This window comes from Panthera uncia, chromosome X (assembly GCF_023721935.1).
Source record: "Panthera uncia isolate 11264 chromosome X, Puncia_PCG_1.0, whole genome shotgun sequence".
Taxonomy (NCBI): Eukaryota; Metazoa; Chordata; class Mammalia; order Carnivora; family Felidae; genus Panthera; species Panthera uncia.
This window is the reverse complement of record NC_064817.1, coordinates 30,370,610-30,514,788: the sequence shown is the minus strand read 5'-3', so window position 1 is coordinate 30,514,788 and position 144,179 is coordinate 30,370,610. Positions and strand designations below refer to the sequence as shown.

The window sequence follows — 144,179 nt, the reverse complement described above, 5'->3', positions numbered from 1 at the left end:
CTGGTAGGGGTAAATACAAAGAAAAATACACAACACTGAATACTGTAATGGGGGTATACGAACCATTTTTTAATTGTGGCATAGAAGTTAAAAGACAAAAGTACAAAAAATAAAAATTATAAAACGTATTAATCGTACACAATATAAAATGTGTTATCTGTACATCACTAACAAAGTATAGAGATTTTGTATTCAGTTAAAGTGGTTATTAGCTTAAAAGAGATTTTTTTAACCTGTAAGTTGTTTTATGTAATCTTCATTGTAATCACAAACACCTATGGAAGATACCAAAAAGAAAAATGAGAAGGGAATCAAAGTGTGTCACTAAAAAAACCATCAAAACTACACAAGGGAAGACAGCAACAAAGGAAAAGATGGACAAAAGAACATAGAGAAAACAACAAAATGACAACAGTAAGTACTTCCCTACCAATAATTATTTTAAATATAAAATAGACACCCCAGTGACAAGACACAGAGCTAATTGAATAAAAAACAAGTATATGCTGTCTACAAAAGACTAACTTTAGATTTAAAGATACACATAAGCTGAAAGTTAAAGGAAGGAAAGAGATATTCCATGCAAATGGTAAACAAAAGAGAGTGTGGATAGCCTTACTTATATTAGGCAAAATAGACTTAATAAAACTCTGTAACCAGAGACAAGGACATTATATAATGACAAGATCAATTCATAAGAATGATATAATAATTATACATGTCTATATATATATGCCCAACAGCAGAGCACTTAAATGTATGTACAAAAGATTGACAGAATTAAGGGAGAAATATACAAATAGAATAATAGAAATAACATCATGTTCAACACTGAAAAGCCAAAGCTTTTCCTCTAAGACCACTATCTCTGTTAGCAGATGACATAATCATATATGTAGAATGATTACACAAAAAATCTCTTAGGACTAACAAATGAATTCAGTAAAGTTGTAGGATATAAAATCAATATGTAAAAATCGGTTGCATTTTTATACAATAGCAATGAACTATTTGAAAAAAAAATGGAGACTTCAATACCCCATTTACAATAATGGATGGAAAACTCAGAAGATCAATAAGAAAAAAGAAGACTGGAACAACACTACAGACCAAATGGTCTGACAGATATATACAGAACACTCCATCCAACAGCCACAACATTTACATTCTACTCAGGTGCACATAGAACAATCTCCAGGGCAGATCACAGGTTAAGTCACAAATCAAGTCTGAATAAACTTAAGAAGACTGAAATTATACCAGCTATCTTTTCCCACCACAATGGAATAAAACTAGCTATCAAGAGCAGAAGGAAAACTGGGAAATAAACAAATGTGTGGAAATTAAACAACGAACTCTTGAACAACCAATGAGTCAAAGAAGAAATCAAAGACATATTAGAAAATATCTTGAGACAAATGAAAATGAAAATACAACATACCAAAGCCTATATAATGCAGCAAAAGTAGCACTTAGAGGGAAGTTTGTGGTGAAAAAAAGCCTACATTAAAAAAGAACAAAGATCTCAAGTAAACAACTTAATTCTACACCTCAAGGTGGTAGAAAAAAAAAGAACTCAACCCAAAGTTAGCAGAAAGAAGGAAATAATAAAGATGAGAGCAGAAATAAAACAAAGAAAGAATTAAGAAAATCAACCAAGAGTCAAACTAAGAGTAGGTTTTTTGAAAAGATCAACAAAATTGACATTGAGCTAGACTAAGAGTGAAGACTCAAATAAGTAAAATCATAAATGAAAAAGGAGATGTTACAACTGATGCTCCAGAAATAAAAAGAATCATAAGAGACTGTATGAACAATTATATGCCCAAAAAATTGTGTAACTGAGAAGAAGGGAATAAATTCCTAGAAAAATGCAATCTACCAAGACTGAATCATGAAGAAATAAAAAATCTGAACAGATCTATCAATACTAAGGAGACTGAATCAGTAATCAAAATCCTCCCAACAAAGAAAAGCCCAGGACCAGATGGTGACTTCTACCAAATATTTGAAGAAGAATTAACACCAATCTATCTCAAACTCCTCCAAGCTAGTGCAGAGCAGCGAATACTTCCAAACTTAATTTATTTATAGCAATATTATCCTGATATCAACACCAGAAAAAGACACAAGAAAAAAACTACAGGCCAACATCCCTGATGAATATAGATGCAAAAATCCTCAACAAATACCACCAAATGGAATTCAACTGCACATTAATAGGATCATATACCATGTCCAAATAGGATTTATCCATAGGATATAAGGAAGGTCCAACATAAGAAAGTCAATATGATAAACCACTTTCACAGAATGAAGGATAAAAATACATAATAATCTCAATCTATGCAGAAAAAGCATTTGACAAAATTCAACACCTTTCTATGATAAAAACACTCAACAATCTAGGAATAGAAGGAAATTACTTCAACATAATAAAGGTCACATATGAAAAGCCCACAGCTAACATCATACTCAACACTGAAAAGCCAAAGCTGTTCCTCTAAGACCACTATCTCTGTTAGCAGATGACATAATCGTATATGGAGAATGATTACACAAAACATCTGTTAGGACTCTGTTAGGATTCTGTTAGAATTCAGCAAAGTTTCAAGATATAAAATCAACATGTAAAAATCAGTTGCATTTTTATACAATAGCAAGAAACTACTTGAAAAAAAATTGAAAAACCATCCCACTTAAAAGAGCATGAAAAAGAATAAAATATTAGAAATAGATTTAACCAAGGAGGTTAGAGATCTGTACACTGCTATAAGATAATGTTGAAAGAAATTGAAGAAGAAACAAATAAATAGAAAGATGTCCCTATGTTCATTGACAGGAACAATTTAATGTTGCTAAAATGTCCATACTACCCAAAGCAATCTAAGTAATCTACAGAATCAATCCAATTCCCACCAAAATCCCAATGTCATCTTTTCAAGAAATAGGAAAAAAATTGTAAAATCCACATTTAGTGTCAAAGGATCCTGAATGGCAAAAAAAAAAAAAAAAAAAAAATAGTCTTTTCAATAAATGTGGCTGGAAAAAATGGATAACCACATGCAGAAGAATGAAATTGGATCCCTATCTTACACTGCACACAAAAATCAACTCAAAATGGATGAAAGACATAAATATAAGACCTAAATCCCATAAAAACAAACTGTGAAAAAAAAAAGAAGAAAACACTGGGAAAAAGCTTCTTGTCTTGGAAATGATTGTTTAGATACGACATCAAAAGCACTGGCAACAAAAGCAAAAATAAAGAAAGAAGTGGGACTATATCAAAAGAAAAAAATTCTGCACAGCAAAGGGAAAAATCAACAAAATGAAAAGGCAACCTATGGAATTGGAGAAAATATTTGTAAATCATGTATCTGATTGGGGGCTAATATCCAAAATATATAAGAAACTGGGGCACCTGGTTAGCTCAGTCGTTAAATGTCTGACTTCAGCTCAGGTCATGATCTCATGGTTCATGAGTTTGAGCCCCATGTTGGGTTCTGTGTCGACAGCCCACATGCTGGAGACTGCTTCAGATTCTGTGTCTCCCTCTCTCACTGTCCCTTTCCCACTTATGCTCTCTCTCTCTCTCTCTGCCTCTCAAAAATAAAAATAAACAGTAAAAAACCACAAAATATATAAGGAACTAATGCAAGTCAAGAGCAAAAAACAAACAAACAAACAAACAAACCCTCAAATAACCTTGTTAAAAATGGGCACAGGACCTAAATAGATATTTTTGCAAAGAAGACATACATATGGCCAACAAATATATGAAAAGAATGCTCAGCATCACTAATCATCAGGGAAATGCAAATCAAAACCACAATGAGATATCACCTCACCCCTGTTGGAATGGATATTATCAAGAAGTAAAAAAATAAGTGGCATGCATATAAAGGGAACACTTGTATGCTGTTGGTGGGATTTAAAAATGGTACAGCCATTATGGAAAATAATATGAAGTTTCCTCAAAAAAGTGAAATTGAATTACCATATGATCCAGCAATCCCACTTCTGGTTATACACCTAAAGGAAATGAAATCAGTATCTTAAAGAGGTTTCTTCATTCTCATGTTTATTGCAGCATTAGTCATAATAGCCAAGATATAGAAATAACCTAAGTGTCCAGCAACAGATGAGTGGATAAAGAAAATGTGGTTTATATATAAAGTGGAATATTATTATTTTTTTTTTAAATTTTTTTTTTCAACGTTTTTTTTTTAATTTTTTTTATTTTTGGGACAGAGAGAGACAGAGCATGAACGGGGGAGGGGCAGAGAGAGAGGGAGACACAGAATCGGAAACAGGCTCCAGGCTCCGAGCCATCAGCCCAGAGCCTGACGCCGGGCTCGAACTCACGGACCGTGAGATCGTGACCTGGCTGAAGTCGGACGCTTAACCGACTGTGCCACCCAGGCGCCCCTAAAGTGGAATATTATTAAACCATAAAGAAAACAGTTAAACATTGTCATTGCAACAACATAGATGAACTTGAAGGACGTTATGCTACGTAAAATACACCAGATGCAGAAAAACAAATTCTACATGATCTCACATATAAGTAAAAGCTAAAAAAAGTAGAACTCATATAAGCAGAGTACAACAGTGATTGCCCAGGGGCTGGGGATTGGAAGAAAGGGGAGGATTTTGGTCAAAGGGTACAAACTTTCAGACTAGGATAAATAAATTCTGGAGATCTAATGTACAGCATGGAGACTATAGTTAATAATGTATTGTATACTCAAAATTTACTAAGACCGTGAATCATTAGTGTTCTTGCCACACACAAAAAAGGTACCTATGTGAGGTGGATAGGTTAATTACTGTGATTTGGAGAATCATTTCACAATACATATGTATATCAAATTGTTGAGTTGTACACCTTAAATATATACGATGTTTATTTGTGAATCATACCTAAGTAAAGTTGGAAAAAAATTGAAAAAAAAATTTAAAAATAACAACCTTAACAGTAAAGAATAAACTTCTGACAGAAGAATTGCAAATCCCAGTTAGGACAGATACTTACAGAAACTAACCCTTCAAGTATGCGGCATTTCTTAAATTATACTGTTCAGTAGGGTGCCTATTTTGCTTACATCTGCCAAAGTTAATGCTAGCTATAAACCTCTAAAGGAACAGAAATATTGATCAGTGTCCCCAGGGCTACCGATACTGAAAATATAGCTCGGAGGTTTGACATGTTCTCTAGCCTACCACAACTCAGAACGGTCTGAATGTGAGGTTGATAGGATACCAAGCTGAGATAGGATGTGAAGAAGGGTTTCTCTGTTGAGGTGTCAACTGGAGGAGAGGAGACAGGAGCTGAGGCATCTTATCTAAATGGACACTCTGCCTACTACACATTACCAAAGCTGGTAATTCGCTTTGTTCTTTGCAGTGATTGTGTAAAGATGTGTGTTTGTGCGTGTGTGTGTGTTTAGGTAAAGTGGATACAGTGATACCTATTTAGTAGTATCTTAAAAATTAAATACTTCTATACATGCTAAACATTTAGTAGGAATGAAACACATATTTACTATTTTGTTTACTGTGTTGTTCTTAATGTAGAGCAGCAGAGGAATAATAAAAATGGGGTGATAACGAATATTAACTTAAGTGGACTCATATTGTCCTGTATTTAACACAGCTCTGATCTTTACTGAAAACCCATTATTTTCAGGGTTTTTTTTTAAAATAACAATATCACTAAGAACAATAGATAAGCTGTTTTGAATCTCTGAATTCTCCTATGTGTTTCTCTGAACTCTTCAGAACATTTTGCATCTCTAAATCATCATACCCACAATTATCCCTCAACAAACTATGGTCTTTTTAATTTTTTTAATGTTTATTTATTTTTGAGACAGAGAGAGAGAGAAAGAGAGAGAGAGAGAGATTGAGAGAGAGAGTATGGGGGAGGGGCAGAGAGAGGGGGAGATGCAGAATCCGAAGCAGGCTCCAGGCTCTGACCTGTTAGCACAGAACTAGATGCAGGGCTCGAACCCAGTAACTGTGAGATCATGACCTGAGCTGAAGTCAGACACTCAACCGAATGAGCCACCCAGGTGCCCCAAACTATGGTCCTTTTAAATAATGAAAATATAAAATGAACTGTATTTCTTAAAATAGCCTTTCTTGGTTCCTTCTCTTTCCTCCTTGCCTGGAGATTCTATGTTGTAGGGATTAATTTAAGAGACAGAATAGCTACCACTTCATGGCTTGCCATACAGTATTTTCTGCTCTTTTCCCTTCCCTGTATGCTCAGCAAACAAGAAAAATGGGTAGTCATTAGGGCACAGAGTCATTTACCTTCAGAACTTACTTCATTCTTGATAACTGAAAGACAAAAAAAAAAAACACCCCAAAAAGAACAAAAAACAGGAGATGCTGAGTTGGTTTGTGGGGAAGCTTGTCAAATGCTGAATATGGTTAGGTCAATCTGTCTTCCTGACCCATCTTGTTTCTTTTTCACACGTTCCCCCACTAATTTCATAGATCTTCTGAATGACTTGAGATTTCTAACACCTGACCAGGTATAGCCTCCTCAGAGATGGGAAGTAAACTGGATATAGTCAGTAGCTTATCTACATCAATGAGTCACCTAATATAAATGTAAAGACAGACTTGGTACAGCATAGTTTTCAAATGCCCTAGAAAATTGATCCATGAAGAGAAAATAAATTCACCCCCTTCTGCTGCTTGGTATGTTGCCCACCATGATCTGAGCCTTGTCACTCAAGAAGAATTCCAGCTGGTGATGATATCTAGGAGGAACCTGGGGAGAGTTTATTGACTTAGAAGATGCTTAAAATACTCAAGTAAGTAGATTCCACTATAGCATACTGACACATTCTTTTAACACTTCTGCCATTGAAATGTGAGGCCTACGTTCCATTCCCTTTCATAAATCCAAGCCAGCATAGTGACTGTCTTGTAACCAACAGGATGTGGCTGAAGTGATGTTGCATAACTTCTAGGTCAATGTCAGAAAATGCCATGTGGTTCTTTTGGAATGCATACTATGAGGAAGAAGTCACCATGTACAAAATCCAAGTACTTGAGACACACGTTATATAGACACTACATGTAGGCACTATTTGCCAACGAGAGCTGCACTGTTAGCCAACAACTAGCATTCACAGCCAACTGTCAGAGTTAACCATTTTGATTGGCTAGCTCAGTCATGCCTTCAGATGACTGTAGACATGATCAATATGTGATTGCACCTTCATGAGAGAGCTGCAACCATTAAAATGTACCAAAAATGTATCCCAAATCTGCACACTAAATGTGTTTAATGAGGACAATTCTATTTTCTGTTGAATCTTTAAAAAAAATCCTCCTGTGTCAATAATATAAGGGTTGCATTATTACATCTTCAGAGTGGAAACTGAACAAAGTTAAAATCTATACTTTAGAAAATATTCTGTTGGCATTTTTGGATATTTCAGTAACTTTAATTCATTTACTCAATATAAGAGGGCTGTCAGAGTTCAGCACATAAGAATCAAATTTTATTTCATATTTTGAGTGCATTTGACATATATGATGAAATATCCTAAAATTTCTGAGAAATGCAGTCATCCACTAGGAAAATGTTTATTGAAATCTATAAAAGTACAGGTATATTTAAGATTTCTGTTGAGACTCTCTTGGCACTTAATGCTTCTGGAAATACATTATAATAAAAGATATTAGCTGCTTCTGATTTTATTTTTATTTTCAAAATTTTTTAGCTGCTTCTAATCTTACATAAAACACTTGAAAGAATATCTGTAATATTAATTAAAACTGAACACAGAAAAGAATTGTAAAGAAGAATGATTGTTTCCCTTTTGCTTCTTCTACACAAATACATTGCCGTAATTGCCTTATTCTCTGACTTAAAAAATATACAAGGGCATAAAAAAACTGTATTGTTTTAGAAACTGAATCATATGCCACACAGTTTCTGTTGTAGCATTAAAAAAACAACCCTCAAGATATTAAAAAAATCAAGATGCCCAGTGAAAACACAAAAGTAAATTCAATGGCAGTTCGAAGAAATTGATTTTGTAACTGTCTTACTTTTTTCCAAACACCAACTGAAAGTATGAAAGTATGTTCCAAATCAGTTGGGATTGAATTGAGAAAAAAGTTAATGTAAAGAAATCAAGAAAGTGAGAACTGAGCTCCTAATTTATTGCTTTGAGAAGGCTGAGTGAGACATAGATGCAATCTTGACCTTGTATCATAAAAAATATCAGGTTCAGCATATCTGTAAAATATTTTTACAGATATGGTCAGAGCCTATACAAACTAGGATATTTTCCAAGACATTGGGGGGAATGAATCATATTGGTATCTGAATTAAAATGGATATTCAGTAGGATGTAACATGCATAGTCTTTCCTCCTTCTGACAGTAAACATGGGCCTTGGTTGATGTCTCTCTTCCACTAACTATGCAAATGCAAGGGGTTTCCAATTAGATCTGGAGAGAAAATAGACCAATGAGAGTAATTTTTCAATTTAGACGAAATAATCATGATGCTATTCTTCCAGAAAACTCATACATTTCATTTTATATCTTTATTGACTGTTTTCCTTTATAAGTATACCCCAAATTTTCAGACTTTTAAAACTGTAATCTCTTATAACTGATTATTGAATTATATAATTGTAGCTGTCAAAAGCAATCCCAAATAAGGCAATGAAGGATGGAATTTGTGTTATTCTGAATTCAAATGCTTTCGTTTCTACCTTTTCATTAAGTTAAACACAGGATAATATTACACAGTGATTAATTAATATTAACAAGGATAGAATACAATGGCTCAGATAGTCTGAACTCTATGAATTATTTATTTCCCACAACCGGGAAAGAATACAGATCATTTTACTCATTAAAGGCCCATACAGGTTATGAAATCAGTTCACTTTCTCATATTTTAGGGAGCAACTCTTGCTTCTCTTTAGTTAATTTTCACCTGTAAGGGAAACATGTTGTAGATCATCTAAAACAGACCTGTAATAATGAAGACTGTGGGCAAAGCCCAAGTGTTGTGCAAGCCAGATGTACATATAAAACAGGATGAAGGAAAATGGATTTCCTGCTCAAGAGGCAATTTTCTCAGAGTAAACAATTATGATATTAAAATTTCTTGCCTGCCAATAAACAGAAAGTCATTTTTGCACTCCTGATTGCAAAGGTGATAGTTTAAAACTGACCAAAATGAGAAAGTTATACAGGCCAATCAGTAAAGAATATTTATTAAGTTATTAGAAGAGCAAGAGTTCTAATCATGCCCATAACTGTGTTTATTTGTAGCTGATTGAGCCATTAAAAATTTTCTTGATTACAGTAAACAATTTACTTTGCAAAGACACCAAATATATGGATGTCATGGTTTTATGCAGTAAATAGGGATACAAATAGACACTTCTTAACAAACTATGACTGAACTTTAAAAAATGTTTTTAAAAGTTTTACAAGATTTTTCAATAGAAACCACAAATAATTATGTATGCTAGTATTTACCAGAAACCTAAGAAATGCATCAAGCATTTGTTTTGTTCCTAAGTACATTTTGAGGCAAATTTATATGAAATAATCACTGTTACTTATTGTCATGGAAACCAAAATACTTGGGGATTTTCATTCTTTCAAAGCATACTTGTTAAGCATCTCTTATTAATCATCTAATAATTGTCTGGCACTGACCAAGACAGTCCTAGTCCCTCTCTTCATTGAACTCAAGCTAATGGAGACAGTAGACATTAAATGACAAGACTCATAAGCAAACTTCTGAAAACTAAAATCAAAGAAAACATCTTGAAAGAGACTAGAGAAAATGCAATGTTACCTACAGGGGAACAACAATTTAATGACAGCACATTTCTCCTCAGAAACCATGCAAGCCAGAAGGAAGTGGCACAATATTTTTCAACTAATGAGAGAAAAGAACTCTGAACCATGAATTCTATATCAAACAAAAATATTCTTCAATAATGAAGGGAGAGTAAAGACAGGATCAGATTAAGGAAAGCTAAGTGAATGTGTCACTAGCAGAGCTAACCTTATAGAATAGTTAAAGGAAGTTCTTTTAACAAAAATAAATGAAAATAGAAGGAGGCTGGTTCTTCAGGAGGAAAGAAAAACAATGGAGTGAGGAAAAATAGGGGTAAGTACAATGGACTATCCTTCTCATGAGTTTTTACAATTATATTTTACAAGTGAAGCAAAAATTATAGCATCATCAGGCATGATGCTCAATATATATAATGACAATATTTAAGACATTTACATTTAAAAAGTGAGGAGGGTGAAGGAAGCAAATGAAAATGAAGTTTACATACTTACCTCGAGGTAGAAAAATGTCTATAGCAGTAGACTGAATTGTTGCATATGAATATGGTAATATTGACATCAACTACTAAAAACAAACTATGCAATGACACATATATTTAAAAAACTATAGGTAAATAACAACGGGTTCTAAAAACAGTTCAGATTACCAATAGAAAGGCAAGAAAAGGGAAGTAGAGGAAAGGAAGTGAACAAACAGAATGAATAATAAAATGGCAGAAATAAATTTAAGATATTAATAATTACTTTAGATATTAGTAATGCAAATTCACACCAATGGAAGATAAGAGATTAGCAAAGCGAATCAAAAATAGATGATCAGGGGCACCTGGGTGGCTCAGTCAGTTAAGTATCCGACTCTTGGTTTCGGCTCAGGTCATGATCTCACAGTTTCATGAGTTTGAGCCTCACGTGGAGCTCTGCACTCACAGTGTGGAGCCTGCTTGGGATTCTTTCTCTCCCTCTCTCTCTGCTCCTCCCTCCCTCACTCTCTCTCAAAATAAATAAACTTAAAAAAAACTGATTTAAAAAAAACAGATGATCAAACTAGATGCTGCCTATAAGAAATTTACTTCAAATTAATGACATAGGTAGATTAAAAGTAAAAGGATGAGAAACATTATACCATGGAAACATTTATTTCTTAAAAAGCAGGAGTAGAGCAGTAGTAATATCTATATTAATATCAGGTAAAATAGTAATATCTGTATTAGTATCAGATAAAATAGACTTCAAAGCAATACATTTATCAAAGAAAGATATATGATAAAGAGTAAATACACCAAAAATGATGCAGAAATCCTATGTTTGCATATCTGCATGTACCAAATATCAGAACTTTAAAAAGACATAGAGTAACACCAGAAAAAAATAAATAGATTATGAATTAGAAATACAATTATGAAACAGAAATACGATTATGCCTAGAGATTTCAATACTCCCCCCTCATCAATTTTTAGAAGCATGGGGCAGAAAATCATCAAAAAAAAAAAAAAAAAAAAAAAAACCAAAGGAAGTGAACAATATGATCGACCTCTAAGCTTTAATACATATTCACAGAACACTCCATCCAACGAAAGAAAAATATTCATTCTTTTCAATAAACATAAAAATGACTTAAATCATAGAGTATGTTCTCTGACCATAATAGAATCAAACTGGAAATCAATAACAGAAAGATAACAGAAGTCTTCTAAAATATGTGTAAAATAAACCATACTTTTCTTGATAAAAGGGAAGCCCAAAGGAAATCAAAATACATTTAGAAATGAATAAATATGAAAATATAGCATATCAAAATTTGTGAAATGCAGCTAAAGCAGTGCCTAGAGGGAAATCTATCACAACAAATACTTAAAATAGAACAAAGTACAGATCTCAAATCAATACTCTAAGCTCTGACTTCAAAAAACTAAAAAATGATAAAAACAGGAACAACATCAAAAGATGACTGAATAAGATGTCCTTCACTCATATCTTCCATAAGAACAATAATATGGTATCCATCCATAGACAAAAGTACCTTTGTGGGAGCTTTGGGATCCATGTAGGAGATTGTGCATGAAACTTTGGTGCAGTCTAAGACTGAGGGCAGCCATTTTGAGAATGCAGCTCCATATCCAGGCGACTGACTTGCTGACTGTGGTCATGGCTACAGGGAAGGAAAAAGGTCCCTACCTACCAGGACTCCCCCTGGCAGAGGAGCTGCTGGAAGAGTAAGCATAGGACTCTTAGAAGACATTAAAGGGACATGGATACTACTACGTCACAGACTCTAAGAAACCCACACAGGGATGCCTGGGTGGCTCAGTCAGTTAAGCCTTTGACTCTGGATCTCAGTTCAGGTCATGACCTCGAGATTTGTGAGATTGAGCCCCATATGGTGCTCTGTGCTCATAGCAAGGGGCCTGCTTGGGATTCTCTCCCTCTGTCTCTCTGCCCCTCCCCAGCTTGTGCTCTCTCTCTGTCTCTCTCTCAAAAATAGACATCGAAAAAAAAAGAAAGAAAGAAAGAAAGAAAGAAAGAAAGAAAGAAAAGAAAAGAAAAAAAGCCCACACAGAACCAATGGGGATACTTCACCTGCAGATCCCCCAGCTAGCCCACAAGCATCCCTAGCACTCTGGGTGCCTTGCCCCCATACATTCTCACCCCATGGTGACTTCCTTGTGTTTGCCCCCTACAGTAGCAAGAGAGAACCTTTATAGGTGGCTAGTGAGTAATGTGCAGAAATCTGCCCAACTCTGAAGGTCTGTAAGAAACCACAAAATTGAACATTCAGCACCACCCAAGGGAAGGTGAAAGGGAGGCTGTCAGCCCTCAGAGTGGCTTGACATGGTGGACAGAATTTTGCCATAACAATAGAGTAAGAGGTATGGAGCAGACATACACATAGAAAAGCACTGAGAAAGACTCAGAATCCCAAGTAGGACTGAAAGAGGTATTTCTTTATTGAAACCAGTCAGCAAAGATGGAGGAGGTGACTGCTACCTTAAATGCCAAGAGAGCAGTATGAGTCAGGAGATTGAATCAGTAACTAAAAACCTGCCAAAAAAGAAAATCCCAGGACCAGATGGTTTCACTGGTGAATTCTACCAAATATTTTAAAAAGAATTAATACCAATCTTTCTTAAATTCTTCCAAAATAATGAAGAAAAAGAAACATTCTCCAACTTATTTTACAAGATCAGCATTACCCTGACGGCAAAGCCAGGTAAGGAAACTACAAGGAAAGAAAACTAAAAGCCAATATTCCTGATAAATATACGTTCAAAAATTCTCAACAAAAAACTGGCAAACTGAATTCAACAGTACATTAAAAGTTTCATATGCCACAATCAAGTGGGATTTATCTCTAGGATGCAAAGGTGGTTCGAATACACAAATTAATAAATATGACACACCACATTAACAGTATAAAAGATAAACATTACATGATCATTTAAATAGATACAAAAAAGGCATATGACAAAATTCAACATCTTTTCATGATAAAAACTCTCAACAAATTGGATTTAGAAGGAACAAAACTTAACATAATTAAGGCCATATATGACGAGCCCATAGTTAACATCACACTCAGTAGTGAAAGGTTGATAGCTTTTCCCCTAAGATCAGGAATAAGACAAAGGTGCCACTCTTACTGCTTCTACTCAACGCAGTACTGAAAGCCCATGTGAGAGCAATTAGGTAAGAAAAAGAAATAAAAGGCATCCAAATCAGAAAAGAAGTAAAATCACCTTTTTTCTTACAGATGATGTGATCGTACATATAGAAAATCCTGAAGACTATACCAAAAAATCTGTTAGAATCAATAAGCAAAATTTTTAGGTTACAGGATACAAAATCAACATACAAAAATCAGTTGCATTTCCTTACACTAACAACAAACTATCTGAAAAATAGAGAAAAGAGTCCCATTTTACAAGAGCATCTAAAAGAATAAAATACTTTGTAATAAATTTAACCAAGGAGGTTAAGGATCTTTACACTGAAAACTCTAAGATTTTGATGAAAGAAATAGACAAATAGGAAGGTATACTGTGTTTAGGGATTGGAAGGATTAATATTGTCAAAATATCCATACAACCAAAGCCATCTATAGAGTCCATGCAATTTCCATCAAAATCCCAATGGCATTTTTCATAGAAATAGAAAAAAAAAAAAGAATCCTAAAATTTACATGAAACCATAGGAGACCCTGAATAGATAAAGCAATCCTGAGTAGAACAAAGCTGAAGGAATAACATTTTTTTTATTTCAAACTATATTACAAAGCTATCGTAATTAAAACAGTATGGTTCTGGCATAAAAACAGACATGTACAACAGAACAGAATTGAGAGGCCAAAGCCAGAAATAAACTGTCACATATGCTGTCAACTTATATTTGATAAGAGAGCCAAGAATACCCAATGGGGAAAAGACAGTCTCTTAATTAAATGGCTCTAGGAAAACTGGATAATTCTATGCAAAAGAATGAAATTGGACACTTAAGCCATTCATGAAAATTAAAAAAAAATGGATTAGAGACTTAATTTAGGACTTGAAACTTGGGCGATGGGGTGGTTCACTCGGTTAAGTGTCCGACTTCGGCTCAGGTCACGATCTTGTGGTTTGTGGGTTCGAACCCCGTGTTGGGGTCTGTGCTGACAGCTCAGAGCTCAGAGCTCAGAGCCTGGAGCCTGGAGCCTGCTTCAGATTTTGTGTCTCCCTCTCTCTCTGCCCCTCCCCCACTTGTGCTCTGTCTCTATCAAAAATACATAAATGTAAAAAAAATAAAATATTAAAAAAAAGAGACCTGAAACTATAAAACTCCAAGAAAACACAGGGAAAATGCTCCTTGGCATTGGTCTTGGCAATGATTTTCCAATATGACACCAAAAGCATGAGCAACAAAAGCGGAAACAAACAAGTGGGATTACTTCAAACTACAAAGCTTCTCAGTTTTGTAGAATTTTGAGGAACTGGAGGGAATATTTGCAAACCATCTATCTTTAAGAGGGTAATAACCAAAATATATCAGGAACTCATATAACTCAATAGCAAACAAACAAATAATTCAGTTAAAATACGGGCAGAGAACCTGAATAGACATGTTTCCAAAGAAGACATATGGACGGCCAACATGTACATGATGATTACTAACATCAGGGAAATGCAAATCAAAACCACAATAAGATATTACCTCACACCTGTTAGTCTTATCAAAAAGACAAGAGACAACAAGTGTTGGTGAGGACGTGGAAAAAGGGACCCTTTGAACACTGTTGGTAGGAATGTAAATTTTTACAACCACTATGGAAAATGGTATAGAGGTGCCTCAAAAAATTAAAAAATGGACCTATTATATGATCCAGCAATTCCACTTCTGGGTATATGACCAAAATAAATGAAATCACTGCTAGAAGAGATATTTGCACTCCCATGTTCATTGCAGCATTATTCACAAAAAGCTAAGACATGGATATAATCTAAGTATCTACTGACAGCTGAATGGATAAAGATAATGTGATATATACTTACAATGGAATATTATTTAGCCAGAAGAAAGAGGAAATCTTGTCATTTTCAACAACATGGATGCACCTTGAGGACATTATGCTAAGTAAGTCAGAGAAAGACAAATACTCTATGAGCTCACGTATATGTGAAATCTAAAAAAGCGGAACTCATAAAAACAGAGAGTAGAATGGTAGTTGAGAGGAATTGGGAGGTAGAGGAAATGGGGAGATGTTGGTCAAAGGGTACAAACTTCCATTTATAAGATGACCAAGTTCTGAGGATCCAATGTGATATGGTGACTATAGTTAAGAATACTGTATCATATACTCAAAAGTTACTAATAGAATAGATCTTAGGGGTGCCTGGGTGGCTCAGGTGGTTAAGCGTCTGACTCCTGATTTGGGTTGAGGTCATGATCTCGCAGTGTGTGGTATTGAGGCCTGCATGTATCAGTGCAGAGCCTACTTGGGACTCTCTCTCTCCCTCTCTCTCTGCCCCTCCGCCAGCTTACTCTCTATCTCTCGTCTCTCTCTCTCTCTCTCAAAATAAATAAACATTAGAAAAAGAATAGATCTTAAATATTCTAACCACAATAAAAATAATGGTAACTAATTTTAAAAGACCAAAGTAAACCCACAGCAAGTAAAAGACAACAAAAATAAGAGAAGTCAATTAAAATCAAAACAGAAAATCAACAGAGAAAATCAATGAAACAAAAAGTTGATACTTTCAACAGGGTGAATAAAAGTGACAACCTGCTAGCACAATTCATAGTGATAAAAGAAAAGCTGCAAATAACCAATTTGAGAAATGAAAGAGGGGATACCACATAAGCACTGCAGATATAAAAAGTAAGGGGATATTATAAATAACTACACACATATATTTGATAACTTAAAAAAATTTTAACATTTATTTATTTTTGAGAAAGAGAGCGAGCATGAGTGGGGGAGGGGCAGAGAGAGGGATACAGAGGATCCAAAGCAGGCTCCATACTGTGAGCACAGAGCTGGATACAGGGCTCAAACTCACCATCTGTGAGATCATGACCTAAGCTGAAATCAAGAGTCAGCCTCTTAACCGACTGAGCCACTCAGGCACCCCTATATTTGATAACTTACAAGAAAAGGAACAGTTACCGAGCAAGAGCCATTACAACTCACACAATGTGAAATAAATAAGCTGAATAAGTATACAACTATTAAAGTAATTAAATCAGTAATTTTAAAAAGTTAGTGAAGGGAAACTTCCAGGCCCACATGATTTCACTGGATAATTTTGCCAATCATTAAAAAAAAATTTGTTTAATGTTTATTCATTTTTGAGAGACAGAGAGAGACAGAGCATGAGTGGGGGAGGAGCAGAGAGAGAAGGAAACACAGAATCCAAAGCAGGCTCCAGGCTCTGAACTGTCAGCACAGAGCCTGATGTGGGACTCGAACTCACTGACTGTAAGATCACAACCTGAGCTGAAGCCAACGCTTAATTGACTGAGCCACCCAGGTGCTCCAATTTTGCCAATCATTTAAAGGAGAATTACAGCCAACTGTAAAAAGTATCTTCCAAAAAATAGAAGAGAAAGGAGCATTTCTGAAACTCATTTTTTTGTACCAAGCATTACCCATTTAGCAAAATGAGACAGAGACAGTACACTAATAATAGTAATGACAATAATAACAATTTGTAAGTAAGCTATAAGCCAATATTTCTCATAAACTTAGGTACAAAAATCCTGACCAAATTTTAGCAAACTAATCTGGCAATGCATAAAACACAATATATATCCAGGCCAAGTTGACTTTATTCCAGAAATGCAAATTTAGTTCAATATTTGAAATCTGATCAGTGTAATCCACCATGTCCACAAGCCAAAGAAGAAAGACAGCATGATACCATCAATTGGTGCAGAAAAATCATCTGACAAAATTCAACACCCATTCTTGATAAGGACACTTAGAAAATCAGAGTAGGGAAATTAGGAACTGTCTTCCACAAAATGTATGCTGAAGTCTTAACCCCCAGTACCTGTGAATATGAGTGTATTTGAAAATGGGATCATTGTGTATGTAATCAAGTCAAGATGAAGACATTCTGAATTAAGGTGGGCTCTAATCTAAGATGACAGATGTTATTACAAGAAGAGATGCAGAGAAGCACACACGAAGAGCATGGCATATGACATGGCATCAGATGCGTCCACAAAGCAAGGAAGCTCAAGGTTTGAGGTCAACCCCAGAAGCAAAGAAAAAGGGATGGACCCAATTCTCCCCTAGAACTTAGAGAGAAAGCATCATCCTGCCAACACCTTGATGTCTGACATCTCTCCTCTAGAACTGTGACAGAATAAATGTCTACTGTTTAAAGCCACCCAGATTGTGGTAATTTGTAACAGCAGTTCTAGGAATCTACTGCAGAGGGAAACAACTTCAACTTGATGAGAATTCGCTGTAAAAATCCCACAGCTTACATCATAGGTAATGATAAATGACTGAATACTTTCCAGGTAAGTTTGGGGAAAAAAGGCAATGATGTCTACTGTCCCCATTCTCCTTCAGTACAGTACTGGAAGTCCTAGCCAGTGAAATAAGGCATAAAATGAAATAAAGTCATACTGATTGGAAATGAAGAAATATAACTGTCCCTATTTATAAAAGACATGACTGTCTATGTAGACAATGCCAAGGAATCAAAAAAACAAAAAACAAAAAACCAAAAACCAAACAACAAAGCTTGTAGAACAAATAAATTTCAGCAAATTCAGAGGACACAAGATAAACACATATCTGTACTTCTATATATTAGCAATAAACATTTGGAGACAAATTAAACATAATGTACCTTTTACAATCACTCTAAAATCACAGGTCATATAATCCAACATCCATGCGATATCATGATGTCTTCTACCAGATAGGTAATCCCAGGGCTCATTACTGAATAATCTCTAACAAGGTATAACGTCTTGGTCTCTAAATCCATTATTAAATTCACAGATTTAATCTCTATGAAGCCTCTCTATTCTATAGATTTTCCCTCTCTACTTCTTCCATCAAGTATCCAACCAATCCCTTATTGTCTAGACAACAGCAACAACTAAATAGCCCACCTCTTTTCATACTTATTCTTTATATACATTTCAGCTGAAGTGTTCTTTTTCCAGATAGATCGTTCCTGTGATTATACTTTAATAACTTTCCGTTATTCTTTGGATAAAGAGCAAAGTTCTTACCATGGCCAGTAAGAACTCTAAGTGTTGGTTTGCTCAGACCTGACCCAGCTTACTTTGTTGCCAAGCCTAATTATTAATTGAGTCTTTCATTCTCCAGTAAGTTCCCCTTTGGACAGTGAATTTTCTGGTCATTCTACCTAAAAAGCCTTGCATAGTCTGGCTCCAAATGACCTCTCCAGCATCTCCCTACCCTCCATACCCCAGAAGACACATTTTCTTATCCACTCTGGTGTTCCTTGGCCACCTGTTCATATCTAGCTCTCTCCCACTAAAGAATCTTCGCCCATATGTTTTTTATGCCTGTGATGCTCTTCCCTTCCTCTTCACCTTCTTCCTGTAAATCTTCAAACCTTTCCCCAAGGAAGTTTCCCTGGCCTCCATGCCTTAGCCAAATCTCCTCATTATATGCATTCACAACACCCTTAATTCTTGTCACAAGAGATAAACTTTCATATTTGTTTAAATGTTTGTGTGATAAACAAATCCACTGAATAAATGAATAAAAAAATTAAAAGAATGAATGACTGAAAGCAATATGTCCTATTACTGGTTTGGGTAGTGAGACTATTTTTTGGATATGAACATCATTTATATTTTGCTCCCATAGGGTAAATTTATTTGTTATCTTTTGTTTTCCAGAACTGTGGTGAGAGATTTTAGGAGGTCACCTCATTCTGTTTTTCTCATACTTCTAGATACCCTTGAGACTTTTAGTGACCCTCCTAAAATCCAAAATTCAGAATGAATAAATTATTCATAAGCTGCACCATAGCATTATAAACCTCAAAATGTCCAGATTCCCTTCCTTATTATTGTGATAATTTCTCACACTCATGACTGCTACATAATTAAGAAGTTATATCATGAAGCTAAAACTAATAGCAGAGTACAGTATCCCTTCTGATAGTAAACCTATCAGTAAGACAGGTTATTTAAATATTCTTATCAAAGATATCAAAAGAAGATATATGGATAGTGGTTGACTCTGCTTCATCTTGCTTCTTTGCCATTTTTTAAAGCAGATTTTAATTTAATTTATTTTTTAATATGAAATTTATTGTCAAATTGGTTTCCATACAGCACCCAGTGCTTTTTTTTTTTTTTTTTTTTTTTTTTTGCCATTTTTATCATTAGCATAAGAAGGTTATCCCCCATGGCCAGTATCCTTCTATATGACCTATAATCTTCTTTCCTTCTCTCTTCTTTAAACCTCAATCCAAAGTTCAACATGATGTTTCCACGTTTATATTCCTAGATTTTCACAGAAGTATATATTCCTTGATATAGCAGAAGTCTTTGTTTGTACTTTGTCTTAGATACTTGTTCTGAAAAAAACATATGCTTCCCTTACTTGCAAATTCTGCCAAATATTTAAATAAGAAGTAATATCAATTCTCTACAATCTCTTCTAAGAAATAGAAGCAGAGGAAACATTTCCTAATTCATTTATGAGGCTAGCATTATCCTAATATGAAAGCAGGATATATACCTTACAAGAAAGTAAAATTAAAGACCAATATCTGTCATCAACAGAGATGCAAAATTCCTCAACAAAGTATTAGCAATTCATATCCAACAGTGTATAAAAAGAATTATACAACATGACCAAGTGGGATTTATTCCTGGTATGCAACATTGCCTCAACACTTGAAAATGAATTAATTTATTTCATCACATCAACAATCCGAGAAATCAAATGACCATTTCAAAAGATACAGATAAAGTATTAGACAAAATCTAACACCCATTCATGACAAAAAAAAAAAATCTCTTAGCAAACTAGGAATAAAAGTGAACTTTTTCAATTTGATAAAAAAAAAAAAAGTCTATAAAAAACCTACAGATAACATCAAACTTAATGATGAGAAACTCCCTAAGACTGAAAACAAGAGGAGGAAGTTCCTTCTCACCACTCCTATACAACTTCATACTGGAAGTCCTTGATAGTATAATAAAACATGAAAAGGACACAAATGGTATGCATATCAGAAAGGAAGAAATAAAACTGACCTTGATCAGATGATGTAACAAATCCCAAAAAATTTACAAAAAAAAATTACCTAGAAATAATAAGCAATTACAGCAGAGTTGCAGAATACAAAATTAATTACAAAAATCAAGCACTTTCCGGGGCTCCTGGGAAGTTCAGTTGGTTAAAAGTCTGACTTTGGCTCAGGATGTGATCTCACAGTTTGTGAGTTTAAGCCCCGGCATGGGGCTCTGGGCTGTCAGTGCTTTGGATACTCTGCCTCTCCCTCTTCCTGTCCCTCCCCTGCTCGCTCTCTCTCTCTCTCTCTCTCTCTCTCTCTCAAAATAAATAAACATTAAAAAAAACAACCATTTTCCTATGTACCAGCAATGGAGAACGGGAATTTGAAATTCAACACACAACACTATTTACATTAGCACTGAACAATGAGGTAAATAGGTATAAATCTAACATGTACAAGGTCTAGATGAGGAAAAGTATAAAACTCTGATAAAGAAACAAAAGAAGAACTAAATAAATGGAGAGAGTTTCCATGTTCATGCCTAGGAAAACTCAATATTATTAAGATGCCAATTCTTCCAAATGTTATCTGTAGATTTAATTAAATGTCAATAAAAAAATAAGAAAGTTATTTTGAGACACATAAAAACTGATTCTACAGTTTATATGAAAAAGCAAAAACCCTAAAATAGTTAATATAATAATGAAAAAGGAAGTTGCAGGGCTCACATTACCCAATTTCAGATCTTACTATAAAAGTAGTACAGTATAGGGGCGCCTTGGTGGCTTAGTTGATTAAGCATCCGACTTCGGCTCAGATCACGATCTTGCAGTTTGTGGGTTTGAGCCACGCGTTGGGCTCTGTGCTGACAGCTCAGAGCCTGGAGCCTGCTTCCGATTCTCTGTCTCCCTCTCTGCCCCTCCCCTACTCATGCTTTGTCTCTTTCTCTCTCTCTCTCTCAAAAATAAATAAACATAAAATTTGAAAAAAAGTAGTACAGTATAGGTGAAAAACTTGGTATATACATCAATGGAACAGAGTAGATAGTCCAGATACAGGCTTGCATAAACACAGGCAACTGTTCTCTGACAAAGGAGTAAAGGCAATTTAATGGAGAAAGGATGGTCTTTCAACAAATGGCACTGTACAAATCAGAAACCGATATGCAATCAATCTATCAATCAATCAATCAATAAAGAACCTACACTCAAATCTCATACCTTTCAGAAAAACTAACTCAATGTGGATGTTAGGCCAACATATAAATGGCAAAACTGTAAGATATCTAGAAGAGAACATACAAAAAAAAAAAGCAACTTTGAGTTTGGTGATGAGGTTTTATATATAACACTGAAAACATAACCCATGAGGGGCACCTGGGTGGCTCAGTTGGTTAAGTGTCCAACTCTTGATCTCTGCTCAGGTCTTGATCATGAGTTTAAACCCTGCGTTGGGCTCTGCAGTGGGCATGAAGCCTACTTAAAAAAAAAAAAAGTACAACCCATGAAAGAAAAAATTGATTAGGTGAACTTTATTAAAATTAAAATGTTTTTCTCTGTCAAAGGCATTGTTAAGTGCATGAAAAGAGAAGCTACAGACTGAGAGAATATCTTTTCAGAACAAGTACCTGTAAAGGATTTATATCCAGAATTTACAAATGATTCTTAAAACTCACCAAGAACAAAATCAAAAATCCAATTAAAATATAGGTAAAGAATCTTAAACTCCTCATCAATGAAGATATAGAAGTGGCAAATAAGCATATAACAACATGCTCAATGTCATTAACACTAGGCAACTGTAAATTAAAACAATGAGGTACCACTATTTTTAGAAGGGCTACAATGCAAAAAAACTGACACCACCAAATGCTGATAAAGATATAGAACAATAGGAAATCTCATTCATTGCTGCTGGGGATGCAAAATTATCCACTTTAGAGGATAATCTGGCCATTTCTTACCTACCTAATCATATGCTTACTCTACAATCCAACATTTGTAATACTAAGCATTTGTCAAAATGATTTGAAGATGTACATCCATGCAAAAACCTGCATAAATGTTTACAGCAACATTTTTTCATACTTGCCCCAAACTAGAATCTACCAAGATGTCCATTTTTCAGCTCTAAAAAGAAATGAGCTATGAAGCTACAAAAAAACACGGACCAACCTTTAATGCATATTGCTAGTGAAAGAAGGCAGTCTGAAAAAGCTACATACTATATGACCCCAGCCACATGACATTCTGGAAAAGATGAAACTACAGAGTCAGTAAAAAGATCAGTGGTTGCCAGGGGCTCAGAAAGTGGGGAGGGATAAATAGGTGAAAGATGGGGAGATTTTAGGGCAGTGACAACTATTCTGTATGATACTGCAATGTCTGACACACATTTGTCAAAATCCATATAACTGTATAACACAACAAGTAAACCTCATGTAAACTATGGTCTTTAGTTAATAATAATAATATATCAATATGGGTGTGTCCATTGTAACAAATGTAACACATTGATTCAAGGTGTTATTAATAGGGGAAACTGTGCTGGGGTTTAGGGATGGGGGTATACGGGAACTCTCTGTACTTCATGTGCAGTTTTTATGCATACCTAAAAAACTGGCTTTAAAAATAAAGTCTTATCAAAGATGTATGTTTTGGGGCGCCTGGGTAGCTCAGGTGGTTAAGTGACTGACTCTTAATTTCAGCTCAGGTTGTGATCTTGCAGTTTGTGAGATCGAGCCCTGCATCAGGCTCTGTGCTGACAGCACAAATCCTGCTTGGAATTCTCTCCTTCCCTCTCTCTCGGCCCATTTGGGCAATTCGCATGTGTGTGTGCTCTCTCTCTCTCTTTCAAAATAAATAAGCATTTAAAAAATATCTATAAATCTCAAAATAAATAAACATTTTAAAAAATCTCAATGGTATTATACAATACATTTCTGCTTCCTCATGGCAAAGATAATACTTTGCTCCTTCTCCAGATGCTCTATATGGCTATACTGAGCAGCTGAAGACATGAATTTCTAATAATTTTCCTTCTTAATTTGTCTTATTCCTTCAATTAATATTTATGGGGTGCCTGTTCATAAGCCAGCTACTATACTACTGGCCATGAATTTCCTGGCACTCATCCTTTCTTGTATTACAGGGGCTGCTCTTAATAATTGGCCATTTGGGGGCACCTGGGTGGCTCAGTTGGTTAAGCATCCAACTCTTGGTTTTAGCTCAGGTCATGATCTCATGGTTTATGAGTTTGAGCCCTGCGTCCGGCTCTGCACTGACAGCGCAGAGCTTGCTTGGGATTCTCTCCTCCCTCTCTCTCTGCCTCTCCCCTGCTCTTTGCTCTCTCTCTCAAAATAAATACATAAACTTAAAAAAAGAAATATTGCAATCAGAGTGGCCAAAATGAACAAATCAGGAGACTATAGATGCTGGTGAGGATGTGGAGAAATGGGAACCCTCTTGCACTGTTGGTGGGAATGCAAACTGGTGCAGCCACTCTGTAAAACAGTGTGGAGGTTCCTCCAAAAATTAAAAATAGACCTACCCTATGACCCAGCAGTAGCACTGCTAGGAATATACCCAAGGGCTACAGGAGTACTGATGCATAGGGGCACTTGTACCCCAATGTTTGTAGCAGCACTCTCAACAATAGCCAAATTATGGAAAGAGCCTAAATGTCCATCAACTGATGAATGGATAAAGAAATTGTGGTTTATATACACAATGGAGTACTATGTGGCAATGAGAAAGAATGAAATATGGCCCTTTGTAGCAATGTGGATGGAAGTGGAGGGTATTCTGCTAAGTGAAATAAGTCATAGAGAGAAAGACAGGTTTTTCACTCTTATGTGGATCCTGATAAACTTAACAGAGAACCATGGGGGAGTGGAAGGGGGGAAAAGTTACAGAGAAGGGAGGGAGGCAAACCATAAGAGACTCTAAAATACTGAGAACAAACTGAGGGTTGATGGGGGTTTGGGGACAGGGGAAAGTGGGTGATGGGCACTGAGAAGGGCACCTGTTGGGTTGGCACTGGGTGTTGTATGGCAACTAATCTGACAATAAATTATATTTAAAATAAAAAAAGAATAATTGGTCATTTTGCAGTACTGTACATATAAGACCCTCAGCAATCTCTCACTTTCTGGTGTGAAGAAATAGATCTTTACTCCCAAAGATTAAATTAGTGTGATAATTTTATAAAAGAATTGAAAAAATATAATTGCTTTACCCATTTCCTGATCCAAATGAGTTTAGCCCTATGACCACAAAAAATTATTAATAGTGTCATTTATTGATTAAATCTCCTCTAAATATTATCCATTTTTTTAAGGAACAATCTTGCGATTTAAGGTCTTGTTCACCACATGCACTATAAACCCACTCAAAGTACGCTTTAAACTATTTACAAGGCTGCTGCTTTAACATCAAGAAATATTTATATCTCCTTCTTTATGAAGAAAAAAAGTAATATCTTTGAATTGTTATGAAAAAGGTAAAGGATATTTTTTGACTCAAGATGTGAGGATTTTATATCATGGACCCTCCTCCTTCCTTTTTTTTAGCTAATCCCAATGACTACATCTTAGGAGGGAACATTAGGGCCTTGTATACCTATCAAACTTACATCAGCAAATTACATTTCTTCCAGATAAATTGTCTCTTTTTCTTTGTTATTCACCCAAATGCATTTGTTTTGAAAGTTGATCACTTGTAAATTTTGCTATCAAAATTCTGTATCATCTAGAGATATCACATGCACTGACAAAGTGTTTTAAATGGCCATGTTAAATTTCAATTAAGGAAAATAAGGTATTACATAGAGAGATATAATATATATATTTATTTATCAGTAAACACTAAAATAGACATCAAAACTCTATATGGAACAAAAAGTTAAAATAGTGACACAATAAATATCTATTTAATATTTTATTTTCTAACTTTTGTGATTTCTAAATATTAGTATCCACCTATTATAAGTATCATAAACATTTATATTTATAAATATTATAAGTATTATAAATATTGTAAATATTTATATTTATAAGTATTATAAATATTATAAATAGGTGGATAACAATAATAAGGTGGATCATAAGGATAAGGTGGATCCTTGAGATGTTTCCCTTTATTCTGATTTCATGAATTTATTCATTTACTCACTAATCACTATTTACTGAACTCCTAGAATGTATAAAATACTAAATGTTGATTTTGTGCTCTAGAATCTCATGTTCTTAAAGAATGAGAGATAAAAAAAAGATCAAATATATGCTCTAATTGTTGACCACACAACAGATTTATAAGCACAGAGGATTGGAACAAGGGAGATGTGCAATAACTATTGAATTAATAAATCAGAAATGGTCACTACATCATTCTGCTCTGTCCCTAATGCATGATGAATGAATAGAATCATAGAGCCCAGGAGCCCAATGGTTCTCTAGTTAAGTACTTCTGAATGGATGCCAAGCTATGTCATCTGCTCCCAGTCTCCCCATGGTACTCCTAATTCCAGCGATTCTAACTACTTTCAGTTCTTTCAATAGAACTCACTGTCTCATCCCTCTAGAACTTTGTATATATAATACCCTCCTGCTGGAACTTCTCCACTCCCTCTTCCCTAATCTGTGTTGCAAATGACAACTTAACCTTCAAGACTCAGTTTAAAATACGTGTTGATTGAAATAGTTTATTGTGCACCTAGGTAGTGAGTTTACAAAGATGAATAAAACATGGTCCCATGAGGATCTCCCTTTCTTTAGAGTAAAATATAATTGGAATAAAACACCACCTTTCCATATGCTTATTCCCTAATGATATGCAATAATTGAATTTGCCTGCAGGAATCAGCTCAGTACCTTTAGTTGATTTCACAATTAAATGAATATTATTGAATACTAACTCTGATTCAAGCATTTAGAGGATAAAAACACATTAAGAATCTTATAACCCTCCAAAATGTGACCATACTATGAGTTTCATATTGGGTTTATATTTCCATATTAAGGTAGAATGTCATTTTGTTCTCTTGCACACAACAACAGTAAGTTTTCTAAGAGAATACCTGTTATTGGCCTAACTGAAATATTAATCTTTGGAAATTTTGGTGAATGAATAAAGTGAATAATTCTAAGTTATTTTCTAAGTTTGATTCATTACTAGATACTTAATGGGAACTAATTCTGAACAAAGTCTAGGATGGCAAATACAAAAGACATAGAAGTTGCAAAAAAATCCTATATACGATGCCTAAGGAATAGATATATATGTAATGTGTGTGTATATATATATGTATATGCATATATGTGTGTACATATATGTGTATATATGTATGCATATATATATATGTACATACATAAGTGGTCAAGTAAGATTATATTGTGATGACAAGAGGAATGAGAAGATTTTAGAAATGTGGAGAGGAGATACGATGGAAATTTTAGAAACAGACAGAAACTGAAGACAGGTGAGGAGTAATGGATAAGAATAGTGACTCTTTTTTCCTTAAGAATGAAGCAGATAATCTGTTTCAGACAGTAGAAAGAAGAAATTGGAAAGGTCAGAGTGAGCTAGGACCATGAACAGCATGCATGATTTAGATGTCATCTTGGGAAAGCAATAGGAAACCATCAAATGCTTTTGACAAGGGAAGTCACATGTTAATAACATTGTTTTAAGGAGATTGGTTTTACAGCATTGTAGTAAGTACATTGGAATGAAAGGGACGAGAGGCAGAGAATCTAATGAGGTAATTTCAATTGTTCAAACGTAAGTAAAAACCGTCTGAACTATTAGTGGAATAAAATATATATAAGTAGCAAAGGGTAACAACATTGGGTATAATCGAAAAGTATAATTTGGGGAGCCTATTTCCAATTGTTTCTTTCTTTCTTTTTTTTTTTTTTTTTTGCCAGTATTGCATTTGAGAATTTTTAGTTATGATGAAATCATTGAAACTGTTTCACTAGTCCTGGAAAACTGTTTGAATGCATTAAATCAATTCACATGTAAACAAAAATATCTAATAATTTGAAATATCTTTGGAAGTTGTAGAATAAGACTACCCAACTTCAAGACTCAGTATAAAGCTACAGTAATCAAGACAGTGTGGTATTGGCAAACGAACAGATTGGTGAACAGAACAGAAAGCCCAGAAACAGAAATAGACAGAAGGATATAGTCAACTGATCTTTGACAAAGGAGCAAAGGTAATACAATGGAACAAAGATGGTCTCTTCAACAAATGGTGCTGGAACAAATGGACATCCATATACAAAATTAAAAAAAAATGATCTAGACAAGTACCTTATACCCATTACAAAAGTTAACTCAAAATGGATCACAAACCTAAATGTAAAACATAAAACTATAAAGCTCCTAGAAGATAAAATAAGAGAGAAAGTAGATGACCTTGGTATGCTGATGCCTTGTTAGACAAAACAGCAAAGAAATCTCTATACCTTCCTCTCCAATCTGATGTAAACCTAGCACTGTTTAAAAATAATGTTTTGTTTTTGTTTTTGTTTCTTTTGTTAAAGAAAGACTACATAGTGGGTGATTTTGTTTATATGAAATATCCAGAAAAGGCAAGGTTATAGAGATAGAAAGCAAATCATTGGTTGCCTGAGACTGGGGGTGGGAACAGGGGCTTGAGGGAAATTTGGGGGGAAATGGGAGAGTTCTAAACCTTGAATGTGATTATGATTACAAATTCTATAATTTTTCAAAGAAATTATTGAAATGTATACTTACAATGACATTTTATGGCATGTACATTATATCTCAAAAACAGGTAAAAAATATGTTTTACATGTGAGATAAGTAAAAGTATCATGGTCATGCTGCCTCTGTTATAACAAGGATAGCTATGGTGGAGCAGAATAATAATACATAAAAAAGAATCAATGTAGGTTACCTGATTGTCTCTACTTAAACCACTTCATAACCCAAGCCATTAAATTGTATGGAAAAAAACATTTCATCTATCTTTAAAATTTTTCCTAGACATGTCTCCTGAGGCAAGGGAAGTAAAAGCAAAACTAAACTATTTGGGACTACATCAAAATAAAAAGCTTCTGCACAGCAAAGGAAACAATCAATGAAACTAAAAGGCAACTGACAGAATGGGAGAAGATATTTGCAAACGGCATATCAGATAAAGGGTTAGTATCCAATATATATAAAAAACTTCTATAATTCAGGACCCCCAAAACAAATAATCCTATTTAAAGATGGGTGGAAGACATGAACAGACATTTTTCCAAAGAAGACATACAGATAGCCTACAGACACATGAAAGGATGCTCAAAATCACTTATCATCAGAGAAATGCAAATCAAAACTACAATGAGATATCATCTCATACCTGTCAGAATGGCTAAAATTAATGACATAGGAAACAACAGGTGTTGGGGAGGATGCAGAGAAAGGGTAACCCTCTTGCACTGTTGGTGGGAATGCAAACTGGTGCAGCCACTTTGGAAAACAGTATGGAGGTCCATCAAAAAGTTAAAAATAAAACTACCCTATGATTCAGCAATTACACTTCTAGGTATTTACCAAAGTATACAAAAACACTGATTTGAAGAGGCACATGCATCCCAGTGTATACGGCAGCATAATCAACAATAGCCAAATTATGGAAAGAGCCCAAATGTTCATGTTCATCCATTGATGAATGGATAAAGAAAACTTGGTGTATACACACACACACACACACACACACACACACACACAATGATATATTACTCAGCCATCAAAAAGAATGAAATCTTGCCATTTGCAACATGGATGGAGCTAGAGTATATTATGCTAAGTGAAATAAGTTAGAGAAAGACAAATACCATATGATTTCACTCATATGTGGAATTTAAGAAACAAGACAGAGGAACATAGGTGAAAAAAAAGAGAGATCTTACCTATACAGAACAAACTGAGAGTTACTGAAGGGGAGGTGGGGGGGGGGATGGGCTAGATGGGTGATGGGTATCAAGGAGGGTACTTTTTATGATGAGCACTGGGTGTTGTATGTAAGTGATGACTCACTAAACTCTATACCTGACTAATATTACACTGTATGTTAACTGGAATTTAATAAAAAATTGAAAAAAACCCTACAATGAGATATCACCTCACACCTATCAAAATGGCTAAAATCAAAACACTAGAAACAAGTGTCGGTGAGAATGTGGAGGAAAAGGAACCCTTGTGCACTGTTGGTGGGAATGTAAACTGGTGCAGCCACTGTGGAAGATAGTATGGAAATTCCTCAAAAAATTAAAAAAAGAACTACACTATGATCCAGTAATAGCACTACTGGGTATTTACCCAAAGCATACAAAAACACTAATTCAAAAGGATAAACGTGGCCCTATTTTTGTTCATTGCTGCATTAACCAATGCATAGCCAAATTATGGAAGCAGTCCAAGTGTCCATCAACAGATGAATGGATAAAAAAGAGGTTTTATATATATCATGTAATATTATTCAGCCATAAAAAAGAATAAAATTTTGCTATTTGCAACAGCAAGGATGGAAGGAGAGAGTATCATGCTAAGTGAAATAAGTTAGCGAGAGAAAGACAAATACCATATGATTTCACTCATATATGGCATTTAAGAAACAAATGAACAAAGGAAAAAAAAATAAAGAATGAGACAAATGAAGAAAGAGACTCTTAACTACAGAGAACAAACTGATGGTTATCAGAAGGGAGAGGGTGGGGGGATGGGTGAAATAGGTGAAGGGGGTTAAGATTATGATTAGCACTGAGTAATATATAGAATTGTTAAATCACTATATTTTACACCTGAAACTAACATAAAACTGTATGTTAACTATACTGGAATTAAAATAAAGAAATAAGAGTGGGCTATAAATATACATTAATAACATCCTTTGAAAATCACATAGAAATATGATCCTAAATTTCAATATCTATTGACTTTTGTCTCTTGTTTTTGGTTTTCATTTTGTAGGCTCTGTTTTCCACTGTTTAACTAAAAATTATGAAATACATACAGCTTTGGTTCCTAGTAGCATACTTCTCTGGCTTAAAAAGCAAAAGATGACATAATAGAATTTTCCATCTTAAATTTTGTTTCCCAGTTCAGCATAAATTACATTCACAAAACCAGTTACATACTTTTGCTTGATATATTACCTCGTCTGACTCGTCAGCCTGAAGTCGACAATAGATTCCTTAAATAAACCAACCCCTTCAATATCAATGACATCATCCACATCAGGCTCAGTACCAACCAATGTTATGGGAAACTTCCAGATCCCATCTGTTATGCACTCTATTTTCAGAGTGATTTGAGTCCTTGAATAGAAAAAAAAAAAGATTATAAAGGATACTATAGGAAAACAAGCAAAAAGAGAATACGATATAGTAGATCAATATCTAGATTGAAAATGTAAGCAAACCTGGTGGTTTTAGTAAAACACTGGGACTTGTAAATCTTTAAAAAATGTAGATGACTGTTAATTACATTCTAGGAATAACTTTTAGGTCTTTGGTTATATTATCAATCTGCCTGTAAGATAATTATTTTATAGCACAGCTTATCTACTCTGTAGGTATTTACTAAGAACCAGTAAAATAAGTATAATTGACTGCAAATTTTTTGTAACGAGCACAGAGTATAATATTTAAGAATCCAAGGCGAGGCTGGCAAAAGGCCACAGGTGTTATACAAACAGGCCTTCTAGGGGCACCTGGGTGGCTCAGTCAGGTAAGTGCACAACTTCGGCTCAGGTCATGATCTCGTGGTTTGTGAGTTCGAGCCCCGCATTGGGCTTGCTGCTCTCAGTGCAGAGCTTGCTTCGGATTCTCTCTTTCTCTCTCTGCCCCTCCTCTGCTCTCTCTCTCTCTCTCAAAAAGTGAATAAACATTAAAAAAAAAAAACCCAAAACCCAAATAGGTCTTTCACCATATAGAAATTTTCTGAAACATTGTGAAAAAGTTTTTCCAATTCTTGTTTCACATAGAAAAATTATATTTTCTGTGGACACTCACAAAAGCTTATAAAATTGACTTAAAGGCTTTTAAAAATTAAATTGCAATTTTAATTTAAATTAAAATACCACAAACACTTTATAATGAGATATAATTGAATGTCAGCTGAGTTAATGAAATGAATAGAGATAGCCTTTCTAAGCATTTGGCTATGAAGGAGAGTGGACATATGGAGCAATGGGTGAAACCGAGGAATGGTTACTTGTTTGTTTGCTGGCTTAGGGTGGAAATAATGCAAACATGTAATGGTGTGGCTGCAATATCCTTTGTCAGGTTGGACAAAGAAATCACAATCCTTTTATATAAAACTCTCAGAAAGAACAGCAGGTAAAGAGTTTCAGGAGAAAGTTGAGCTAAGATTATTACTTCTTAAGATATCCTAAGACAAATGATATCAATTATTTCTCTATTTATTAAAAACATGTTTAGCCCTGTGTTAAGTGAGAATCATCTGACTCATGACCACAGTAACTAAAGATCTCTCACGTTTTTGTATTAGACCCTTGATTTTTATTGAAAGAAAAGGTCAAGACCTGTAGAAATAATCTTTTATTTGTTTGTTTTTGTAAAACCACCTTTTAGGGCCCTGACAATTATTTCTTTTTTTTTAACGTTTATTTATTATTGAGAGACAGAGACAGACAGCAAGCACAAGAGGGGCAGAGAGAGAGGGAGACACAGAATCCGAAGCATGCTCCAGGCTCCAGCTGCCAGCACAGAGCCTGATGTGGGGCTCGAACCCGCAAACTGTGAGATCATGACCTGAGCCGAAGTCGGACGCTTAACCGACTGAGCCACCCAGGCGCCCCAATGACAATTATTTCTATTATATATAACACTATCCTGTGAAAGGATGAATGTGAAACATTACATTGTATTAACTGCTGTGAAATAATGTTATATTTTCTTTTTACCAAAACATAAAAATTTTGTTTTCTTTTTTTACCTTGCCAAACAGGAAGAATTGAACTCAATACTTATTTTACTTATCTAGCATGGTTTAGGTGTAATTATTTTCTTGTTCTTTTTCATAATTTAATCTTTTTCATAATTTTATTTTGGTTTTTCTCATTTAACTGTGTGTCTTCCAGTGAATCATCCAAATAAATAATGAAGAAGGAATTATAAAAGTAAATGAATATACACATATATGCACAAAAGAGATTAAACTACATCAGAATGTTATAAAATGCTCACAAAAGTTTATGAATCATGCATACAAGTCGTCCCAGATCAGTTTTTCAAATATTCACCAAGAAGCTCTAAATCCACAAAATGTTGAATGAGTATAAATTCACACTGGTTGTGCTCTTAAAAATAATTTTTTTAATGTTTATTTTTGAGACAGAGAGAAAAACCGAGTGTGAGCAGGGGAGGGGCAGAGAGAGAGGGAGACACAGAATCCGAAGCAGGCTCCAGGCTCTCTGAGTTGTCAGCACAGAGCCTCACATGGGGCTCGAACCCACAAGCCATGAGATCATGACCTGAGCCGAATGACACTCAACCGACTGAGCACCACCCAGGCGCTCCTATTTGGAAGCAGTCCAAGCGTCCATCGACAGATGAATGGATAAAAAAGAGGCTATATATATCTATATATAAATCTATATCTATATATAGATATATATCTATATATAGATATCTAGATATATATAGATATATATCTATAGATATCTATATATAATGCAAAAAGAATAAAATTTTGCCATTTGCAACAGCAAGGATGGAGGGAGAGAGTATCATGCTAAGTGAAATAAGTTAGCGAGAGAAAGACAAATACCAGAGCCTGACAACTCAGAGCCTGATGCGGGGATCAAACTCATAAACTACAAGATCATGTCCTGAGCTGAAGTTGGACATTTAACTGGCTGAACCACCCAGGTGCCCCACTCCTTTTTTTTTTTTTTTTTAAGTTTATTTGAGAGAGAGAGAGACAGACAGACAGGGAGACAGGGGGAGGGTCAGACAAAAAGAGAGAGATAGAATCCCAAGCAGGGCTCGATCCCACAAACCATGAGATCATGAGCTGAGCCAAGATCAAGAGTTGGCCACCTAACCAACTGAGCCACCCAAGTGTCCCCACCTCACACTGGTTGTGCTCTTATTCATTAATGGCAACATTCTCCCCTTCTGGTTGTTGCTGGTAATTTCCACATCATTAAGTCAACATAATACAAAGCTAAGTATGAAAAAAAAATAAATAATCATAGAAAACTATCAACATAAAAGAGAAAATAAATGATTACAGTATACTATCTTCTTGCAGATTGGTTTTATTACCGTTTCCTGAAGATGACACTGGTATCTTTTTGTTATTGAACTACATATTCAAAGCCACTTTAAATACATGCCTGGCTGCTTCAAATACATAGTCAAACTACAAAAATTAGTAAAAGCACAGGTAATACTTCGACTGTCTTTTCATTACCAGGCTGAACTTTGTGCTTTGTGTATACTGTGGTTCTGATCGGTATCTCTGTATTAAGACACAAAGAAGGCTCTATTTCACATGTGACCTATCATACAGCATTTGCATGTGCTAAGTACCAGTTACCTAAGAAGGGAGTATAAAGACACTGGATGAGGCTTCCCAGAAGACAGACTATTCTCACAGATTCCACTATTCTCACAGATTCCACTATGATCCTCTTAAACCTTACTAAGGGCAGGGCAATGTTATGGTTTGGTGGCAAAAGCATAATGGCAGCAACTGCCAAGTAGAACACAACTGAGGCACGTTTTATCATTCGAACTGGTTCTGAGAAGTAGTATCAAGAAACATCATGCTTCCAATGCACAGTACCAAGTCAGTAATTTTTAAAAATTTTTTACAGGGGCGCCTGGGTGGCTCAGTCGGTTAAGCGTCCGACTTCAGCTCAGGTCATGATCTCACGGTTTGTGAGTTCGAGCCCTGTATCAGGTTCTGAGCTGACAGCTTGGAACCTGGAGACTGTTTCAGAGTCTGTGTCTCCCTCTCTCTCTGCCCCTCCCTCATTCATGCTCTGTCTCTCTCCATCTCTCAAAAACTGAATAAAAAGTTAAAAAAAAATTAAAAATTTTTTTTTACAAAGTGCACTGTTCTCTTTTGTTAATATTATACCCTAATGATCTTCGGGAGGTCACAATTTGGGAAGGATTTCTTAGATTTCTAATCATTTTGGACTGCTTTTTCTCATCAGAATACTGTTCATAGTTTGATAGATGATAGGGATAATCTAGTCCAAAATATTTACCTCAACAGCATCAAAGAAGTAATACAATCCAAATATAAAGATGGAGAGAAAAATCAACACTATTTTGTTTAAAAGAGTAGTAATATATAGTTTCAAAGAGTAAAAATATTATTTAAAGAAAAAATGCTTACCTCAATGGTTTCTTTGGTGCAAATATCAAATTGAAGACCAATGTTATCACTTTAGCCATAACATTAAAAGATTTTTTGATCAAATACAAAGCCATGCAGGATTCCAAGTTAGACTTCACAACGTCAGATTCAAATTGAATTTCATATTCAAATTCACGTTTTATAGACATATCTAAGAAAATCAAGATTAAAATGCATTTCAATTTAATTCAATATACATAGGTTGAAAATCAATTACCTGTCAACACTAAAATGCACAGGTATTTAGAGGGAGGGAGAAGTGATTCACCTTTGTGTTCGCAATACCCAGTGCATTACCAGGTATATAATGGTGCTCAGTTATGATTTTGTTAAAAGGTAAATAAATAAATGAATGAATGAATAAAAAAATAAATGCAGAAGACCATTCTCACCATCCTTAATTCTTTAAAATTCAGATTTATGAAACAAGAAATAGCCAGATAGAAACTAATTATCAATATTTACCATAAAATATAAATAATATAACAAATGTATTACAAGCCTATAGACTTATAATTTATAAAGAAAGGTTTGAGTTTAAACAATATTAAAGTTTAAACAATATTAAAAACAGCATGCCAATCTATTAGGATAGAATTTTCAAGTTCTGGTATATTTTAATAAAAGAGAGAGTTCTTCATGTTTTAGTCTTGGGGTATTAGAGACAATCTGGTTAACCATATTTTCTTAACCAGGAAAGTTATAGCAGGTTTGTTGGGTACATGTGAAAAATACCTTAAATCCAATACTGGCTCATGTAAGAGAAGCACAAACATCTATTATATTAACTCTCCACATACATGTAAGGATCCCAAATGCCAAATTGAAAAGTTTGTTGCATACAGATCATGGAAGAGAGGTCAGGGAACCATAACTTGACCTTTATACACTAACTTTATAGTGTATAAAGGTAAACGTAATCCTTGGATTCATAGAACTGATGGCCACCCTTCTTTAAGCAATCTTATAGAAACCAGACCATATTTAAGAAGTAGTTGATTATAGGGGTGCCTGGGTGGCTCAGTGGGTTAAGCGTCTGACTTTGGCTCAGGTCATCATCTTGTGGTTCATGAGTTCGAGCCTCATGTTGGACTCTGTGCTGACAGCTCAGAGCCTGGAACCTGCTTTGAATTCTGTGTCTCCCTCTCTCTCTGCCCCTCCTCTGCTCACATTCTGTCTCTCTGTCTCTCTCAAAAATAAATGAACATGAACATAAAAAAGAAGTAGTTGATTATAATATCTGCTATAGAACTCTGAAAAATAGCATGGCAATAACAAGCCCCAGTCACATTTAATGATTATCTGGCAAACCTTATTAATGTAAAATAACTGGCTGATCCACAGCCTTACAAGACCTTTTTCTTCTTTTCACATGTAAAAGTATATTTCTGACATCCTGGATAGCTAGCTGGTTTTCATCCTGTTGACAAAATCAGCAAGTACGGTTCCTATCAATAACCTGTATTTGCTGTAGCAAAATCAATGTGTCTACATATAATGTGTCTATTTTGTTCTGGGAATGAGATATGGAAATGTTCCATAGGAAGCCATAATCCATACAGAGAAAGAGCATTTAAGAATTTTGAGTGTTTAATGGGAGATGAAATTTGCATTGCATTCAAATCACATAATATTTTTAAAGCAAATACTGTATGTAGTTGAGCTCTGCATCTGTTTCTACTTAATTACTGAAGCCTTTATGGGAATGCTTATGTCAGGTTGAAGACAAGAAATGAGAAGCTAAATTTAGTTTCAGAAGCATTGAACCTCCCGTGGGGAATCTGTCACTATGGATGTTATAATTGTAATCATAAGAAGATCCATTGGTACAAAATAGAGACATGATTATCAGCTAGGGGATAGGAGGTGGGACAAGTAGAAACAATATGAATATATTTTTCAAACTACACAAATCCCCCTTGTCTGTAACTGCAACATACTCATATGAGCACCTAAGGGAGAGGGAAAGAATTAGGCTGGATAAAATCACAATAAACTAACATTCTGTATTGTACCATAGAAGTAATCTGTTACAGTCTCTGCATTTTATTTGGAAAGTCTTATTACTAAGTGAGAAACATGCCTTTTGTTGTGCTCATAATTTGGAGAGGGTCTATATAGTATTCTTCTGTGGACTGGGTTGATAGGAGCCCCTGATGCCAGGATAAATTAATTATCTGATTGTTGGATAAAATTAATCTCTTATGACAAACCTAGCTCATAGTTTTAAGAGAATAACTGCACATTTCTAAACACACACACACACACACACACACACAAGGCACTTAAATAAATGTAGTTTCCCATAATACACATTATAATTTCAAATTTACAAGTCAAGTCAACAGTCCTTCAGACTACTTTAACACATTTTTCAATATGGAGGGAACATTCTGTTGTTTTTAGCAAATCCTTTAAAAGGCACTTGAGGGGCGCCTGGGTGGCTCAGTTGGTTAAGTATCCGACTCTTGATTTCAGCTCAGTCATGATCTCATGGTCCTGAGATTGAGCCCCATGTTGAGCTCTGTGTTGACAGCATGGAGTCTGCTTGGGATTCTCTTTCTCCCTCTCTCTCTCTGCCCCTCCCCTGTTCATACATGCATGCGTGTGCATGTGTGCTCTCTCTTTAAATAAATAAAACTTTAAAACAAAAAGGCACTTGCATTCATGATACGAATAGGATAAATATATATTTAGCTTCAATTGTGCTCTAACAGCATGTAAAAAGCTTTCCTTGAAATGGCAAGCATGGTTTTTGTCATCATGGAGCTTATGTCTGAGAGGAAAGAAATGGCAATAAACTACCAGTGATACCACTAGTTTAGTGACACCACTAATGCTATGAGAGCATTAGTCCTGGGAACCTGGCTGCTAAGGTCCTGAGGAGGAAACAAATACACCAAAACTGAAAGGTGATAAAAGGTTACCTGGAAATAGAAATTAAGAAAGTGCCTCTTAGGCATCAGAGCAGCATGGGGGAATTTTCCATGGTAGAAGCCAGCTTAGCCCCTCTGAGAAAGAGCTTGTGTGGGTAAAGGAGAGGAAGTGGCAAGAATTTGTCAAAAGACGAAGTGCAAAGTAGGCAGGACTATGGAGAGTATGGTGAGGATTTGGGACTTCTAAGAATAACAGGAGGTCACTGAGTGTTTTAAGTATGTAAGTAATGTGCCCTTTTAATAGCAAACTGAGCAAAAAGGGGTTAGGAGAGAATGCAATGAATTTTCCGCAGTAGTTCAGGCCAGGTGGTGGCTTGCACAAGGGTAAGAGGAAGATTAAGATCAAATAATGCCCTGCCATATACAAAGCAGGAGATACATAAGCAATTATGACTGTCAATAGAATCACAAGCTTATCACTTCTGTCCTGTATTCATACCCTTTACATATATACAAATTATTTCATCAAATAGGTTTCAGAGAATTGTATCTATGTATAACAGATGCCTGTATCTATGTCCATATCCATATCCATGTCTATCTATTGTGTCACAAAATAATAATGGTGATAATCATTTGGGTATGGCAGCAGAGTCATTATGTAAAACAAAAGGGGTATATCTCCCACCCAGATAGTGTCCCCGCATAATTATCATTCAGCCTAATGCCTGTATCATAGTGCCAATAAATCATGCAGCGGGAGCTATGTTGGCCAACAGTTCCTTTTACTACGGTCAATTTTCTCAGGACAAGGACTAAATTTTATTCAATGTGGAAGAACATCAGTCAATTTTTTTTTTAAAGACTGCAACTAAATGTGATAAATAATCCAAAAGTATTGAATTATAACAAATTAATTTACAAAATACACTTTCAAATGATGTATTATTAATACCATATGCATTTTAATCTGTAAGAAATACATGTCAAAGCAAACCCAACAAAAATGTCTCGGTTATGGAGAAAAGACTATCGAGGAATAATGAACGTGGTTATTCATGTTCTTTCCCTAAATTTCTGCAGTTCTCTCTTCATTAATAAGAGGCATACACATTTGTGAGAACATCCTAATCACAGAAGGAATGAATGGAGTGCTAAAGACAAATTTGAAACAGATGAAGACAGTATTCAAAGAAAATGGAGATTATTGGATAAACTACCTACAGCTATTCTCTTTGAACAGGTAATGAAGAATGAGCGACTCTTCTTATTTTTTTACAAAGTTGCAAATCTTTTGGCAGGGGTATTTCATTAACATGTTTTTACTTCACTTTCATAAGGTCATCTAATAGACCAGACATTTTGATTAATTTAAAATAACTGCATGTTCCTCCGCTCTGGCTACAAGTACAGTAAACCACAACATGCAAAATTAAAAATTTTTTAATGTTTATTTATTTTTGACAGAGAGAGACAGAGCATGAGTGGGGGAGGGGCAGAGAGAGAGGGAGACACAGAATCTGAAGCAGGTTTCAGGCTCTGAGCTGTCAGCACAGAGCCCGATGCGGGGCTCGAACTCACAGAGTACGAGATCATGACCCGAGCCGAAGTTGGACGCTTAACCGACTGAGCCACCCAGGTGCCCCCACAACATGAAAAGTTAAAGGAAGAAAGGGGCCACGCATCTGATGCTCTTCTTACACATTTCATTCCAAACAAGGCACCAAAAAGAAAAAGTAAAGGGACTTCTTGTAACATAAATATTGATCTGAACTCTTGGCAATCAGCATCCAGCATCAGTCTCTATCCAATACTTAGGGCCCATATTTTTGTACGTTTTTTTTCATAGAATACTCTTGTGTGTATTAATGAGAAAACCTACTGAATGACATTTAGAAGACCATGTTTCCATTTTAAAACATCATTTTTCAGTGACTGAAGATGGACACTCTAGTACATCACTGTCACAAAATACCCAATGAGAGCTTTGAGTGATAATAATCGTAAGATCTAACACTTACAGAACACACACTGAGAACAATATGCTTTCTAAGGATTCCACGCATTTACATATTTAATCCTCAGAAATATCCTATGAAGTAGATACCATTATTATCTCCATGTTAGAGGTGAAGAAACTGAGTTTATAGAGAGGTAAAGTAATTTTCTCAAGGGCCTAAAGAGATTAAATGGAAGAACCCAAGGTATCTGGCTCTATACTTCACCTAGGATATCAGGCCTGTCATGTGGCACAATTGCTGAGAAGATACCATTAGTAGCTTCTGGAAATGTTCAGGACATAACCTATGTACTGGTGTGTGGCAGCCCTCAGGGCAGAGCCCTTGGTCACTCCAACATTTAGATCCTGGTCAGAAGAAGATGAGCCAACAAAAGAAATGGAGAACAGACAACCAATGTGATAAAAATATTAAGACTAGTTTTGAAAACTAAAAGCAGGATGTCCTTCAACTGGGTCAAATGGTAAATGTTGATGACAGGCTGAGTAAGCTCAGGACACAAATCTGACCACAGGCTTAGGCACACTGGATAAGGGTGATCATCTTGTCAAGGGTGGTCTCATTAGAACAGTTGGGACTGAGGCCTTAACAGAGTGAGTTCAGCAGAGAAAGTAAGATGAACAGAAACAGAGGAAAGTAGCAAATCTGGAGGCCAAGGGGAGGACCAATGACAGGTTTCTCAGGAGCTGTTTGTGGTTACAGACCAAACCACAGACCAAATTTACATATGACATGCAAACAACATAGCAAGACGGCTGGAAGGAGACCAGTGTGACACATAAACTAGCAAAAGAGACACACACAAAAGATAAGAGAATAATCAAAGAAAAATGGCCTCAAGTTATAGAACATTTGGAAAATAAAAGAGGCATGAATCTGATGTGCAGTTCTAACCCTAAACAATAAAACCACTCCCACGGAAAAAGTCTCATAGAGATAGTCATTGAATGAACTAATCCCCAGGGAGGCACAAAGACTGCATAGATCAAGAATTACTTAGGAAGAACAAATACAATTAGGGGGAAATTATGCCCACGCAGAGTAACTTGTAATCTTACGGAAGTGACATTGCAAAATACAGTCTAAATATCCATGTATAATAATATTCCAGTAGGGCAATACCAGTTGATTTAAATACTACAGGTGCACAAATTGGACAGATGTTCTTTGAATTCTTTGACAACAGTCTGTGTGACTTGTTAATTTTGGCATCTCTGGGGCTCAGGAAAGTATCTGCCAGCAAAGATGCTCGCAAGACTGTTGCTGAATGAAAAAGATATGAAAGTGATCAATCCTGGTTAACTCAATGGTGTGTGTGAGAAGACAGGGTGGAAAGAGAGCAGGGAAGTCCTGGCATTTTCATTTAATGAGGCCTGGTAGGATTTTTTTGAACTCTTAGGTAAGGATGATGAAGATAAAAGGAGACTAATGGGAAGGGAGCAGTGAGGATTCTTATCCCCTACTTATCATGTTTATCTGGAGGGGTCTATTCACTCACAAGAAGGGAAAAGTAGAGGAAGAAAAGAAAATCTCTGCATCAATCTGCCTCCTCCATTATGACCTGCCATAGGAGGAAAAGCAATGTATTTGATCAGTGAATATTGGTGAAGGAATGGAATATGAGCAGATGAGAACTTTTTCTTTCTTTCCCAGTGCCTTGAATCCCAAATGTATACTTTCTCTGCTTTCTTCATGGGTAGGTTGTTTGCTCTTGCCAGGAGCCTACACAAGTGACTAGTTTGGGGGTGAATGCACTTCATTTTGGTGGCAGGTTTAATTAATAAGCCCCAATTAATAAGGCCACAGTGCCAAGGTCACGTTTCAGTTCACCTTTATAATTCATGGAGGTAACCTTTTGATCTTCATCTGCCTTATTTTTTTTTAATGCTTATTTATTTTTGAGAGAGAGAGAGAGACAGAGCACGAGCAGGGGAGGGGCAGAGAGAGAGGGAGACACAGAATCCAAAGCAGGCTCCAGGCTCCGAGCTGTCAGCACAGAGCCAGACGTGGGGCTCGAACTTGTGCCTCGTGAGATCATGACCTGAGCGAAAGTCAGACGCCCAACCAACTGAGCCACCCAGGTGCCCCTCCATCTGCCTATTTCTAATCCACTTCTCAGTTGGTCATAAACTTGGATGAGGGAATATAAGGGTTTAATTAGTGATCACACCTAAACCCTCATCACAGTCCAAGCCAGAGAGTTTTTAAATTTCCACCATCATGGATTTAGGAGACCAGTGGAAGGGCAAACTGGCTGAACAACATGACTCTTGTGAACACTAATGTGCTGGGTAAACTCTAATGAAATTACACAGAGAAAAAGAGCTGGTTTGCCTGTATATACACTGAAGACTAAGATAGTATGCAGACAGTGTGGTCAGACTTGTTCTTAAATAGGTGAGAAGGGAAAGCCAAGCAGGCAGACTTACAGAGAGTGCAGGCAAGTTGGTCGCATCTTTCAAACATGGGCAGGGAAAAGAACCAAGATCTTACCAAAGGAAAGGTTAATGGATTTATCAAATATTCAGGTACCATAAAGATAGAGAAAAACATTAAGTTTGGGAGGGGACCGAACAAATCTACTTCTATAGAGGACATGGTTCAGAACAGAAACATTCACAAATTAAAATGTCTTCAGCCAAAAAAATAGATGAGCTCTTTGAGTTTGGTGGTATTGAACACAGAAAAAAACTATTTTAGGGGGAATCACGGGAAGAGATAAGCCTGAAAACCTTTCAAATTGTTTTTTTTAATATTAAGTATTATTTCTCATCATGAAAAGTAATGAAGCAGTGAAATATGAGCCATATCAAAAGGTGTATTTTCAAGAGCTATTTGTGAGAGGTTGTCTTTTTTTTAATGTTTATTTTTGAGAGAGAGAGAGTGCCAGCGAGCATGAGTGGGAGAGGGGCAGAGAGAGAGAAAAGGAGACACAGAATCCAAAGCAGGCTCCAGGCTCTGAGCTGTCAGGACAGAGCCTGATGTGGGGCTTGAAGCCATGAACTGCAAGATCATGACCTGAGCCGAAGTCAGATGCTTAAACAACTGAGCCACCCAGGCACCCTGAGAAGTTGTTTTAATATGCCTTTCAAACCTCCCAACATGATATTGGCAGCTTCCTTAGAGACCTTGCTTATATAGAAGGAAGTGGATTTTTTTCAGTAATAACATTTAATCAATTTCTATGATCAGAATTATAATTTTTTTAGCTTGCAACCTGACAAAGGTATAATGCAAATAATTTAATGTAGCAAGCACATATTAAAATGGTTCTCATATATGAGTATTTCTGTACTTTGCTTCACAGTGTCACAGAAGCATCAACGTTTTGCCTTCAACAAGATAAACTGCAAATAGAAATCAAGGTTTGAACACACCATTATTAAAACGTATTTAAGCACAGCAGGATGACACACAAAACAATTACTTCACTTCAGAAAGGTACTGGACATTTACTATAAGTTGGCTGTTTATTAAAATTATGTTCCATTTCAATAAAAAGTGCTTAGATTTATCATTGGAAATTGACAGTTGTGTTACACATTTGAATTCTGAGGTTAGGGGCGCCTGAGTGGCTCAGTTGGTTGAGCGTCTGATTTAGGCTCAGGTCATGATCTCACAGTTCATGGGTTCAAGCCCCGCATCAGGCTCTGTGCTGACCGCTTGCTCAGAGCCTGGAGCCTGCTTCAGATTCTGTGTCTCCTTCTCTCTCTGCCCCTCCCTCGTTCATGCTTTGTCTGACTCTGTTTCTCAAAAATAAATAAATGTAAATGAATAGTGAGATTAAAAACACAGTATTTTTATCCCTGATCTACATAAACAATCAGAATTTTTCATTGAAGACAAGAAAGTCAGCAGGGTTTCATTCACTTATAATTCCAACATTTCTCTAATGCTACTACGTGATTCAGTAAGGCAAAATCTGTATTAAACTTATAATAATATTTTTGAGATAAATGGAAATGGATTGCATCAGTCTGATTTCATTATGAACAGATATTCTTTAAAATTAAGAGTAATTAGGGCACCTGGGTGGCTCAGTCAGTTAAGCATCTGACTCTTGATCTCGGCTCAGGTCATGATCTCATGGTCATGATTTCATGGTCATGAGATCAAGCCCTGCTTTAGGCTCAGCACAGAGCATGGAGCCTGCTTGGGATTCTCTTTCTCTCTCTCTCTCTCTCAAATAAATAAATAAATTTTAAAAATAAAGAGCAATTGAACAGGCTTGCAATAGAAAATTTCCCTCTCCTCATATAAATTTATTTCATTTTTTATAAATTTAAACAGTCTATGAGTAAGTTGACATTCCTGCAATTACAAAAACCAAAATCCAATCAAACAGAAAAAAGAAATATCTAATAAATTAACATAATTAAAATTAAATGTTTCACTGTGCAATCACATAGTTCATATTATCAATAACTAGCTAGTAAATAAAAAGATAATAATTAGTGTGAACTATTTTTTTTTGTAATTCCAAAGATTTTATGAAATGCATTGGGTACATGTAACATAGGTCCTCATTTCATAATTCCATTTCCAGATTTTAAAACATTACCTTCCAAATCTTATAATGAGATTGTGGGGGGGGGGGCTGGGGGGACAGGTTATCCTGACATTCTTGTGATTCATTTAAGAAATATTTATGATTTCCAGATCTGCTTCTATATTTACTCTCAGAATGCTTGTCTGCAAAGAACAAAACCCTAGTTTGAATGATCTATTTTGGAAGACACCAAGGGTGTTTGGAAGAGAAAGAGGATTGACTGATCATGACTGAGCCATGTGTATAAGTTGATGAGTAGGAAGAGAAAGTGGGCCAGAGAAGAGACGAGAAAGGTAGGCATGCAGAGAAAAGCAGACAAAAAAAAAAAAAAACAACCAAAGAACAAAACTCCTCAGCTTTACATTTTACAACTTCAACAAACGAAGCTAAACAGTAGGACACCTGACATGTTGCCAAGAAAGTGACTGAAACTCTATCCTAAAGAGTGGGGACAGAAGTCTCATGGTAGGAGAGAGATGGGAGGTATGAATTTCCAGGCCCAGAAAAATATTTAACGTATTAAAAGTTTCCAGTAAGGACTTTGGGATGGATTGACAATAGATAGATCTTACCAGTCCATAGTAAATACACTACGGCAGAGTTGCTCCTTGTCTTCCCAATAGTTATGTTTTTCCCTTCTTCTTTTTTGGTAATTTCATCTGGGCCTGGACAAAGAGATTACATCTCCCGGCCTCAGTTGCAGTGAGATGTAGCCTTATGACTGAGTTCTGACCAATGAGATGCAAGTAGAAATGACGTGGGCATCTTCAGGTCACAGCTTTAAAGGGAACCAGCATACTCTCCACTGCAGATGTCCCTGCACAATTGACATGCAGATGAGGACAACACAGTGGATGGTGCAGCAAAGGGAGAAAAGGAACCTGGGTCCCTGGATGATCTCAGGGGACATAGGCACCACACTCCCTGGACCTCCTACAAGTCTAGGCTCTCGTGTGAAAGAGAAATAAGCCTGTCTTGTTTCTTGTTGTTATTTGGTCTTGGTTAAAATAGCTGGTTAAATTCCTGGCAAGTTTCCATCCCTCAGGTGTGGCTGGAAGCACAAGGGGTAAATATCAAATTTATTATGTTGTAACAACCACTGGAGTAGGACTGACTTGAGTTGTGGGCAGCTATCCATATCACCAGAAATTTCTTGAATTGTTTAAAATGAGCATTTATTATTTAATAGAAATAGCCACTAGGGGCTCCTTGGTTGCTCTGTCGGTCAAGCATCAGACTTTGGCTCAGGTCATGGTCTCACAGTTCGTGAGTTTGAGCCCCACACTGGGCTGTGTGCTGACAGCATGAAGCCTGCTTTGGATCTTCTGTCCTCCCCTCTCTGACCCTCCCTGGCTTGTGTGTGCATGCGCACACTCTCTCTCTCTCTCTCAAAAATAAACATTTAAAAAATAGCCACTATTATAAAAAATTAAAAACTATTTTACTCTCTTGTATACTCCTTCTATACTCATGTATTCTAGCACTCTCTTCAGTTATATCTCATTTATATTCTTTTATCACAGAAATAATTAAATCAGACACAAAGATAGTAATATTGAGAATAAAGTAAAAAACTATAGATATGAATGAGAAAACTATGGAGGATATTTTGTTTCTGCAGAAATTTCACACTTAATTACATGGTTGGTTTGGTTTTTCAAATTATACATAAACATTGATTTTCCCTTTGATTTTAATAAAATACTGTCATAGGAAATTTCCCTTTCAACGTGAAATAGGAGAATTCTACTTTAGGTCATCTGGAAGACAGTTGAAAAACAGATCTTGCATCACTGAGATTTGATTTTGCCAGATCTTCATGTTAATTTTGTGAAAGTTTCTTTAAGACTTTAAATTTCAGAGGGATTATTATACAAAATTTATTTGAGGATTACATCTAACTTATGTCACATTTTCGATATATTTAAATAAGGAACTTGCAAAAAAATTTTTTTAATGTTTACTTATTGTTTAGAGAGGGAGAGAGAGTGTGAGCAGGAGAGGGGCAGAGAGAGAGGAGACACAGAATCAGAAGCAGGCTCCAGGCTCTGAGATGTCAGCACAGAGTCCCACACGGGGCTTGAACTCACCAACCGTGAGATCATGATCCGAGCCGAACTCAGATACTTAACTGACTGAGCCACCCAGGTGCCCCTAAATAAGGAACATTTTATTGCAGGTTGTATTTCTGAATTTAAAGCTGCAACACATGACTTGAATCATGTTCTTTAAATTAGAAAGAGAGAGTAAAGGAAGAGATTAAAACTGAAAGGGCACTGGGGCTCCTAGATGGCTCAGTCGGTTAAGTGTCCAACTCTTGATTCGGCTCAGGTCATGATCTCCAGTTCATGCCCGGAGTTGAGCTCAAGCCCCGAGTCGGGCTCCACGCTGACAGTGTGGGGCCTGCTTGGGTTTCTCTCTCTCCCTCTCTGCCCCTTGCCTGTTCTCTCTCTCTCTCTCTCTCTCAAAATAAATAAATAAACTTTAATAAAAAATTGAAGGGACATGGAAATTACAGTTTCTACAGTTTTTTCTCTTTTCACTGATGACAGAATCATAACTGATTCTTATAAATCCATTAACAACTATAATTATTTTCCTTTTGGAAATAGCCACTATGTGAAGAAAACAAACATCACTGAACACTTGCGGGGCACTGTTTAATGACATATTGTAACTGAAAAATACTGGGCATGGATTTTCATGTACCTGAATAATCCTGCAATTTAAGGAAACTGAATCTTACTTATTACCATTTTTGATATCCATGACTGTCGTTTTCTTACCGTCCACATCTTCGTCAAATTTACATGAATTTCTTTTTGGAATCACTACAAAATCTGTTGAATCTAAGATAGGATTTTCTCCAAAAAAATCACCAGTCAGCGTGACTTCCACTTCCTCTTCTACCCGCTTCCTGGACTGACATTTTATAACAACTACAGGAGAGAAATATTTCCAGTTGAGATGGAAGAAAATGAATTATGTCCTGAAAAATATCCTTTAGCATACTTTGACTTACTGTGTCTGGCATTAATACACACACACACATACCACACACAGTCATGCAATATGTATATACATTGACATTTTAGAAGCAAATAAGAATATTAAATAATATATAAAAATAGTATGACAAGAGGTACTGGAAGGTACACACTGCATTTCAGAAGAGTATATTAGGATGTAAAATTTGATTCAGGAACTGACCTAGTTATGTCAGTAATTCAACTGGTAGTCATGAACACATGAATCTTTCAGCTATCTGTATGTTCATTGTGGTAATTACCAAACTCTACTTATAAAATTATATTACAGCAAACACCTTCAAATCATTTTTAAAAATAAGTTCTGTAACATTTATTTTGTAATAACACTTTAAAAAGATTTCCTACTATTTATTCACTTGTACCTTAAAATTCATGTTTAAATCATTTCAGTAAAATATTTTGATTCTCATTTGTGAATTGCTTTAAATTTACAAAATACACTAATAGGGGCGCTTGGCTGGCTCAGTAAGTAGAGCATGCAACTCTTGGTCTCAGGTTTGTGAGTTCAAGCCCCATGTTGGGTGTAGAGATTGCTTAAAAATAAAATCTTTACAAAAAATACACTAACAGATAAAAATAAAATTTAATGAAGTACTTAAAATTAATGCTAAATTTTAATTACATATTAATTTGACATATAGCATTAAAACTTTATATATTTTTATATAAATTAAATTTCAATGTTTTCTTATATCAAGTATAGAAGAAGTTGTCAGTGATCTTGTGAGAAACCAAAATGTTGTTTCTATGTACAACTACTCATTACACATCGGAGTATTAATGTATTCCTTTGGCATTAGCTCTATAATATCATGGGGCCAAGTATACTAGAGTCCACATGTGGGAAATCAAATAGCTATGTCCTGGGTTAGGAGATTATAGGGAATACATTGCAAAGCAGAACACTGCTTTCTGGCCTTGCTGAAAACAGCAGCCATGCCTTGCTTACCTGGTTAATGTGTATCTAGGGGTTAGGTCCTGCCTATGCTCATAAAGTCCTTAGGCCATGTTATCACATGGAATATTTTACCCGGTCTTAACTTGTTTTTCTGACGTTTTCTATATGTTCTTACTGGCACGTAGCCCACCGACATATTGCTGATTGTTTCCCTAAATGTATGCTCAATAAATGCGGGAGCTTGGCACACCTGGGTGGCTCAGTCAGTGAAGCATCTGACTTAGGCTCAGGTCCTGGTCTCATACTTCATGAGTTTGAGCCCTGCATCCACACGTTGGGCTCTGGGCTGTCAACTCAGAGTCTAGAGCCTGCTTTGGATTCTGTGTCTCCCTCTCTGTCCTTCCTCTGCTTGAGCACTCTCTCTCTCTCTCTCAAAAGTAAATAAACATTAAATAAATAAATAAATAAATAAATAAATAAATAAGGAGCTTGAGAGCAGCTTGGGGAGACTTCCCTCTGCCTCCCTCTCACCTCTCTTGACTTGTACAGAGTCTTTGAGTAATCCTTTCTGCCATCCTCGGCTTGGCTGGACAAAGCCAAAAGCTGAACCCACATCCACATAAATAAAAATATTGTTTCTCAAAAATATATTAACTGTTATATTTTTATCACTTCAGATGCACATAAAACATAAACTTAATATAAGGGATAAAAGGGAATGATAATATAAAAAAGCCTATTTATTAAAAAAAGTTTATTTATTTATTTTGAGAAAGAGAGTGAGCAGGGGACGAGTAAAGAGGGAATCCCAAGCAGGCTCAGCGCTGACATTGCAGAGCCTGATGCGGGGCTCAAACTCACAAATTGTGAGATCATGACCAGACCGAAATCAAGAGTCAGATGCTTAACCAACTGAGCCACCCAGGCACCCCCAAAAAAGCTTTTAAAATGTATTGCACTATACTGTGTGGCACCAATAATACTATAATCATCTAAACTGTACAACTAGATAATGTCCTCCAATTTATGTGTTTTCACCATACATATCACATTTATAGTACAAAAATATATAACATCAATTTATTTTTAATTCTAAAATTTGCAGGTTGGTATTGAACATTTTAGACTTAGAATAAGTAGTGAAATACAAGATGTGGATTAAGAGGGTTGACATGACTGAGGGAAATGTACAAGCTTCTTTGGTTTTAATTAGCTTCAGTCTTAAAGCATTAAATTGGAAATTAGTGTGATCAAAGTTACAATTAGTATCATGTCACTGGTCTTGTCCCTCTAAGTCCTTTGGAAATTAGTGCCCTGGCAATGCACGGATTTCTCAATCACAGTGGATTCACATTCCATTGTCTTCACACTGTGACAGTAGAGGAGTCCTTTTCCAATTATCTGTCCCAATGGATAGGAGCAGATAGGAATACACACACAAAAAAGGTGGCTCATAGAATGACAAAAGTACCCTGGGTTTAAGAATAACCTGAATGACAGACACATAAAAACAGAGGAGAAACAATAAACATCGATGGTGATACAGCTGAGCAGAGAAAGCAATGTGTTATCTCTGATGTGTTCATAAGAATGAAGGATGGACTGTACAGAAAGGAAGCAATATGTATTTATATAATTGTACTCATTTTTTCTTCTCAAGGGCATTTGTAGATAAAAATAATTACTAGAATAGGCTTTAGAATTCTGCTAAAATGATTTAATAACTGGCATACAATCTGTTTCAGAACACTGATGTTACTACGGGGTTGTGCTAACGCGACACAGACTATTTATAGAACTCATACTTAATTTAAAAATCAAGTAATTACCAAGAGAAGTGATTTGATGGAAAATGCCTTTCTGTTTTTGCAGCATGCTTAACTTTCTTTGAAGAAAACTGTGCAAGAAATTTATGCCTTTATGTTTGCATAGGCTTTGTTTCAGACTGAAAGAAAAAAGCCTGCTTTAAAGCTTTAATCTGGGAAAAACAAAACTGTGTCTGCCATCAACATCAGCAACGCTGCTCTTAGTATTTCAACAGAGTAATGTCTAGGCTTTATTACATCACTTTGATCAGATGACTGCATCATAAATTTTGAACCGTTCAGCTCTATGGAAAGTATACAAACAATTTTCTTCTAGAAGGAAATAAAAGAAATGTTTTGGCATTTTGTGAAGCAGTCAGAAGATAATTTAGTATATTTGAAACATTTATGTGTTGATAATTTTTTAACTCAAGAGCAAAAATACTTCAAGTAAAACAAATGACATTTACTGTCAAAGGTACTGCTAGATATGTGGATTTTTACTCCCGTTGAAATTAAATGACACAAGGAAATATGTAACCTTGGCCTTCAATGTATCCAGGGAAACGCTATTATCCACAAGCAAAAGTTAGTATTTTCTCTTCTTTCTCAGTGTGGTGACATAATATACGCCAGCAGAAGACTAACTCTATTTCACTACCAAAGGTTGGTATCAGAAGGAGCAGAAAAATTCAAAATTTCAAGACTGCTTTCAGCTCATCTGTGTTGGTCGAGTGGGGGTGGGGGGGGCTCCAAAACAGATATCCCTTTGCGCTGCTGAGCAATTCAGCAATCGTTAGTTATGAAGAACTATGCCTAAGGCCTAGTAAGAGGTTGCTTTATGGATATCCAAGAGGAATTGCATTTCTTAGGCTGACTGTGGGAAGAAAATGAGAAAAGCTAGGAATGCAGAAGTGAGAAGAGTATTGAGGAAAGAGAACACAAGGAAGCTTGAGAGAAGTTTGGAGTATGTGGAGAAAAAGAGAGCTCACTGAGAAAGAGAAAGGCCTTTTAAGGGAGGGATTTTATGTTGTGTATATGGTAGTGAAGTGAACCTCCTAGAAACCCTGAGTACATTCTGACCGGTTTTTGGAGGACATCGTACAAGTTTAGTGTCTGGGACAACTGAGAATAGAGGGATCAGTGTCCCCATTGGATGGTTCTTGGATGAGACTTCAAGTTGCACAGAAGCTGGAATCTGGCAAACAATGTGACCCAAGAACCAAAGTACCTGAGGATCGGATAGATCTAGAGCAGGGCTCTGGGGGCCTCACGACTGTGGGCTACAGGGGCCTGAAGCTAATGTTATTGCAATCTTAGCTGATTTCTAGGTTTCACCAACTGGAAGAACAAGAGGACATGGTATGGTTTGGTGGAAGGATCGTTGGACTTACTGTGAGGAGACCAGAATCGGTCCCAGTGCTCCCATCAGTAGGGCTGTTCAGTTCATGACTTTCTTTGCACCTTCATCCTCTCACTTGTATAAGAAGAGGTGGGAATAAGGGAACCTCTATGATTGATCCCTTTGAATCCTGGTATTCCCGGATTCTAAAATATACCTACCTGGAGGGCATTTAGGATATAGTGCCTGTGGGAGTCCAAGAATAGGGTATATCCAGTGTATTTCTGGGATTTCTCCACTTGCTGTTCCCATTGTTCTAATAAGAAATTAAATGAGGAAGAGTGAACAAAAACTATGAACACTTTGAATACTAGCATAAAAGAGAATATTCATTTTTAACCTAATGGGATTTTAGCACAGCTCATGAATTTAAACTTCGGTAGAGAAAAACTATGAAATACAAATCATTTTCTGCAAATGTTATAAACATGTCAAAGCAAACCCTGGGAAATTATCACAAAGAAAAATGTAACACAACCATCATGAGATGGAAGTTAAAATTGAAGAACTTTCCCCCTACTTTTAAAAGTCAGTATTGGCATTTATTGATATGACTAAAACATGATTTATCAGAGGTAACACAGGTCCTGTGGGTTGTATTCTAAATTGCACAGGTGAGGCATAAAACACAAAAATGCCATTGAGTACAGGACTTCAGAAGGCGACAAGGAATTTACTTTTGGGGGGATATCAGCTAAAAGAAAGAGGGCATTTGCGAAAACCATCAAGATGACAACAGTACTAGGACATGGTTCTGGTCATTGCTGAAATGGGCTTTTCTTGTTAGAAACGAAACATAAGACACAGCAGGCAGGACCAGCTGCATGAGCATGTGACCTGTGCAACAAATAGCACGAGGACCCCATGTTTAGAATTGGTCCATGCGTGTTTAACACATAGCGATAAGTGCTTTGAAATTCTTAACCATTTTGAACAAAGGCCCCCACATTTTCATTTTACATTGGGATCCACAAATAGACAGGCAGTCCTGACTGTAGGAATGGTAAAAATTGTGGCAGAATGGACACTAATGGGTTCACAGGAAAGAATTTTCTTTTAATGTTTATTTTTGAGAGAGAGAGAGAGAGAGAGAGAGAGAGAGAGAGAGAGAGAGAGAGAACACACACATGCAAGCAGGGGAGGGGCAGAGAAAGAGAATAGAGGATGGGAAGTGGGCTCTGTGCTGACAGGAGAGAACACGACACGGGGTTCAAACTCATGAACTGTGAGATCATGACTTGAGCTGAATGAAGTCAGACACTTAACCAACTGATCCACCCAGGCAACCCAAGAATTTTTTTTTTTTTTAATTTTTTTTTTCAACGTTTTTTATTTATTTTTGGGACAGAGAGAGACAGAGCATGAACGGGGGAGGGGCAGAGAGAGAGGGAGACACAGAATCGGAAACAGGCTCCAGGCTCCGAGCCATCAGCCCAGAGCCTGACGCGGGGCTCGAACTCACGGACCGCGAGATCGTGACCTGGCTGAAGTCGGACGCTTAACCAACTGCGCCACCCAGGCGCCCCACCAAGAATTTTTTTAAATGTGGAAAAGAGGGGCGCCTGGGTGGCTCAGTCGGTTAAGCATCCAATTCTTAAGTTTGACTCATGTCATGATCTCACAGTTTGTGAGTTAGAGCCCCGCACTAGGCTCTGTGCTGACAGCATGGAACCAGCTTGGGATTCTCTCTCTCTCTCTCTCTCTCTCTCTCTCTCTCTCTGCACCTCCCCCATTCATGCTCTCCCTCTCTCTCAAAATAAATAAATAAAACTTTAAAAAAATGTGGAAAAGAAATAGGCACCCATAGGAAGAATTTTGTTTTAATTAAGATTTCTAGATTGTTATTTAATTAAACTATAAAAGCAGAGAAAACATAGTTTGATCATTATTGGAGTTTGCTTAAAATTCAGTGAAGTAAAGAAGGGACAGGCGGCCCACATCCTGCAAGGACACAGTATGGCAGTAGTCAGGCCAGTGTTTGCTCAGGGTGTCATACCTCCTGGCACAGTGCCATCACTTGGTAAATGCCAGTATCACAAGTCCTATAGTTGGCCAAGACAAGCTATTTCAGGTTGTTCTCTAGAGATTTGTTATTTGGCGTCTCAGCAGTAACTGTTTTCCCAGTCAAAAAGGAGTCCTTTGCACGTCTCTGTGATTCACTGACATGATACTTAAGGTTGACTTTTTCATCACCCTGAACTTCAAATCACTCTGAACGTCAAGTGATATATACTATGCCCATATAACAAATGTATTTTCCTCTTCCGAACATATAAATGTCAACACTTCAGAGAATTTAAAATCATGGACTTTACGTTACATAACACAGAAAGGAAAGTGATCATGTCAATGCCAATCAAAATAAAATCATTTTCCTTAAATGTCCTTATTTAAAAGTTACCTTTTGGGGGCACCTGGATGGCTCAGTTGGTTAAGCATCCGACTTCAGCTCAGATCATGATCTCCCAGCTCGTGAGCTCAAGCCCCACATCAGGCTCGCTGCTGTTAGTGCAGAGCCCACTGGGATCCTCTGTTTCCCTCTCTTTCTGCCCCTCTCCCACTTGTGCACTCTCTCTCAAAAATAAATAAAACAATTAAAAATAAATATATATAAGTTACCTTTTCATTTCTGTGTCTAATTCTTCAAAATTGTCAATAGGCCAACTTTCTCTATTTGCCCTCATCATTTGAACAATGACCATTGTTCTGTGTAATTTCATAGTGTTGGGCATAAATAACACTGGGATATCTATATTCTCTTTAGGAGGCAATGTGATTCCTGTAAAAAACACAATTAATTTTTAATGTGGTAAACATTTTCAGAGTATAATTTTAACAGCAGAAAATAATCTCCTAATTCTTTTACTGGTTATCAGTTTTTCATAATCACTTCGGAACAAGAAAATGCATTATGCTAAATAATAAGGGCACTTCACTGGCTTCACTAATTTTCCTCAAATGCCATCAATGCTATTAAAAAAACACATTTTAACCTGAGGCAAGAAGCCTCTCCTGAAGAGGCTGGAAGGGATGAGGAAATGTTGAGAATTCTGGCTTGTGTTTCCCAGAGTGATAAAAGAACCATAAAACCCATGAGTCTTTTCAAGTCTTACTACATTTTCCAAAAGCCAAAGTACTGCAATTTTTGACACTTTAATTTTTTGTCTTTTTTTTTTTTTCTAGACCATAACAGTGCCAGGTTTCTGCTTGGAGCACCAAAATTGTTACCAGCAACCTGTTCATTTATTTACTTGATCCATGAGGGAAGCTGAAGCTTATTTGTGAAAGAAAGGCCAGGTTGTAAAAACCAGAAGACAGAAACACCAACAGCATTTTCTTGTGTTCTAACGGATTCGACTTTTTCAACCTTTGCTCTGCATAAGAACCACCTGCAAAACTTGTAAGATATGAGCTTACTAAGCCCCAACTATATATTCTGATTTATTCAGACTGGGCTGGGGCCCAAAAGCTCCATGTGTAAGTAGCTCCTCACGGAATCCAGAAGCAGATGGTCATGTGACCACACTTGGAAAAAAACATGCACATCCTACCTATTGGACAAGTACTGGGATGTCCTCCTTTATTTTGAAGAATAACACTATTTCTTTATAAGAAAATAAAAGATTACTGACTACATACTGTTTTTTAAAAATTCTTTGTTATAAAATCAATGATTTTCAGCCATTTTGTCTCAGATGAAAACACTGCACTAAACTATTAAAGACATCAAGAAAGGAAACAGAAAATGGCCCCTCCACAAAACATCCCGCCTCCAAATTCTTACAAATTTTTCTTTTCTTTTCTTTTCTCTTCTTTTATTTATTTTTAATGTTTATTTACTTTTGAGACAGAGACAGAGCGTGAGCAGGGGAGCGGCAGAGAGAGAGAGAGAGGGAGACACAGAATCCGAAACAGGCTCCAGGCTCTGAGCTGTCAGCACAGAGCCTGACGCTGGGCTTGAACCCACGACTGTGAGATCATGACCTGAGCCAAAGTTGGATGCTTAGCCGACTGAGTCACCCAGGTGCCCCCAAATTTTCAAATTTTAAATTTTAGTTCTTCAGGAAATGAAAATGTTCTTATGTCTCCTATCATAGTTAATAACAATAACTAATATGATTACCACTTAGTATTTATTGAGTACTCACTATATGCCAGGCTCTGTGCTAAGTATTTTTCACACAATACCTCACTGCATTCTCAGAAAATCACTGTAAATTCTGTGCTACTATGTTTCTTATTTTAGAGGTGGAGGAATTGAGACAATTTGCCAAAGTCCCAAAGAAAGACTGTGTGGCTTACTAAGACATCTAAACAATGTCTGTCACTTTCAACGTCATCCTTATGAACTCTAGATGTTTAATGAATCATTGCAGTCAAATGGATAAAAGTAGCAAGAGCTGGAATAGGATAAAAAGAGTAAGAGCGGCATTAAATAAACCATCCCTGTATCCCTAAGGAAATCAAATTAAGAAGTGATCATTTACCCTTACAAAATTTTATGTTATCAGTAAAAATAGATTTTAGAATGACTGAAAATAAAACCTAGACATTTAGATGATATAAGGAGTCAAGACAAAGATACAAAAGAGTAATTCATTGCCAACACCATGCTTTCTTATAATGTTTGTATTGAAAGTGTGGAAAGACAGTGCTATGATAAATAAGCCCATTTAATTAAAAATCCAATAGCCTATTTGCAGCCATAATGTTTTAGCAGTCTACAAGTAGACACAGTTCTCTGCTGAAGTGATCATAAGTTTCTTTAATTATTATATGCTTGAATAGTAAGAAGCACTGTGTTGTTATTACATGAAATCACTAAAATTTAACATCAACAAGAACTTTGAGAATTTATCAAGTTCATCTTGTGTCTCACAAACGAGTTTTATTTTCGTGGTTTTCCCACTATCCTGTGCAACACTTTGAGTAGAGACAGGAAAGCTGTTCTCACTTCTATCTGCTAAAAAACCTACCCGTGGTTTCTTAATACCTATATGCTTTCATTTTTATGGTTCTTTGATCCGTTGGTAACTTATCCATACGTATGAAATGAAGAAGAACGTTTCCAAGGTTACCGATTTCCTATGGGGGACTACTTATACAAACTCACTTATTTAAAAGTTCACTGATTTGCAATGCTGCCTTCATGGCATGTGCATACATATTTGACTCTTTTCCTGGATTCCTTAGATTTCTTTGGTCTTTCTCTTCATTAGTAAGTGACACATTGTCGTAATTATAGATGCTTTATTTTCTAGTGGGACTAACTGACTCCTCCTACAACTCATTTTGTAAAAGAATTTTTCTACATTTGAAATACACAGTTAGTTCCAGGAAATGGATGGGGTAGCAAATAGTACTTTTTTTTTTTAATTTTTTTTTCAACGTTTTTTATTTATTTTTGGGACAGAGAGAGACAGAGCATGAACGGGGGAGGGGCAGAGAGAGAGGGAGACACAGAATCGGAAACAGGCTCCAGGCTCCGAGCCATCAGCCCAGAGCCTGACGCGGGGCTCGAACTCACGGACCGCGAGATCGTGACCTGGCTGAAGTCGGACGCTTAACCGACTGCGCCACCCAGGCGCCCCGCAAATAGTACTTTTAATGGAATCATCCTACATTTATACTTTTGGGATCACTGACATTTTGTCTATTCATGATCCATCCAAGGGCAAGAATATGGCCTTTATTTTATATTTCTCATCTGGGCATTGCATGACGTGCTTCTAAATTCTTGGAAGAGCTTTTCAGATAGTTTTACTTTTCAGACTTGCTAGAGTCTTATATTGGCATTTTCATATGTATTTAGCAGGAGGGTGAGAGAAACCATGTTAGTTTTTTCTATCTTCTGACTAGGAAATCCAGCTAGTATGATGATCACTATACTCATTAGGTTGATAAACATATTCTAAACTCAAAATATTTTCTGAACCTATCTCTGTTTTATTCCATTTCCATAGAGGAAGCACACAAACTAACTGCACCCATATTTATTTTTTTCCATTACAGTTATCATTCTTGAGGTTTGAAACCCTAATAAGGGTTTTAAAAATGCACATTTTATTTTACATAATTAATTTTATGGACTTATATATTTTATGAGAGGTTTAACATTATTTATAGAATTTTTCAAAACCCTGATAGTACTTCACGCTTAGTGTCTGGGAAACGTTACAAAGCGTGATATTACTGTTTTACCTTTAAAATCTCCTATGGCCTCATTGCACTTAGCATTCAAATTTTATTCAGTATATTTTAAAACTGCTATTTTGATTGCTCTTTTGATTAAAGGTGTTAGAAATATTTATGCACTGATCTCCCATTTGAAATATAGAAGTTGTACAATGCTTTAATGGCTATGAGATTTCCTGCCTTCTTAGAAGAAAATCTTCTCAAGAGAGTAAAATGAGCATAATCCTCATTTTAGTAATGGAAGTATTTCATCCTGGGAGAGTCATGTTTAATCACTTTAGTGGTATGACATTACTGCTTCCCACAGCATAATTTCTAATATTTAGCATGGCATTAGAAATGGCCCATGTCAGGTAATCAAAGAGATACTATGAAACATATTAGCACTCTGAGCCATGCTATTATTTTTGTTATAGTGGTTTATTTTAAATAAGAGTACAAGTTTAAAATTTTAATTTTAAATAAGAGTACAAGATGAACATGACTTTTCATTAACCATTTTCTTTTTTTTTTTTTTTAAGTTTATTTTGAGAGAGACAGAGAGAGACAGAGAGAGAGAGAGAGAGAAGGGGAGGGGAGAGAGAGAATCCCAAGCAAGCTCCAAGCTCAGCGCAGAGCCTGACAAGGGGCCCGAACTGTGAGATCATGACCTGAGCTGAGATGAAGAGTTGGATGTTTAACCAACTGAACCAACCAGTCGTCCCTCATCAACCATTTTCAAACATGAAATCTATCTACTTTCTACTTGGATACTTCATACTTTCAATAACTGATTTCAAATATCTTTAAATTATGATTAATAATGGCACTGATATGGTGAAGTCCTGATTTCCTGTATCTCAGAACTTAAGGCCTTGGACTTAAGGCCTTTAAAGAGGTGGTTAAGTTAAAATAAGACTGTTAGAGTGGGCCCTAATCCAATATGGCTGGTGTCCTTATAAAAAGGTCAGATACAAAGTCAGATACAAAGTCAGATACAAAGACACACACCAGGTATGTGCACACCCCAAAGGAAAGACCATGTGAGGACACAGTGGGAAGGCAATCATACCTCAGAAGAAACCAGCCACCCCCCCCCCGCCCCCCGCCACTGATTGCTTGATCTTGGACCTTAATCTGTAGAACTGTGAGAAAATAAATTTATCTTGTTTAAGCCACCCAGTCTACTATTTAGTTATTGCAGTCCTAGCAAACTAATGCATGAAATTGCCTTTTCTTTTGTTATGCTAGAGGCTGAGGCATGGGATGCCACTGAATTTGCTTACAGAAATTCAAATTCCAGGCTCTCAAAACATAGGGCAGATGAAGAAACTTGACTCTGTTATTTGGCTGCTATAATCACGGAAAAGCTAGAGATGAAGCATTCTTCCCTTCCTACGTGTACCTCATCAAATGAATGGGGCATCTAATGAACGGCAAGAAAAGCATTTCAGAGATTGTGTTTCCTTTGTGAAGGATTAAAGCCTGTTGCTGCTTTACTCCATCTTTTGACGAGCTAGCTAATGCTTGAGCTTTAATGAAGTTGTCCAAAGAAGACACTATCAATGGGGCTAGTATAGAAAAAGCAAGCACTAAGTGGAAGGTTATATTTGATAAAATGGGTAACTGGGGAAAAGATACAAATCCATGCTTACTAGAAAAAAAATGTTAAGTTTGAGACATAAAATGTTTTAAAAGATTTTGGAGTTATTCAACACAAATATGATTGCTAAGGTAAATTTTACACCATGAACTAAGCACCTGTAAGTTCACGTTTTGTGTTTGCTTTTTAAATCCAAGAATACATTAGCAAAAATAAAAACAAAGTAATACTTAAAGAAAATATTGATTTTCATGTAAACACTTCATTGTCGGCTCAAAATGAATGAAAAATTCACTATCAGAGTCTCCTGACCAGACACACAGTGAAGGAGAGAATTTTCTATGATTGAAGGCCATCAAATACATGCCACACAAACACTGATGGTGATGACAGCGGGGTTTTGAGCTTTACGGGAGTGTGTGGAACAGAATACCTTAATGTTCTTTCCAGCTGTAATACCCTATGATAACATGTTTCCTTATAAACATAGAAAATAGAAAACATATAAAATAGAAAAGATAAGATTAAAAAAATTAATTTTAGGGAATTGAATATTTTCTTGGAAAGTACCTATTTTTAATTTCAATTAAAATTACCCACAGAAAATTTTAAAATAAAATAATGTCTACTACTACAGCAAATATACCTTATCAATCAATTACCATGTCCTCCTTGCCCCTGCACCATGCTAAGTAGTGTGTGTGTGTATGGGTGTGTGCAAACATGCATATGTGTATGTATGTGTGTGTAAGATCTCTCTCCTTACCTGCAGGAATATTCTATGATACAGTGTAGAGCATGAGCTTTAGAAGTTTAAATCTTTGCTCTGTTACTCATTAGCACTGGGAAAGTTACTTCAATTTCTGAGATTTTCCTCTCATGAAAAAGGAAGCTAATATAATATACATATCAAGGTTTTGCTATGATGAAGGTACTACTCCAGTTCCATCCACATAATCCCATTTTGTACAGTATACATTGATTCTACATTATTTTATACTTTCACTTGTTCATTCAAAAAATACTGTGGGCCATGCACTATAATAAGCACTAGGGATAAAATAGTGAAAAAAATATATATCCCCTGCTTTCCTGAGTCATGCATTCCAGAATGCATTAGGAGTCAAATAAATAAAATGTATTTATATGTATGGTGCAAATAAAACAATAAAGGGTGAGAGAGTCAGTAAGGCCTCTCTGATAAAGTGTCATTTGCACAGAGCACCTAAGGAAGTTTGAGAAGCCTTGTGGACATCGGTAGCGGGCACTGTGGAGATAGCGCATGGCTATATGAATTGGATTTAAGGAGAGGATGAAGCTGGGTCTATCAACTTAGAAGTTCTTAGAATTTCATGTGTGATTGAATGAGGAGATCTTGTCAAGAATGAGCATGGATAGAAATGAAGAGAAAACTAAGCCTTGGGCCTCCAGGAAGTCAGGGGGACAGGAACAGGAATCTCTTTTAGAATATTTACCTGTATTTCTGCAACTAACAAAATTGCATAAAATGGCCAAAAAAGGGGGCACCGTGCCTTGGGTTCCACTTTACAAGCCCAGTCCTTATAAACTATTTTAATAAGTTCAATTTCTGTTGTCTGCATGGAAATATTCTAGTGGCATAAGTGGGTCTAAATTTCAGGTTATAGAGACTTTTCTAAGGGGCAGGCATCCAGATATTTGTGCATAAGAAAAGCTGTAGCTTTGTGTTTTACAACAAAATTAGTAGCTTCACTGCCTAGCTAAGAAATCCACCTGCTTTATGCTATAAATCATAATTACAAATCTGTGTGATTGGAACCTGTGCTTATTTGTGTGAAAAATTGGTCATTTGACATAATAGGAAGAGAAATTTTATTAAAAATGTGAAATCATGCTCAGCTGCTGACATAATTTAATAAACATTCATGATAATTATCTGGAGAACTGGGCATGCTTTACGTTAGGCAGCAGCACATACAGTAAACGTCACTAAGCACTGAGCTCTTAAAGATAGTCTCTAATTCATAAGTAGCAATAGTTTCAAAAACATATTATTACTGCAAATAACATCTTTAGTTACTACAGATATCAAACACAGTGTATGTCTTTATCCTTTAGACTATTCCCTTATAACATGATATCATCCATATACAGTACAAAAATATTTGAAATAATTATAAACATGCAGTTGTAGAAAACGAAAGAGAGATCCCATGTACCCTTTACCCAGTTATCTCTCATGGTAACATCTTGTAAAACTATAAAACAATATAAAAACCAAAATACTTATATTGATATAGACAAGATATAGAAAAGTTTCATCACCACAAAGATCCCTCTGGTTGACCTTTTATAGACACCCTACAGGAACCCCTACTCCATCCCTGAATCATTACAACCACTAATTTATTCTCCATTTCCATAAATTTTTCACATAAAGAATGTTAAATAAATGGAATCTTACCATAAGTAAATTTTTGAGGTTGGCTTTTTCACTCAGCAAAATTCCCTGGGCATTCAATCAAGTTGTGCTTATCAATGCTTCATTCTTTTGTGTTGCCATACTTTCTATTGCTGTACTTCATGTTATGGACTGACCAGTTTGTTTAACCATTCACCCATTGAAGGGCATCTAAGTTGTTTGCGGATTTAGGCTATTATAATAAATCTGCCATGAATATTCTGCACACCCTTACCATTCCCACCAGCAGTGTATGAGCGATCCAGTTTCTTTACATCTTTCCCAACATTTTATGTTGTTAGTGTTTTTTATTTTAACCATTCTAATGTGTTTGTAGTAAAATCTCATTGTGGTTTTATTCTGCATTTCCCTAAAGACTAATTGTATTGAACACCTTTTCATGTGCTTACCAACCATCAGTATATTCTCTTCGGTTAAATACGTATTCATGTTCTTTGATCATTTTTTAATTTAATTGTATTTTTATTAGTGAGTTTTCAGTACATTTTATATATTCTAGATACTAACCCTTTATCACAAGTTTTGCAAACACTGTCTCCCAGTTTGTAGTTTTCCATTTCATCACCTTCTCATGGGCTTTTACAGAGGAAAATATTTTAGTGCGATGATGTCCAATTTATTAATTTTTCCTCCTTTGGAATTTGCTATTAATGAAATATAAGAACTATTTGCTTAGCACTGTGTGCGTTAAATTTGCAGAAGGTGTGAGCATCTTGTCAGGAATTGCATTATAAACCTGTGGATGAGTTTGGATAGAACTGACATCTTTACTATATTGAGTTTTGCAACTCATGAATACAGCATATCTCTCAATTTCTTTATATTTTGTTTGATTTTGTCATTTTCAGTTTATAGGTCATATATATGTTTTGTTAGATTTATTTCCAAGTATTTTATTTACTTGGAGAGACTGTAAATGGTGTTATGTTTTTACTCTCAGCTTCCATGTTTTCACTACCAGTATATATAAATATGATCTGTGCATGTGTGCTATGTTGTTCTTGTTTACTGTAGCCCTGCGGAACTCACCTTCTACAAATCTTTCTTTTTCTTTTTTTTAAAGATCCCTTAGGATTTCCTGGCAGACAATGATGTGATATGAAAATAAGGACAGTTTATTTCTTCCTTTGCATTCCATTTGCCTTCTGCTCCCTTTGCTTGCCTTTTTGTACTGGCTAGGACATCCAGTAGTATGCTAAATAAGTGATGAGAATGGCATCCTTGTGTTGCTGCCTATTTTAGAGAGAAAGTACTCAATGTTTTATAATTGAATTCAACATTTGCTATCATTTTATCAAGTCAGCTCTTTATCAGGTTGAGAAAATTCCCTTTTATTCTTAGGTTGTAAAGAGTTTTCTAAGAAATTGATATTGGGTTTATTCAAATGCTTTTTATATTGATCGGCATGCAGTTTCTTCTCCCCTTAATCTTTTTTTTTAATTAAAAAAAATTTTTTAACGTTTATTTATTATTGAGAGACAGAGAGAGACAGAGCATGAGCAGGGGAGGGGCAGAGGGAGAGGGAGACACAGAATTCGAAGCAGGCTCCAGGCTCTGAGCTGTCAGCACAGAGCCTGACGCGGGGCTGGAATTCACGGACCGCGAGATCGTGACCTGAGCGGAAGTCAGATGTTCAACCGACTGAGCCACCCAGGCACCCCTCCTCTTAATCTTTTTAACAGGGTGGATTACATTAATGAAATTTCAAATACTGAACCAGCCTTTCTATGTGGAATAAACCCCATCTGGTTGTGGGCATATTTTTTGTTATATGGTGATGGATTCAATTTACTGATATTTTGTTAAAGATCTTTGTGCCTAATTTCATCAATAGTATTAGTCTGTAGTTTTCTTTGATTATGGTTTTCTGGGGTTTGTGTCAGGGTAATGCTGGCCACAGAATATGTTAAAGTGTTTCTTCTTTTCCTCCTCCTTCTTTTTTATAACAGTTTGAGAACGATTAATGTTAATTCTTAAAATGTTTCAAAGAATTTGCCATTGAGGCCATCTAGGCCTGAAAATTTCTTTTTGGAAGTTTCTCGATTATGAATTCAATTTCTTTAATAGCTATATGACTATTCATATTATCTATTTCATCTTTGGTGAATTCTAGCAGTTTGGTATTCACTAGAAATGGATCATTTTTTTCCCCCTAAGTTGTTGGGTTTATGTGTTTACAGATGCCTGTAACACTACTTTATTTCTTTCATGTCTTATGTTATGTGTGGTGACACTGTCATGAGTTACTTGAACATGTTTTAGGATTCTAACTGATTTATGGTACTTTTGAGTATATTCATATTATATTCTTAGTTCTTCTCTATTTTTGTTTAAGTTTATTTATTTTGAGAGAGAAAGAGTAGGGGAGGGGCAGGGAGAGAGAGAGAGAGAGAGAGAGAGAGAGGGAGAGAGAGAGAGAGAGAGAGAGAGAGAGAGAATACCATGCAGGCTCCACGCTGTCAGTGCAGAGCCTCACATGGGCCTTGAACTCACAAGCTGTGAGATCATGACCTGAGCTGAACTCAAGAGTTGGACATTTAACTGACTGAGCCACCCAGGAGCCCCATCTTAGTTCTTTTAAGTGATAATTTAATATACATATGCAACCCATTGCTCTCCACAGGTAACAATGTTTAGCTACTTTGAATGAAGTGTATGTAACGTACATTTTAAAACGAACCCAGGATTTGTTTTAATCACATGTGGTAACACATGCAGACACAGAAATGACTGTCATGAAGAAATTTTTATACTCACCTACCCCTAGAAACAGGAGACGTGCCATGCCACGCAGTGCCACATGAAGAAGTACCACAGTCAGTCATGAGGTGCAGGGAACAGGTGAGAGTCTTTATTGTGGTTTTCATGGGAAGTAATGGGCAAGGTAGGGTAAGTAGGCCAAGTAGGTTTAGGAATGACTAGTTTGAGTAATTTCAGTAGGCTTTGGCGTGTAGGGGTTCCCAACCCTGGAGTGATAAGGATAGGAGAATATTGGCCTAGAACGTAAAAGCCTAATAGAAGAGATGTGGGAGGCACAGGCTCTAGATTTGCTGGTTTGCATACAAAAGGTGCTCTCCCAAAAGACTCATTTACTATCTTTAGGAATTAGCTAACCCTGGGAGAGGCAGGTCCCAACAAGGTCCCAGACACCAGAATATCAAAAGTACAGAAAATAATATAGTTAATATACCTTATTTCCATTTAGATCTCTTTATCTGCTCCACATTTCAAATATAATTATCTTAAGACTTTCTTCTCTCTCTCTAGATAGATTATAGATATAGAGATAGAGATAAATAGATAAATAGATTCCATATCACAAAATTTTGTAATTTTTGCTTCAAACAGCAAATATGATTTAAGGAACTCAAAAGAAGTAAGAGGGTCTATTAATATTTATTTTACCCATTCTGATATTCTTCACTTTCTGAAGTTCTAATTCTTTTTATGTTATCATTTCCTATCTGTTTAGAGGATATTTTTTAGCCATTCTTTAAGGGCTGATTTGCTTATAACAAATTGTCTTTCTTTCCCCTCATCTAAGAATGTCTATTTTCTCTTTATTCATGAAGGATATAGTCTCAGGATATAAAATTTACAGTTTACAGTTTTTCCTTTTCAGTACTTGGAAATTATGTATCATTTCCTTCTGGTCTCCACGGTTTCAGATGAGAAATCTCTTGTCATCTGAATTGCTGTTTCCCTGTAAGTAATGCACTATTTCTCTTTGGCTGCTTTCAAGGTCTGTTTCTTTGTCTTCTGTTTACTGAAGTTTAATTATGATGTGTCTTGCTATGGACTTCTTTTTGCTTTAAACAGTTTGGAGTTTACTAGCCTTCTGAATCTTTAGGTTTATGTATTCCATCACTACTTTTCAGATATTATATCTCTGAATAGTGTATCAGTCACAGGCTCTCCTCTCCCTCTGGGCTCTGATATGACAGTTATCTCTTTTATTATTTTCCTACATGTCCCTGAACCTCTGTGTATTTTTTTTTCAGTTTATGTTCTGTCTGTTGTTCAGTCTGTGTAGATTCTATTGATCTGTACTCACAGTCATTGATTCTATTCTCCATCATCTCCATTCTCCTCTTGATCACATCCAGCGAGATATTTATTTAACCTAATGTATTTCATCATTACCAGAACTTCAATTTGGTTCTTTAACTCAGATTTTTTTTCTCAGATTTTCTGTTCTTTCATTTGTGTGATGAGAATTCAAAATTATTTGTTGAAGCAGAATGTGAGGCACTGATTTACATCACCTCATTGCAGAAGGGTGGAGTGGAGGTTCTGTTCCCTGATGGGCTCGAGAGAAATGACCAAGAGAAGAAAAGAGAAGGGAAGAAGCAGAGTGCCAGCTAGCTCCACCTCTCACCACTTCATTCTGCCTCACTGATGCTAGGTGGGGCTGGAGGCTCAGTTCTCCACTGGTCCTGGCTCACATGTGGAAAGAAGAGAAGCAACATGCCAACTACCCTGCCTCACATCACTTCATTTTACCTTATTGATGCTTACAAGGGGAGTAGACTGTGGTCCCCACTGGATCTCACTGACTCCAGGGAATAGGATGGAATAGGAGTGGCTGCTGGCCCTGCTGTACACCTTACTGGATTTTGCTGACACCAATGGGAAGAAATCGGACTGCTTACTAGCCCAAAATGCACCAATTTGCTCAGTCTCACTGACAACAGGTGTAGGTAGAGGTGACTAGATCCTCCAGGCACCAGCTCTTTAAGTCTCACTGTTCTTGGGTGGGGACACACTCTCAGCTTACAACAATGCTGACACCTCCCTGGTGGGATAGTTTGAACTCCACCTGCTTCTGCCAGGGAATAAAGAGAAGATAAGCTCCTCTCTTGGCTCCACCAACACCACTGTGGTGAGGGAACTGGAGCATCGCCCACTTTAGCCTGCGGCAATGACAGATTAGTTTTGCTGCTTAGCCTTATCAACACAACAGACAGGCAAGGGGGAGGGGAAGGCAATCAGAGTGTGATGTTTGTGAGGCAGGAAGGTGGGAGGGTGAAAATCATTTATCTACTAGGCCTTCCTGAGGTTATCAGGGTGGGGCACATGGGAGTTTTTCCATTGATGTTTGGCTAGAGTGGGGTGGGAAGAAAAAGGACTATGCTGTCTTGGCAAAATCAGACTTCCAATAGATAGGAGCATTTTATTATGTATGAATTGTTTCAATATTTATAGACAATTCAAGACAGATCTTTCATTTTTATATTACAATTCTCTTCATTCTATAATTTCTTTTGGAATGACAAAAATATTGGTAAACATTAACATGTAAAAATCAAGGGATATAAATAAACTAATTAGAATATTCAATGCGACTATCCGGTGCCTAGGTGTCTCACTCAGTTAAGTGTCTCTTTTTGGCTCAGGTCATGATCTCACAATTCCTGAGATGGAGCCCCGTGTCCAGCTGCATGCTGTCAGTGTGCAGCCTACTTGAGATTTTCTCTTTCCCTCTCTCTACCCCTCCCCGACTTGTTCACGCATGCTCTCTCTCTCTCTCTCTCTAAATAAATATTTTTAAAAAATTTAAAAAGAATATTCAATGTGACTATCAATAACAACAACAGTGTATTTCACAGAGCTGATGAGGATTTTTCTAATTACAGGGAAACAGTATCTTGTCAGAGGAGGGTCAAGTTTCAAGATACAGGAAACATTCAGGTAAGTTGATTTGGGGATAGAGAGTATTTTCCCTAAGACAAATCATGAATTCTAGAGGATAGTGTGGTAAAGTCTTAGAGTTTGGAAAGGAGAGGATGCTGTGATAAAAAAACGTGGATGTACTGTTGAGCACCAGATATTGTATGGAAGTGTTGAATCACTATATTGTACACCTGAAACTAATATTGCACCGTACATGAACTAACCGGAATTTAAATAAAAAACCAAAATAAAAAGTGGATGCACTGCTCTTGGGGATATGAAATGCTGAGAATGAGGGTGACTCAGAAGAACTGGTGTTCATATGGTAACAGAAATATAGAGGGCGAACTGGATAATTACATACTTCCACATGGGAGACAAATAAATGGTGGTGGTAAGATCTCACACTCCACCTATCTTTGGGGATGAGACTTTGGAAATGGGAAAGATCAGATAATTTAGCAAATATATATTACATATAAGGACTTGCTAATGGCTTGACAATAGTCCACCGATTATTCAACACTCTCTAACTACCTAAACTATATGCATATATTTAGCTATACATGAACTTAGCTTTCTTAAAACTCAGCCCTCACAAGTAACCAACTACAACTGAACCTTGTACAATGTAGAGGCTAGAGGTGTCAACTCCCTTGCAAAGTCAAAAATCTGCATATAAATTTTGACTCCTAAAGAGTTAACTACTAAGAGCCTACTGTTGCCTAGAAGCCTTACTGATAACATAAACAGTCGATTAACACATATTTTGTGTGTTATATGTATTATATAGTGTATTCTTACAATAAAATAAGCTAGGGAAAAGAAAATGTAATTAAGAAAATCATAAAGAAGAGATGGGGCACCTGGGTGGCTCAGTCAGTTGAGCATCCCACTTCAGCTCAGGTTGTGATCTCATGGTTTGTGAGTTTGAGCCCCACATCAGGCTCTGCACTGATAGTGTGGAGCCTGCTTTTGATCCTCTGTCTCCATCTCTCTCTGCCCCTCCCTTGTTGGAGCTCTCCCTCTCAAAAATAAATAAACATTAAAGAAGAAAGAAAACCATAAGGAAGAGAAAATACATTTATAATATTGCGCTGTAAAAAACAAACAAACAAACAAACAAAAAAAAACAACCCTGCATGTAAGTGGACCTGAGCAGTTCAAACCCATGTTGTTTGAGGATCAACCGTAATGTCAAATGTGGAGACTTTACTAATGTACTCAGGAAGTGAGTACTTGTCTGCAAGGTGTCTTCCCACTTACCTTTTCCCTTCTATCAGTTTTCTTCCTGATAGAAGCTGTGATAAATATCACAATCCCATTTACATATGATAATAAAATGAATAACATTTAATGATGGTTTCTTCTGTTCCTATCAAGGGGTCAGGGAGTCCAATATATGCCAAGTTGCACAGGAAAGGAAACCCATTATAGCTACCAGAATTCAGGTAGAATACAAGTAGCAAAAGGTAACGAGTAGTTATGCCTAGTCAAAATAGAGAAATCCTGGAATGAATGTTTTCATAAAATGCATTCATTGTGTCCCTTTTAGGATATAGCTGAAAAAAAAGTAAATCTAATCCCTCTGTAAGATTAAATTTTGACTTGCCCACAGAGCTGGTGACAGTAGAGTTTCAATTGTGTACTTATTTCCTACTCATGGAGATCATGACAACTTATATGCATTTGATCTTACTTTTAGACTTAAATATACATAGCATTGACAGCTAAAAGAAGAAGAAGAAAAAAACTAACAATTTCAGTTCAGGTGTAATTGGATTTTTGATATATCAGATAAAGCTCTGATTACATTTGACAGATGCATATTGATTTTCATTTTAAACTCTTCTGAGCCAACATACTTTGTTATTTCTGGAATTTTTTTTTGCTTGAAATTAAAGTTCAAAGTGATAGAAAATTTTAATCAATCTCACTGAATGTAATAAGTATTCTGGAATTGGAGTCTGATATTATATTTTTTCATACAAAAACAACGAAAAATATAATATTTGTATAGCATAAAGCAGAAATTTTGTTTTTTTTTTAGAATGTACCAAACATGTCATGAGATGTACCAAATATGTCATAGAACATATTTCACTTAACAGACTCTAAGAATTAAAACAAAAATTCAAAGTCTACACAATTGCATTAAGTGTTCCAAAAGTGACCCAATGTGCTAAACTGTCACCACCTTTACTATCTCACAACACTTTCTTTACAGCTTCCATCTCTTGAGGCTCTTGCATAGAAGCTGGTGCATTCTATGTTTTTTCATACTGGATTCTACGCCAGTGACCTTCAGTGTTTTTGCCCTGATTTCTTCTCTGTGTTATGGAGGTAGATAAATACTCAATTTTAAGCATGTTTTATCATGTTTCTCCTAAGACAGGCACTTGATCCTTGATCCCAACGTAATAAAAACATTATTAGACCAATAAAACTTGAAAGAGTATATTCCACATTACAAAACATAATTTTACTCTCTCACACCTTGTTTGATTCCAAAAGTAGTCAAAAAGTATATAATTTGTCTTTTACTTCACTATCTGAGCACTTTTATTCCAAATTTTTCTTTCTTATGGTTTTTTTAGCACCTAAGAAAAAATGCTTTCCATTTTTAAAAATGATTATTTTTGAGAGAGAGAGAGTGCATGAGCGGTGGAGGGGCAGAGAGAGAGAGGGACAGAGGATCTGAAGCTCTCTCTGAGCTGACCGCAGTGAGCGCAATGTGGGAATTAAACTCATGAACTGTGAGATCATGGCCTGAACCCAAATCGGATATTCAACCAACTGAGGCACCCAAGCGCCCCCAAACCTGGCCAGTTTTTTAAGAAAGACAAAATATTGTAAACCTAGCATCAAAATGAGAATAGCTCTTCCAAAAGCAAACAAACCTACATAGGTCTGTTTTTATTAATGTCATTAACACAGAATGACAGAATCTTTGAGTTCTAATTTAATGGTCCTCACATATAACCTGCCAGTGAATATAGGAACATATTCTAAATAGTACTTGGAAGATGGCCCCTCGGCAACCACTTAAACTCATCCTCTGATGAGGGATTCCTATTTCTTAAGGTACTCAGTTCGTTCATGAAACAAAATTGGAAGGTTTTTCATTGTTTTAGGCCCTAGTTACACTGCTTAGAGCTACCAGTCTCTGGTCGAAGTTCTGCCGTCAGCAGCAGCAATATAGAATATTAAACTCCATCTTCCATATTTGGAAAAGTCACTTTTCCATGCTATCATTTATTCCCTCAAACACTAGACCTGGTTCTATATATTTGTCATGTCTTGCTAGTTATTTAAATCAAAGATTCAAGATTTTGACTGTCTTGACTGTTTTTTTAATTTTTTTTTTTAACGTTTATTTATTTTTGGGACAGAGAGAGACAGAGCATGAACGGGGGAGGGGCAGAGAGAGAGGGAGACACAGAATCGGAAGCAGGCTCCAGGCTCTGAGCCATCAGCCCAGAGCCCGACGTGGGGCTCGAACTCACGAACTGTGAGATCGTGACCTGAGCCGAAGTCGGACGCTCAACCGACTGAGCCACCCAGGCGCCCCTGTCTTGACTGTTTTTTGAAGTCCTTCAAGAGGCAGCCCCAAACCAGTAAGGTCAACTGTATGTTATATTTCCACCTATAATGAATGATTTCCTGGGTATCCAAATACTGTCCTTGAATTCCCATTTCCATGGACTACCTGCCCATTGGGACATCACCATTTCTACCTAAATTGTAACATGTGGACTGTTGTTGCCTTATCCATAATGGAAGATTTTCTAAATTTCTAATTTCACTCTTTCTTCACAACTGTAACTATGTGTGGTTTCTGCAGCATCAATGTAAATCCAAACAATATGTCTTGTTGGAGGTTTTGGTTATAAGTAGAGTTGTCTAGCCATTTACCAGGTATTTATTAGCCATTTCCTAAGATATGACAAAAGACCCTTCATCACTCAATATCCATGCAAAGGAGCATTTTATTGTCCAGTATCTTAATATTTGGCCTGTTTAACCGACCCAAATTATCCAGGTATGATCTAATCTGTGCAAAGCGATTTGGAACAATTACCTATTTCTAACACCTATGAAAAGCAATTTTGCTCAAACTTACTTTAAATTTGAGATAATCTTACTACAAAGTATGTTATCAAGAATTGAGTAAGACAAGGGGTGCCTGGCTGGCTCAGTTGGTTAAGTGTCTGACTTCGGCTCAGGTTGTAATCTCACCATTCGTGAGTTCAAGCCCTGCATCAGGCTCTGCAGTGGCAGCACAGAGCCTGCTTTGAATTCTCTGTCTCCCTCTCTCTCTGCCCCTCCCCCCGTCAAAATAAATTAATAAACATTAAAAAAAAAAGAATTAAGACAAAACCAAAAATGTGCTCCCAAGCTGCACACAACCCTATTCAATTTATGCTACTGATGCTTTGCACTCACATGGCAGACATTCTATTATTTCCTTAATACTTTGTCTTAAAAACTTCAGCCAAACATTATGGAATAGTGGGATTAAATATCCATTTAGCATTCTAGCATATTGGCTTTCTCTTCCTGCTTTTTGTGATACATAAATTTGCTAAGTATTCTATGGTTTTACACAAGACATAGACGGTATAGACTCAGATGAGACTCTATCAGCCATTTATAGCCATCTCTGCAGGCCAATTCATTCATGACCCATTTCAAAACTGCACCTCCAGGGGCACCTGGGTGGCTCAGTTGGTTGAGTATCTGACTTCGGCTCAGGTCATGATCTCATGGTTTGTGAGTTCGAACCCCACACCAGGCTTGCTGCTGTCAGCACAGAGCCCACTTTGTATCCTCTGTTCCCCTCTCAGTGCCCATCCCCGCCTTGTGTTCTCTCAATAATAAATAAAAAAAATTTAAAAAGCCCTGCACCTCTAGCACCACGACCTGCCTTATCCCCCTCCCCTACCTATTTTCTCTCCTCATCCTATTTGATTATTGCCTGTCATTTCCTACTAGCATGTAAATCCCAGTAGGGCAGAGATTTTTGTCTTTTTAGCTCCCTGCTGTATCAACAGAATTTAGAACAGGATCTTAGGAGATAGTAGCTCTCAATAAATATTAGTATATGAATGAGTTGAACAAGGCACTGTTTTAGTTGCTGGGAATACTGTAGGGAGTGAGATAAAATATCATTTGTGGCGTGGAACTTAATATAAAGTGGGGGAAAGAAGAGGAGTAAATAAGTAGGTTTTAAATTAATTGTTTAGTAAGAGAATTAGTGAAGGCTGTTTTCAGGGAAACTTCTCTAAAGAGAGACACTGAATGGAGGCATTTAAGGGATTTAGAGGTGGGTAATCAAGAAGATGTGGTAAGAGTGTTCCAAGCAGAAGGGTGAGCAATTTAAACTCTTGAATAGAAATCAGTTCAGAATGTTGTAGCAGCTAAGTGAAGTGTGGGAGAGATTAGAGGAGGTATGGTCAGAGAAAAAAAAAAAGCATGGACCAGATAATGGGGGGCCTCTCTGACCTCGCCTCCCAAAGTTTGGGAGGTTTAAAACCTAAAGGTTTTTATTTTCTTAAATCTTTTTATTAAATTTTTTTTTCAATGTTTAGTTTTGAGAGAGAGAGAGAGACAGAGCATGAGTGGGGGAGGGGCAGAGAGAGAGGAAGACACAGAATCGGAAGCAGGCTCCATGTTCTGAGCTGTCAGCACACAGCCCAATGTGGGGCTCGAACCCTAACTGCGAGATCATGACCTGAGCTGAATTCAGACACTTAACTGACTGAGCCACCCAGGTGCCCCCAAACCTAAACCTAAATGGCCCTGGATGACACAGGGAGGTTTAAAACAACATAATGACAGGACATAATTTATGTTTTACAACAGACCACTCTCTTCTGTGAGGAGATCAGAGTATAGGGTGCAAGACAAATAAAACAGGCAATTGTAGTAGTTCGGGTGATATAGATGAAGGTAAAAGTGGTGGAGGTAGAAAAAAGGAGTCAGAAATGAGATACACATTTATGGCTTTGTGATCACCATTCACTGATAGTCTGGGATTTTGCAGCGAGGGAAAAAAAAAGGAATCAAGTATGACTCCTAGGTGTTTGGCAAGATGAACTAGATGAATAATGGTGCCATTAACTCAGATGGAGAAATCTTTGAGTAATAAATTAGCTTGTGAGGGGACAGGTATATCAAGAGTACTATTTAGTAAGAGATACCTACTAGATATCCATGTGAAGAAAAAAATAAGTAGTTGAAACTCAAGAGAAATTCTGGAGTTGGAGATATAAGTTAGGAGTTTACAATGAATAGATAGGATCCACAAGCCTATAAAAATGGCCAGGAAGATAGTATAACTGGGAAAGAGATAAGACTGAGCCTTAAATCAAGCTAACACCTAGAGTTCTCATAGCAGATAAAAGACAGAAAAGATGACTCACAAGGGCTAAACAATGATGGAGGAGGAAAACCAAACATCAAGTTAATACAACATTTCAAGGAGAGAAGAGTCAACTATATCAAATGCTACTGACAGATAAAGTAAGATAAGAACATAGCATTGACCTGTAGATTCTGGGACATGAAGGTCATGATTTCCTTGACAAAAGCAATTTTAGTTGAGTTGTTAAGATTAGGTTCTCACTGAAGTGAATAAGAGAATTGATAATAGAGATAAAGAAGCAGAGATGGGAGCCTAGGTAGCGCAGCCTGCTTGGGATTCTGTCTTTCTGCCTCTCTGCCCGTCCCCCATGTGCACGTATGCTGTCTCTCCAAATAATAAATAAAGTTAAAAAAAAAAAAAAGGAAGCAGAGACAGTAAGGACAGAAAACTTTTCCTAGGAATTTTTCTTTAAAGAAAAAGAGAGAAGTGGGTTGGTGGCTGCAGGGGCCATCAGATCAAGGTGTCAATATTATGCTGGCTTGTGACAGGAACACAAATCACTCAGCCCTAATAATGAAAATAAACTCAGAGGTTTGTTTTGTTTTGTTTCTTTTTCTTTGTCTCCCACCCATATTCAGTTACCTGTGTGCGTGCGAGTGAAGAAAAGACAGAGTTGGTCGGTGGCTACTGTAGGAGACTGGACCACTTTTCCTGATACTTCACTCTTCCCCTTTATTATCATTATATACTCATGGCCAGGGTTTGATTGTGATTAGACTTCAATATTTCCAATGTTAAGGCAGACAGAATATATTTCCTATCTCCAATGATACTAAGTGTGACTTGATTTGACCAATGGAATGTCAGGGTAGGTGACAGCATACAAGTTGGGACCCTAGAACTTCTCCTCATGTGCTTCTTCCAGCCACAATGAGACAATGTTCTAGGTACATCCCACAATGAGTAAACATATAGAGCAGCCCTGAAACTGATAGAAAATCTAAAGAAGAGCTACTCAGCTAATCAGCAGATTCACGAGCAAGAAAAATGAGTGTTTATGGTTAGAAAACATTGAGATTATGAGGTTGTTTGTTATACAGTATTAATGCAGCAATTATTGACTACATTCACCATGGTTGTGGGTTTGCCTAGTGAATAGAAGAAGGAAGACAAACACGGGAGCTGAAAGCATAAGGAAAGGGAGTGACTATCATGACAGAGTAAATGACCATTTATCAGGAGTTTTGGATACAAATGTTCAATATACTGGAATGCATTTACTTGTATCACAAGGATCTCATAATGGAATCTGTCTAATGCCTTGTAGAAAATGAAGAACCTAAGTATTACATATTTCTTAAGATTTGAGAGTTTAGCAAAATAGAGACCGTCCCTTGTAAGTGCAAAAGCAGTACACATTCAGTAGAAATTGTACTTTGAATTTTGAATTTTTATATTTTCCTGGGCTAGTGATATGCTGTACGACACTCTCATGATGCTGGGTATTGAGTGGCAGTGAGCCACAGCTCCCAGTCAACCACGAGTCAATCACGAGGGTGAACAAGTGGTACGCTTTATGTTTGTCACTTTCACATTGGTATTCAACAAATTACTTGAGATATTCCATACCTTTTGTCTTACATGATTTTGCCCAACTGCAGGCTAAGGGAAATGTTCTGGTTTAAAGGTTTAATGTCGACTAGGCTACGCTTTGATGTTTGGTAGGCTAGAGGTGTTAAGTGCAGTTTCCACTTAATGTTATTTTCAACTTACAATGGCTCTATTGGGATATAACCCCATCCTAAGTCAAGGAAGATCTGTAAAACTAGGTTAAAGTGTTAGAGTTTGCTCATAATCAATCCATGCTATTATTACTATTCGTGTTCGTTTTCATTATAAGCATTCTACCTGATTTTGATGACATAGCAATAATTTTTTAGGAATTAACATAAACTAACCAGCTAGCATTGGAATCCTCCTTGTTCTACTTTTTTTTTTTCTAATGGTTATTTATTTTTGAGAGGCAGAGCATGAGCGGGGGAGGGACAGACAGAGAGGGAGACACAGAATCCAAAGCAGGTTTCAGGCTCTGAACTGTCAGCACAGAGCCCAACGTGGGGCTCAAAACCCATGAACCGTGAGGTCATAACCTGAGCCGAGGTTGGGTGCTTAACTGACTGAGCCAACCAGGCACCCCTTGTTCTATATTTTGTAAATTAGCAACCAAAACTCAATTTATCATCACATTACCATCCCAAATTTACCTGACACAAAGAAAGACTCACATCATTTTTTTATTTTATTTTATTTTTTTTAGACTCACATAGTCTTACAGAAATTATAAAACATGCTATAGATTTTGAGTAATAAAATAAAAAGATAGTTAGTGTTTGGAATAATTCCAGAGATAATGTTTTCTAACTGACTTTAAAAATAATCTTTTATGTGAAAATATAGAATTATCAAAACTAAGAAAGTAACATTGATACAACACGATTAACTATATACTTTATCCAGATATCATTGGGTATTCCACTAATGTTATTTTATATCACAGGACCCAAGCCAAGATTCTGCATTGCATTTAGATGGCATGTCCCTTGAGTATCCTTCAATCTGTGACTCAGCCATTCCTTGTCTTTTATGATCTTAATACTTTTAAAGTGTACTGGTGGGGCACTTCGGTGGCTTGGTCAGTTAAGCGTACGACTCTTGATTTCGGATCAGGTCATGATCTCACGGTTCTGTTCATGGGATTGAGCTCCACGCTGTCAGTGTGGGATTCTCTCTCTCCTCTCTCCCCTTCCCCCTGCTTATGCCCTCTCTCTTTCTTTCTCTTTCTCTTTTTCAGAATAAACATTAAAAAAAAGTGCACTGTTAATTTATTTTATAGAATGCCCCTCAGTTTGAATTTCTGATGTTTTCTCATAAGATTGAGGGTATGTTTTGGGGGGAATAATACCAGAGAGATTATTTCTTCTTCTCTGTGTCCGATTATCAGGGGATATATGATATTGATACATTTTATTATTGGTCATGTTAATCTTTATTTCGTTAAGATGGTATCTGCCAAGTTCTCCAATGTAAGTTAGTATTTTAGTATTTAATACACATCTAGTGGAAATACTTTGAGATGATGCAAATATTCCTTCTCTTTGAACTTTCACCATCTAATCTGATCACCTATCAGTGGACCATGCTTGTATCAATCAGGTGTTTAGTATTTCTTCAGACCCCAAACATTCAGTTAACTATATGTGTATGGGTCTAAACCTGGGTTTTCTTTCCTGTTCATTTGATCTTTATGTCCATCTTTAGTCAGTACAAATTGTCTAGATGTCTGTTTAGTCAATATAAAATAATGTAGATTTTTAGGTACAGGCATACCTCATTTTATTGTGCTTCACTTTATTGTGCTTCTCAGATAATAATGCCTTATTTTGTTTTTTTTTTTCTTTCTTTCTTTCTTTCTTTTTTTTTTTTTTTTTTACAAGTTGAAGGTTTGGGCAACCCTGCATCAGGCAAGTCTATCAGTGCCATTTTTCCAACAACATTTGCTTATTTTGTGTCACATTTTGGTAATCACACATTTTAAACCTTTTCAGTATTTTTACATCTGTTAAAGTGATGTTTGATCAGTGATTATGACTCACTGAAGGTTCCAATGATGGCTAACATTTTTTAGTAATAAATCTTTTTTTGTCTTTTCAAGATTTTATTTAAATTCCAGTTAGTTAACATATAGTGTAATATTAGTTTCAGGAGTAGAATCTAGTGATTCATCACTTACATACAAAACCTAGTGTGTGCCTCTCTCTCAAAAGTAAACATTTAAAAAAAGAGTCTATAGTGATAAATTAATTTTTAATTAAGCTATGCACACTGCTTTTCAGACATAATGTTATTGTAACTTAGGAGACTACACTATAGTGTAACCGTAACTTCTATATGCACTAGGAAACCAAAAAATTCATTTGACTCATTTACTGCCATATTTGCTTTATTGCAGGGATCTGGATCCAAATCTGCAATGTCTCCAAGGTATGCCTGTACATCTTAAAATCTTCAATGTAAATCTTCCAATTTCATTCTTCCTCATCTTTTTGGAAATTCTAATTCTTTTGTCTTTTCATATATATTTTAGAATCAGCTTATCAATATCTACAAAAATAGTCTCATGAAAAATAGATTGGAAAGGCACTGGATCTATATATCAAATTGGAGAGCACTGACATTTTAACAAAATTAGGTTTTTAGTCAATGAGCATGATGCAACTCTATTTACTAAGGTTTATTGGATTTATTTCATCAGTGCTTTCTACTATTTGGTATATAGGTACTGTACATATTTTGTTAGATTTTTGCCTAGGAATTGCAGGGATTTGTTGTTATCATAAATGTTTTTTTAATTTTTTTAATTTTATTTAATTTTGAGAGAGAAAGACAGAGCGCAAGTGGGGGAGGGGCAAAGAGAGAGGGAGACACAGAATCCAAAATAGGCTCCAGGCTCTGAGTTGTCAGCACAGGGCCTGACACAGGACTCGAACCCATGAACTGTGAGATCATGATCTGAGCTGAAGTCAGATGCTTAACCGACTGAGCCACCCAGGCACCCTGAGAATAAAATCTTTCTAACCAAGACAGGTGACCCCGAGGATATAAAGAGAGGACAATTTAACCATAAAATAGCAGAAAAAAATATGGGAAAAACTATAATTAAACACAATAAACAAATAATAGATTAGAAGAAATATCTTTCAGGGAGGGGTGCCTGGTTGGCTCAGACTGAAGAGCACGTGACTCTTTACTTTTTTTATTTTTTATTTTTTTAACATTTATTCATCTTTGACAGACAGACAGCACAAGCGGGGGAGGGGCAGAGAGAGAGGGAGACACAGACTCCAAAGCAGGCTCCAGGCTCCAAGCTATCAGCATAGAGCCCAACGCAGGGCTTGAACCCACAAACCGTGAGATCATGACCTGAGGTGAAGGCAGACGCTCAATTGACTGAGCCACCGAGGCACCTCAAGAGCACATGACTCTTGATCTCAGGGTTGTGAGTTTGAATCCCACTTGGGTATAGAGAGTATTAAATAAATAAATAGATAAACTTTAAAAGAAAAAAAAGAAATATCTCTCATGGAGACACCAAAAATGAATTTTAATGGATAATATTAAAAAGTTTTACAAATTAATAACAGAGGTAAAAACAACCTAATATTGGGGCACCTCGGAGGCTCAGTCGGTTGAGCGTCCCACTCTTAATATCGGCTCAGGTCATGATCCCAGGGTCATGAGATCGAGCCCTGCCTCGGGCTTGGTTCTGAGGGGGGAGGCTGCTTCGAATTCTCTTTTTCTCTCTCTCTGCCCTTCTCCCCTGCTCACGCTCTCTCTCCTTGTCTCTCTCTCTCTCAAATTAAAAAAAAAATTAATAAGAAAAACTCACCTAGAATCATTTAAAATGAGCAAAAGTTATGCAAATATAACTTACAAAAAGCCTGAATGGCTTCATGTTGACAACAGAGGCATTAATTGTCAAAGAACAAAGGAATGTTAACTAATATTTATGTCTCCCCATATATCCATATTTAAATAAAGCTAAAATAGAATACTGAAAAAATTTTAAATTACATGAAAATGACACTAACTAAAATTATATCTGGTTTGTTTTATTTATATGTAGAAAATTATGTGATAAAAAAAGGCCAGCTGATGTTTTAAAGAAAAAAAGAAATTTAAGTAGAATAGAGCAATATGGTTAAAGGGATCGTCCATATGCATTTATTGGCCAGGAATATTTGCGTAACCAGAAAGAGGCTTTCCTAATGTTGCGATTACTCTGATGACAACAAACTAAAGTGGGGCTCTAAATCTTTTCTTTAAATTAAAGATAAAATTTAATTAGTCCTTACAGAGATTATTAACATTGTGTAGAATGTTTTGAAGAGTATGCTAATCTTTTTACTACTGCATCAGAGAATACCAAGAGTACTAAAGTGATATAATAGTCATTATATAATATTTTTAATTATATTAATCTTTCTCATGAAAATGATTAAAGATTTTCTATTCTTGAGCAAAGAATACTCGTATTGTTTTCAGTAAAGCCTTTATGTGTTCTAGGAAGCAATAAGAGAAAATAGTTACTTGTTGCATTTAAAATTGGTAATAAAATACTAAGTATAAATAATCACAAAAGTAGCTTACATTATTTGACAAAAAACTGTGTATTTACTGTTCCTCTAATATCACAAAAAATGAGATATATTATCTATCAGTAATATAATTATTACTATAATGGTTATATTATAATTAATATAATTTATATACTAATATAATATATAATATAATTAATATATAATTATTTTGAGCACGATTTGTCCATTAGAAACATGCAAAATATATAAAAAATATATTTGAAAATACATAAAAAAATACAGGTTAAACATTTCTGAAAACAAAAAGTTGACGAACTAGTGAAAATACATAAAATGGACGTTGAACCAAAGATTCAGTATCACAGAAATGTCATTTTTCTTACAGGTATAAAGTTAAAATTTAAATGATAAATTTAAAATAATTCCAATAAATATTCTTTCAGGTTTTCTCTGGAGGTAATTGAGTTTATTATAAAGGTCATATGGATACATAAACAAGAAAGAATAGCCAGTAAAACTCTGAAAAGGAAAAGTAATGTCAGAGAGCTATCTTCAACACATATTAAAAGACATTATAAGCCTCTCTAATTAAAATAGTGTAGTTTCAGCTCTCAAAGACAGATCAGTGGAACTGTAGTGATAACTCAGAAAGAAACCAAATACACATGGCAGTGTAGTCTATGATAATGCTGACATATCAAATCAGCCCAGACAAAATGGCCCTAAATAAATCTTGAAGAGGTAGGAATGCAAACTGGGGCAGCCGCTCTGGAAAACAGTGTGGAGGTTCCTCCAAAAATTAAAAATAGACCTACCCTATGATCCAGCAATAGCACTGCTAGGAATTTACCCAAGGGATACAGGAGTACTGATGCATAGGGGCACTTGTATCCCAATGTTTACAGCAGCACTCTCAACAATAGCTAAATTATGGAAAGAGCCTAAATGTCCATCAACTGACGAATGGATAAAGAAATTGTGGTTTATATACACAATGGAGTACTACGTGGCAATGACAAAGAATGAAATATGGCCTTTTGTAGCAATGTGGATGGAAGTGAAGAGTGTGATGCTAAGTGAAATAAGTCATACAGAGTAAGACAGATACCATATGTGTTCACTCTTATGTGGATCCTGAGAAACTTAACAGAAACCCATGGGGGAGGGGAAGAAAAAAAAAAGAGGTTAGAGTGGGAGAGAACCAAAGCATAAGAGAGTCTTCAAAACTGAGAACAAACTGAGGGTTGATGGGGGGTGGGAGGGAGGGGAGGGTGGGTGATGGGTATTGAGGAGGGCACCTTTTGGGATGAGCACTGGGTGTTGTATGGAAACCAGTTTGACAATAAATTTCATATATTGAAAAAAAAAAGAAATTGCGGTTTATATACACAATGGAATACTACGTGGCAATGAGAAAGAATGAAATATGGCCTTTTGTAGCAACGTGGATGGAACTGGAGAGTGTGATGCTAAGTGAAATAAGTCAGACAGAGAAAGACAGATACCATGTTTTCACTCTTATGTGGATCCTGAGAAACTTAACAGAAGACCATGGGGGAGGAGAAGGAAAAAAAAAAGAGAGGGAGAGAGCCAAACCATAAGAGACTCCTAAAAACTGAGAACAAACTGAGGGTTTATGGGGGTGGAAGGGAGGGGAGGGTGGGTGATGGGTATTGAGGAGGGCACCTGTTGGGATGAGCACTGGGTGTTGTATGGAAACCAATTTGACAATAAATTTCATAAATAAAAAGAAAAAAAATAAATCTTGAAGAAATAGACAGTCCTTTGGATAAACAGATGGAGGGAAAAGCCAAATGACTAGATTTAAAAGACTCAATCACTCAATATTTCTATCAATATTTCTAAGATGTCAGTTACCCCCAAATCAGTGCACAATTTCAATACAATTCAAATACAAAATCTAGCAGGGGTATGTATGCGTGTATGTATCTGTGTATCTGTGTGTGTTTGGAAATTACCTAGCTGATTCTAAAAGTCTGATAAAAGCACAAAGGATTTAGAGTAAAAACAAAACTCTTGAAAAACAGGAAAAATTGGAAGAGCTTATGTTACCACATATCAAGATTTGCTATATAGTTATGGTAGTTAAGGTAGTACGGTACTGGCACAAGGATAGATGAGTAGACAACTGGAACCAAATAGAAAGTCTAACAATAGACTCACATACATACTGACCCAGGTGGAACTGCTTTCCTGGGGCGGATTGCATTTAATGATAGATTAATGGAGGCAGTGGGCTGGGGCAGGGGACAGGTGGGGTGGTCAAGGAGATGGAGGTATAAAATCCCAGCCTTATCATCTCCACCTGGGGCAACTCTGAAGAGCCAGCCTTTCGGTGCTTGCCATGTGTGAGCTGACACCTTTGTCCCTACCTTCTCCCTCTGTCCAGTCTTGCTTCATTCTCTTCTTCCCTAGTGGCATTGATCCTGAGAGCATTCCCTCATAAACTTCCTGAATCCTAACCTCCTTCTTAGATTCTCCTTCCCAGGAAAAGTGTTTTGCAACAATTATCCTTCAGATAATTCTGAGTGAAACTTGGGCAGATATTTAAAATTTTTATTACATTATTTACCGATAGACATTTTAAAGCTGTCTTCTATTTATAACAGTATTGTGCAGTTGGGTAGAGCCCCAGCCCTATATTCAAACCTGGGCTCCAGTATATATTGTGGGTGTGATCTTGGACATAACTCCTACATGTCTCAGTATACATATCTAATATAGGGGTATCAATACAATCTATCTCAAAGGGTTATTGTGAGGACTAAATCCATTAATATTTGCAAAGTGTTTTTTTTAATGTTTATTTATTCTTGAGGTTAAGAGAGAAAGGGCATGAGTGCAAGCGGCGGAGGGGCAGAGAGAGAGGGGGCAGAGGATCTGAAGCGGACTCCACACTGACGGAAGAGAGCCTGATGCAGGGCTCAAACTGTGAGAATCATTACCTAAGCTGAAGTCAGACGCTTAACTGACTGAGTCACCCAGACTTCCCTGTAGAGTGTTTGAAATAGTTCCTTGCAAAGAGTACATTGCTATTGGTCATGGCAAGTGACTCTGTTTTCCATTAAAATACTATTAAGTAAATTATTATGTAGGTGATACAATGGTATGTCAGAATTTGTGAAAGTGGTATATAAATAACTGAAATTTGGTGATTTTTTTTTAATGTTTATTGATCTTTGGGGGGGGGGGCAGAGCATGAGCCAGGGAGGGGCAGAGAGAGAGGGAGACACAGAATCCGAAGCAGGCTCCAGCCTCTGAGCTGTCAGCACAGAGCTCAATGTGAGGCTCGAACTCAAGAACCCGAGATCATGACCTGAGCTGAAGTTGGACACTTAACTGACTGAGCCACCCAGGTGCCCTTGGTGATATTATTTAATGAAAATGTTGAATAAAAGTGGAATACATAAAGGATTAGGGGTATCAAAAGGAAGAACAAAGTTCAATAATTTAAAAAATATAGATATAAATAGGGAAATAGATAACTACTGTTCCATAAGAAATTCTTTTCTAGAAAACTAGTATTCACCTAGGGTAACAAAACTCTTTCATTAATGAGTAATTGATGAAAATTAAAATCATTTGTTAACAACTATTTCACCTAGAAAACAAATGGATTTCAGAAGAAAAAAAACTATTTCTTTATTCATTTTCAGAAATATATTTCCTGGCATGTACCAGCATTATGCTAGTCTTATTTATTTATTTATTTATTTTTCTTATTTCTTATAAAACTGAAGAAAACCAGGAATCCATCTTTGTGTTTACCTATTTTCTCCTATACAAATAATACTAATAACCAATACTTGTACCTAATTTTAGTGGTTACAAATATCTTCATGTACACCATTGTATGTGTTCTTCAAAAAATATCCTATTTGGTAAAACTGATTTTCATTTTTTATGATGTCCAGAATAGGTTCTAGAGAATACAGAAACTAGCTTAAGCTAATACAACTTTTTCAGGTTACAGTCAAAACCAGAATACAACAGATTCTCGGACTACAAGTCTAATGCCAGTCCGTGTATCTTGGATCTCTTCCTAGAGTCCTAGGTCTAATTTTATATACACATATATTTGTAAAGTAGTACCTTTTCCTCTAGAGCTATAGCGTGATATAGAATAAGAGTAATCCCTGAACACACACAACCCAGCCCTGTTTTTTTAAATGTCACAGTCAGAGGGCCCAGGAAAATGTTACAGCTAAGATACTTCTTTCTCAAGGGCTTAATCTTGACTTTGCTTCAGTGACATTTGATTACTTCCTAAGTGAGAGAGAAAAAGAACACTTCAAGTCTTATAAATGTATCAGCTTTGCAGCAGCATATCTTCTGAGATCACAATTCACCTATACTCTTATCTCACTCTTGGTTATTCAACCTAATTAGATGTGTAGACAAGAATGAACTTCAAAGTGAAAACCTGGCAGGTTAACATTCTTCACTGACAGAAGACTCCTTCTCCCCTCCCCCAACCCCCCCACGGCCCCCTCCCCACTCTGGTCTAATTCCTGTCACTAATTTTTAGAGGATGATAACAGAAAGGACACTGAAATTATTAAAAACAAAATGAAGTACTGAGCTATCTATACCATAGCATGGAACTCATTCTAAGGAAGAAAAATTCCAGAAAAAAAAAAGTTTCCTTAGAGGAATAAAATGGATGTGAATGTCTTTTTCCAATGTAAAAAAACAGTGTCACTGGCTACAATTATAGTCTTGGTAAATATCTTAATATACAGAGATTCAATGTTATTAAAAGATTTTATTTTTTTAATGTTTATTTATTTATTTTGAGAGAGAGAGTGTGTGCATGCATGCATGAGCAGAGGAGGGGCACAGAGAAAGGGAGAGAGAATCCCAAGCAGACTCCACACTCAGCATGGAGCCCTGTGTGGGGCTCCATCTCATGAACCGTGAGATCAGGACCAGATCTGAAATAAAGAGTCAGATACTTAACAGACTGAGTTACCCAGGTGCCCGTATTAAAGGATTTTGTGAATACAAGGGAACTAAAATTCTAGAAAGAAGTTAATATGAGAATGTTTGCAGAAATTATTTTTATCTATGTCCTTTTGCCGATTGTCAAACATTTGTCAAAATGTTCCTGAAGTCAGGTTGAGACTGGGATGATGCATAGAAGAACTAACCACAAAATGAAACAGCAGCACTCACAATGAGACACATACACTAGTCTTAGCAGCTGTCAGTGGTCTCCCTTTAATGTTGAACACTTCACTGAATTGAATTGAATGCACTGACACAGTATACGGCAAACTGGAGCGTTCACATTTAGAACCTCTCTGCGGAATCAGTTCATCTGAGAGCAATATTTACAAACATATGTTTCTCAGCCAGATATAGATTCCAAAAGCCTGTTGTTTCCTCTATATGGAAATATAAACAGCATTAGAAAAAAAAAGCCCTAGGAAACACTGCCATAAAGGGAACTTTTTTAAGCTGGTATTTCCCAAATTTAAGCATAGAACTTAGTTTTTCTTTAGGCTTTTTTTTTTTTTTCATATCACACCTATTTTATCTCTTGAAATTAGTATTTCACTCTATACATTTAGGTGAATATTGGTCAAGAATAAGATAATCTTTGGGGTGCCTGGGTGGCTCAGTTCGTGAAGCATCCAACTCTTGGTTTCAGCTCAGGTCATGATCTCATGGTTTGGTGAGTTTGAGCCCCACACAGGGCTCTGTACTGACAGCACAGAGCCTGCTTGGGATTCTCTCTCTCTCTCTCTCTCTCTCTCTGCCCCTCCCCTGCTCATGTGGTCTCTGTCTCCCTCAAAAATAAATAAATAAACTTAAAAAAAAATAAGATCTTTATAGTTCTCAAATATTCACCAAGGAAATGTTCCATGTAGAGGTGGAAAGACTTAGTTTTAAGGTTATAAATGCTTTACATGGTATATGAGATTATCCCTACAGTAATTTTTACAGAATGGCCGATGAATCCCTAAATCCCTAAAAATGCCAATAGCAGGGTAAGAAACAGAGCTCCCGTTTCTGTGGTACCCTTAATGTTTAAGTTCCCCAAATCATCAGAAACACTCCTAACACTAATGCCACATAAGAATACCAGAGTAAACAAAAAGTTTCTAGAGAAAGTTTCTAGAGAAAATAACCCCTTTGGAGATCTTATTATATAGAGCAGCAGGGAGTGCACCTTGAACTGTCAACCCAATGTACAGGCAGGATGTGCATAGTTTATTGAAAAAAAAAAAAAAAAAAACAAGCCACAGAAGACACTAGGGAAATCAATAAGGAATCCAGGAGAAAACCGGATTAAATTCGAAAACCATGTGAAGACAGTAAGAACAATATAAATTATAATTAACAAAGTACTTTCAGAATCTCTTTTTTGCAAAGCAAAAAATTTAAAATTGGAATACACAATGTTAGGCTCTGTGTTGACATAAATTACATTATATATAATTACTAACTGGATTACTTATTATTTAAATTTGAAAATATGCAATGTGGATGGAACTGGAGTGTTATGCTAAGTGAAATAAGTCATACAGAGAAAGACAGATACCATATGTTTTCACTCTTATGTGGATCCTGAGAAACTGAACAGAAGACCATGGGGGAGGGGAAGAAAAAAGAAGAGGTTAGAGAGGGAGGGAGCCAAAACATAAGAGACTCTTAAAAACTGAGAACAAACTGAGGGTTGATGGGGGGTGGGAGGGAGGGGAGGGTGGGTGATGGGTATTGAGGAGGACACCTGTTGGAATGAGCACTGGGTGTTGTATGGAAACCAATTTGACAATAAGTTTCATATACAAAAAAATAAAAAAATAAATTTGAAAATATGTTAAAAATCACTTGCTGAAGAATAAACAACAGGAACTCAAAAAAAAAACTAGCAAGGAAAGTCATTTAAATATATGAGCAGTGCAAAATTAATACAGAGAGATATAAAGTTTGTAAACTTATGAAATAAGATTCTTGACTTTGGTAAAAGAAACAATAATTTCCATACCCAACTCCACATTTAGAGTAGGCAATTCCCTGGGACTTTATTTTTATTTATGCATGTATTTACTTTACCTTTTGGCCCCTTTTACCCATTATTTGGATTATTTAAACAAAAGTACTACCACTGGAAGCTTTATGTTTTTTGTCATACACAAAAATGAACTTTATTAACACTTATAAACATTATGCTAGAAAATGAGGAAATAAATGGTCTTGGATAAGGAGATTATTGTAAAGATGTAGTTCTCCCCAAATTTGTCTACAGGTTTAATGTAATGGCAATCAAATGTTTACTGAGATTTCTTTGAAACTTGACAAAAAAAATTATTCTAGGTTTTTTCCATAAGGATAAACAGGTGATAAAAGGAAATAAATCATTTGAAAGATCAGGAAAAGAAAGAAATAGAATAATAAAATGTAAAACTATAGGATTTAAAATGTATAGCACTGGAATAAGACCCAAAATACAGATCTATGTAACAGAATAGATTTTGTCTGAATACAGCCTGCAAAAGTAAATAGCTACAGAATGATTATTATTATTGAATGAGAAGATGGGAAACTTGCTAATTAGATGAGGGGAATCAAATTAGATTATAATTATATAGCAAAAAAGCAAAATCTGGATGAATTAAAGGAGTAAAAGAAAAAGATGTCTATTTACATGTAACTCTTTCCCCATTACAAAGAAGAATATGTAGGTGAATTTTTTGATTGATTTCATTATGTGGGAAGACTGAATGTGTAGAACCAATGGGAGAAATTAAAAAAAAAGAAAATGTCTCATATAATTAATGGGTAAGTAAAATTAAAATATACACAGACATATAAATAATACAAATATAATAAAGTTGTTATTTGGCATTCAGGTGATTTTCAACTTTTCAGTATTATAAACAATACAATATTTTGATTCTTTCTTTAAATGATCTCAGCAGAATTGGAACTACTGGGTCAAAAGGGGGCTAATTTCTAAGTTTCTTTATGTATTACACAAACTGCTTTTCAGAAACTATGTTGTGATTTGTATTCCTTGAAGCAGTATGTGTTCAAATTTCACCATGGTTTCAATGAAAAATAAAGACAAAAAGGAAAACAAAAACTTAGGCGGCTGTCATTTAAATCAACATCTATTTGAATAATAGTGACTATGAACATATTTGCAGTCATTCTTTGGCCACCTGTACCTACTCTTTGTGAACTGTTCACATTTTTTTTTTTTTTAATTTTTTTTTTTAACGTTTATTTATTTTTGAGACAGAGAGAGACAGAGCATGAACGGGGGAGGGGCAGAGAGAGAGGGAGACACAGAACCGGAAGCAGGCTCCAGGCTCTGAGCCATCAGCCCAGAGCCCGATGCGGGGCTCGAACTCACAGACCGCGAGATCGTGACCTGAGCTGAAGTCCGACGCTTAACCGACTGAGCCACCCAGGCGCCCCTGTTCACATTTTTTTTAATGTTACAAAGAAATTGAAAACAAAGACTTTGAAGTCAGATACAAGGAGGTTCAGCTTCACCCTTAAGCAACTGTCTTGATTTTGTGTAAGTTAATTTTTCTGAATTGTAATCACCTCAATTCAATAAGAATAACACCTACATGATGGAGCTGTATCAAATGAAATAAAATAATGAGATTTAGGATGCTGACATAAATACTACAGTACACAGAAAAAAGTCAGGAACCTATTTGTATTGGGATGCTAGTAGTAGTTGCTGATTTCAGTTAGTTTTTTGGTATTAAGATAATTCATATTTTATCATCTTTATCATAATTGTTATGATTAATTTAATGGAATTTTAAAATATTATTTAAGCAAATTAATATTTTTTAAGCTGTAGATTTTTAGGCGACTTCATTATTTCTTATGCCTTAGATATTTTCCTATTCATCAAGGTGCAAGTGGGATGATTAATATAGTGTACAAAGAGATATCCTATAATAAATTTTCAGGGAATTATTAGCTTTGTAAAGATGCAATTATTTTTCATGGTTATGAATAGCTTTAGCATACTATTTATTTTTAATTTTCCAAAACCTTCTTTGACTCACACACTTACGTATTAATTAAGTGGTATGACTTTTGACCATTATCAATCTCAAAGATAAAATATTTTACAAATTGTACTTCTATGTTATGGAATGAAAGCCGGTGAAGACGTAATGAATATATATAAAGGTTATACTATCCATGTGTTTCTATCAACTTGCTAAATTTGTATCCAAGTTTTTAATTGTATAATAATTATTAAATATGTATTAAGACAACAGACATACAATTTCATCATCTCTGAAATACAAAACCATATAGAAGGACAGAATATAATGCAGAAATCCATACCTTTTGTGTGACTCAGGCCACTAAAACTGAAAGCAGAAGTCTGCCTGAAGAACTTATCCCAGTGATGGTCAAGGATGAGATGCCTGGGCTTTTCCCGACCTAATAAAAATATAAAGAGATATTCTTCAATGTCACATTCAAAAGGAAAAATAGCAGGAGAGATTGAAAGAGAATCAAAACTCCCCTCTAGTGGGAAATTTCTCAGATAATTATTTTTCCAAGTATATTTTAAGATGACATTTAAATGCCATTTTTGAAGAACATAGCCAACATTATAAATGGCTTTCTCTATAATATTATAAAATCAACTCATACATTCTTAGAATTTTAATTTAAACTACTCAAACAATAGATATGAATGAGAGCCTGTTTGAGCCCTCTATCTAAAAATGGCTGGCAGTAGTTAATATTTACATATGCATAAATGAATATGCATTGACAGTAATTTAAACCAATAAATACAAAACCAATTACCCAAAACATACTAGCTACATAACAAGTACTTGCTTTTAGTGCTACCATATATAAAAGATAAAAATTTCTGTCGGCACAAGCATTTATATATAATTTTAAATACACTGTCCTTGGAAAGAAATGTGAGTGCATGATATAACCCCCATGAAGAGGATTTTTGTAACACTTGGTAAAATTGTAAATTTATTCACCATTTTGCCCATCAATACTACTTACAGAAATACACCTTAAATACACATCTCAAACATGAAACAATATACACGTAGGGGCATTATTTGTATAGCAATACGTACTGGGGCATTACTTATATATATATGAGTATATATATGTATATATATATGTGTATATATGTATATATATATGTATATCATGTATATTTTTATACAGCAAATTATTAGATACTCCTTTATCCCTACTTTCATTTTGTTTTGCTCTTCAATAAAACTATTGGTGTCTGGAAAAGAATCCACTTATATCTAAACATTTGAATAAAATCACTAACACTGCATTTAAATTTGAATTTAGCAAAAAGAGTGAATAATCTCAAGACTATAGCTATTTTAGTTGAAAAGAAATCAAAACGGCTATATTATATGCATTGACTACTGCGTCATTCATTTATGTAACTTTTAGGTATATAATCTGTAAGTGATATTTCACAAATAGAATACCACAATGTATATATGTTTTTGTGTATGTATATTACAGATCTAGTCGTTTTGAAATGTGCATATGACAGTTTTGTGCACAAAACAGATGATCAGTATATAATCAGTGACTGAATATTCAATTCCTGCTCTACCAACATATGCCAGCACTGAAATACTCATTTAGGTAGGAATAAAGCTATGAGTGGATATAACCCCTGCCATCAACAAGCACAAATTAGCAGGTCTGGAATGTGGTTATATGAGAAAGGGCACACACATACAAATAATGGAGATGTGTCCTTAAATTCCTAATAGGTACATCAGGCCCTAATTTGTAATGTGTTGACTCAAACCCACCCATGGCTACCTTTCCTTTTTCCACCTTTATTCCTGGCTAAATAGGGTGGAACCTTGACAGCAGGGGCTGGAGTGGAGGGCATTATTATTGATCAGAGAGGATTGTGGGAACTGAGTCCACTGATACCAGTCACTGAGCAAGGGTACATGTCGAGGCTGATCAAGGAGGCCAACACAGGAAGTCCAAGCATGTATTGATGAGGCAGAACCAGGGTCTGATGGCAGAGTTAAAAAGAGAAAGGAGAGATCTGAGGAGCTGAGAAAATGTGAAAGGAGTGGCAGTCAGAGGTATTTCCTGAGGTCCTTTGATTGGATGAAGGGAGGCCTCTTTACTGAGATCTTAAAGGGAAGAAGCAAAAAGAGAGGCAAGTGCGATTCTTTACAGCCTTATCAGTATGGGGCTTTATAAGCACCATCTGTAAGCAGACAACTTAGAATGCCAGTTAGGTGGCCCTGGAGAAGATAGCTAGACGTGATGAGTTCAAGACACTGTTCAATCACTGGCTCACTGCATGGTTTTGGGAAATTTCTAAGCCTCAGGTTCCATATCTGAGAAGTCTCCAAGAGTCTTTTTTTAAAGATTGGGTATAGTCACATTTACAGAGCTCAAGCCTGGTACAAAGTGAGTGTATAACAAGTGCGAGTGCCCTAGGTTATTTGAAGCTTTTGTGAAGTAGTATCCTGCTCCTCATGGGACTCATTAACGGTCTGTTTTGGAGATGTCTCTACTATTCTCTTAGCGTTTAGGCCATCTCCTCTCTAGCCTCCCTATCCCATCCATTTAAATGCATCCCATTTAAAGGTTGCATGAAGTAAGATATGAATAGACCCCTGAAATATAATCTTTTCAACACCTTGCCTTGTGTAATGTTCAACTGAAAAAAACTTAGAGACAGGGCGCCTGGGTGGCTCAGTCGGTTAAATGTCCAACTTTGGCTCAAGTCATGATCATGATCATGATCAAGTCATGATCACAGTTTGTGGGTTCAAGCCCTGCATCAGGCTCTGTGCTGGCAGCTCAGAGCCTGGAGCCTGCTTCAGACTCTGTGTCTCCCTCCCTGTCTGCTCCTTCCCCACTCGCACTCTCTCCCTCCAAAATAAATAAACATTAATTTTTTTTTTAAAAAAAGCTTACACACAACACACAATAGAATTAAAAAATTAAATAGAATTTAATGAAATAGAATAAAAGATTCTTAAATGTCAAAGGGCAGCATTTCTGAAATAAGTTATTAAAATGGAAATAGCTAAAATCTCAGCAGATGAAAAGACATTAGACAATTGGCAATATAAAAGTTTGAGAATGAGTTTGCAATTCTAAAAACATTGCCTTCTTGGAAAAACAGTGCATTCTGAAAGATATCTTTTCCTATATATCTTGTATATCTATTATATCTATCTATCTATCTATCTATCTATCTATCTATCTTTCTATTGAAAGAGAAATCAGGAACGCTGGATCTGAAATAGTGTGAGACTTCTCTCACTCAGCAACCACCAACTTGGTGTTATGAGTCTTGCTACCAACTTCTGTAAGGGGATTCTGTGAATTCTGTAGCATCTGTAGAAACGATGATCTCTTCTTTTGAAAGATAGCAAGGGATTGCACAGTCCTTTCATGAAATAATTTTAAGATATTTGCAAATATTTAAATTAGAAGGTCTTAATTTAGTACCTTTTAAAATTAGTATATTTGGCATACATGTTAAATATTTTTATCCTTATTGTCAGTCATGTTTTCTTGTGGTCCCTTCAATAATTCAAGCCAAATTATGAGGCCCAGTCGCTAAGAATATGAATATAAGACACGAACATGGTGGCTAGAAAAAAAACAGAACCCACAACAGAAAGAAGGAAGAGGTTATGACAGAGAGAGAGAGAGAGACAGAGACAGAGACAGGGAGAGACAGAGATAGAGAGAGAGAGAGAGAGGGACTTCAGTACTGAGAAAAGGAAAGGAGAAATATTTTCATAAAGGAAGGGGTGAAAGTGAAAAAAGGAAAGATACCAGAGGTTGGTGTCATTCTTGGTCCCTGGTCTCCTCAGGTTGAAGGAAGGGGGAGTATCTGAGGGTCTAAACATTTACTCAAGAGAGAGCAAGTTTATTAAAAATACTGTTTTAAAATACAAACCGGGTGGCTCAGTTGGTTGACCGTCTGACCTTTGGTTTTGGCTCAGGCTGTGATCTCATGGTTTGTAGGTTCAAGCCCTGCATCGGGATTTGCACTGACAGTGCAGAGCCTGCTTGGAATTCTCTCCCTCTCTTTCTCTCCCTCTCCAGTTAGTGATCTTGCTCTCTCTCCCAGAATTAATAAATACATATTTAAAAAAAATACAAAAGACTAATAAGTCTTTCATTGTCAAGCTTACTGTTTTTTCCTGTTATATATCAAAAGTGTTTCAGACCAATTAAAGAAAAAAAAACAAGCCACAAATTACTTCATAATTTATTCAAAAAAATTTTATGTTTATTTATTTTTGAGAGAGAGAGAGAGACAGACAGATAGACAGAACCTGAGCGGGGGAGGGGCAGAGAGAGTGAGGGAGACACAGAATCTGAAGGAGGCTCCAGGCTCTGAGCTGGCAGCACAGAGCCCGATGCCGGGCTCGAACTCACGGACCGTGAGATCATGACCAGAAGTCAGACACTTAACCTACTGAGCCACCCAGGCACCCTACATAATTTATTTTTTAATGTTAACAATCTTGATCCAATATGTTTTTATAACATTCACATCCTTCTGAAGTGATTTGCCTGCAATTGTCTCGAAAATTCCATTTCTTGGACAGATCCATTTATCAGCCTTGTATGTTGTTCCCACACCAGGAATTCCGAACCCCAGAAGTGGTACGAACTTCAGAACGGTATTTTCTTGGTGCCTAGCTAAATTTGTAGTTTCTAATCCCAGACAAATGCCTTTTGTATTTTAATTTTGTCAGCTCCACCCTCCATTCCCTGCAGCAATTACTTTAAATCACTGTGCTACTCTTCAAATCTACTCTGTCACTGATCGGCAGATAAAAATATAAATGTAACCGCACTTAATTCCAAAGCCCCTCTAGCACCCTAACAATTTATCTACAGCCACGTTTGTTTTACCCTATCTCCACCTGTCCAAAGGTAGAAACGCCCCTCTTGTTCAAGGCTATTCCTTCTCCTTCAAGTCTGATCCCGGTCCTCCCAGAGCCATACCCATCAGTTAAGCCCTACCTCTTTTACAGCTTTAACTTCTGCTCAAGCCTGTCTTCTTCTTTCTGCCTATACAAATGCTCATGTCTTCCATATTAAAATGCTGACTTCCTTGAGTCTATAATCAACTTTTTTTTTTTTAAGAAAACTTTTTAAAAAAGTGTTTATTTTTGAGAGAGAGAGAGAGAGAGAGAGCGAGCATGTGCAGGAGGGGCAGAGAGGGAGAGAGAGGATTCGAAGTGGGCTCCACACTGATAGCAGAGCACCCGATGCAGGGGTTGAACTCAAACTGGAAGATCATGACCTGAGCAGAAGTCAGACGCTTAACTGACTGAGCCGCCCAGGCGCCCCTACAACCACCTTTTGCTAAATACTGACGTGTCTCTCCTTCTCATCACAGCCAAGGTCTTCACAAGACGATTGTACATTAGATGACAGTATGTTCTTAATTTTTACTTAATTATTTTGTACCAAGAGCAGGAGGAGGTGATCAGAAAAGACAAAAACTTCAACAAGTAAACGATGCTGTTCAGCTTCAGCATTAATCAAAAAATAGTAATTTGCATTCATGATAAAATACAATCTGCCTCTGTCAGATTGATGGAGATTAAGGAGAATGCTACTAGTCAGGGTTTACAAGGTTCAGGAAAAGAGGGAATGTCTGTAATTGACTCCTCGTAGGAGCATGAATTGCAACAGTATAACCATCCTGGAGAGTAACTTGGTTATTTATATCAAAAACCTTAACATGTATGCATTCCTTTTGGCCTAACAATTGAGCTACATAAAATGAATTATGCCAGCAGTAGTAGTGTTAGTCGATGTAGTAATAATATTTGAAAAGATAAAATTAGTAATGTCCAATATTAGATTTAAAATGTGCTTCAGAAAACTCATAAAGAGTTGGTTTCAATTTCAGAACCTCATTATTTGGTCTTTTAATAAAAAGTGACAAGAAACTCTACAAGATCTAACTTAAAAACGTGTATTTGTAATATGACATGGAAAAAAAACCCAAGTTTTGTTAGACCCAGAATTTAACCCAAATATGCTATTTATAAAGAAAAGAGGGTGCATCCATTGTGGAACACAGTGTGAAGTTTCCTCAAAAAGTTAAAAATAGAACTACCCTATGATCCGCTATAATCGCACTACTGGGTATTTACCAAAAAAATACAAAACCACTAATTCAAAGGGATACTTGCACCCCTATGTTTATATGATGATGATACTGAGTGATATATGAAATTACTGAATCACTATCTTGTGCATCTGAAACTAAGAGAACACTGTATGTTAACTATATGGGAATTAAAATTTTTAAGAAGGAAGAAAAGCGGGAAATGAAACAAAATCAGAATACTAGAATTTCTAAAAACTTTTAAGGAATAAGCATTGGCATAGTTGAGTCAGGTCATAAAAAATCTTACAAATCTACTAATTTACATATTTGGTTTTACAGATTAAATTGGAAGAAATTGACTTGGTACAGAGATTTCTAATTTCCTTTTTTTTTAAATTTTTTAAAATGTTTATCTATTTTTGAAGGATAAAGAGACAGAGCGTGAGTGGGGGAGGGGCAGAGAGAGAAAGGGAGACACAGAATCTGAAGCAGGCTCCAGGCTCTGAGCTGTTAGCACAGAGCCTAATGTGGGGCTTGAACTCATGAGCTGTGAGATCATGACCTGAGCCGAAATCTACGCTTAACTGACTGAGCCACCCAGGCGCCCCTAGACTTCTAATTTCTGATTCTGGCTCCACCATTTGTAAGCTGTGATTTCAGCCAAGATACTTCATCTCTCACATCTTGTTTTCTCTTTTACAAAATGATGGTGTTGAAACAGCTAATGGATTCCTAAAGTGTCCATTATCTCTAAAATGCTTGGATTCTGTGATAAAACAGGTTTCATTAATAATTACAAAATAACATACGTAATATATATTTAAAAAAACTTACTTGTTAGTATGATATCGATTAGAACATCTTCCTTGGTGGGATTTTGGAAAGTTACAACAACAGATGATTGAAGACTGAGGTATGCGGTCATTCTTTTTATGTCTATAGGCTGGGGGAATAGTCCTATTCCAGAGAGGAAGAATCTCCATTCTGTAAACTGTTTAAAGATAAACATTCATGATACATATATCCTAATCATGTACATTTTATTTGCAACACTTAGTAAATGTAATATGCATAAAAATCTTGGCAGGTAAGAGACATTTTGTTGTTAATATTAATATGCAGTTATATTTTTCCTTTCTTTTCCAAATTCTTTTTGATTTCACTGAAATTTCAGTGTATTTCTACACTTAAAAAAAGGGGCAAAAGACCCATACTCAAAATATTAAACATATTTCTATGCATAAAAGGTTATTTATAGCAACATAAAAGAGAAATCTTAATGAAAACCTTGCATTTCTATTCAAGGTTTTTTAAGAAATCAATTTGTCTAGCAAACTGGATACTAAATACTGCATCAAGTTTCCAAAATCTTAGGGTGAATTTCAAATGAAATTCAGATAGTTATCACATGAAGGCAAAGATGGCGAGGCACAGATTGAAGCCCCATTAAAAGGAAGTGTGCACAATTGCATGGCATATTATTTATCCCCACCGTCTAGTACAGTGTACGTTCTGGTAGGACAAAATAGGGGAGAAGAGCTCAAAAATTACGTGAAGGAGATCACACGTAGCCATTGTTCTTATGTGGGTTTCGTAAGCCTGCAAAGCACTGTTTGAAAATGTTCCCTTTGTGTTCATTTAGAATGAAAGTCTCGAGAGTACAGCAGACTCTGACTCAGTTCTCTGCACTGAATACTTTGCTAATGTTACAGATGAATAAGGAGGTCACTAAATGAAAACCAACACAAAATAACCTACTTTATAATGTATTAAACTACATAGATGTGTCCAAGCCTAAATTCCAACAAAAGAGGGAAACTTTTAAGACTGTTTCGAACGAGGATAGGTGATGAAGTAAATCCATAAAATGCTGTGTCTGCATAGGAAGGATTAAAGGGAAGTTTTACCTACATATATATTCAGATGACTGCATTACTGTTAGTTAGACATTTCACTAACAACATACAAGTACACTATGTTTTCACTTATGATGTCCTTCCTTGATTACACACAACTGAATGACTGGGATTAAGCATCAGGGTTCAATTACATTAACAACTGTTTTACATAAATTACTTACTTCTTTTGGCTACTTGATAAAATTCAATCCTGAAGGACAGAAATAAAGTTACTTTAAACCACTGGGAGTGAACCAAACTACAAAAACAAGGAGGCCAATGTCAATGTGTTCATGTTTTGCCATATGGCCTGGAATACTGGAGCTTCTAAATTAAACCATATCCCATATTACTGAACGCTAGTATCCAACAACTGCTCTGGCATTGCTTAAATTATCCCCTTGGGTTCAGGGAGGGGAAACTAAAGAGTATCCAAATGAACATGTGCATTAAAAAATAGTGACATATTTAGCCCATCTTTATCTCTAACTTTTTTGAAAGAAGACACAGCAAACCCTTTAAAGATCCAATTCCCATGTTTCTGAAAGATAATTAGCGGAGGTAAAAGATAGCAAATCTCGCTTACACACTAAGCAGAGCTCAAGGACAATACAGCCTCCTAAGAATTAACAAAGTTTTCATAGACACAGGCTGCAAGAATCACAGATTCATGCTGGGTAATCAAACCAGTCTGACTTTATGTCTTCTTTCATTTTTGCTATTCTGACCTCTAGATACAGCAAGTCACACGATCAAATATGAATGAAATAATGGCAACTATGTGAAAATAAAATTAAAACAACTGAAAACCAAGAAAGAAAATCTAAGAACAGCCGTCTGGTCTCTAAGAGAAGGCCTGATTGCCAGGTTTGCAGCCTACTATTGTTGCTCTTATTCTGTTACACTGTAACACAATCTCTTTTAGAGACTCTGGTAGCAAGTAGTGAAGCCCTAGGCAAAGTAACCTCAGGATTCAAAATGCGCACAAACAACTTTAGAGCGAAGTTAGAGTTTTACACAGCAGGGGCTCTTTACCTGGCTCCAAACCGGAAATGAATGAAATAAATGATAAACTATAGCCACTTCCTTTAGTTCAACAAGGACAAATGATCAGAAATAGTTCAAATTTATCATATAAGGACTGACATTTGTAGACTTTAGATTAAGCAGCTACTCATTTGTGTGTGCCAGGTCAACTACATAAGAGAGGGATAGAAACCTACATTAGTGTTTCCCTAATGGTTAAAAGTTACTGTGTACTCTTAGAAAAGTAAAACCTTTAACTTTATTTTTAAAAATATCTTCTTTAGATGGCTACATATAAATAATACCATATACCATATTTCCAGAAGTTCATTCAATTAATACTTTCCAAGAAACTGTTTTTGCTGGCTAAGGACGCTGTGTGGATGAATTAGATAAAAGAGGAAGTCCAGAAAGATTCAGGGATAAAATGAAAAAGAATGGCAAAGAAAATAAAAAGGAAAGGCAAGAAAAATCTTAACAAGGCAGCACATTGAAAAAGTTGAAGGGGTCTGCATCTGGGAGCTGAAAGGATAAATGAATTATTGATTTAAATCTAACCACAGGTAAATCTTTGGAGATGTGCTACAACTTCGAAGGAGATGCTCAGGGTGACTGAAATCAAGCACCAGTGTTAATCTGAGTTACAAAAGTTGTGTTGATTACATACTTGTTTAAGTTCTTTTGTGTTTGATACAGAATTTCACGGGGTGCCTGGTTGGCTCAGTGGGTTAAGAGTCCGAGTTGGGTTCAGGTCATGATCTCATGATTCACGAGTTCGAGCCCCGCGTCGGGCTCTGTGCTGACAGCTCAAAGCCTGAGCCCTCCTTCAGAGTCTGTGTCTCCCTCTCTCTCTGCCCCTCCCCCACTTGTTCTCTGTCTCTGTCTCTCAAAAATAAATAAACATTAAAAAAATTAAAAACAAAAGAATTTGACATTCAATTTCTAGGCTAGGAGTTTCTAAAGCTGAGATGGAGAACTGGAGAACTGAAAGTAGAGTTGCACTGCTGATGTGTCAGACTCTTTGAATTGATACAATTTCCACCAGAAATGCAAACAACTAAATTGTCCCTAACGATTAAGATGAAGGGGCCAGGCCCACTATGAAGCAATGATTTAAAAGATCTGCCTTGTGGGGTGCCTGGATGGCTCAGTTGGTTAAGTGTCCAGCTCTTGGTTTTGGCTCGGGTCATGATCTCATGGTTTGTGTGTTCAAGCCCTGCATTGGGCTCTTTGCTGAGAGAGAGAGAGAAACACAGCATGAGCGGGGGAGGGACAGACAGAAAGGGAGACACAGAATCTGAAGCAGACTCCAGGATCCAAGCTGTCAGCACAGAGCCCGACGTGGGGCTCCAAGCCACGGACTGTGAGATCATGACCTGAGCCGAAGTTGGACGCTTAAATAACTGAGCCATCCAGGCGCCCCTGAAAGTAGCTTCTTTAGACACCTCCACATGCACAATGTATACTGCATTTCCAAAAGTTCATTTAATTAATAATTTACAATGCACTTGTTTCACTTGCAAAAAATGTGAAATGAATGAATTACATTTACTTATTTATTGATTTTGAAATTTAATTGACTTTACTTGGTCCAAGAATACTTTGTCATACCTGAGCACAGTGGAAGATGATAGAAGCCTGATGACCAGTTCTTCCAAGAGCAGAAGGACAGAAATGAACAGATACCTCTTTGGTGGAGTGAGGAGGTATGGTCAGCTGTGTAAATTCAGAGAGAAAAAGAAAGAGAAAGAAAAATCGATACTTTTATTTGAGTCAGCACCTTTGCATGCTAGGTATATGCCAGACTGATATTCACGTGATTAGTGTGTTACCTTGTACACGTTATCCGTTCCCAGTATGCCTGCTTGGGGCGTACTGGTATAACAGCCATGGTAAACAGTGTTTAGTGGTGTTTGCACCATGTTCTTCTCCCAGACAATGACCACATGGAGTCACTTGCTCTATACGAGGAAATCAGGATTAGGTTTTAAAGCTGAGTAAGAACCCTGAAGAGTAGAAATATTTAAGAACCCATAGCTTATTGATCATCCCGATACATGTTAAACCTCTGGAAACCTAACTTGTAGCTTTGGCGATGTCAAACGAAATGAACTGATTCTAAGCATAGATGTAAGGAAGGCTTCTTTAGTGTACAATGAAGTGTTCCTTTTTGTCCGATCACATTCACATTCCAGGTGTGACCTGTTAGAATAACTTGAGTCTGAACAGTATTAGAATGAGTCACCTCTTTAGAGATTGTGAAAGCCAGCAAGTCCATCACAATATAATAAGGATTTGAGTACCTGGGTAATCAGAATGCTATACCGTGAATAATATAATATCTAACATCAACACTTACAGAATGATAAAATGAGAGGGCACATGTCTGAAAAGTAAGTTTATTTTTTTCACTACCGTATTTTGCCAGATAATTTTTGAAAATGTAAAACTGTAAAATAGCAGTGACATTCAAATCCTTGTAGAAGGTAGTACTTAGTGCTTAATAATAATGTTCTGATCATGACCATGAAATACAAATACAAACACAAACTTAATTTTATATTTAGAACAGAGGCAGCTCCTTACTAGATATATGTATGGTTTATCTACAGCAAATATTTATATCTTAGGTTGGCTCTCCCTCTGACGGTTAATCACTTAAGTTCATGCACACATAAGGAATATAAATTAATTTCAATATCAACCTTAGTAAAAAAAATAAGAGGGGCGCCTGGGTGGCTTGGTCGGTTAAGCGTCTGACTTCGGCTCAGGTCATGATCTCCCGGTCCGTGAGTTCGAGCCCCATGTCGGGCTCTGTGCTGACAGCTCAGAGCCTGGAGCCTGTTTCAGTTCTGTGTCTCCCTCTCTCTCTGCCCCTCCCCTGTTCATGCTCTGTCTCTCTCTGTCTCAAAAATAAATAAACATTAAAAAAAAAATTAAAAAAAAATAAGGAAAGTTGTATTTCATATTTTCTTTCAATTTAACAAATATGAAAAAAGTTCTCCCTCTATATATATACATATATATGTATAATATATATATATATATAAAATCATCTATTTCATTGGAAAAATTATATAGTACTACATTAACTTGGATTTTAATTCTAGTTCTACCACTTACTGACCACATGGGGTTTTTTTTAGCCTCTCTGGCCTCAGATTCCTCTTCACTAAATATATGTCAGAAGCATGCGGTGAAGATAGAGGTAGTGTATACAACCAAGCAGTAACTCAATAAAATTCCCTTATTTCCACCTGAAATTCACTGAAAAATCCCATGTTACAAGAAGGAAAGATAAACACCACTGGTTGGAATTTATCTGCAGCAAATATACTGGCTTAGTATACTGGGATATAGACAATATATTAAATATAGGACCTTTGTGAAACTTAAAAACATTTAATTACAAACAAGTGTCATCACGATAACTGATGCCAATACCTGAGCTTACACTGGATCTTAATTCAAGAGAGAAAGATAATTGAGGCAGGTGAATAAACTCAAATTTGGACAGAATACTAGATAATGTGGGAGATTAATTACACTATTAAGAAATATAATCTGAAGTATTTAGTGTTGAAATAGCACAATGCCTACAACTTACCTTCAGACTGAACATTAAGAAATGTAAGAGAAAGAGAGAGAGAAAAATATAGCAAGTCATTAATATAAGAACCAAGGTAGAAGGTGTAAGTTTGTGCATTGTATTAGTCTTTCAACTTCTCTATACGTTTGAAAATTTTTATAATATATAGTTGAAGGGAAACAAGTTTTTTATATCATTATTTACCTTGATAATAAGTCCATACTTACTTATTGAAGCATTTATGAGTAGTCATCAATATTTTAAAATCTTTACTTATGTAAACACGAATTCTATGCAACCAAGCCAAGAATAAAGTTAGATATGTGTGTGGGTGTGTGTCTCCCTTTCTAGTATATAGTTATATGTACTATATGTATTATATAGTATATATATATTATAGTTACCACTAATATGTGCTCCTATTTGTTCTATGATATATAGTAGTATTTTTCTCATCTATAAATTTATTTTTGAGTTGTTTCCCAGTATTCAAGTTAAGTACATATTCAGGGCTCATGAATATTTTATAAGCGTATAAAAGAATGAACATACTAGAAACATGGTTAAAATGTTAAAGGAGATGCCTGGATGGCTTACTCAGTTAAGCATCTGACTCTTGATTTTGGCTCAGGACATGATCTCACAATTCATGAATTCGAGCCCCGTGTCAGGCTATGTGCTGACAGCATGGAGCCTGCTTGGGATTCTCTCTCTCTCTCTCTCTCTCTCTCTCTCTCTCTCTCAAAATAAACAAATAAACATTTTAAAATGTTAAAGCAGAAGCTATATGCTTCATTATGCAATATACTGCATTTGTTTTCCCCCGGACTAAAGTTTATATTCTTCTGCAAAAACAATGATATAAAAGATATAAGAAGCACCACTTTCTAATGAGAAATTTCAGTTATTTGTAAACTATATCCTGACCACCATATTCTGGCTAATTTATGGAGAATATAGTGTTAAGTAATATAAGCATGTGTGTATAGTTATTCTGAGATTAAACTACATACAATTTTAGCAATACCATACTTGGTGATATCTCATTTGACACACTATGGCAGTTAAGAACTAATTTCATATCGTGGTATTATTAGCCGGTAACCAGTGATTTACAAGAGACAGGTATTAAGATATAAATGAAATCACATAGATTTCTTAAACAATCATTAAACAGCAAAGAGTAAAAGCCTTTACTTAAATACCATATCTACTTAGTAGGGCTTCATGATTTAGTGTGAGATCCTCTGAAGAAAATAATCTATCACAATTATCATTTTGAAGTTTACCTGAAAACATGGTTTTGGTATTCACTGTACATATTTGGTATCATATGTTTGTAAACAAAGATATTGCTGCTAAACCTTTAGATTTTGTTTTGTTACTTGTGGGAGGAGAAAAGTGACTGGGGCCCATTGACTGGTTCTAGTCGCTGCTAGGGATCAAGGAATGAGAAAATGGGATAGAGAAAGGAGAGAGGGTAAGAGCTGTTCACACTGTTTACCAGTGGGGGAGGGGAGGTGGGCAGGAACTCAAGAAGGGCTGGAAGGCTGCCTCCTGGGGACCCTGGAAACAAAGGACTGCTGAGTCAAAATCATACTACTAGGAAATTATTTCCAAATCTGATTCCTAAAATGGTCAAAAATAAAGCACAACCAGTTTATTTAGAGTTCAGTGATCATGACTATGACTCTAGCATAGAGAATTTTAAAATTTTAGATGGACACGATATTGGTTTTTTTTGATAAATTAAAATTAGGGGGGATATATATGTATATAAATTCTATTTTTAAATTTTAAGCACTTAAAACCTTATGAATAAATCAAATGCTAATATTCCATGGTGTCCCAAACTCAGTATTGGAAAATGCTCTAGTAGTGGTAGGTAACTTGGCTTTCCAAACATACTTACCACCGATCCGTGAACATCCAAGACAAAATTTTCAGGATTACTGTTTGTTGCTTGCAATTCTAAGGTTTCGTGTGTGGGATTAACTAAAGAAATCATCTGAGCCATGCACCTGGGAGGAGACACAAAGCCAGTAAACTTGTTCAGTGATAATTTTATAAACTTGATGACTATTAATGGGTTGAACTGCATACCCAAAAAAGATATATTTAAGTTCTCACTCCCAATAACTCAGAATGTGACCTGATCTGGAAATAGGGTCACTGCAGGTATAATTAGGTAAGATGTGATCATACTGGAGTAGGGTGGCCCTTAATCCACTATGACTGGTGTCCTTATAAGAAGATAATGTGAAGACACATGAGAAAATGGCCATATAGCAATGGAGGTGGAGATTACAGTGATGCGCCACTACATCAAGGAATACCAAAGATTTCTGGTAAGTGCCAGAAGCCACAGATGAAAGAAGGATTCTCTCTTATTGGTTTCAGGGGGAACATGGTTCTGCTGAAAACCCTGAATTCAAATTTCTAGCCTCCAGAACTGTGAGACAATACATTTATGTTGTTTTAATCTACCCAGCGGGTGGTACTTGTTATGACAGGCCTAGAAAACTAACATAATAACTTGTGTGAGTTTCAAAATAAGAATAATCATATATGAACTAATGACATTTTGCTAAATTAGTCCCTGATTTTCTATTTTTGAGACCAAATGTTATTCCACCCTGGGTATTGGAATATATCCCAGTTTTAGGAGCAATATTTACTCATTATTTTATAACTGTTAAATTCAGCCAAAAAAGTTAACATAGTCTAGACATAATAACAAAGAGTAAAAAATTCACAAAGTTCTGTCCATTACATTGAAAAGATCCAGACTAATGATGAGTAAATGCCCTCCCCCCAGAAATGTGGCTGATATTTATGCTAAAAGCAAAGAATAATCAAGAGCGTTCATAATTCTCACCCCACTATCATTTTTAATACCTTTTGATGTATAGCATGAAAATTGTCATCTTGCAAAAATGCAAATCAAACCACACTGGGATACCACCTCAAACCTGTTAGGATGGCTGTTATTAAAAAAAAATAGTATGTGTAGGCAAGGATGTAGAGAAAATGGAATAGTGGTCCACTGATGATGGGAATGTAAACTGGTACAGCCACTATGGCAAACAATGGGGGGGGGGGGTTCTCAAAAAATTAAAAAATAAAACTACTATATGATCCAAAAATACCACTTTGGACTATATTTCCAAAATAAATTAAATCAGTATCTTAAAAAGATATCTGCATTTCCATGGTAATTGCAGCATTATTCACAATAGCCAAGATATGGAAATAACCTAAATGTTCTTCCACAGAGGAACAGATAAATAAAATGTGATATATACAATGGAATATTATCCAAACGTAAAAAAGAAGGAAATCCTGACATTTGTGACAACATGGATGATCCTAGAGGACATTATGCAAAGTGAAATAAGTCAGACAGAGAAAGATGAATGCAGTGTGATCTCATTTATACGTGGAATCTAAAACAGTGAAAAATAGTCTTGTGGGAATTAACATCAATTTCACTGCAAAGATTAATATAACTTGATGACATCTGAAATGGGCAAAGGTGCAAAAAGTAAGAGAGGTGTATGTAGCCTGTGATTGCCAGTGGACCAAGGGGCAAATATGTAAACTAAAGAGGTACTTGATTCATTGTTCATCCAGAAAAATGTTTTCAAAGGAAATGAATCTAATAAACCTTTTTTTAATTGCTAGTTTTCCCAATAATGAGAAATGAAGTTTATAATTATAAATGTGTATACTGAGGATTGTTTTTTTTTTTTTTTTTTTTTTTTAGTGCTTATTTATTTTTGAGAGAGAGAGAGAATGCTAGCAGGAGAGGGGCAGAGAGGGGGAGACAGAGAATCCCCGAAGCAGGTTCCAGGCTCTGAGCTGTCAGCACAGAGCCCAACGCGAGGCTCAAACTCAGGAACTGTGAGATCATGACTTGAACTGAAGTCGGACACTTAACCGACTGAGTCACCCAGGCACCCCAATATACTGAGGATTGTTGATGCACATATTATTTAGGGACAGAATTAAATTTCTTGAGTTAAAATGTTGTTATAGTTTTTCCTTGGGTTCCATATTCCTCATAATAAAATATTTTGTTATCAAGATGGTTTCAAACTTGTTAATACAGAATAACAAGGGAAAACTAAAATAATATTACCTGTCAAATCAACGAAAAACAAGAAGGTAATTTTCTTAAATGTTGATTTATTTATTTTTGAGTGAGAGTGTGAGTGGGGAAGGGGCAGAGACAGAGGAAGACAGAGAATCTCAAGCAGGCTCCATGCTGTCAGCAGAGAGCCTGATGCAGGACTCAAGCTCATGAACTTTGAGATCATGACATGAGCCAAAACCAAGTCAGATGCTTAAGTGACTGAGCCACCAGGTGCCCCAACGAGAAGGTAATTTTAATGTGAACCAAGTGGTAGCACCTTAAAAACCATTTCCAGAATGAAGTGTACATGTGAACTCTGCATTATTTTTTTGACTTCTTATGAGTCTTAACCTCTTTTAAAATAAAAAGACACTTAAAAAAAAAAAAAGACAGTGCCAAATGCTGGGGATGAGAAACTATTGTGAACCACGGAGAAGAATGAACTTTCTGTAAAATAATAAAACAAAAAATGCCTCCAATATGTAAAGGTTCCTGAGGTGACTAAATTCAATTAATTTCATGAATTTAATCCTGCAAATTAATTAGTAAGTGATCACTACCTGTCATTCTGAAATTCATTAATAATCATCTGTAAGGCAAACAATAAATTAAAGCTTTCTCTGACTTATAAGTGCAGAGTCCTGGGGCACCTGGGTGGACCAGTGGGTTAAGCCTCAGACTCTTGGTTTTGGACGGCCTTTAGCTCAGGTCCCAATTTCAGGTCATGGTTTCATGGTTCACCCACGTTGGGCTCTGTGCTGACAGCGTGGAGCCTGTTTCAGATTCTCTGTCTCCCTCTCTCTCTGCCCCTCCCCCCCTCAAAATAAATAAAGATTAAAAAAATTTTTAAAATAGAAGTGCAGAATCATACTAACTCCACTCATCTTTGCTTACACTTGATACAAACCTAGGAACTACATAATGTATCTCCAATATGAATATTTCCACTGCACTGGAGGCTTTTTAGCAAACTTCATGCTCATCATTCAGATGTTTAACAGAAATCTCAAATTTACACGTCCCAAACTGAGCTCTTGATACCTACCCTCACACCAGCTCTTCTTATAGTCTTCTCTATCTCAGTTAATGTCACATCTTTAGTTCCAGTTGGTCAGGTCAAAACCTTTAGTGTCAACCATGCCCTGCTGTTTTCCTTATGCCTCAAATAGTAGTAGTCATCAGCTCCAATTTAAAAAATAACCCATAACTGAACACTTCTCTCCACATTCTGGCCCATGTGGTATCACTCTGGCCCATGCCGCTATCACCTTGGTCCTGAATTAGTGTAATGACCTCCTAACTGATATTCCTCTCACATCACATACAGATATCAATTCCAGGTAGATTGTACATATAAATATAAGAGGTCGAGACAATATATTTTTCTAGAAAGAAAAGTGAAGTTCTTAATGACGTTGGAGTATGGAAGAACAGGAGAAAACAAAAAGGTAGAGAAACGACATTAAAATTAAGAATTTAATTTTGTTAAAAAAATCTATTAAGGGACTGAAAGGGAAACTCACAAGATAAGAAGGAATATTTGCAACATATATAACCCACAAAGGTTTGTATCTAATATATATAAAGACTTATAAAGATATAAAGGAAAATACAAACTAACAGAAAAATGGTGAAGGGACATGAACAGGCACTTCAAAAAAGCCTATATCAAAATGGTCAATAAATACATGGCAGATACTCAACCTCATTAGTCATGAAGGAAATGTAAATGAAAGGTATATTGATGAACCACTTTATACACATCAGAATGGTCAAAATTAGTCTTACCATACCCACGTACTTGAGAATGTGAAGCAATTACAATTCACGTACGGCCGGTGGGAGTGCAAATAAATACAACCAATTCTGAACTCTGCCATTATCCACTACATTAAAGTGATATTGCATTCCTATGTTTGTACCCAAGAAAAATGGGCATAAATATGCAACAAAAGCATATACAATGTTACATACAACACGTTTCATAATATACCAAACCGGGGGAAAAAACACAAAAGTCTATTAACGATAAGAAGGATTTTTTTTTTTTTTGCAGGAACAAAAATAAATGAAGAATCTTACATAGAACAACATGAATGGGTCAATAAGTCCTGAATATCATTCAAATATGAGTGAAACAAGCATCAGAGAAAGTTTTGAATAGGAAAAAAGGAGTACAAAATTTATAATTAAAGAAAAAGACCATGACCTCTTAAAGTGACCATTCATATCTCAAGTATATCACAAAAAATATTACCAACACGAAATAGGAACAGAACATTATAATAAAAAAAAACCACATAAATCAAACATCCAAACAACAACAACAAAAATGGTCTTGGATGTTGACAGCTGACCTGAAAATTCAACAGAAAGATTGGAAGATAAATTCAAATAAATCTAACTTAATACAAAAGCACAAATGTTGGTAAAAAAGGCCAAAATATAAGAAAATTAAAATAGCCGCCAAGTTCTAAAACTAAAACATGGTTGTTTTAGGAAGAGACAAAATAGAGAGCATAATTTGAGACTTCCAAAAACTGAAAATCATGTGTTTCCATATTGAAAGGAACCCCAACCACCTAGAAAAATGTATGAAAATAGAGCCACGCCAATTTATAGCATTAAACCATTTTAAAGACACTGAGTACAATTAATGGCCAGACAGACTTCCAAAGAGGATAAGGATCCATAATAAGGCTGGCTCACAAAATAGTTATTATCAAACATGTTTTAATAATATGTAATTTTCAATTATACACAGTACAACTTGGATCAAAAGAAATATGCTTTAGAAAACCATGTACAAAAGTAACAAGAACTTAAAAAGAAAGAGAAAAGGTGAGCACCTTTTAGTGGAATGAAAAAAAAACACATGATTGTAAAACTGGTTGAGCTAAACATTTTCACATAAGTGTATTCGATTTGTTATATACACATATAGTTTTCATACATTAATATATTTTTAAAACGAGAAAAAATATACAACTAGAAAGACATTTGTTAATAACTTGAAGTAGACACTGCTGCTGCCCTACCCAGTTCCCCTAGAAGATCTTCACCAGTTCTCTAGCCCCAGACTCCAACCTCTACATGTCGCTGTTGGCCTTCCATCTGAGACCTTCAGATGATTCCCTTGGGCCCTGCTGTCTCCTCAAGTGTACAGATAGTAGAAGTGCCTGGGAGTTTATACCTCTTCCAAGGAAGCCTATAGTGACTAGTTTGGGGAGTTCAAAAGCTCAGCATCTTGGCATCAGGACAAACTCTGAGATGTCATTTATGCTCCAGAGCTGTCTGCAGGATCAGATAAAGTCTGGGACTGTACCTGCAATCACGAGCTTGCTTACTTCCTCCCTTTTCTTATCCTGCTTCCCATATTCTCTTACTGATTTTTCTCACTGAGATCACTTCCTCAACAAATCACTTGCTAAAGATTTATTTGGCTAACAGATCTGGCACTGGGAGAAATCAACATTCTTCTGGTGTACTAAGGGAGAGAAATTAACAAACAGGTACTGATTTGCCCACTAGTGTGCATGCTCTTTAAAGGTAGGAATAGTGACTTGGTTACCCCTATGTACCAGCATCGAAACTGGTGCCAGACATGTAATAGGAACTCAACTATGTAAATATAAATGGTCATATCTCAAGGGCACAAACTATTAGCCAAGTGACCAAGTATTCTCCACTGCCCACTACTTACCCTCTGCTTTGCTTTGACCAAACTTCAGTCGGCCTTCTATCTTTCCCAAAGGCCCCTGAGCTCTGCTTGTTCCCAGGCCTGAGCAAGCACAAAAAAAGTGCAACATGCCTCCTTTCTCTGCTTCTCCTGGGAATTGGCTTACCACAGCATTGCTCCTTTTCCTATCTGTCCCCACCAGTCATTTTCCTTTCTATGTCCAGTTTTCCCTCCAAAGACTCTGCTTAACTCTTCTTGTCCCACCTTTACCTTTTACTGTTTGATTGTGAGATGCTTGCAGATTTCTGAGATCAGCATTCTCCAACTATTTCAGTAGTTCCTTTCTTTCCCTTGTAATAATCATTTTGAATAAAGGCCTCTCTATACTAAGCCCTGATTTGTTTTTCTTTCACATAAGTTTTCCATGGGGTAGTTTCAATATCAAACCTTCCCTGGAAAAGAAAATCAATGACTGAAAATATATTTATGTCTTATCAAAAAAGATCAAGTGGATTATAACAATATTCTTTTAGAAAAACTTTTTTCTTTACATGAAATAATTTTATCTATTAAATGGAACTTACTTGCCAAGGTCACATTGTACTTCTGGTATTGTGGTTGGTCTTGGTAATTCAGTAGTTAATCTCAGTAAATACCAAAACTCCAGAGCCACATTAGGTTGAAAAACAATGCTGGTGGAGAAAAACACACAAAACCTTGTCAGTGACTTTAGTTTGTGTCATAAACCTGGCAGACAAAAATCCTAAATAGGTGGTTTCAAGTACAATATTTGACAACTGTTCTGTGACAAATTCTACTCTTGTTGTAGATATATTAAAAATTTTTCATTTTTGGTGAGAAAATCACTTTATTATTCAGAAAAACAGTGTCATCATTAATATCTGTTTAATAAATGCCTGTTGAATGAATGAAAAATGTTTAACGAATTCAAATGTCTTGCAAGAGCTATAACAAGCGAAGTCCTGCTTTCTGTGATTAAAGCCAACTTAGTTTGTTGAATAGAACGCATGTATATTTTCATGCGAAGGCTACCAAGTGACATGCAACTCTGGAGAGCTTCCCTTATAGTCTGCGTGTGCTCACCTTCGGGGGAAACAGAGACAGAACCTGTGACTGTCTACAAGTAGAACCAGAAAAAAAACTAAATAAAAAAATCAATAAAACCGGGCTGGCATCTCAGCTCTGTCATCTTTTATATGAGGAGACTTGAACAAGTCACTTAAAATAATTTTGAAGGCTTAATTTCAGAGGATCGACAATAAAATATAATGCTACACTCCCACCATACCTTTCATCTCTACAGCCCGGAGTTGCTGGCGAATACCGTGCCACATACTTAGTACATTCTAGTGGATACAGCTGAAGTTTCTTGAGTCCATTAAGAGCAGCATTTGATAACTGCACATCTAAGTGAATAATTCTCTTTTTTGGATTAGAGAGAGGTATTTCAATGCAAATGCTCTCCTAGAATTACAGAACAAATATATAATCAGCTCTTAGTGTCAGCACTGAATTAGTATTCTACAAAAGCAAATGTAAAGAAAACTTTCACACAACAAAAGGCCATTTGTTTCATTTTTCTGCTTGATCTACTATTGAATATATCTCACCTTTAATCTCTTATATGTTTTCCTTGACTAGTTTTGGCAAATGGTAACATTATTATTATTTTTTCAACAACAAATACTCCAAGACATCCATCTAGCTAAATGCTCAGGAAAGTGTAAAATTACTTCTAAAATATAGTTTTCTTCAATACCATTATTACCATGAGGTCCATTTGTCAATGTTTCCCCTAGCTGTGGTACTCAAACTTTAGCATGTATAAGAATCCTCTGCAGAGGTTGCTAAAACATAGATAACTGGTCCCCTACCCCAAAGATTCTGATTCAGTAGCTCTGGCATGGGGCCTGAAAATACATCTTATCTTTTCTTTTCTTTTCTTTTCTTTTTTTTTCTTTTTCTTTCTTTCTTCCTTTCTTCCTTTCTTCCTTTCTTTCATTCATTCTTTCTTTCTTTCTTTGAGAGAGAGACCGAATCATAAGCAGCCTCCAGGCTCAGCATGGAGCCCCACACAGAGCTGGATCTCACGACTGAGATCATGGCCTGAGCCGAAATCAAAAGTTGGGCACTTAACTAAATGAGCCACCCAGGCGCTCCCCCACCTCTTTTTAGAAAGAGAGAAAAAATGTATTTGTTTTTTTGAAAAATTTTTAAAGTTTATTTTTGAGAGGGCGGGGGAGGGGCAGAGAGAGAGGGAGACACAGAATCCAAAGCAGGCTCCAGGCTGTGAACTGTCAGCACAGAGCCCAACATGGGGCTCGAACTCATGAACTGAGGGATCGTGACCGGAGCCAAAGTCAGACGCTCAAGAGACTTAGCCACCCAGGTGCCCAGAAAATATGTATTTCCAAAAAGTCCTATTGATTCAGAGGATATAATCTGTAACATCAGCATTGAGTACTAGGGAAAATCTGAACTAAGAAGACAAATTATGCTGATAATACAAACTATCTTCTTGTTTAGATTCCTTCCTTCTATTTTGGTTTTTCCTGTCCTGCCCCCTAGCTACATCTACTCAGCCCTGGAAGGCACTCTTTATGTTCCAAGTTCTTGATCCCCATGCTGGACTTTTCTGGCTAATGACTTATATTTCATCCCATTACAGCCGTGATCTCCATGACATTAAAGACCATTAATTGAAACAAAAGTGTTAAAGGTGATTAGCAGGCAGGACATATCTCAATCTTAAGCAAAGACCAGTTGTCTAAAATGCCTTACCCTAATGAAATAGAGAATGTTGGACATTTCATTCATAATTCAAAGCGTGGTAATGGATGTACTTTAGGACTTGGAGGTATTTTGAAACTTATCAAATTAAAGGAGTGACAAAAACAACCTTGATGTTAAGCTGGTAGGTACAGGTGGTGATGGGGAGAGAGTTATTCACAAAACATATCTTTAAGATAGACATTACAGCTTCATCCAAGGAACGAACATTTGCTTGATTACCGATATATAAATAAATGAGTGGATAAATGTAACATTTGGGGGGAATAGAAATAGCATTTAGTATGGTGAACAACATCTGGTAAGGAAAGATGAAAAACAAGAATATATACAAATTTACAACTGAATTGGGATATCATTTAAAAAAAATTTTTTTAACATTTATTCATTTTTGAGAGATAGAGAGAGACAGAGCATGAGCAGGGGAGGAGCAGAGAGACAGGGAGACACAGAATCCAAAGCAGGCTGCAGGCTCCAAGCTGTCAGCACAGAGCCCGATGTGGGGCTCGAACCCACGAACTGCGAGATCATGACCTGAGCCCAAGTCAGACGCTTAACTGACTGAGCCACACAGGCGCCCCATGGGATATCATTTATTACAAATCAGATTTAATTATAAATGCAATGGAAAATGGCCACTGCCAATAGTTTCAGAAGATATTAGAATCATGGATTCCTAAAATATATGGGCATTTAAATTGCTATATTAAAATAATCAATGTTCATAATCATAAAGAAGGAAAAGTAAAAATATAAAATGCAAAAAACCCAATAATGACATTATGTCACAAAGTTTATAATTTCGTGAGACTGTTATAGAATTTAGTCTTCTAGGAAGTTTCTAAGGGTCAAACAGATCAACAACTAAACCATATGACCAGGATAACAAATACCAACAACCATATATTGGCCTAGAAACTTTGCCCAGGTCTTTAGACAGAAAACTAAAATGAGACAATGTTGGACTAGACATTTGTCCTGGTCTATTACTCAGATATTTCTTAGAGATGATCGGTGTCAGTCTATAGTAATGCCATAGCTTCTTCTTCATAAAAGTAAAAAGTGATTTTCAAAATGTTTTCACCACAATCTCAAGGAATTAATTTTACATCACAACCCGGCCCACATACACGTACCACTGAAAAAAAAGATTCGCAAAACATTCCTTACTTTTCCCACACATGACATTTTCTGATACTTCCTATTTTCTTTTATTCTATTTCTTTATTTTGTAATTTTAAAAATTTTTTAATTAAAAAAAATTTAATGTTTAATTTTGAGGGAAAAAGAGAGCATGAGCAGGGGAGGGGCAGAGAGAGAAGGAGACAAAGAATCTCAAACAGGCTTCAGGCTCTGAGCTGTCAGCACAGAGCCTAATGTGGGGCTCAAACCCACAGACTGAGAGATCATGACCTGAGCTGAAGTCAGGCACTTAACGAATGAGCTACCCAGGTGCCCCCTACTCTATTCTATTTCTTAAAAAAAGAAATAATAATAATAATAATAATAATAATAATAATGATGCTCATTTTGACCCACTCATGTTTTGAGATCTATACAATGAAAACTCTGGTCTAAAGAGGAATGAAGTACTGGAATACCAAATTGTTTCATGTCTTATCACATATAAACTTTGAGCTCAAAGTAAAACAAAACCACTTTCAATCTAGTGTGATCTCTGTGAACTACAAGCCATGTAACAGAAGCATGCCCCAGTGTTACAAATGTGTTAGGACCTTCTGCACTTGGCCAAATCTCAAGAGATGAAAATGAGGATGCAGCTCTGGGGCATTTGTGTAACAGTTCCTCTTTGATACGTCCATGGCTGAGAAGAAAAGCTGGTAAAAGCAAGATAAGAGGTACCAGCCAGATGTCCAAGGGCGGATACTCCCCTTGCATGCTCTTGGCTTCTGTAACCTTGTTTGCCTCCTGCCTCCACTAACTACCCAAGTAGCACCACTGATAAATGCCCCCTCCCCTTTTTCTTTTTTCTCTTGGACCCCCTCCCATCCCATCCCAGCCATAAAAGGAGGCCAGCCAATGCCAAGGTTCGGGACTCAGTCTTTGGAGGTGACTCCACTGGGCCGGCACCGGTGCACAATGAACAGTCTTTCCTGATTCCCCGAGTGCGTGTGGCTTGTCTCTTCCTGGGCGTGGTGTACTTGCTGTAACATTTTGGAGCATTGGCCGGGAAGCCAACAGCTGCACTAGCCCCTTGAGCCACCGTTGTCGGTGGCCAGCAGACAGGCCACTCTTCGAGGGCCCCTGTGACAGAAAAGAAGGCACACCGCTGGTGACTTCACTGGACTCTGACCCTTGCTGGGCTGGCCATAGTCCGCCCCCACTGCACTCGGATGGACTCCAGGGGGAATCAGAAAATTCTGCCAGGATGGGACATCGGACCTGGTAAGTGTCCCCAGGGACCCAGGACCGAGTTCAGGCCCGCCCTAGAGGCAGAAGGGGAGCTTGATGACCTCCCAGGTGGCACAGTCTCTGCATAGCACAGGGAAGTCCTGGGTGGAAGTCTGCAATCTGTGTGAATGTGTGCGTGAGTGCCCGTGCTCCACGGTCTCAGCTACGGAGCCTGAGTGGGTCCTACCCTGCAATTCCGCGATGACCTCATACAGTTCAAGGCAGAATCAGGTTCGCAGAGGCCTCATCCGAGTCAGGGGTTTATACTGACCTGCCAATGGTAAGAGGCATCTAAATCCCCGTGAGGGGAGCGGCCAGGCAGACGAAGTGACATCTTCCCTTGTGTTTGTCCTGCAACACCATACATTGGGAAGGATTTATCTAGAATACCAGGATGGGGGAAAATTCCTCAAAACCAACTGTTTTGGAATGTATGATTAAGAATTTTAAAAAGGGATTTTCAGGTGACTATGGGGTCAAATTGACCCCCAGGAAGTTACACACTCTCTGTGAATTAGAATGGCCCATGTCTGGTGTAGGTTGGTCCCCTGCAGGCACCTGAGATGTCCCCACAATCTGAGCTGTTTATAAAGTAGTTAGTGGAGACCTTGGCCACCCAGATCAATTCCTATATATGGATCAGTGGCTGGAAATAGCCCAAGTCAAGCCTACTTGGGTCTGGGTTGATGTTAATAGTAAGGGACAATGTAGGGTCTTAGTGGCACAGGCCAAGAAGAAGACCTCATAGCAGAAAATTCTGCCCTCCATCCTCCAGGAAAATTCAGAAGTCCCTCCATTTCCACCACCATATGCCCCCAGCGCCCCATCAATCAAGGGAGGGGAACCTCCCCTGCCTGATAATCCACCCCCATCGGTCTCGGCTCTGCCAGCAGTCAGACCACCCCAACCGGGGACACCTCAACTGGTAGGAAGATGCCTTAGGTCCGTGGCTCAAGGTCCAAAGCCCCCAATGGCAATGCAGATGGCATTGTGGGAGACTAGGGGCCGCCAGAGAATACGCCCCAATGGGACACTACAGTAGGGGGGATTGTTTTTCTACTACCAACCGTTCTCTACTACTGACTTCCTCAGTTGGAAATACCACACGCCGCCCTACTCTGAGAAGCCACAGGTGATGACAGATCTCCTAGAATCCATAATCCAGACTCACCGCCCTGCTTGGGTCGGCTGCAAACAGCTTCTTCTTACCCTTTTCAACATGGAAAAGCACTGACAAATTGTCCCCAAAGCCAGAAAATGGCTCCAGATTCAGGTACCAGATGGGAATCTAGATATTGAGGCTTGGGTATGGGAGGCTATGCCCGAAGAAGAGCCCCACTGGGACCCCAACACAGAAATGGGAAGGGCCAGACTAGAAAAATACTGACTCACCTTCCTCCAGGGAATAAAACCAGGGGCCAAAAAGCCCACCAACATGGCAAAGGTATCTGAGGTCTTACAAAAGCCAGAAGAGAATCTGGCTGATTTCTATGAAAGATTATGTGAAGCCTTCAGAGTTTACACTCCATTTGACCCAGAAGCCCCTGAAAATCAGTGCATGGTCAATGCTGCCTTTGTGGGACAGGCCCAAAGTGACATTAGACAGAAGCTCCAAAAATTGGAAGGATTTGATGGAAAAAATGCCACAAAATTATTGGAAATCGCCAACAAGGTTTTTGTAAACTAGGATCAAGCTGCCAGAAAGGAGGCAGACCGAAGAATGAAACAAAAGGCCGCTCTCCTGGCCGCCGCCTTGAGGTGACCACCCCCTCCGGAAGGGCCCCCACGGAAACCACGAGGGATGCAAGAACAAAGAAGAAGGGCGCCACTGGGATGGGATCAATGTGCCAACTGCAAAGAATTTGGACACTGGAAAAATGAACGCCCCAAATGCCAAAAAGGGAGACCAAACACTTCTGCTCCACCCAGCCACTACCAGCCAGGACCACCTGAGGCTGACCTGAATGGACTGGCAGGAGTGGACTCTGATAAGGAAAGACCAGGTTCTATCCAACTAGGCCCCTATGAGCCCATGGTCAAAATGAAGGTGAGGGCCAAACAATAGACTTCATGGTGGACACTGGGGCCGAACACTCTGTGGTGACATGCAAGGTGGCACCTCTGTTGGGTCGAGAAGTCACCATCGTAGGAGCACCGAGGTGTAAACCCAAAGGCCATGTTGTGGTCTCCGACAATGCCAGCTGGGGCGTCACCAAGTAGTGCATGAATTCCTGTACCCACCTGACTGCCTGGTCTCACTGTTAGGTAGAGACCTCTTAGCCAAGTTGGGTGAAGATAACCTTCTCCTCAAACAGACGGACACAACTGCGCCTAAAAGAAAAGGCCCAACCCATGATTTTGTCCCTGACGATTTAATGGGAAGAAAAATGGAAATTATATACTTACCCTCCCGGGGAGCCAACTGTGGTCCCCGAGCTAGAAGCTGAATTCCTTTCAGTTTGGGCAGAAGGAAACCCCCCTGGTCTGGCAAAAAACCATCCCCCCTATATTAATTGACCTAAAGCCTGGGGCTGAACCTGTCAAAATACACCAATATATGATCCCACAGGAGGCACGCCTGGGGATCCAGACACACTTGGAAAGGCTACTCAAATGGGGACTTCTAAAACGATGTCAGTCCCCATGGAATATTCCCCTGCTGCCCGTGAAAAAGCCTGGGACAAATGATTACTGCCGTGTACAAGACCTGAGAGCCATTAATGAAGCAGCCTTCATGTTGCATTCAGCATTGCCTAACCCATACACTCTACTAAAACTCATACCTTCTGAAGCAGAATGGTTCACACGCCTAGATTTAAAGGACACCTTCTTCTGTCTCCAGCTAGAGCCTAACAACCAACCCCTATTTGCTTTTGAGTGGGAAAACCCTACCACATGGGCAAAGGAACAATTCACTTGGACTAGACTGCCACAAGGATTCAAAAATTCACCAACCTTAATCAGTGGGGCACTAGCATCTGATTTAGCCAGGTTTCCAAGATGGAACCTAGCATGTGCCCTCTTCCAGTATATGGACAATCCCAAGCAGACCCAGTGCTGGGAGGGAACCAGAGCCCTACTCAGGCTATTAGCAGAGGCGGGATACCAGGTGTCAAAGAAAAAGGCACAGATCTGCCAAGAGGAAGTTCAATATTTGGGCTTCAAAATTACCCAAGGCAAACAGATGCTGGGAGCCAAAAGGAAACAGGCAGTCTGTGCCATTCCAGTTCCTACTACCTGCTGGCAGATCCAAGAGTTACTGGGAGCAGCAGGATTCTGTCCAATATGGATCCCAGGGTTCTCAGAGTTGGCCAGACCTCTATACAAAGCACTAAAGGGGGAAGAGAGAGCACCCCTTTTCTGGGGCCCTAATCAAGAAAAGGCATTCAAAAATATAAAAAAACTCACAGAGGCACTGCTCTTGGGACTCCCAGATATATCATGAGATTTCAACCTGTTCATACATGAGAAGAATGGGGTGACTCTGGGGGTTCTCACCCAGGAACGTGGGCCTTGGCAAAGACCAGTGGCATACCTTTCAAAGCAGATTAACTCAGTTGTGGCAGGATGGCCACCCTGTCTGAGGACCCTGGCAGCCACCACACTTTTAACCAAGAAAGCAGACAAACACGTTGGGGCAAAACCTAAACCTTAAGGTTCCCCATTCTGTCATTGCCTTGATGGATGCCAGAGGGCAACACTGGGTAACGCATGCTCGGATGATACAATATGAGGGACTGCTATGTGAGAACCCATGAATAAGATTGGAAGCCATAAAAACTCTAAGCCCTGCCGCTTTCTTGCCTGCAGTGGCAGGGCCCTCAGAGCATGATTGTCTAGAAGTACTTGATGAAGTCTCTTCTAGCTGACCAGACCTATCAGACAGGCCCTTACAAAATTCTGACTTCATCCTGTATACCAACAGTAACAGCTTCATGAATGAAGGCAAAAGATATAGTGGTTTTGCAATAGTCTCTGATTTTGAGGTCATAGAAGCAAAGGCCCTTCCATAGGACCACAATGGTCAGCCCAAAGAGCAGAACTGTGGGCCCTAATAAGAGCACTGGAACTCAGTAAAGACAAACAGGCCAACATATACACTGACTTGAGCTATGCCTTTGCCACTCTACATGTACAAGGGGCTCTATACAAGGAGAGAGGACTTGTGAGCGCATGAGGAAGAGAAATAAAAAATCGGGAAGAAATCCTAAAACTATTAAGGGCAGTCTGGGATCCGAGGGAGGTAGCAGTCATCCACTGCAAGGGACACCAAAGAGAAAAGGACTCAGTGTCAGAAGGTAACCGATGAGCTGACATCACAGCTAAACAAGCAGCGGGAAAACAGACAACACCCTCAAAAATCATGCTGGCCCTGGAACTGCCAACTTCCCCAAAGTACACAATCCAAGAAACAAAACAGGCACAGCACAGCAGAAAAAGGAGGCCAGACAGAAGACGGATGGTGGGTACTTCCAGACCAAAGAGTCTATGTACGGGAGCAGCTAGCCCACCAGGGGGGTTCTCCAACAGCATGAGCTCACCCACCTAGGAAAAACTGCCCTTGAAACCTTATTAGCCGTTACTCTGTAATTGCTCAACTCCCATCCCTCTGTGCCTCTCTCAACACTGCCTCCTCCGTGCTCAAAATAATGCCAAACAAGGCCCCACTGGGCCTATGGGAATCCAACACTGTGGTCACGCATGCTTCGGCATGCTTCAAAGGTTTAGAGGTAGATTTTACCGAAATGAGACTCAGTAAGGATACAAATATCTTTTAGTAATCATCTGCACATTTTTGGGCTGAGTTGAAGCCTATCCCACATGCACCGAAAAGGCAAGAGAAATAACCAAGGCCTTGCTAAGTGATCTCATTCCCAGATATGGAATGCAATTAACCATAGGCCCAGCTTTTGTGGCCAAGGTGGTGTAACAAGTAGCCAAAACCCTAGGTATCCAATGGAACGTACACACAGCCTACCGGACCCAGAGTTCAGGGAAAGTGGAATGTATGAACCGGACCCTTAAATCAGCCATGGCAAAACTATGTCAGGAAACTAACTTGCCCTGGACAGATATACTACCCCTAGCTCTTCTCTGAATATGCTGTACACCCCAGGCAAAAATAGGATTCTCCCCATTTGAGATCCTATATGGAAGACTCCCTCCACTAGTCAAATTCAAGGGGGACCTGACAGAGCTAGGGAATTTAGAAACACAAAAACAACTCCAAGGACTAGGGAAAACTGTACTTGAGATACATTAGATGGGTGAGAGACAGGATACTTATTTCCCTAGGAATAAGTGTATACCCCCACAAACCTGGGGATCAGGTTTGGATAAAAGACTAGAAAAAGGAACCACTTAAACCTACCTGGAAGGGACCTTATTTAGTTGTGCTAACTATGCCCACAGCTCTCCAGGTTGCAGGGCTTATTGCCTGGATCCACCATTCGCAAGCAAAGCCTTCACCACCTGTCACCTGACAACCACTTGAAATGGAAAGTAACTGCTAACCAGAACAATGCTCTACAGATCACCCTTAAGAAGATAGCAACCGAAAAGCAGCCTGCAGCCAACACCTGAGAACTCTCTGTAACCAGAAGCTTGAGGAAATCACCAAGCAACTTAAATAAACTATAACAAATCATTTTCTCTCAGATTTCATCGTCATCCCCTACCTATTTCTCTTTGCATACTTGTTGCCATACTCTTTGCTGTAGGGCTGACCCAAGTTACTCCCGCAGACTGGCGCCTCAGTCACAAACTCTTGTTAGCCTTCCTCTACTTACTAGTGTCAGGGTGCCTTATTCTCTTTAGATGTATATTATCTGAGTTCTGATTGATGTCTTCCTCTGCATGTTGTTCTCTGCCTTTATAACCGTCTCCTACCCCAAGATGGGATCGCCCTATCTCCTGTCCCTGCTACACATACTCCTGTTCCTAACTTGTTCAAGAGGAGTCTTCTCACTCCCACCATGCAAATGCATAAGTTATCATTTGCCCTTGTCCCCTAAAGGCACAAAGAGTCACTCTATGCTTCTAATCGTTGAACCCCATCTACTGTCTTCATGAGGGACAAACATCTGGGTTGCACTGCCTGCTACCCCACTCGGCCTCCTAAAGAGGCCATTTCTCCCCATGTGCCCTTCCCGACTCTTGCTCCAACCCCTCCCCCCTGTGTCAATTCCTGCTCCTCCGGTCTGCAGAGATAAAATGACACTACCACCATGCCCCTGTGCCACTGTGTACCCCGCATGCCGAATAGATATTATGATACCAAGGGGGTCACCCCCCGTACCAGAAATGGAAAGCTTATTGGATGGGAAAAATTTTAAAAAACACACACACACTATTGGGGACTGCCTGATCCAACCTGCCCTGATGTACCCCATGACTGCTGGGTCACTTCTGTCCTAACCCTTCAACCTCCGACTGAACATAAATCAGACCAACTTGTCTTAGATCTCCATCTAGATCAAATGTTAAACACTACACATCGCCTCCTCAATGATACCAATCCCAGCCTGGCCAAGCCTGTTGGCTCTGCTTGTCCACAGGAACCCCCCATTACACAGCTACTCTGACAACACAGGCAACTGTAAATGTTACCCTGTTAACTAAAGACCCACACCCCCACATGGTGAGGCCTGTACTAACGGGAGTCGAACTGTCCCAAACAGCTCCCAGGTGCCTGACAAACAAAATTGGAAAAGAGCCAGTTGGCAATCTGACCGTTGGCAAATGCAACCAGACTCTTGACTGTCAGAAATTCAGTCATCTTCCTATAACCCAACCCTGGTGTCGACCCCTCCCAGGGCTTCTCTTTGTATGTGGGTCGGATGCCTACCTGTGTCTACCAGCCAATTGGATGGGCATCTGCACCCCAGCCTTCATCACTCCTCAGATAAATATTGTACCCAACAACCAGTCTCTTATAGTACTCTTCACAGCATACACTCAGTCCAGAAGAACCATTCAAGTCATACGGCTGCTAATTGCCTTAGGAATAACGGCAGAGGTGGGCACTGGAATAGGAGGAATAATCTCCTCAACCACTTATTATCATGAATTATCCAAGGACCTAACAGATGACATAGAACAGGTTACCAAATCTCTGATGGTTTTACAAGACCAAGTAGACTCCCTAGCAGTGGTAGTCTTACAAAACAGAAGAAGGCTGGACCTGCTTACTGCTGAAAGAAGAGGACTATGTCTCTTCCTAAATGAAGAATGTTGTTTCTATGTCAACCAATCAGGGATAGTCTGAGATATGGCCCAGCAGTTAAGGGAGCAAGTCAACAAATGAAGACAGGAACTTGCAGATTCACGGAACTCTTGGAGCAACATATGGAATCGGGCATCCTGGCTCTTCCCCTTAGCTGGTCCTCTCCTAATGCTTTTCATAGCCCTCCTGTTTGGTCCTTGTATTCTTAATATGCTAACCAGGCTTGTTTCCTCTTGCCTAGAAGCTATAAAACTCCAAATGATGCTCCAGTTGGACCATTCTAGCTGTTGCTACTCTCCTTTGAATTAGAAAGAACCCTAGCTGCCTCACCGCTCCCTTCAACATCCCTGTGCAGCAGGAAGAAGCCAGAAGGGTCTTCGCCCCTCTTCCCATGGCAGCAAAGGGTTCCCTGATGCCCACAAACTGATTTTTCTCTAAGTCTGCCAGAGTAGCTTGAGAATTAAGAGGGAAGAATGAGAAGAAAAGCTGGTAAAAGCAAGATAAGAGGTACCAGCTAGATGTCCAAGGCCGGATACTCCCCTTGCGTGCTTTTGGCTTCTGTAATCTTGCTTGCCTCCTGCCTCCACCAACTACCCGAGTAGCACCACTGATAAGTGCCCCCCCCTTTTTCTTTTGTCTCTCAACCCCCTACCATCCCAGCCATAAAAGGAGGCCAGCCGATACCAAGGTTTGGGGTTCAGGCTTTGGAGGTGATTCTGCTGGGTGAGCACCAGTGCACAATAAACAGTCTTTCCTGATTCCCCGAGTGCATGTGGCTTGTCTCTTCCCGGGCACCGAGTATTTGCTGTAACATGGCAAATATCACTACTCGATCACTTCCCTCTTACACAGTAGGTCTGGACACCCCCTCACAATTGAGCAGCCTTACAGAAAGGAATCATTAATTGCTTTGAGCTACTGGCAGTAAGAAGCACTACAATCTCTAGAGAAAGCCTATAATTGAATTCTCTGGGGTCATCTCAAAACCAGCAATAGACTCAATAGAAATAAATGTTTCATTATGGTAAAAAGCTTTAAGTTTCCAATTAACAGTGCTGTATTTCTAGGGCGCCCGTGTGGCTCAGTCGGTTAAACATCCAACTTTGGCTCAGGTCGGGATGTCATGGTTTGTAGATTTGAGCCCTGCAACTGACAGTTGACAGTGCAGAGCCTGCTTGGGATTCTCGCTCTCTCCTCCCTCTCTCTGCTTTTCCTCTACTTGTGCTCTCTCTCTCAAAAAAGTAACATTTTTTTTAACATTTTATTTTTTAAAAATCTTTTAATGTTTTTATTTTTGAGAGGGGAGGGAGGGGCAGAGAGAGAGGGAGACAGAAGATCTGAAGTGGGCTCTTGCTGAGAGTGAAAAGCTCCATGTGGGGCTCGAACTCACGAACCATGAGATCATGACCTGAGCTGAAGTCGGACGCTTAACGGACTGAACCATCCAGGTACCCCAATAAATAAACCTCAAAAAAAAAGTGCTGTATTTCTAGTCTGGTAAAATATATGTCAAATTTAACTACAACATTATAAAAAAATAATTTCTAGCTTTCATTATAGTTTGAATATTTTAAGTTTAAATAGATAAAAATCCCCAAATTACACCTTTAAAATCAGTATTGTATGAATAATCCCTTTTAAATATACACCTGCCAAGATACTGTCAAAATTAATTTGGAAAAGATTAATTTTCTAACTATATTTCTTAAGGCCATAAAAATTAGATATTTTATTAAATATTTCATGCATTCAATAAGTTAAAGAGATTTCTGTCATTCATCATTTGATGAGATGATGAAAATTTGTAAGTTTATTCTCGAAATACCTTCTTTGTGTTATCTATATAATCCAAAAATGCATAACTATTTTCAGCATACAAAAGAGAAGGTATAAAGAATTCATCTGCAAAAATGGTTAATAGTCTTATTATCTAAGCCATCCTGCCACCCCCATTCCATTTTATGACAAATAACTCTCATTCAATAGGAAGTATAAAGTTAGTTGAACTTCTGTGCATGCTTTCTCTATATAAAAAGTGTGAAATATTTGGCTGGTACATGTCTTGCCAATGTCATATTCTTCCACTTTGATTAGCTTTTTTTTTTAAAGTTTATTTATTTATTTTGAGGGAGAGAGAGAGAGCACACAAAAGTGGGAGAGAGGCAGAGACAAGGAGAGACAGAGTCCCAAGCAGGCTCCTTGCCATCAGGGCAGAGCTTGATGTGGGGCTCAAACTCACGAACCCAACTGTGAGATCATGACCTGGAATGAGATCAAGAGTCGGATGCTTAACCAACTGAGCCACTCAGGTGCCCTTTAATGAGTGGTTTTATAAGGCTTTTTATAATTTTTTTTAAGGCTTTTTATAATTAAATATATATCAGTTTGGATTTTTTTTTTTTTTTTTACAAATTCAAGTGAAATAGTGACTATATGCAATGACTTCAAAACTGTCTTTTGTCTTCACGTGGCCTCTTTTAGGTGCAACAATAGCATTCCTTTGTAAGGTGTCCAGTATTTTTCTCTGGATTGTACTTAAGGAATGCTTTAGCTAACATAATGACTGATTTAAGAAACTGCTTCCATTTCTCATAATTCTTTTGCAAAAGTAATAAATTATGAATATTTAATCCTGTGGAATATAAGTAAAGATTTTAGAGCATGAAGGCAGTCATAAGATGCTGAAATTTACAACACTGAAAGAATTCAAATACTCAGATAAGAATGGAATACAATTCAAAATACGTACAAATAGATATATTGAATTTTGCAAATTATAAACTTTAGCAGAGGAAGTTTGAATAGCTCTATTCATCTTAAAACAGATATAAAATGTTTTCAGCATCTAAATATAATTGATAAGTTTATTATTTTCTTAAAATAGCAGAAACATTTTGAGAGATTTAAAAACAGAAATTAGATCAGGTCATTCCCCTTCTTTCCACCCTCTAGTGGCTTCTAATTGCACATGGAATAAAATCTCTTATCTTGCCCTCTGAGGTCCTGCAAGATGTGGCCCTGTCGGCACCTCTGAATGAAAGTCACCCCTTGCCATTTCTGTCCAAGCTCCAGCCTCACAACAATCTTTTCTGCTCCTGGGATGCCTGGGCTCCTTCTTACTACCTCCCTTCCCAGCAAGCTCATTTTGTTCCAAGGGCTTGTACATTTGTTAATTGCTCTACCTGGGTACATTTCCCCAGTCCTCATGCGTCCCTCAGTGAAACTCTGGACAATTTTTGTGGGTACAATTGTCACTAAATTTAGCTAAGGCATTTATTATCATGGTAACAGATAAACTGGATGGACTCTTCCACTACTGACCTCCAAACCTGGCAGGATCTCCCTCTTCCAACCTGTTAACTCAGGATAGTTCCCAATGCTGGATCAGTCTCATTGTCAGATGTTTAAAAAGGTACAAAATCAATCAATACTTTCATTTCCTATTGAATGAATGCTTTTACCAATATTTCCTCTTGGCACCCCCTCCCTATCCCGGGGACATGTAGTAATTTTTCAGACTGCTTGTGAGGAGGAAGGTAGACATAACCTGCTGTTTTCAACTTCCTTGCTCTAACTTTTCCTGCAATCACCGCACTAATATGGCTCCTTCAGGTTACAGGATGCAGATGGGAGGTGAGGTAAAAGAACAAAGGCTATTTACCTAATTGATATGGATTGATCTTTTCCAGTTGACATTCTGGGTCCTTCTCTTTTCCCCTTTCTAGCATTACCCCATGTAGACTTTTTCTCCTGGGTTCTTCTCACCCTAGCAGAATGTATCTTGAGTAGATCCTTTTAAAACAGTCCGAGCCCAGTCTCCTGGCTCCTGTCACTGAGTAGAATAGACTTTGATTTACAAGGTCTTGTCATATGCCAGTGGAAGTGCAGCTGCTGTCCCTCTAGCCATTTTCCCTCCATCCACGGTCTAGTCTTTTAGCAGGAACTCACCAAAATCCAGTGGGCATTAAGCTGTCAGTTTCTACTTTTTAAAGAAACCCCTCCCCCTGTCTTGGTGTTCTAGCCAATGTCTTGGCTGGCTGGACATGGGTGATAGCCTAAATATTTTTAATCTTCCATGATAGCAGAAATATCATCTTTCCAGCAAAACTGTGCTCCCCTTCATAACATGAAGATAACATGGGGCAGCAGCTGCCCAACCAGAGGTTACATTTCCCAAACTCTCTTGCACCCAGGCGTAACCAGGTGGTTAGTTCTCTCTAATAGTACATGAGAGAGAGTGATGTATGTTGCCTCTGTGATGAGATGATTAAGAAACCAGTGGAAATTCTTTTCTGTGTCTTTTTCTTTCTCCATCTATATGCAGGAACTGCTGACTTCCTAAAGGTTGATGGAACCACAACTGGGAGGAGCCACCAACTGGGAACAAATGCACCAGAGTGTTACAATTATTAAGAACTTTTATTGTGTTAGGCCACTGAAATTTCAGTTTGTTATGTCAGCTAAAAACATCAGAACTATTTTATTTTTTTTTTAAGTTGTTTAATTTTTGAGAGAGAGAGAGAGAGAGAGAGAGAGAGAGAGAACACATAAGCAGGGGAGGGGGAGAGAGAAAGAGGGAGGCACAGAATCTGAAGCAGGCTCTGGACTCTGAGCTGTCAGTGTAGAGTCAGGTATGGGCTTAAACCCATGAACCATGAGATCATGACCTGAGGTGAAGTTGGATACTTAACCAACTGAGTCACCCAGGCGCCCCTAAAAATACCATAACTAAAACATTCAGTGAGTCCTTAATAAATGGCATAGCAGCACCTTTCATAACATGGACACAGAATTATCTATGGTTTTCAGGTTTGTGTCTTTAATTAAAAATGTAAAACAATAGGGGTGCCAGGGTGGCTCAGTTGCTTAAGTGTCTGACTCTTGGTTTCAGCTCAGGTCATGATCTCACAAGTTGCTGAAATCAAGACCCACATGGGGCTCTACACTGACAATGCAGAGCCTGCTTGGGATTCTCCCTCTCTCTCTACACCAAGTGCTCATGTGCACTCTCTCAAAATAAATAAACTCTAAAAAGAAAATGTAAGACAACAGAAAAATCTCCCATGAAATATCCTATTTCAATGTTATTTCTGTTTTCTGACTCTACTAGACTGTTAGCTCCATATAAATAGGGGTTTGTTTGTACTATTCATCACTGTTCCTCAGTATGTAGAATAGTGTGAGGGATACCAGAGATAATAAATACTCTTTAAAAAATAAATGTGCAATTTATTAGAGACTTTAGTGTTTGTATATAAATCTAATAGTTAATATGTCTGGTATTCTGGATAATTAGAACTTTGAACTAAATAATACAGCAACCTTTGATAAAATCCTACTCAAAGGAATTTAAAAATCTTGAGTTAACCTAGGCTACCTCCTCTCATGCAAGTTATTGGTAAGGACAGCTGTGAGAAAGACAGTGGGTTAACTTTATCATTTGGTTGGCAGTTCACAGCTTCTCTGAACAGAAAAAATTTAATTCACTGAGTATTTGCACTGAAAACCTCATCACTTCCTATTCTAAATAGGTCAGAGTAAATCAACATTATATGTTTTGCCCATAAAAGCCTAATGGAGTCAATGACAATTCAATATGCACTAGCAGGAAGTATTTTCCACCATATTGATGAGGGAGCATAAGGCAAGCTGAGGGCAAAGGACAGGCTAATAGCATCCTCGCGCCACCCCCTGTGGGATATGTGTGATATTCCTTGGACACTCCTGGCTGCCCAAGAAAAAAGGAAAGGAAAAACAAATGGTTAACTGATAGAGATCACAGTCATGCAGGACAGGAATCTCCTTCAGTTTACAGATAACTTAGTAAACTTCAAGAAAAAAAGTAATCTTATCCATAGACTAATCTCCAGAAACCTATAGACTCTGTTTCCTGGAGCCCTAATATCACCCTTACCAGGATGTAAGGGGGTTTAAATGCTTGCCATGGTGATGTGGGAAACTAAAGCAAATGAAAAACTAAATTCCCTTACTGCCTACAGACCATTAACTAGTCCTTGAAACGGGCAGTGTGACATTCCTCTAGGAGCTCAGCTGCCTCGATGATAACACTTAGCTAGGGGCAAAAGAGAATCTTAGCTTAACATTATCCTAACCTCCAAGATCCTGTAAGTCTACTTTAACATATAAAAATTCCTCTGGAAACTTCCTTTGTCTCAACTCCCCAAGATATAGGCTGGCAATCATACTCTGAGCTTACGGACTGATACACATCTGAAAAGTCTCATGACTGAGGTTTTAGTAAATGGTAATAAATGATGTTTTCCTAACAACAGCTAGCCCCTCAAGGTCCTGGAAACATCGCTTCCAAAATTCCTTAGAGACTTACGTCATCCCTAACTCCCTCCCACCTGAAGGTATATCATCAATCACTCTTCACAACCCTAGTGCAGCTCTTTCTGTCCATGGGTCCTGTCCCCATGCTTTAATAAAATCACCTTTTTGCACCAAAGATGTCTTTAACAATTCTTCTTGGCTGTCACTCCCAACTGCATCTCCGCACCCCCCCCCCACCATTCTAAAACCCCATCAATGTCATCTCCCAGAAGCTAATCATGAGTCAATTTTAAAGGAATTACTTCTGGGGTGCCTGGCTGGCTCATTCGGTACAGCATGTGACTCTTGATCTCAGGGTCATGAGTTCAAGCCCCATTTTGTGTGTGGAGCCTACTTAATTAAAAAAAATTAAAGGGATTATTTCTGATGTCCAAAACATGCAATATTAAGTTAACCATGTTATTGAGGAAATTTTCAATTTTAATTTTATTCAATTGAAAAACATCACCAAGCAATAAACAAACTGTACCAAAGGGTATTTATAAAGGTACCATGTAATTCAGAGGAAATGATAACTTATAGTATGTCTCAGTAATTTTCCTAAATTGAAAAGTAGGTGCCAACACTTCAGAACTCAGAGGAAACAGGCAGCTAGCTGTAAACTAGAAACACCATTGTCATTCTTCTGCAACTGCCACCCGCATAACCCTATACCTAAGGAAGTACCCTATATCCAACCTGAGACATACAGAATGCAGAGGTACAATCAAGGCATGCTGCTAATGCCAGAGTGGGGCATGATATGAAGGTGAGGATGTATTTGACAGACACTGAGGAGCTGTGAAAAAGTGAGAAACTCCATTCATGTGTATTCAGACATTTCCCATAACCTTGGAGGCGGGGGGTGGGGGTGCAGTAGTTATTAAAAGCAGTGACAAATAAGGGCACCTGGGTGGCTCAGTCGGTTGAACATCTGACTCTTGATTTCAGCTCAGGTCATGATCCCAGGATCATGGGAATGAGGCCCATGTCATGTTCCTCACTGAGTGCAGAGCCTGCTTAAGATTCTCTATTTCTTTCTCTCTGCCCCTTTCCTGCTTGTGCTCTCTCTCTAAAAAAAAAAAAAAAAACAACCAACCAACCAAACAAAAAAAAAAAAAAACAAAAAAGCAGTGACAAATAGAAATATGTCTAATTGCAGGGAATGATCCCTAGGAAGTACCCTCTTGCTTAACTGTTTAAGATAGGATCTCTCTCCCTTTCCTTTTGCTCTCTATATACATACACATACATATGTTTATATGTAGAGAGCAAAATGGAGTCTCTCATGTCAAGCAGGAGCCTGTGTCAAGCAATGATGCAGGCAGTTAAAAGTACCGCAGCTATGAGATGCTGATGCCAGGATCAACATCAGCTGACACACCAGAAATGATACCAAGCAGAATCAGAGCAAGTCTGCAGAGGCCTAAGACCAATTAAATCCCTTTCAAAAGGGGAGGATTTTTGTAACAAGCTGTCAGACTCTTCAGACATGACCTCTCTGTGTCTGACCACTTAAAAAAGGCAGCTGCCGTTGAAGGCTCTGCCCGATTGATCTCCAAACAGAACTGAGATCCTTCACTGCTTGAACATAATAAGCAGTAAGTACCGAGAGCAGACCTAGACAGACAGAGCGGCCTTATCTCAACTGCACGCCCACAAACTGACTTCGTGTTTGGTTTGTTAACTTCTTATACCCTTCTGTTATCTTGTTTGTGTGGCTTGTCTTATGTTCTGCTCTGTGTGCTGTGTAAGAAGCCAAGTTTAATCACATGGGGAAATGTCACTGAATTTGGAATCTTGAACCTCCTTTATAATTATGATTGAATAAAACTGACATTGTGGAAAGACACAACTTGTGTGTGTGCCTTCACAGCATGTTCATGATTATATATATATATATATATATATATGCATATATATGTACATGTACACATAAATATACAGTCTATATTTTATTTTGTCAAGATAAATTCAAAGCAGAATGTTAATATTTTACACTAACATTTCATGAGGAAGAAAAATTTCAGTATCATGTACAACACCCATGACATATGATCTTTCACCCAGAAAAAATAAAGAATATAAAAACACAAAGAAAAGAAAAACATAACAAAATGAAATCATAAAATATATATTTTATTATGGAGGCTAAAATTTTAAGTTAAAAACTTATTTAAAATGATTGGCAATTCACATATGTTTTGTATTAATGTTTTTATGTTTGACACTAAGTGGATTAATAGTGTTTTTAACTATGCTCCTATAGGGGAGAAAATTTCACCATCCCAAGATATGCCTCTTTAGAATATTGATTATTTTAAGCTGGTTAAGAAACAAACAGACAAATGAGAAACCAAGTAGAGTTACTGACATTTATAAGGGAAATCTGAATTTGTAAGGGTGTCTCCCTTACTGTACCAGGAAGAGGGGGATGACTAAATCTCTAGAGATTCTTATCAATAGAAAAGGCAAAACTTAAATCTGCAAAAAAAGCATTATCCTTGTTTACTGTGCTTTTCCTGGTCACCTCCCAACATTTTGCTTTATCTTTAGCTGAACAAGGTATTTAAGCCCAAGGCTTCAGCCATTTTGGGGAGTTATGCAGTTTCCTGGGTCTCTCCCATGTAAACCAGAAGGAGGTATACATGTTATTAAACTTCTGTTTGACTTTCTGCTGGTAATTTGTCTCATGTCAACATAATTCTTAGATCAGCCAAAAAACCTTTAAAGATATAATAAACATCCCCCCCCCAACACTCTTCTTTCTAATATGTGTACAGACTTCTGGGTTGCACCATTAACAATATAGTGAATTTAATTAAAGGTTGATTATAAAATGAAAAAAGGAGTCATTCAATTGTCACTGACAACAGAACAAATATTATGCAGTCTATGACTGATCTAAAGCTTAAAGCATAGATTTTGTTCACACACTTAAGTTTTGTTTTCAGAATGCATTTTTAACTCATGGCTGTATGTTGAAGGTATTATCAGTAGGAAGATGGTGGATTGCTCTTATCATTCTCTCACAGCCCAACTATATGACATACAAGACATTTTTAAGGTCAAACAAAATGGAATAGCAGATATCACATGTTAAAATTTCCAGAAGAATACTAAATAATTTATACCAATTAGAGAGTGGACCACTCACAACCAATTATTGTTCAGTGTCAATATAATCTGATTTTTGGAACCTACTCTAAGAAGTAAACAAATTTATGTGCCTCGAGGATGTAAACATTTCTTACACGAAACCTATTTTAATGGAGATTCTAAACATTCATCTCTAAGGAAGATGTGAAAATTGGGTTGAATGTAACAAAAGCTGAGATACAGATGGAAAATCAGAGATGGGTTAGTATCTTGAAAGCTCCATTGCCACATCTGACGATTTAAGGTTTAAATAAAATATTTCTCAAAAGTTTGGCAAAACAGCAAATGCAGTAAAAAATATTAGGTAAGGACAACAATTTTAGCATACTTTTGATAGTATTCAGAAAACTTCAAGAAATGCACAAAGATTAATTTGATGGGATTATTTAAAAGAATCCAGGGGCGCCTGGGTGGCTCAGTCGGTTAAGCATCCGACTTCAGCTCAGGTCACGACCTCGCGGTCCGTGGGCTGATGGCTCAGAGCCTGGAGCCTGCTTCCGATTCTGTGTCTCTCTCTCTCTGCCCCTCCCCCGTTCATGCTCTGTCTCTCTCTGTCTCAAAAATAAATAAACTTAAAAAAAAATATTTAAAAGAATCCATACCATCTCCAGCAACTAGATCATCATGTCTGAGAGTTAATAAGTGCATACATTTTTACCTTAGGCAATTACCAGTAGAAAGGTGGGGAAACCTAATAACTGGGCAACAACATCACTGTCATTCATAGCCCAAATGGACTGAGTCAAAAAAGACTCCCCTTCCCCACCTATCTCAGCTGAAACTGATTACTTAATATAGCACACCTGCCTGTAGCGACAAACGGAGCAATCCGGCAATTCACGATGCTAAGTTCTATTCTTGCATTACAATGTAAAACTGGTAAATGGAATGGGGGCTCAGGAACTGCGTTTTCATCTATGTAGACTTTGAAAGTAAATTATTGAATATCTTTATAAAATAACTATGTTAGCTATTCACAATGAAAAATAAAAGCAATAATAATCAGAAGTACATACACAAACGAGATGAGTTATAGGTATCACACTGTGGTACCAAAACCAGGAAAGGTTTAAATTAAGAACTGATAGGAAGTCAACACAAACTGAATTCGAATTACATGTGTTAGAAAAACAAAACAAAATCAAAAATAACCATAGACCCAAAATGGCATCACTTCAGCCAAGTCCTGAAGTGGGGGGGAAGCTTAAGCGCTTAATACATAATCTAATTGCAGTATCAACTCCCCCAGAAAAGTAGTCTTAACTGGTCAGGAATTTTCTGATGGGCACCAATGAGTGTGCCATATGCCCCCTTCTCTATCCCTCAAAGGAAGATGACCAGATCTACATGATAAGACCCCTTGCTCTTTTTCCTAGGGAAAAGCTACCTTGTCTGGAACAGTCTTTTTCTTTTACTAATAACTTTCTTACCCCACCCTCCAGCTATAAAAACCTTCCACTCTGTACATCTCTTCAGAGCTCCCTCTACTGGCTAAATGGGATGATGCCTGATTCATGAATCATTTAATAAAGCCAATTAAATATTCAAATTTACTCGGTTGAATTTTTACTTAACACACAATAATAATAAAATACATTACATAGGGAGGGGCAAGTCCTTTATAGACAATGGACAAGGGCCATTATTTATAAAAACAATACATTCCTGAAAGTGTATATGCAAATATTAATTTTAAAAATGAAAATATATTTGAAGCACATTAAACGAAACAGATGGTGTCTTTTTGTTCAGTCTTCCTACTTATCTACATCAAGTATACTGATGATGTGTGTTTCTCAGTTGGTGTGACAATCTTTACCATTCAAAGTTGAGAGTTAAAAAAAATCTCAATCTCTATCAATTTTGCTCAAAGGGTTGACAACTCTTCCCAAAAGGGGGGCACATTATATACCATTTCATAAGAAGACGTGAATAGTTATTTGTCTGTAAGTATTTTAGAATCACGTCCTTTTTTTGGTTAGTTTGGGTTGCAGATCTCTGATCATCTCTGTATCTATTTTAAACATACAGTTAATAAGGAAGCCAATGTCCATCTTTTTGAGGTGCCACCTCATGGTCTCAATTTCTCCTGGACCGATTTTAAATGTTTTTTTTTTCCTCCTGTGTCCTGGTAAAGAGATTGCTGTTAATACAGTAACCATTTTCCACAGCAAGTAGTTTCATAAAATTATGCCAAATTAAAAATAACCCTTAAGAAAGATTTTATTCTGCAGTGATAGTAGAGTCATGGAAATGGGGCGTTTTTATTGGGTGAAATGACTCTATCATCATCATATTAAATCATTTGCCACTTAGAAGAGAACACTTTTGCAAGCTACATTTGAGTGCATCTCAATAGTCTGACCACCCGTTTTCTGACTCAGTGGAGATTTACCCAGAAATGAAGTGGGTAAGTAATTGATTTACAGACTATTTTAGTCTTTTAAAAACTTTTTATTTGTTGGAGCAAAAGTTCAAGATTCTAAATAATGATTTTTATGAAAAATCCATCTGCATGTTTAAAAATGAAAATAACCGTTATCATCAATTTAAATATTTGAGTATTAACAATAAGAAAATTAAATCAATTAAAACATGACTAATAGCCATGAATATTGTCTTCATGTTTCATTTGTTTTTTTAAATTTAGATTCAAGTTAGTTAACATATAGTATAGTATTGGTTTCAGGAGTAGAATTTAGTGATTCATCACTTACATATAACATCTAGTGCTCATCACACAAAGAGCCCTCCTTAATGCCTATCACCCCTCATGTTTCATTTAAAACAAGCCTCAACAGACTCCTAACAAACAGAGGCCAGTGGGACTCCTTTCAGGAGCCAAGGAGTACTTTGGAACAGTTAAAATATATTGCTTTAAATTGGAAGATGCTGGAGGCACTGGGATGTGATATGCCCCTCTCTCTCCCAATCAGAGCCTGTTGATGTTACAACAGGGAAAGATGTGTTAGTTTCTCACTAGAGTTTATGTCTTATATTAAATTGTATACAGTTTTTATTCTAACCACTAACTAGGTAGTATGCCCCTTCAGAACAGCAGAGTGTATCTTCTTTTTTTTTTTTAATTTCTCCTTCCGTTTCTTAATCAAGTATTGTGCAGATTTGTTCAACTTTGTAAATATGGACATCACGTTTTTTTTTCTTTGAAAAAACACTTGTATCAGCTTTGTGGTGTTTTCAGGGAGACAGCTATCTGTACTCCCTGTAGAAACCCAGCAATGATTGTGCACGTTAAGACATGTGCTTTTTATTTCTTAGCAGGATGTTTTATCTCTGTACATAAAGTAGAAACCAAAAGTTAGGGAAACAGATACTCTTTACACCATCATGCCACACATGTTTTTAAAACATTTTGTTTAAAAAAAAAAAAGTTACTAAAACCAAGACGCTGTGATTTTTTTAAGTTGCAATATGTTTTGGGTTTTTTTTTTCTATTTTAATCTTGCAGTTAAGAGAAGTGAAATTTAGTTGTATTAATCTTGCAGAATGTTTGCAGGACTGACTATCAAACTGGATGACTTCCGTTTATACCCCACTGTGTCAGTTCAAGCATCAAACACCTTACATCTGAGGCAGACTTCCTACATCAGGGACAGGTATCTGTGTGTCATTATACAAAACAGTTCGAGGGGGTTGAACTACGTAGTAAAAAATAAAATAGTACTTAGTGTAAAATAATTTTATAAATGATCTTTTGTACTTTAGGACATTAAATTGTACAACTTTTGTATATATAAAAGCTTAGGAACTTTCTGTTTAGCAGGAAGGCAACACATTCCTATACTTTTAATGTATATGTTTGTTATAATGTCCATGTAAACATGCCCTATGTTTGTGCCTTTTAATTAGTTTGTCTCAATAAACAAAATGTAGAGAAAAAAAATAAAAAATAAAACAAGCCTCAATATTTAACTTTATTAATTAATAATAATAATAATAACAGATTTAGTAACACTTTTTTAAAAATTTATTTTGAGAGAGAGAGAAAGGGCAAGGACGAGCAGGGGAGGGGCAGAGAGAGAGAGAGAGGGAGAGAGAGAATCCCAAGCAGGCTCCGTGCTGTCAGTGCAGAACCTGAAATAGGGCTTGAACTCATGAACTTTGAGATCATGATCTGAGGCCAAACCAAGACTCAGATGCTTATCCTACTGAGCCACCCAAGTGCCCCAGATTTAATAACACTTTAATAATTCACATAAGACAATCCTATTCTTAGTCACTATTATTTAAAGCCCCAAATCCATGCCAGTTACTCCAAATATGTTTCAGAGTGAAAAGCCTGCTATAGAAGCCAGGAAGAATCAGTACTGAAAGAGTGTTAGGAATAAGCCCATTGACCCAATCAAAGGAAAATGTTGATTAAAGCCTCGCTCAACATTCTTGCAAGAGTAGATGTCTCATGGACATGCACACTTGGGGCAGTCACAGCAGACAATTTATCCTTGGAGTATGTACATATTTCCAATAGGTTGTAAACCTACTGTTAATTAAGACAGCACAGCTTTCATTTGGTGTTCCTGAAAAGGAATCATCTCCCTTCTCACAAGAGCCAAGAGACTGTAGGGACCTCAAGATGGCCCACTTTGGCATGAAGATTATTTTGAGTTACAAAGCAATCAAAACCCAGTAGATTGAGGAAAGTCTTTTTTACCTTCCCCACAACTGCCTAAGAAGAATTTAGACAGATCTGAGAGGCTAAGAGAAAAATTACTAGGTGTACTCACAACTGCAAAGAAAAGACCTTTCCCCTCCCCCGCCGTTCCCGAAACAAGCCAGGGCGCGCCCGGTTGTAGTCTGACATAAAGGCGGGAACCAATCAAGTTCTGCTGAATAGTTTGAAATAAAGGCGGGAACCAATCAAGTTCTGCTGAGCGTTCAAATCTAAATGTCAACCAATAACAGCTCTGTAACCTCAAAAAAATCCCTAACTTGTTTGTGCCTGTCTATAAAAGAAGCTGTAAGATCCTCGCTCGGGGCCTCTTAGCGTCACCGGCAAGGAGTGCGCGGAGGACTGGGTTCGAACCTGCAATAAACAACCCTTGCCGCTTGGCTTTGACTCTGGACTCTGGTGGTTTGTTTTCGGGGGGTCTCTCGAATCGGGGCATATCAGATCTGCTCCAGGAAGAGAGCTATCGCCACAGACAACTACATTACACTATGAACTGGGGGTGGTAGACAGGGAGGAACCTAGCAAGTCCTGTTTGGTCACAGTTCTCTGTTGTTTCTGAGAGGCCCAGCAAACATTTGCTAACCAAATATTTACACTTTTTCATCTTTCTGTAAATTGCATTCCTTCCCTTTGAAGTCTCAGACCCCTACCGTCTTCTCCTTAACTCACAATGACATATATATGTCCTTTTGCCCATTTTGGAATTTCCATGAATGTGCATTCCCCATATGTACACTATTAAATTTTATTTTCTCCTGTTAATCTGTCTCATGTCAATTTGATTCTTAGTTCAGCTAGTATGAGCCTGAGGGGACAGGATATTCTTGATCCCTTACAAGAGCATAATCCTGCTTTTATTATATGTGTGAGGGCAAGCATGTAGGCTAAAGTTAAGTTTGTTCTGGTAACTCTTAAAACATGCATGTAGAATACTCATCAGTAAAGTCACTATAAGATACTAGAGAGCTAAAAGATGTTTTCCATAAACATTTAAGGTCCATATTATTGGATTTAAAACACAATTGCTATAATTTGAATAATTTACCCTAATATACTCATTTAATAGGGATGCTTTTTAGGGATAGCAATTTAAGCATACAACAAGTTTGGTTTGTAAAAAGACAGAGCCTATGAAGATTTAATGGGCTCTTACCAGAGCAGAGCACTTCATTTCAATAATGTCTACTGGTGGTCCTGGAGAGCTATGGATCTCAAGACTGTACCAGACTCGGATATTACTAGCACCATCATCTGAAGAAAAAAACAAAAAAACAAAAAATGTAGGCTTCTTAATGTAGGCTTCAGAATACCATATTTAACGTAAAAATTTGAGAAACATCAATAGATATCATTTTCAAACTCTTTTTGATGAACTAATTTGTCAAGAGAGCCAAGGGGAGGGTGAAAAGCTGATTGTATTAGTTTGTGAGTGCTAAGAGAAATGCCATTTTGCATGGCCATGAGCAGGCCCTATAAAAGCTCCCTGTCCTGTGCCTGCCCAGAAACTCATCATGTCACCCCCCACCCCACTAAAATAAGAATGCTTTACTTCTTTTCTTTTAATTAAAAAAAAATTATTCATTTTTGAGAGACAGACTGTGAGTGGGGGAGGGGCAGAGAGAGGGAGACAGAATCCAAAGCAGGCTCCAGGCTCTGAGCTGTCAGCACACAGCCGGACACAAGGCTCAACCAGCTCATGACCTGAGCTGAAATCAGACGCTCAAGTGACTGAGCCACTCAGGTACCCCAACAATGTTTTACTTCTAAGAATTAATATTTCAAAAGAAATAACCAATAATTTTCCCCCTAATTGCCCAAGCATTCACATATTATACATAGAAATATCTAAGTATTGTATTACAGTTCAGTGGAACACTTCCTATACCATAAGAATCTAGTGTAAGGTCAGAATCGGGAATAGTTTACAAGATTTTTCTTTTGTTGTTGGAAGTATGAAAAAGGATCCTAGCAATTCACCCTAAAGGAAGTTGGACTAGGGAATGGATTAAGTGATGAGAAGGTAATGTTTACATCTGGGTTCCCAATATTTTTTAAAAAGCAGGCATTTCTGTCACTGGTGATGTCTAAAGTCACACTCCCAAATCCTGACACTGGAACCCTGGTCCACTAAAACAGTCCTGTGTAACAGGGCTTGTACTGGCATCAAACTCAGGTTTTCTACTTGTTTAGCCTCATCTGTTCAGCTTCTACTTTGGTATTCTTTATTCTCCAGGGTTGAGCTAGTTTATGATTTAGATGTCCTCCAACTTCAGTTAATTGTATGTATATTCATATCAGTATTGTCATGTTTTAAAGATTCCAGAGACTACTATCTTTGCTGACCTTAGTCATATAAATCACTAGCCTCTTTGGGGCTCAGTTTCCTCATCTGAAATAAGGAGCCCAGACTAGTGGAATTCGCAGTCACTCTCTTCTGAAAGAGAGTGTTTTGTGTTTTGCAGAGCATAGCATGGCATTGCATTGTATTGTATTGTACGGCATCGAATGACACTGTAGTGAATTGCATTTCATGGTGGAGGGGAGTAGAATTTGCCACTCCAAACTATGTCTTTGGTATAAGGATTATTTTCAGCTGATTATTTAAAAAAAAACTGCAGACACAGGAGAACTCTGAAAACTGACAAGTTACCCTTTTGTAAGAGATATTTACATTTATAAAGGAAATCTGCATTTGTAAGAGTGTCTCCCTTTCTGTATTAGGATGTTGGGAGGGCTAAATCTTAGGAATGCCTATCAGTGGAGAAGACAGTGACCTCTATCTGCATAACAACCTTATTCTTGTTAATCTTGCTTTTCCGGGTAACTTCTCCTTCTTGGCTCCTCATCCCCCAACATCTTTTTGTGTTTTTAGGTGGGGATGATATTTTAAGGTAAGGGCTTGGCTATTTCAGGGAGTTAATCATTTTTCCTGGGTCTCTCCCATGTATAGGGGAGGAATACAAGTTACTAAACTTTTGTTTTTCTCCTGCTAATCTTTTTATTATTATTATTGTTATTATTATTATCATCATCATTATTACAGGGGGGTATTGGCCAAGAATTTAGAAGGGTAGAGGAAAAATTATTCCTCGCTACCAAGAGCATTGTATCTTATGGCATTGCTTCATACCATATTATACTGTATTGTATTCCATTCTATTCTAATACTTTAGCTCACAAGAAGTACTTATAGAATTAGTGGATCTTAGAACAATTCAGACTTTCAGAACAATCAGCTAATGAGAGGGAAACAAGAGAAAGTCCTTGTGAATTTTCATCCCAAATACTCGTGAGAAGTTCCTGAGGGTGAAACTTACCTTCCCATTTTCAATTGCCTTCAGAGCTTATTTATTTTACAAACACCAGCTAACTACCTTGAAACCATTAATGCACAGAGAATAAGTTACCAACTTTATACTGATGTTTGGTTACTGAGGAAATCTCTAATCACATTTGTATTGGCTGCTCCTTCAGTTCTATGACAGTGATTTAAATGCCTTTATGGTGTTTAAAAATCTCTTTAAAAGAGATTGATTTTAAGGAAATGGCTCACGAAATTGACCTGGTAGGTCCAAAATCTGCAGGTTAAGTCAGTAGGCTGTAGACCTAGGAAAGAGGTACAGTCCGAATCCAAAGGCAGTCTACTGGTAGAGTTCCTTTTTTGCTCTGGAGCGATCAGTTTTGGCTCTATTAAGACCTTCAACTGATTAGCTGAGAACTCCACATTATGGAGGGACATCTTCTTTATTCAAAGTTCAGCTCTAAATGTAAATTTCACCTAAAATCACCTTCACAGAAACATCCAGAATAACGTTTCACCTATTATCTACACGCCAGAACCCAATTAGGTTAACACAAAAATTAGCTTTCACACAAGTAATAATACTTAGTATTTGTGACTGCTGTGACTATCACATAAGGCAATGTTGCGATGTAGCTAATTTAATTCCTACAGTGCTAAAAATGTACACTGAATATGAATTTATTGGTTAGAGTAAGATTGGCAAAGATTTACTGAAGAGAACAAAAATAATAATTATTAAATACTGTTTAGCTATAGGCTTTGAACATATTAAATTTTTTTTTTTTAATTATAAAATCAACAATATTCACCATAGTGATTTTAGAAATTCCTGCAAGGCTTAAAGATAAAAATTATTCATTATATCACAACTAAGAGTAAACTATTTTTTTTTTTTTGTATAAATCTCCAGGTTTAAAGTATCAATAAAGACATAGATATTTAGACACACACACATACAAATACACTGGGGTATACAAATTGTATGATTGATATATCCATATATATATGTATGTGTGTGTAAACATATTTTTATCATTCAGAGAGTACTCCCTATTACAACTTTAGTTTTATTGCTAGTCATTAGGGAAAAGCAAATCAAAACCATGACGAGATATCACCTCACACCCATTAGGATGGGTACTATGAAAATAACAGAAAATAGCAAGTGTTGGGGAGGATATGGAGAAAAGGGCACCCTTGTGTTCTGTTGGTGGCAATATAAATTGGTGCAGTCACTGAAACTGCCACCAGAATGAAGTCTGCTGAAAGGCATGCAGCCATGGGTAAAGATTACTGGGAAAAATGCCAGGAAGCAACTTAGAATATGCTTTGGTTAAGCTAATAAAAATGTAGGGGTGCCTGGGTGGCTCAGTTGTTAACATCTGACTTTTGGGTCAGGTCATGATCTCGCGGTTCAAGAGTTCCATTCCCACATCGGGTAAGCACGAGCCCCACTTTGGGTGAGACCTGCTTCTTTCTCTCTCCCTCTAACACACTCTCTCTCTCTGTCCCTCCTTTCTCTCTCTGCCTCATTCTCCCTTATACCTATTCTCTCTCTCAAAAAAAAAAAAAAAAGATAATGAAAATGTAGGGGCACCTGGCTGGCTCAGTCATAGGAGCACATGATTTTGGGGTTGTGTTTCGAGCCTCATGATGGGTGTAGCAATTACTTAAATATATAAACTTTAAAAAAAAGATAATGAAAATGTAGCCCAAGGGAACAAGAAATGAAACAGCATACACAGTCATCATAACCATCATATATATATACTCTACTTTTGGTAACAAAGATAGTATCACTCACACACAATGCTGAGATGTTTTGCAGACCTGGACCAATGAAGGAAATGACCACCCAACCACGATCTTGAAGAAACAGGTGCTGGCACCAGTTCATCAGTTTTGACGTTTACCAAATCCCTGACCAATCAGAAGAACCCATGATTCCAAACCCCTTACCCTTGATTTCTGGCCTTAAAACCATTACTTGTAAGCCATCAGGGAATTCAGGATTTTGAGCATTAGTTCCCTGTTCGCCAGGGTAGTGCCATACCAAGAAATACACTATCTTTCTTCACTAAAAAAGCTCAGGGTCAGGTTTTTTATTGGCTTGCTGTGCGTTGGATGGATAAACTCATTAGGTTCAGTTATACTACTAATGAAAACAGTATGGACAATCCTCGAAAAATTAAAAATAAAACTAACACTTTGGGGTATTTATTTGAAGAAAACCAAAACTCTTACTTGGAAAAGATGTACGTGATCTTATGTTTATTACAGCATTATTTACAATAGCCAAGATATGGAAACAACCTAAGTGTCCATCGAGGAATGAATGGATAAAGATGTTCTGAGATATCTATATATCTATACCTATATCTATAAAGGAATATTATTCAGCTATTATAAAAAACACAAGGAAATCCTACCATTTACAACACGGATAGACCTTGAAGGCATTATGCACACAGTTCATGGGATTGAACACTATGTTAGGCTCTGTGCTGACAGCATGGAGCCTGCTTGGGATTCTCTCTCTCCCTCTCTCTCTGCCTCTCCCCTGCTCTCACATGCACTCCCATGCACACACACACACACACTTTCTCTCTCTCTCTCTCTCAAAATAAATACATAAATATTTAAGAAGAAAAAGAACAACAACAGCTCAGGGGGTGCCTGGGTGGATCAGTTGGTTGAGCCAACGACTCTTGATTTCAGCTCAGGTCATGATCCCAGGGTCATGGGATCAAGCCCCCTGTCTGGCTCTGTGCTGAGCATGGAACCTGCTTAAGATTTTCTCTCTCTCTCTTCCTGTGTATCCTCCCCTACTCTTTCTCTCTCAAAGAAATTTTAAAAATTAAAAAAAAAAAGCAAAAACAACTCAGAAAAATAGATTAGACTTGTGGTTACCAGAGGCAGAGCTTGGGGCAAGGAGGAAAGGGACAAAGGTGGTCAAAAGATAAAAACTTTCAGTTACAAGAGAAATAAGCACTACAATGTAATTATAACATAATGAGTATCGCTAACACTGCCGCATGACATATAGGACAATTGTTAAGAGAGTAAATCCTAAGAGTTCTTACCACAAGATTTTTTTTCCTTTTTTCTTTTCTTTTTATTGTAACTATATGAGAAGATAGATATAAGCTGGACCTATTGTTGTAAGCTTTTCACAATATATGTAAAGCAAACCATCATACTATATACCTTAAACTTACAGTGATATATGTCAACTATTTTTCAGTAAAAGTGGAAAAAAATTATGTGCAAGTAATACATATCCAAAATTGTTTTAAATAAAATTTTAAAATGAAAAAACTTAGTTTCAGTTATTCAACATAATAAATCACATAAGGAATATTCTTACAGAAAAATACGTGTGCATATCTCTGATAATTTTTTTTATTCCAACTAATTTCTTAAAATGAAATCATTGGATCAAAGGAGATAAACAATATTAAAAATGTTAGGGGTGCCTGGCTGGCTCAGTTGGTACAGCATGTGACTCTTGATCTCAAGGTTCTAAGTTCGAGCCACACAATGGGCACAGAGAGGACTTAAAATCTTAAGAAAAAAAAGTTTTAAACATATTCCAAATATTCTCAAATTGCCATTACAACGAGTAAGATTGTGTCATTGAAGCTGACCCTCATCAAAACTGGGTGTTACCAATATTTTTCATATTTTCCTATTTGGAAGTTTAAAAAAAAATCTTAGGTGTTTTCATTTCTTTTTTGCTCCAGCTTTATTGAGGTATAACTATTAAAAGTTATATATATTTAAGGTATCACTTGATTTGATATACTATGCATTATGAAATAATCACTACAACCAAGCTAATTAACATATTCATTATCTCACATAATTACTGATTTTTGGTGGGGGTGGTGAAGACACTTAAGATCTACCTTCTAAGTAAATCTCAAGTACACCCTACTGTACTGTTAACTATAATCATGCTATTGTAGATTAATTAGTTCTCTAGAACTTATTCATTTTATGTAATGGAAACTTCCCTAATTGAAGAGAGATACACTGCTGAGCAATCAGTAAGAAAAAGTCCCACGTTATTATAGGAAACGGAAAGGTTGATCCTGTCTGATATAGGAAGGCCTCTTTGAAAAACTAGGGATACTTGTAATATAATTCGATGCATTTTTCATAGCTCTTAATCTATCTTGCAGCTGGTCACCATGCAGATTTTTTTTATTAGGTATCACTCCATTTTAGCCCATTAACATGATACCATAATATTCTCATTTTCTTTCAAACACTTTTACCTGGCTTTCCTTCATGGTTCTTCTGCCTTAGATTCTGATGAGGGTTTCGCTCCTGGCATAATGCATCTACAACAGTGATCTAGTCTTTAACCTCGCCTGCATGATTTCAACTAAAGAAATCTTAAACCTTAACAACTATTTTTTTTCACCGTGACCCAGCTCCAAATAGTTAACTGATGACTAGGTATAGCCACATAAATGTCTTGCTGTCACATCAAAATCAGAAAGCACAAAACTGTGCCAAGCATTATAATCTCCCAGACTTTTTATATCTTCTTGTTGACGGTCCAACTAAATTACTCCATAATATTGTTGTTTCCACCTCCATTTTGTGTTGCCAAGTGGCTGCAGGGGCCTTGAACTGACACTAGCCCTTCTGGAGAGTGCATGTACTAGATAACAGCCCACAGAGTCACAAGTAAATGTAAATTCCTGATGTGACTCCCTAACCATTCTTGTGAT

General features: G+C 37.1%; 1 protein-coding gene across 1 annotated transcript; it reads right to left on the bottom strand.

Annotated features, from left to right (window-relative positions):
• Window positions 1-47,065: 47,065 nt before the first annotated feature.
• Window positions 47,066-114,137, bottom strand: LOC125931259 (cilia- and flagella-associated protein 47-like). Its single transcript, XM_049643223.1, has 10 exons — window positions 114,051-114,137; window positions 110,813-110,988; window positions 110,088-110,195; window positions 103,602-103,710; window positions 99,712-99,816; window positions 96,011-96,167; window positions 89,383-89,481; window positions 54,215-54,374; window positions 51,757-51,851; window positions 47,066-47,379 (listed from the first exon to the last, which is right to left on the bottom strand). The coding sequence occupies exons 1-10, from the start codon at window positions 114,135-114,137 to the stop codon at window positions 47,183-47,185; spliced, it is 1,293 nt and encodes a 430-aa protein (XP_049499180.1). The 3' UTR covers window positions 47,066-47,182.
• Between the last annotated feature and the right edge of the window lie 30,042 nt (window positions 114,138-144,179).

Coding starts and splice junctions, on each gene's coding strand:
- LOC125931259 (XM_049643223.1), bottom strand. CDS start 114,137: ATGGACGTATCAAAGAGGAACTGTTACACAAATGCCCCAGAGCTGCAT. Junction 110,196..110,812: donor CCGGGCTGTAGAGATGAAAG/GTATGGTGGGAG, acceptor TTTCTCCACCAG/CATTGTTTTTCAACCTAATG. Junction 54,375..89,382: donor TGGCCTGAGTCACACAAAAG/GTATGGATTTCT, acceptor TGTTTTTTACAG/GAATCACATTGCCTCCTAAA.